Source organism: Oryzias latipes, chromosome 11, assembly GCF_053564925.1.
Source record: "Oryzias latipes strain Hd-rR chromosome 11, Olatipes_Hd-rR_3.1".
NCBI lineage: Eukaryota > Metazoa > Chordata > Actinopteri > Beloniformes > Adrianichthyidae > Oryzias > Oryzias latipes.
This window is the reverse complement of record NC_136247.1, coordinates 54,793-198,971: the sequence shown is the minus strand read 5'-3', so window position 1 is coordinate 198,971 and position 144,179 is coordinate 54,793.

Here is a 144,179-nt window from a genome sequence, read left to right as displayed (position 1 = left end):
TGCTCTTTGACTGTTTTGAATTTTAAACTTACAATGTGGCATAAAATAACACTTTCTTGAACTGCAAATGAGAACTTTGACTTTTAAACCTATTTTTTGCTGAAAAATCATTTTTTGAGTCAGAATTGCCAAAAGTGTCAAAAAAGTCTTTTATGCTCAGAGTATGACTGTTTTGAATATTCAACTTACAACTTGAGAAAAAATAACAATTTCTTGAACTGCAAATGAGAACTTAAACTTTTGGGTGCATTTGTTACTAAACAATCATTTTGTCTGTCAAAAGTGCTAAAAGTGTCAAAAAAGTCTTTTATGCTCAGAGTATGACTGTTTTGAATATTCAACTTACAACTTAACAAAAAATAACACTTTCTTAAACTGCAAATGAGAACTTTGACTTTTGGGTGCATTTGTCGCTAAAAAATCATTTTGTCAGTCAAAAGTGCCAAAAGTGTCAAAAAAGCGTTTTTGGCTCAGTGTATTACTGGTTTTAATTTTCAACTGACAGTGTGAAAAACTCTAACACTTTCTTGAATTGCAAATGAGAACGTTGACTTTAGAGTCTATTTTTTGCTAAGAAATCATTTTTTCAGTCAAAAGTGCTTAAAGTGTCAAAAAAGTCTTTTATGCTCAGAGTATGACTGTTTTGAATATTCAACTTACAACTTAAGAAAAAATAACACTTTCTTGAACTGCAAATGAGGACTTACACTTTTGGGTGCATTTGTTGCTAAACAATCATTTTGTCTGTCAAAAGTGCTAAAAGTGTCAAAAAAGTCTTTTATGCTCAGAATATGACTGTTTTGAATATTCAACTTACAACTTGAGAAAAAATACTTTCTTGAACTGCAAAAGAGAACTTTGAGTTTTGGGTGCATTTGTTGCTAAAAAATAATTTTGTCAGTCAAAAGCATCAAAAGTGTAAAAAAAGCGATTTTAGCTCTGAGTATTACTGATTTTAATTTTCAACTTACAATTTGAGAAAAAATAACACTTTCTTGAACTGCAAATGAGAACTTTGACTTTTGGGGGCATTTTTTGCTAAAAAATCATTTTGTCAGTCAAAAGAGCCAAAAGTGTAAAAAAAAGCGATTTTGGCTCAGTGTATTACTGGTCTTAATTTTCAACTGACAATGTGAAAGACTCTAACACTTTCTTGAACTGCAAATGAGAACTTAAACTTTTGGGTGCATTTGTTGCTAAACAATCATTTTGTCAGTCAAAAGTGCCAAAAGAGTCAAAAAAGCGTTTTTGGCTCAGTGTATTACTGGTTTTAATTTTCAACTGACAATGCGAAAAACTCTAACACTTTCTTGAATTGCAAATGAGAACTTTGACTTTTGAGCCTATTTTTTGCTAAGAAATCATTTTTTCAGTCAAAAGTGCTTAAAGTGTCAAAAAAGTCTTTTATGCTCAGAGTATGACTGTTTTGAATATTCAACTTACAACTTGAAAAAAATAACACTTTCTTGAACTGCAAAGGAAAACTTTGACTTTTGGGTGCATTTGTCGCTAAAAAATCATTTTGTCAGTCAAAAGTGCCAAAAGTGTCAAAAAAGCGTTTTTGGCTCTATGACTGTTTTGAATTTTCAACTTACAACGTGGCATAAAATAACACTTTCTTGAACTGCAAATGGGAACTTTAAATTTTGAGTGGTTTTGTGTTTAAAATTCATTTTGTCAGTCAAAAGTGTCAAAAAAGCGTTTTCTGCTGACTGGTTTGAACTTTCAACTTACAACGTGACAAAAAATGACACTTTCCTGAACTGCAAATGAGAACTATGACTTTTGGGTGCGTTCTTTGCACAAAAAAAATCATTTTGTTAGTCAAAAGTGCCAAAAGTGTCTAAAAAGCATTTTTGGGCTCTAAGTATTACTGGTTTGAAGTTTTAACTGACAACATGACAAAAACTTACACTTTCTTGAACTACAAAATGAGAACTTTTGAATTTTGTGTCTAGTTTTTGCTAAGAAATCATTTTTTCAGTTGAAAGTGCCAAAAGTGTCAAAAAAGTTTTTCATGCTCAGAGTATGACTGTTTTGAATGTTCAAGTTACAACTTGAGAAAAACTAACACTTTCTTGAACTGCAATGGAGAACTTTGACTTTTGGGTGCATTTTTTGCTAAAAAAATCATTTTGTCAGTCAAAAGTGCCAAAATTGTCAAAAAAGCTTTTTTGGCTGAATGACTGTTTTGAATTTTCAACTTACAACGTGACAAAAAAATACTTTCTTGAACTGCAAATGACAACTTTGACTTTTGGGGGTATTTTTTGCTAAAAAATCATTTTGTCAGTCAAAAATGCCAAAAGTGTAAAAAAAGCGTTTTTTGCTCAATGACTGTTTTGAATTTTCAACTTACAACGTGACAAAAAAATAACACTTTCTTGAACTGCAAATGAGAACTTTTACTTTTGCGTGCGCTTTTTGCTAAAAAAAAATATTTTTTTCAGTAAAAATTGCCAAAAGTGTCAAAAAAGCGTTTTCTGCTTACTGGTTTGAACTTTCAACTTACAACGTGACAAAAAATGACACTTTCCTGAACTGCAAATGAGAACTATGACTTTTGGGTGCGTTTTAATGCACAGAAAAAAATAATTTTGTTAGTCAAAAGTGCCAAAAGTGTTTAAAAAGCATTACTGGTTTGAAGTTTCAACTGACAACATGACAAAAACTAACACTTTCTTGAACTGCAAAATGAGAAAATTGAATTTTGTGTCTATTTTTTGCTAAGAAATCATTTTTTCAGTTAAAAGTGCCAAAAGTGTAAAAAAAAGTCTTTTATGCTCAGAGTATGACTGTTTTGAATATTCAACTTACAACTTGAGAAAAACTAACACTTTCTTGAACTGCAAAGGAGAACTTTGACTTTTGGGGGCATTTTTTGCTAAAAAATCATTTTGTCAGTCAAAAGTGCCAAAAGTGTAAAAAAAGCGTTTTTGGTTCTGAGTATCACTGATTTTAATTTTCAACTTACAACTTGAAAAAAATAACACTTTCTTGAACATCAAATGAGAACTTAAACTTTTGGAAGCATTTGTTGCTAAAAAAAATCATTTTGTCAGTCAAAAGTGCCAAAAGTGTCTAAAAAGCATTTTTGGGCTCTAAGTATTACTGGTTTGAAGTTTCAACTGACAACATGACAAAAACTAACACTTTCTTGAACTGCAAAATGAGAACTTTGACTTTTGGGGGCATTTTTTGCTAAAAAATCATTATGTCAGTCAAAAGTGCCAAAAGTGTAAAAAAAGCGTTTTTGGCTCAGTGTATTACTGGTTTTAATTTTCAACTGACAATGCGAAAAACTCTAACACTTTCTTGAATTGCAAATGAGAACTTTGACTTTTGAGCCTTTTTTTTGTTAAGAAATCATTTTTTCAGTCAAAAGTGCTTAAAGTGTCAAAAAAGTCTTTTATGCTCAGAGTATGACTGTTTTGAATATTCAACTTACAACTTGAGAAAAAATACTTTCTTGAACTGCAAAAGAGAACTTTGAGTTTTGAGCCTATTTTTTGCTAAGAAATCATTTTTTCAGTCAAAAGTGCTAAAAGTGTCAAAAAAGTATTTTATGCTCAGAGTATTACTGGTTTGAAGTTTCAACTGACAACATGACAAAAACTAACACTTTCTTGAACTGCAAATGAGAACTTTGACTTTTGGGGGCATTTTTTGCTAAAAAATCATTATGTGAGTCAAAAGTGCCAAAAGTGTAAAAAAAAGCGTTTTTGGCTCAGTGTATTACTGGTTTTAATTTTCAACTGACAATGTGAAAAACTCTACACTTTCTTGAACTGCAAATGAGAACTTTGACTTTTGGGGGCATTTTTTGCTAAGAAATCATTTTTTCAGTCAAAAGTGCTTAAAGTGTCAAAAAAAGTCTTTTATGCTCAAAGTATGACTGTTTTGAATATTCAACTTACAACTTGAGAAAAAAATAACACTTTCTTGAACTGCAAATGAGAACTTACACTTTTGGGTGCATTTGTTGCTAAACAATCATTTTGTCAGTCAAAAGTGCCAAAAGAGTCCAAAAAGCGTTTTTGGCTCAGTGTATTACTGGTTTTAATTTTCAACTGACAATGCGAAAAACTCTAACACTTTCTTGAATTGCAAATGAGAACTTTGACTTTTGGGGGCATTTTTTGCTAAGAAATCATTTTTTCAGTCAAAAGTGCTTAAAGTGTCAAAAAAGTCTTTTATGCTCAGAGTATGACTGTTTTGATTATTCAACTTACAACTTGAGAAAAAATAACAATTTCTTGAACTGCAAATGAGAACTTAAACTTTTGGGTGCATTTGTTGCTAAACAATCATTTTGTCTGTCAAAAGTGCTAAAAGTGTCAAAAAAGTATTTTATGCTCAGAGTATGACTGTTTTGAATATTCAACTTACAAATTGAGAAAAAATAACACTTTCTTGAACTGCAAAGGAGAACTTTGACTTTTGGGTGCATTTGTCGCTAAAAAATCATTTTGTCAGTCAAAAGTGCCAAAAGTGTCAAAAAAGCGTTTTTTGCTCAATGACTGTTTTGAATTTTCAACTTACAACGTGACAAAAAAATAACACTTTCTTGAACTGCAAATGAGAACTTTTACTTTTGCGTGCGCTTTTTGCTAAAAAAAAATATTTTTTTCAGTAAAAATTGCCAAAAGTGTCAAAAAAGCGTTTTCTGCTTACTGGTTTGAACTTTCAACTTACAACGTGACAAAAAATGACACTTTCCTGAACTGCAAATGAGAACTATGACTTTTGGGTGCGTTTTAATGCACAGAAAAAAATAATTTTGTTAGTCAAAAGTGCCAAAAGTGTTTAAAAAGCATTACTGGTTTGAAGTTTCAACTGACAACATGACAAAAACTAACACTTTCTTGAACTGCAAAATGAGAAAATTGAATTTTGTGTCTATTTTTTGCTAAGAAATCATTTTTTCAGTTAAAAGTGCCAAAAGTGTAAAAAAAAGTCTTTTATGCTCAGAGTATGACTGTTTTGAATATTCAACTTACAACTTGAGAAAAACTAACACTTTCTTGAACTGCAAAGGAGAACTTTGACTTTTGGGGGCATTTTTTGCTAAAAAATCATTTTGTCAGTCAAAAGTGCCAAAAGTGTAAAAAAAGCGTTTTTGGTTCTGAGTATCACTGATTTTAATTTTCAACTTACAACTTGAGAAAAAATAACACTTTCTTGAACATCAAATGAGAACTTAAACTTTTGGAAGCATTTGTTGCTAAAAAAAATCATTTTGTCAGTCAAAAGTGCCAAAAGTGTCTAAAAAGCATTTTTGGGCTCTAAGTATTACTGGTTTGAAGTTTCAACTGACAACATGACAAAAACTAACACTTTCTTGAACTGCAAAATGAGAACTTTGACTTTTGGGGGCATTTTTTGCTAAAAAATCATTATGTCAGTCAAAAGTGCCAAAAGTGTAAAAAAAGCGTTTTTGGCTCAGTGTATTACTGGTTTTAATTTTCAACTGACAATGCGAAAAACTCTAACACTTTCTTGAATTGCAAATGAGAACTTTGACTTTTGAGCCTATTTTTTGCTAAGAAATCATTTTTTCAGTCAAAAGTGCTTAAAGTGTCAAAAAAGTATTTTATGCTCAGAGTATGACTGTTTTGAATATTCAACTTACAACTTGAGAAAAAATAACAATTTCTTGAACTGCAAATGAGAACTTTGACTTTTGGGTGCATTTGTCGCTAAAAAATCATTTTGCCAGTCAAAAGTGCCAAAAGTGTCAAAAAAGCGTTTTTTGCTCAATGACTGTTTTGAATTTTCAACTTACAACATGACAAAAAATAACACTTTCTTGAACTGCAAATGAGAACTTTGACTTTTGGTGGCATTTTTTGCTAAAAAATCATTATGTCAGTCAAAAGTGCCAAAAGTGTAAAAAAAGCGTTTTTGGCTCAGTGTATTACTGGTTTTAATTTTCAACTGACAATGCGAAAAACTCTAACACTTTCTTGAATTGCAAATGAGAACTTTGACTTTTGAGCCTTTTTTTTGTTAAGAAATCATTTTTTCAGTCAAAAGTGCTTAAAGTGTCAAAAAAGTCTTTTATGCTCAGAGTATGACTGTTTTGAATATTCAACTTACAACTTGAGAAAAAATACTTTCTTGAACTGCAAAAGAGAACTTTGAGTTTTGAGCCTATTTTTTGCTAAGAAATAATTTTTTCAGTCAAAAGTGCTAAAAGTGTCAAAAAAGTATTTTATGCTCAGAGTATGACTGTTTTGAATATTCAACTTACAACTTGAGAAAAAATAACACTTTCTTGAACTGCAAATGAGAACTTAAACTTTTGGGTGCATTTGTTGCTAAACAATCATTTTGTCAGTCAAATGTGCCAAAAGAGTCAAAAAAGCGTTTTTGGCTCAGTGTATTACTGGTTTTAATTTTCAACTGACAATGCGAAAAACTCTAACACTTTCTTGAATTGCAAATGAGAACTTTGACTTTTGAGCCTATTTTTTGCTAAGAAATCATTTTTTCAGTCAAAAGTGCTTAAAGTGTCAAAAAAGTCTTTTATGCTCAGAGTATGACTGTTTTGAATATTCAACTTACAACTTGAGAAAAAATAACAATTTCTTGAACTGCAAATGAGAACAAACTTTTGGGTGCATTTGTTGCTAAACAATCATTTTGTCTGTCAAAAGTGCTAAAAGTGTCAAAAAAGTCTTTTATGCTCAGAGTATGACTGTTTTGAATATTCAACTTACAACTTGAGAAAAAAATAACACTTTCTTGAACTGCAAAGGAGAACTTTGACTTTTGGGTGCATTTGTCGCTAAAAAATCATTTTGTCAGTCAAAATTGCCAAAAGTGTCAAAAAAGCGTTTTTTGCTCAATGACTGTTTTGAATTTTCAACTTACAACATGACAAAAAATAACACTTTCTTGAACTGCAAATGAGAACTTTGACTTTTGGGGGCATTTTTTGCTAAAAAATCATTATGTCAGTCAAAAGTGCCAAAAGTGTAAAAAAAGCGTTTTTGGCTCAGTGTATTACTGGTTTTAATTTTCAACTGACAATGCGAAAAACTCTAACACTTTCTTGAATTGCAAATGAGAACTTTGACTTTTGGGTGCATTTGTCGCTAAAAAATCATTTTGTCTGTCAAAAGTGCCAAAAGTGTCAAAAAAGCGTTTTTTGCTCAATGACTGTTTTGAATTTTCAACTTACAACGTGGCATTAGGTAACACTTTCTTGAACTGCAAATAAGAACTTTAAATTTTGAGTGGTTTTGTGCTTAAAATTCAGTTTGTCAGTCAAAAGTGCCATAAGTGTCAGCACTGTTTGGACTTCTCCACTCAATAGGTGACAATATATAACACGTTCTGCACTTTTGAGAGCATATTGTACATAAAAATCAGTTTTTCATTCAAAAGATTCAAAAAAGCGTTTTCAGCCCTAAACAGCACTGTTTGGACTCGTCCAGTTACAGCATGACAAGATATAACACGTTCTTCATCTGCAAATGAGAAGATTGGCTTTTGAGTGCATTTTGGCCACAAAAACCAGTTTTTCATTCAAAAGTGTCAAAATAGCGTTTTCAGCTATAGAAAGCACTGTTTGGTCTTCTCCACTTACTGGGTGACAATATATATACGTTCTACACTTTTGAGGGCATATTGTACATAAAAATCAGTTTTTCATTCAAAAGTGTTTTAAAAGCATTTTCAGTTCAAAACAGCACTGTTTTGACTTCTCCACTTAGAAGCTGACAATAAATGACACTTGCTTCACTTTTTGAGAGCATATTGTACATAAAAATCAGATTTTCATTCAAGAGTGTCAAAATAGCGTTTTCAGCTCAAAACAGCACTGTTTGGACTTCTCCACTTAGAAGCTTACAAGAAAACACTTGCTTCACTTTTGAGTGCAGATTGTACATAAAAAGAAGTTTTTCATTCAAAAGTGTCAAAATAGCGTTTTCAGGTCTAAAAAGCACTGTTTGGACTTCTCCACTTACAAGGTAACAAGAAATAACACTTCCTTCACTTTTGAGAGCATATTGTAAATAAAAATAAGTTTTTCATTCAAAAGTGTCATAAAAGCGTTTTCAGCTCAAAACAGCACTGTTTGGACTTCTCCACTTACTAGGTGACAAGAAAAAACACGTTCTTCAAGTGCAGTTGAGAACTTTGACGTTTGAGTGCATTTTGGCCACAAAAATCAGTTTTTCATTCAAAAGTGTCAAAATAGCGTTTTCAGGTCCAAATAGCACAGTTTGGACTTCTCCACTTAGAAGCTGACAAGAAATGACACTTGCTTCACTTTTGAGTGCATAATGTACATTAAAATAAGTTTTTCATTCAAAGTGTCAAAATACCGTTTTCAGCTGTAGAAAGCACTGTTTGGTCTTCACTTACAAGGTGACAAGAAATAACACTTCCTTCACTTTTGAGTGCATATTGTACATAAAAATAAGTTTTTTCATTCAAAAGTGTCAAAGGAGCGTTTTCAGCTCTAGAAAGCACTGTTTGGTCTTCTCCACTTACTTGGTGACAATATATAATACTTTCTGCACTTTTGAGAGCATGTTGTACATAAAAATAATTTTTTATTCAAAAGTGTCAAAAAAGCGTTTTCGGCTCAAAACAGCACTGTTTGGACTTCTCCACTTACAAGGTGACAATATATAACACGTTCTTCATCTGCAAATTAGAATTTTGACTTTTGAGTGCATTTTGGCCACAAAAAACAGTTTTTCATTAAAAAGTGACAAAATAGCGTTTTCAGCTCTAAAAAGCACTGTTTGGACTTCTCTACTTAGAAGCTGACATGAAATAACACTTTCTTCACTTTTGAGAGCATATTGTACCTAAAAATCAGTTTTTCATTCAAAAGTGTCAAAAAAGTGTTTTCAGCCCTAAACAGCACTCTTTGGACTTATCCAGTTACTGCGTGACAAGATGTAACACGTTCTTCTTCTGCAGATGAGAGTTTTGACTTTTGAGTGCTTTTTGGCCACAAAAAACACTTTTTCATTCAAAAATGTCAAAAAAGCGTTTTCAGCTCTAAAAAGCACCGTTTGGGTCTCCACTTACTAGGTGAAAAGAAATAACACGTTCTTCAAGTGCAGTTGAGAACTTTGACGTTTGAGTGCATTTTGGCCACGAAAATCAGTTTTTCATTCAAAAGTGTCATAAAAGCGTATTCAGCTCAAAACAGCACTGTTTGGACTTCTCCACTTACTAGGTGACAAGAAATAACACGTTCTTCAAGTGCAGTTGAGAACTTTGACGTTTGAGTGCATTTTAGCCACGAAAATCAGTTTTTCATTCAAAAGTGTCAAAAAAGCGTTTTCGGCTCAAAACAGCATTGTTTGGACTTCACCCAGTTACTGCGTGACAAGATATAACACGTTCTTCATCTGCAAATGAGAACTTTGACTGTTGAGTGCATTTTGGCCACAAAAAACAGTTTTTCATTCAAAAGTGTCAAAATAGCGTTTTCAGCTCTAAAAAGCACCGTTTGGACTTCTCCACTTACAAAGTGACAAGATGAAACACTTCCTTCACTTTTGGGAGCATATTGGAAAAAAAAAATCAGTTTTTCATTCAAAAAGCGTTTTTAGCTCCAAATAGCACTGTTTTGACTTCTCCACTTACTAGGTGTCAAGAAATTACACTTGGTTCACTTTTGAGAGCATATTGTACATAAAAATCAGTTTTTCTTTCAAACGTGTCAAAAAAGCGTTTTCGGCTCAAAACAGCACTGTTTGGACTTATCCACTTACAAGGTGACAATATATAACACGTTCTTCATCTGCAAATGAGAACTTTGACTTTTAAGTGCATTTTGGCCACAAAAATCAGTTTTTCATTCAAAAGAGTCATATAAGCGTTTTCAGCTCCAAACAGCACTGTTTGGACTCGTCCAATTACTGCGTGACAAGATATAACACGTTCTTCATATGCAAATGAGAACTTTGACTTTTGAGTGCATTTTGGCCACAAAAAAGAGTTTTTCATTCAAAAGTGTCAAAATAGCGTTTTCAGCTCTAAAAAGCACTGTTTGGACTTTTCAACTTAGAAGCTGACAACAAATAACACTTTCTTCTGTTTTGAGTGCATATTGTACATAAAAAATCAGTTTTTCATTCAAAAGAGTCATAAAAGCGTTTTCAGCTCCAAACAGCACTGTTTGGACTTATCCAGTTACTGCGTGACAAGATGTATCACGTTCTTCATCTGAAAATGAGAATTTTAACTTTTGAGTGCTTTTTGGCCACAAAAAACAGTTTTTCATTCAAAAATGTCAAAAAAGCGTTTTCACCTCTAAAAAGCACCGTTTGGGTCTTCACTTACAAGGTGACAAGAAATAACACTTGCTTCACTTTTGAGAGCATTTTGTACATAAAAACAGTTTTTCATTCAAAAGTGTCATAAAAGCGTTTTCAGCTCTAGAAGGCACTGTTTGGTCTTTTCCACTTACTGTGTGACAATATATATACGTTCTACACTTTTGAGAGCATTTTGTACATAAAAATCAGTTTTTCATTCAAAAGTTTCGAAAAAGCGTTTTCAGCCCTAAACAGCACTCTTTGGACTTATCCACTTACTAGGTGACAAGAAATAACACGTTCTTCATGTGCAGATGAGAACTTTGACGTTTGAGTGCATTTCGGCCACGAAAATCAGTTTTTCATTCAAAAGTGTCAAAATAGCGTTTTCAGGTCCAAATAGCACAGTTTGGACATCTCCACTTAGAGGCTGACAAGAAATGACAATTGCTTCACTTTTGAGTGCATATTGTACATAAGTTTTTCATTCAAAAGTGTCAAAAAAGCGTTTTCAGCCCTAAACAGCACTGTTTTGACTTTCCACTTAGTAGGTGACAAGAAATGACACTTGCTTCACTTTTGAGTGCATATTGTACATAAAAATAAGTTTTTCAATTCAAAACTGTCAAAATAGCGTTTTCAGCTCTAAAAAGCACCGTTCGGACTTATCCACTTACTAGGTGACAAGAAATAACACGTTCTTCATGTGCAGATGAGAACTTTGACGTTTGAGTGCATTTCCGCCACGAAAATCAGTTTTTCATTCAAAAGTGTCAAAATAGCGTTTTCAGGTCCAAATAGCACAGTTTGGACATCTCCACTTAGAAGCTGACAAGAAATGACACTTGCTTCACTTTTGAGTGCATATTGTACTTAATAATAAGTTTTTCATTCAAAAGTGTCAAAATAGCGTTTTCAGCTCTAGAAAGCACTGTTTGGTCTTCTACACTTACTTGGTGACAATATATAATACGTTCTGCACTTTTGAGAGCATATTGTACATAAAAATAAGTTTTTCATTCAAAAGATTCAAAAAAGCGTTTTCAGCCCTAAACAGCACTGTTTTGACTTTCCACTTAGTAAGTGACAAGAAATGACACTTGCTTCACTTTTGAGTGCATATTGTACATAAAAATAAGTTTTTCTTTCAAACGTGTCAAAAAAGCGTTTTCGGCTCAAAACAGCACTGTTTGGACTTATCCACTTACAAGGTGACAATATATAACACGTTCTTCATCTGCAAATGAGAACTTTGACTTTTAAGTGCATTTTGGCCACAAAAATCAGTTTTTCATTCAAAAGAGTCATATAAGCGTTTTCAGCTCCAAACAGCACTGTTTGGACTCGTCCAATTATTGCGTGACAAGATATAACACGTTCTTCATATGCAAATGAGAACTTTGACTTTTGAGTGCATTTTGGCCACAAAAAAGAGTTTTTCATTCAAAAGTGTCAAAATAGCGTTTTCAGCTCTAAAAAGCACTGTTTGGACTTTTCAACTTAGAAGCTGACAACAAATAACACTTTCTTCTGTTTTGAGTGCATATTGTACATAAAAAATCAGTTTTTCATTCAAAAGAGTCATAAAAGCGTTTTCAGCTCCAAACAGCACTGTTTGGACTTATCCAGTTACTGCGTGACAAGATGTATCACGTTCTTCATCTGAAAATGAGAATTTTAACTTTTGAGTGCTTTTTGGCCACAAAAAACAGTTTTTCATTCAAAAATGTCAAAAAAGCGTTTTCACCTCTAAAAAGCACCGTTTGGGTCTTCACTTACAAGGTGACAAGAAATAACACTTGCTTCACTTTTGAGAGCATTTTGTACATAAAAACAGTTTTTCATTCAAAAGTGTCATAAAAGCGTTTTCAGCTCTAGAAGGCACTGTTTGGTCTTTTCCACTTACTGTGTGACAATATATATACGTTCTACACTTTTGAGAGCATTTTGTACATAAAAATCAGTTTTTCATTCAAAAGTTTCGAAAAAGCGTTTTCAGCCCTAAACAGCACTCTTTGGACTTATCCACTTACTAGGTGACAAGAAATAACACGTTCTTCATGTGCAGATGAGAACTTTGACGTTTGAGTGCATTTCGGCCACGAAAATCAGTTTTTCATTCAAAAGTGTCAAAATAGCGTTTTCAGGTCCAAATAGCACAGTTTGGACATCTCCACTTAGAGGCTGACAAGAAATGACAATTGCTTCACTTTTGAGTGCATATTGTACATAAGTTTTTCATTCAAAAGTGTCAAAAAAGCGTTTTCAGCCCTAAACAGCACTGTTTTGACTTTCCACTTAGTAGGTGACAAGAAATGACACTTGCTTCACTTTTGAGTGCATATTGTACATAAAAATAAGTTTTTCAATTCAAAACTGTCAAAATAGCGTTTTCAGCTCTAAAAAGCACCGTTCGGACTTATCCACTTACTAGGTGACAAGAAATAACACGTTCTTCATGTGCAGATGAGAACTTTGACGTTTGAGTGCATTTCCGCCACGAAAATCAGTTTTTCATTCAAAAGTGTCAAAATAGCGTTTTCAGGTCCAAATAGCACAGTTTGGACATCTCCACTTAGAAGCTGACAAGAAATGACACTTGCTTCACTTTTGAGTGCATATTGTACTTAATAATAAGTTTTTCATTCAAAAGTGTCAAAATAGCGTTTTCAGCTCTAGAAAGCACTGTTTGGTCTTCTACACTTACTTGGTGACAATATATAATACGTTCTGCACTTTTGAGAGCATATTGTACATAAAAATAAGTTTTTCATTCAAAAGATTCAAAAAAGCGTTTTCAGCCCTAAACAGCACTGTTTTGACTTTCCACTTAGTAAGTGACAAGAAATGACACTTGCTTCACTTTTGAGTGCATATTGTACATAAAAATAAGTTTTTCAATTCAAAACTGTCAAAATAGCGTTTTCAGCTCTAGAAAGCACTGTTTGATCTTCTCCACTTACTTGGTGACAATATATGATACTTTCTGCACTTTTGAGAGCATATTGTACATAAAAATCAGTTTTTCATTCAAAAGTGTCAAAAAAGCGTTTTCGGCTCAAAACAGCATTGTTTGGACTTCATCCAGTTACTGCGTGACAAGATATAACACGTTCTTCATCTGCAAATGAGAACTTTGACTTTTGAGTGCATTTTGGCCACAAAAAACAGTTTTTCATTCAAAAGTGTCAAAATAGCGTTTTCAGCTCTAAAAAGCACCGTTTGGACTTCTCCACTTACAAAGTGACAAGATGAAACACTTCCTTCACTTTTGGGAGCATATTGGAAAAAAAAAATCAGTTTTTCATTCAGAAAGCGTTTTTAGCTCCAAATAGCACTGTTTTGACTTCTCCACTTACTAGGTGTCAAGAAATTACACTTGGTTCACTTTTGAGAGCATATTGTACATAAAAATCAGTTTTTCTTTCAAAAGTGTCAAAAAAGCGTTTTCGGCTCAAAACAGCACTGTTTGGACTTATCCACTTACAAGGTGACAATATATAACACGTTCTTCATCTGCAAATGAGAACTTTGACTTTTGAGTGCATTTTGGCCACAAAAATCAGTTTTTCATTCAAAAGAGTCATAAAAGCGTTTTCAGCTCCAAACAGCACTGTTTGGACTCGTCCAATTACTGCGTGACAAGATATAACACGTTCTTCATATGCAAATGAGAACTTTGACTTTTGAGTGCATTTTGGCCACAAAAAAGAGTTTTTCATTCAAAAGTGTCAAAATAGCGTTTTCAGCTCTAAAAAGCACTGTTTGGACTTTTCAACTTAGAAGCTGACAACAAATAACACTTTCTTCTGTTTTGAGTGCATATTGTACATAAAAAATCAGTTTTTCATTCAAAAGAGTCATAAAAGCGTTTTCAGCTCCAAACAGCACTGTTTGGACTTATCCAGTTACTGCGTGACAAGATGTATCACGTTCTTCATCTGCAAATGAGAATTTTAACTTTTGAGTGCTTTTTGGCCACAAAAAACAGTTTTCCATTCAAAAATGTCAAAAAAGCGTTTTCACCTCTAAAAAGCACCATTTGGGTCTTCACTTACAAGGTGACAAGAAATAACACTTGCTTCACTTTTGAGAGCATTTTGTACATAAAAATCAGTTTTTCATTCAAAAGTTTCAAAAAAGCGTTTTCAGCCCTAAACAGCACTCTTTGGACTCATCCACTTACTAGGTGACAAGAAATAACACGTTCTTCATGTGCAGATGAGAACTTTGACGTTTGAGTGCATTTCGGCCACGAAAATCAGTTTTTCATTCAAAAGTGTCAAAATAGCGTTTTCAGGTCCAAATAGCACAGTTTGGACATCTCCACTTAGAGGCTGACAAGAAATGACAATTGCTTCACTTTTGAGTGCATATTGTACATAATAAGTTTTTCATTCAAAAGTGTCAAAAAAGCGTTTTCAGCCCTAAACAGCACTGTTTTGACTTTCCACTTAGTAGGTGACAAGAAATGACACTTGCTTCACTTTTGAGTGCATATTGTACATAAAAATAAGTTTTTCAATTCAAAACTGTCAAAATAGCGTTTTCAGCTCTAGAAAGCACTGTTTGATCTTCTCCACTTACTTGGTGACAATATATGATACTTTCTGCACTTTTGAGGTCATATTGTACATAAAAATCAGTTTTTCATTCAAAAGTGTCAAAAAAGCGTTTTCGGCTCAAAACAGCATTGTTTGGACTTCATCCAGTTACTGCGTGACAAGATATAACACGTTCTTCATCTGCAAATGAGAACTTTGACTTTTGAGTGCATTTTGGCCACAAAAAACAGTTTTTCATTCAAAAGTGTCAAAATAGCGTTTTCAGCTCTAAAAAGCACCGTTCGGACTTATCCACTTACTAGGTGACAAGAAATAACACGTTCTTCATGTGCAGATGAGAACTTTGACGTTTGAGTGCATTTCGGCCACGAAAATCAGTTTTTCATTCAAAAGTGTCAAAATAGCGTTTTCAGGTCCAAATAGCACAGTTTGGACATCTCCACTTAGAGGCTGACAAGAAATGACACTTGCTTCACTTTTGAGTGCATATTGTACTTAATAATAAGTTTTTCATTCAAAAGTGTCAAAATAGCGTTTTCAGCTCTAGAAAGCACTGTTTGGTCTTCTACACTTACTCGGTGACAATATATAATACGTTCTGCACTTTTGAGAGCATATTGTACATAAAAATAAGTTTTTCATTCAAAAGATTCAAAAAAGCGTTTTCAGCCCTAAACAGTACTGTTTTGACTTTCCACTTAGTAAGTGACAAGAAATGACACTTGCTTCACTTTTGAGTGCATATTGTACATAAAAATAAGTTTTTCAATTCAAAACTGTCAAAATAGCGTTTTCAGCTCTAGAAAGCACTGTTTGATCTTCTCCACTTACTTGGTGACAATATATGATACTTTCTGCACTTTTGAGAGCATTTTGTACATAAAAAACAGTTTTTCATTCAAAAGTGTCAAAATAGCGTTTTCAGCTCTAAAAAGCACCGTTTGGACTTCTCCACTTACAAAGTGACAAGATGAAACACTTCCTTCACTTTTGGGAGCATATTGGGGAAAAAAAAAATCAGTTTTTCATTCAAAAAGCGTTTTTAGCTCCAAATAGCACTGTTTTGAATTCTCCACTTACTAGGTGTCAAGAAATTACACTTGGTTCACTTTTGAGTGCATTTTGGCCACAAAAAAGAGTTTTTCATTCAAAAGTGTCAAAATAGCGTTTTCAGCTCTAAAAAGCACTGTTTGGACTTTTCAACTTAGAAGCTGACAACAAATAACACTTTCTTCTGTTTTGAGTGCATATTGTACATAAAAAATCAGTTTTTCATTCAAAAGAGTCATAAAAGCGTTTTCAGCTCCAAACAGCACTGTTTGGACTCGTCCAAGTACTGCGTGACAAGATATGACACGTTCTTCATCTGCAAATGAGAACTTTGGCTTTTGAGTGCATTTTGGCCACGAAAATCAGTTTTTCATTCAAAAGTGTCAAAATAGCGTTTTCAGCTCTAGAAAGCACTGTTTGGACTTTTCCACTTAGAAACTGACAAGAAATAACACTGTCTTCTCTTTTGAGTGCATATTTTACATAAAAATCAGTTTTTCATTCAAAAGTGTCATAAAAGCGTTTTCAGCTCCAAACAGCACTGTTTGGACTCGTCCAATTACTGCGTGACAAGATATAACACGTTCTTCATGTGCAAATGAGAACTTTGGCTTTTGAGTGCATTTTTCCACAAAAAACAGTTTTTCATTCAAAAGTGTCAAAATAGCGTTTTCACCTCTAAAAAGCACTGTTTGGACTTATCCACTTGCAAGGTGACAAGAAATAACACGTTCTTCATCTGCAAATGAGAACTTTGACTTTTGAGTGCATTTTGGCCACAAAAATCAGTTTTTAATTCAAAAATGTCAAAATAGCGTTTTCAGCTCTAGAAAGCACTGTTTTGACTTTTCCACTTACTTGGTGACAAAAAATAACACTTGCTTCACCTAACCACTCAGTTCAAGAAAGTGTTATTTTATGCCACGTTAAAAGTATAAAAGTCAAAACAGTCATAGAGCCAAAACGCTTTTTTGACAGTTTTGGCACTTTTGACTCAAAAAAGGATTTCTCAGCAAAAAATAGGCTCAAAAATCAGAGTTCTCATTTGCAATTTAGGAAAGTGTTATTTTTTTGTCACGTTGTAAGTTGAAAATTAAAAACAGTCATTGAGCCAAAAACGCTTTTTTGACACATTTGGCACTTTTCACTGACAAAATGATTTTTCAGCAAAAAATAGACTCAAAGGTCAAAGTTCTCATTTGCAGTTCAAGAAAGTGTTATTTTTTTATCACGTTGTAAGTTGAAAATTCAAAACAGTCATTAAGCCAAAAACGCTTTTTTGACACTTTTGACTGACAAAATGATTTTTAGCAAAAAATATACTCAAAAGTCAAATATACTCAAAAATATACTCAAAAAATATACTCAAAAGTTCTCATTTGCAGTTCAAGAATGTGTAATTTTTTGTCACGTTTGAAGTTGAAAATTCAAAACAGCCATTGAGCCAAAAACGCTTTTTTGACACTTTTGACTGACAAAATGATTTTTTTAGCAACAAATGCACCCAAAAGTTGAAGTTCTCATTTGATGTTCCAGAAAGTGTTATATTTTCTCAAGTTGTTAGTTGAATATTCAAACCAGTCATACTCTGAGCAGAAAATGTTTTTTTGACACTTTTGACACTTTTGACTGACAAAATGAATTTTTAGCTCAAAACCATTTAAAGTTTAAAGTTCTCAATTGCAGTTCAAGAAAGTGTTATTTTTTTGTCACGTTGTAAGTTGAAAATTCAAAACAGTAATACTCTGAGCATAAAAGACTTTTTTGACACTTTTGGCACTTTTAACTGGGAAAATGATTTCTTAGCAAAAAATAGACACAAAATTGAAAGTTTTCATTTGCAGTTCAAGAAAGTGTTAGTTTTTGTCATGTTGTCATTTGAAACTTCAAACCAGTAACACTTAGAGCCGAAAACGCTTTTTTGACACTTTTGGCACTTTTGACTGACAAAATGATTTTTTTTAGCAACAAATGCACCCAAAAGTTGAAGTTCTCATTTGATGTTCCAGAAAGTGTTATATTTTGTCATGTTGTAAGTTGAATATTCAAAACAGTCATACTCTGAGCAGAAAATGCTTTTTTGACACTTTTGACACTTTTGACTGACAAAACAAATTTTAAGCACAAAACCACTTAAAGTTTAAAGTTCTCATTTGCAGTTCAAGAAAGTGTTATTTTTTGTCATGTTGTAAGTTGAAAATTCAAACCAGTCATATTCTGAGCTGAAACCGCTTTTTTGACACTTTTGTACTTTTGACTGACAAAATGATTTCTCAGCAAAAAATAGACTCAAAAGTCAAAGTTCTCATTTGCAGTTCAAGAAAGTTTTATTTTATGCCACGTTGTAAGTTTAAAATTCAAAACAGTCATAGAGCCGAAAACGCTTTTTTGACACTTTTGGCAGTTTTGACTGACAAAATGATTTCTCAGCAAAAAATAGACTCAAAAGTCAAAGTTCTCATTTGCAGTTCAAGAAAGTGTTATTTTTTTGTCACGTTGTAAATTATAAATTCAAAACAGTCATAGAGCCGAAAACGCTTTTTTGACACTTTTGGCACTTTTGACTGACAATATGATTTCTCAGCAAAAAATAGGCTCAAAAGTCAAAGTTTTCATTTGCAGTTCAAGAAAGTGTTAGTTTTTGTCACGTTGTAAGTTGAAAATTCAAAACATTCATACTCTGAGCATAAAATACTTTTTTACACTTCTGGCCCTTTTTTACTGACAAAATGAATTTTTAGCAACAAATGCACCCAAAAGTCAAAGTTCTCATTTGATGTTCAAGAAAGTGTTATTTTTTCTCAAGTTTTAAGTTAAATATTAAAACCAGTCATACTCTGAGCAGAAAATGCTTTTTTGACACTTTTGACTGACAAAATGAATTTTAAGCACAAAACCACTTAAAGTTTAAAGTTCTCATTTGCAGTTCAAGAAAGTTTTATTTTATGCCACGTTGTAAGTTTAAAATTCAAAACAGTCATAGAGCCGAAAACGCTTTATTGACACTTTTGGCACTTTTGACTGACAAAATGATTTTTTTTAGCAACAAATGCACCCAAAAGTTGAAGTTCTCATTTGATGTTCCAGAAAGTCTTATATTTTGTCATGTTGTAAGTTGAATATTCAAAACAGTCATACTCTGAGCAGAAAATGCTTTTTTGACACTTTTGACACTTTTGACTGACAAAACGAATTTTAAGCACAAAACCACTTAAAGTTTAAAGTTCTCATTTGCAGTTCAAGAAAGTGTTATTTTATGCCACGTTGTAAGTTTAAAATTCAAAACAGTCATAGAGCCGAAAACGCTTTATTGACACTTTTGGCACTTTTGACTGACAAAATGATTTTTTTTAGCAACAAATGCACCCAAAAGTTGAAGTTCTCATTTGATGTTCCAGAAAGTGTTATATTTTCTCAAGTTGTAAGTTGAATATTCAAACCAGTCATATTCTGAGCTGAAACCGCTTTTTTGACACTTTTGTAATTTTGACTGAAAAAAATGATTTTTTTTTAGCAAAAAACGCACTTAAAAGTCAAAGTTCTCATTTGCAGTTCAAGAAAGTTTTATTTTATGCCACGTTGTAAGTTTAAAATTCAAAACAGTCATAGAGCCGAAAACGCTTTTTTGACACTTTTGGCACTTTTGACTGACAAAATGATTTTTTTTAGCAACAAATGCACCCAAAAGTTGAAGTTCTCATTTGATGTTCCAGAAAGTGTTATATTTTGTCATGTTGTAAGTTGAATATTCAAAACAGTCATACTCTGAGCAGAAAATGCTTTTTTGACAATTTTGACACTTTTGACTGACAAAACGAATTTTAAGCACAAAACCACTTAAAGTTTAAAGTTCTCATTTGCAGTTCAAGAAAGTGTCATTTTATGCCACGTTGTAAGTTTAAAATTCAAAACAGTCATAGAGCCGAAAACGCTTTATTGACACTTTTGGCACTTTTGACTGACAAAATGATTTTTTTTAGCAACAAATGCACCCAAAAGTTGAAGTTCTCATTTGATGTTCCAGAAAGAGTTATATTTTCTCAAGTTGTAAGTTGAATATTCAAACCAGTCATATTCTGAGCTGAAACCGCTTTTTTGACACTTTTGTAATTTTGACTGAAAAAAATGATTTTTTTTTAGCAAAAAACGCACCTAAAAGTCAAAGTTCTCATTTGCAGTTCAAGAAAGTTTTATTTTATGCCACGTTGTAAGTTGAAAATTCAAAACAGTCATATTCTGAGCTGAAACCGCTTTTTTGACACTTTTGTACTTTTGACTGACAAAATGATTTCTCAGCAAAAAAAAGGCTCAAAAGTCAAAGTTCTTATTTGCAGTTCAAGAAAGTGTTAGTTTTTGTCACGTTCTAAGTTGAAAATTCAAAACAGTCATACTCTGAGCATAAAAGACTTTTTTGACCTTTTTGGCACTTTTAACTGAGAAAATGATTTCTTAGCAAAAAATAGACACAAAATTGAAAGTTCTCATTTGCAGTTCAAGAAAGTGTTAGTTTTTGTCATGTTGTCATTTGAAACTTCAAACCAGTAATACTTATAGCCGAAAATGCTTTTTTTAAACTTTTGGCACTTTTGACTGACAAAATGATTTTTTTAGCAACAAATGCACCCAAAAGTTGAAAATCTCATTTGCAGTTCAAGAAAGTATTAGTTTTTCTCAAGTTGTAAGTTGAATATTCAAAACAGTCATACTCTGAGCATAAAATACTTTTTTGACACTTTTAGCACTTTTATCTGAAAAAATGATTTCTTAGCAAAAAATAGACATAAAATTCAAAATCTCATTTGCAGATCAAGAAAGTGTTAGTTTTTGTCACGTTGTAAGTTGAAAATTCAAAACATTCATACTCTGAGCAGAAAATGCTTTTTTGACACTTTTGACACTTTTGACTGACAAAATGAATTTTAAGCACAAAACCACTTAAAGTTTAAAGTTTCTCATTTTATTTTATGCCACGTTGTAAGTTTAAAATTCAAAACAGTCATAGAGCCGAAAACGCTTTTTTGACACTTTTGGCACTTTTGACTGACAATATGATTTCTCAGCAAAAAATAGACTCAAAAGTCAAAGTTCTCATTTGCAGTTCAAGAATGTGTATTTTTTTGTCACGTTGTAAGTTGAAAATTCAAAACAGTCATTGAGCCGAAAACGCTTTTTTGACACTTTTGGCACTTTTGACTGACAAAATGATTTTTCAGCAAAAAATAGGCTCAAAAGTCAAAGTTTTCATTTGCAGTTCAAGAAAGTGTTAGTTTTTGTCACGTTGTAAGTTGAAAATTCAAAACATTCATACTCTGAGCATAAAATACTATTTTACACTTCTGGCCCTTTTTTACTGACAAAATGAATTTTTAGCAACAAATGCACCCAAAAGTCAAAGTTCTCATTTGATGTTCAAGAAAGTGTTATTTTTTCTCAAGTTTTAAGTTAAATATTAAAACCAGTCATACTCTGAGCAGAAAATGCTTTTTTGACACTTTTGACACTTTTGACTGACAAAATGAATTTTAAGCACAAAACCACTTAAAGTTTAAAGTTTCTCATTTTATTTTATGCCACGTTGTAAGTTTAAAATTCAAAACAGTCATAGAGCCGAAAACGCTTTTTTGACACTTTTGGCACTTTTGACTGACAATATGATTTCTCAGCAAAAAATAGACTCAAAAGTCAAAGTTCTCATTTGCAGTTCAAGAATGTGTATTTTTTTGTCACGTTGTAAGTTGAAAATTCAAAACAGTCATTGAGCCGAAAACGCTTTTTTGACACTTTTGGCACTTTTGACTGACAAAATGATTTTTCAGCAAAAAATAGGCTCAAAAGTCAAAGTTTTCATTTGCAGTTCAAGAAAGTGTTAGTTTTTGTCACGTTGTAAGTTGAAAATTCAAAACATTCATACTCTGAGCATAAAATACTTTTTTACACTTCTGGCCCTTTTTTACTGACAAAATGAATTTTTAGCAACAAATGCACCCAAAAGTCAAAGTTCTCATTTGATTTTCAAGAAAGTGTTATTTTTTCTCAAGTTTTAAGTTAAATATTAAAACCAGTCATACTCTGAGCAGAAAATGCTTTTTTGACACTTTTGACTGACAAAATGAATTTTACGCACAAAACCACTTAAAGTTTAAAGTTCTCATTTGCAGTTCAAGAAAGTTTTATTTTATGCCACGTTGTAAGTTTAAAATTCAAAACAGTCATAGAGCCGAAAACGCTTTATTGACACTTTTGGCACTTTTGACTCAAAAAATGATTTCTCAGCAAAAAAAAGGCTCAAAAGTCAAAGTTCTTATTTGCAGTTCAAGAAAGTGTTAGTTTTTGTCACGTTGTAAGTTGAAAATTCAAAACAGTCATACTCTGAGCATAAAAGACTTTTTTGACACTTTTGGCACTTTTAACTGAGAAAATGATTTTTTAGCAAAAAATAGACACAAAATTGAAAGTTCTCATTTGCAGTTCAAGAAAGTGTTAGTTTTTGTCATGTTGTCATTTGAAACTTCAAACCAGTAATACTTAGAGCCGAAAACGCTTTTTTTACACTTTTGGCACTTTTGACTGACAAAATGATTTTTTTAGCAACAAATGCACCCAAAAGTTGAAAATCTCATTTGCAGTTCAAGAAAGTATTAGTTTTTCTCAAGTTGTAAGTTGAATATTCAAAACAGTCATACTCTGAGCATAAAATACTTTTTTGACACTTTTAGCACTTTTATCTGAAAAAATGATTTCTTAGCAAAAAATAGACACAAAATTCAAAATCTCATTTGCAGTTCAAGAAAATGTTAGTTTTTGTCACGTTGTAAGTTGAAAATTCAAAACAGTCATACTCTGAGCATAAAAGACTTTTTTGACAATTTTGGCACTTTTGACTCAAAAGATCATTTCTCAGCAAAAAATAGGCTCAAAAGTCAAAGTTCTCATTTGCAGTTCAAGAAAGTGTTAGTTTTTTGTCACGTTGTAAGTTTAAAATTCAAAACAGTCATAGAGCCGAAAACGCTTTTTTGACACTTTTGGCACTTTTGACTGACAAAATGATTTTTCAGCAAAAAATAGGCTCAAAAGTCAAAGTTTTCATTTGCAGTTCAAGAAAGTGTTAGTTTTTGTCACGTTGTAAGTGTAAAATTCAAAACATTCATACTCTGAGCATAAAATACTTTTTTACACTTCTGGCCCTTTTTTACTGACAAAATGAATTTTTAGCAACAAATGCACCCAAAAGTGAAAGTTCTCATTTGATATTCCAGAAAGTGTTATATTTTCTCAAGTTGTAAGTTGAATATTCAAACCAGTCATATTCTGAGCTGAAACCGCTTTTTTGACACTTTTGTACTTTTGACTGAAAAAAATGATTTTTTTTAGCAAAAAACGCACCTAAAAGTCAAAGTTCTCATTTGCAGTTCAAGAAAGTATTATTTTTTGTCATGTTGTAAGTTGAAAATTCAAACCAGTCATATTCTGAGCTGAAACCGCTTTTTTGACACTTTTGTACTTTTGACTGACAAAATGATTTCTCAGCAAAAAAAAGGCTCAAAAGTCAAAGTTCTTATTTGCAGTTCAAGAAAGTGTTAGTTTTTGTCACGTTGTAAGTTGAAAATTCAAAACAGTCATACTCTGAGCATAAAAGACTTTTTTGACACTTTTGGCACTTTTAACTGAGAAAATGATTTCTTAGCAAAAAATAGACACAAAATTGAAAGTTCTCATTTGCAGTTCAAGAAAGTGTTAGTTTTTGTCATGTTGTCATTTGAAACTTCAAACCAGTAATACTTATAGCCGAAAATGCTTTTTTTACACTTTTGGCACTTTTGACTGACAAAATGATTTTTTTAGCAACAAATGCACCCAAAAGTTGAAAATCTCATTTGCAGTTCAAGAAAGTATTAGTTTTTCTCAAGTTGTAAGTTGAATATTCAAAACAGTCATACTCTGAGCATAAAATACTTTTTTGACACTTTTAGCACTTTTATCTGAAAAAATGATTTCTTAGCAAAAAATAGACACAAAATTCAAAATCTCATTTGCAGTTCAAGAAAGTGTTAGTTTTTGTCACGTTGTAAGTTGAAAATTCAAAACAGTCATACTCTGAGCATAAAAGACTTTTTTGACAATTTTGGCACTTTTGACTCAAAAGATCATTTCTCAGCAAAAAATAGGCTCAAAAGTCAAAGTTCTCATTTGCAGTTCAAGAAAGTGTTAGTTTTTGTCACGTTGTAAGTTGAAAATTCAAAACATTCATACTCTGAGCATAAAATACTTTTTTACACTTTTGGCACTTTTGACTGACAAAATGAATTTTTAGCAACAAATGCACCCAAAAGTCAAAGTTCTCGTTTGATGTTCAAGAAAGTGTAATTTTTTCTCAAGTTTTAAGTTAAATATTAAAACCAGTCATACTCTGAGCAGAAAATGCTTTTTTGACATTTTTGACACTTTTGACTGACAAAATGAATTTTAAGCACAAAACCACTTAAAGTTTAAAGTTTCTCATTTTATTTTATGCCACGTTGTAAGTTTAAAATTCAAAACAGTCATAGAGCCGAAAACGCTTTTTTGACACTTTTGGCACTTTTGACTGACAATATGATTTCTCAGCAAAAAATAGACTCATAAGTCAAAGTTCTCATTTGCAGTTCAAGAATGTGTATTTTTTTGTCACGTTGTAAGTTGAAAATTCAAAACATTCATACTCTGAGCATAAAATACTATTTTACACTTCTGGCCCTTTTTTACTGACAAAATGAATTTTTAGCAACAAATGCACCCAAAAGTCAAAGTTCTCATTTGATGTTCAAGAAAGTGTTATTTTTTCTCAAGTTTTAAGTTAAATATTAAAACCAGTCATACTCTGAGCAGAAAATGCTTTTTTGACACTTTTGACTGACAAAATGAATTTTAAGCACAAAACCACTTAAAGTTTAAAGTTCTCATTTGCAGTTCAAGAAAGTTTTATTTTATGCCACGTTGTAAGTTTAAAATTCAAAACAGTCATACTCTGAGCAGAAAATGCTTTTTTGACACTTTTGACACTTTTGACTGACAAAATGAATTTTAAGCACAAAACCACTTAAAGTTTAAAGTTCTCATTTGCAGTTCAAGAAAGTGTTATTTTATGCCACGTTGTAAGTTTAAAATTCAAAACAGTCATAGAGCCGAAAACGCTTTATTGACACTTTTGGCACTTTTGACTGACAAAATGATTTTTTTTTAGCAACAAATGCACCCAAAAGTTGAAGTTCTCATTTGATGTTCCAGAAAGTGTTATATTTTCTCAAGTTGTAAGTTGAATATTCAAACCAGTCATATTCTGAGCTGAAACCGCTTTTTTGACACTTTTGTAATTTTGACTGAAGAAAATGATTTTTTTTAGCAAAAAACGCACCTAAAAGTCAAAGTTCTCATTTGCAGTTCAAGAAAGTTTTATTTTATGCCACGTTGTAAGTTTAAAATTCAAAACAGTCATAGAGCCGAAAACGCTTTTTTGACACTTTTGGCACTTTTGACTGACAAAATGATTTTTTTTAGCAACAAATGCACCCAAAAGTTGAAGTTCTCATTTGATGTTCCAGAAAGTGTTATATTTTCTCAAGTTGTAAGTTGAATATTCAAACCAGTCATATTCTGAGCTGAAACCGCTTTTTTGACACTTTTGTACTTTTGACTGACAAAATGATTTCTCAGCAAAAAATAGACTCAAAAGTCAAAGTTCTCATTTGCAGTTCAAGAAAGTGTTATTTTTTTGTCACGTTGTAAGTTTAAAATTCAAAACAGTCATAGAGCCGAAAACGCTTTTTTGACACTTTTGGCACTTTTGACTGACAAAATGATTTCTCAGCAAAAAATAGACTCAAAAGTCAAAGTTCTCATTTGCAGTTCAAGAAAGTGTTATTTTTTTGTCACGTTGTATGTTTAAAATTGAAAACAGTCATAGAGCCGAAAACGCTTTTTTGACACTTTTGGCACTTTTGACTGACAAAATGATTTTTCAGCAAAAAATAGGCTCAAAAGTCAAAGTTTTCATTTGCAGTTCAAGAAAGTGTTAGTTTTTGTCACGTTGTAAGTTGAAAATTCAAAATATTCATACTCTGAGCATAAAATACTATTTTACACTTCTGGCCCTTTTTTACTGACAAAATGAATTTTTAGCAACAAATGCACCCAAAAGTCAAAGTTCTCATTTGATGTTCAAGAAAGTGTTATTTTTTCTCAAGTTTTAAGTTAAATATTAAAACCAGTCATACTCTGAGCAGAAAATGCTTTTTTGACACTTTTGACTGACAAAATGAATTTTAAGCACAAAACCACTTAAAGTTTAAAGTTCTCAGTTGCAGTTCAAGAAAGTTTTATTTTATGCCACGTTGTAAGTTTAAAATTCAAAACAGTCATACTCTGAGCAGAAAATGCTTTTTTGACACTTTTGACTGACAAAATGAATTTTAAGCACAAAACCACTTAAAGTTTAAAGTTCTCATTTGCAGTTCAAGAAAGTGTTATTTTATGCCACGTTGTAAGTTTAAAATTCAAAACAGTCATAGAGCCGAAAACGCTTTATTGACACTTTTGGCACTTTTGACTGACAAAATGATTTTTTTTTAGCAACAAATGCACCCAAAAGTTGAAGTTCTCATTTGATGTTCCAGAAAGTGTTATATTTTCTCAAGTTGTAAGTTGAATATTCAAACCAGTCATATTCTGAGCTGAAACCGCTTTTTTGACACTTTTGTAATTTTGACTGAAGAAAATGATTTTTTTTAGCAAAAAACGCACCTAAAAGTCAAAGTTCTCATTTGCAGTTCAAGAAAGTTTTATTTTATGCCACGTTGTAAGTTTAAAATTCAAAACAGTCATAGAGCCGAAAACGCTTTTTTGACACTTTTGGCACTTTTGACTGACAAAATGATTTTTTTTAGCAACAAATGCACCCAAAAGTTGAAGTTCTCATTTGATGTTCCAGAAAGTGTTATATTTTCTCAAGTTGTAAGTTGAATATTCAAACCAGTCATATTCTGAGCTGAAATCGCTTTTTTGACACTTTTGTACTTTTGACTGACAAAATGATTTCTCAGCAAAAAAAAGGCTCAAAAGTCAAAGTTCTCATTTGCAGTTCAAGAAAGTGTTATTTTTTTGTCACGTTGTAAGTTTAAAATTCAAAACAGTCATAGAGCCGAAAACGCTTTTTTGACACTTTTGGCACTTTTGACTGACAAAATGATTTCTCAGCAAAAAATAGACTCAAAAGTCAAAGTTCTCATTTGCAGTTCAAGAAAGTGTTATTTTTTTGTCACGTTGTATGTTTAAAATTGAAAACAGTCATAGAGCCGAAAACGCTTTTTTGACACTTTTGGCACTTTTGACTGACAAAATGATTTTTCAGCAAAAAATAGGCTCAAAAGTCAAAGTTTTCATTTGCAGTTCAAGAAAGTGTTAGTTTTTGTCACGTTGTAAGTTGAAAATTCAAAATATTCATACTCTGAGCATAAAATACTATTTTACACTTCTGGCCCTTTTTTACTGACAAAATGAATTTTTAGCAACAAATGCACCCAAAAGTCAAAGTTCTCATTTGATGTTCAAGAAAGTGTTATTTTTTCTCAAGTTTTAAGTTAAATATTAAAACCAGTCATACTCTGAGCAGAAAATGCTTTTTTGGCACTTTTGACTGACAAAATGATTTTTTTTTAGCAACAAATGCACCCAAAAGTTGAAGTTCTCATTTGATGTTCCAGAAAGTGTTATATTTTCTCAAGTTGTAAGTTGAATATTCAAACCAGTCATATTCTGAGCTGAAACCGCTTTTTTGACACTTTTGTAATTTTGACTAAAGAAAATGATTTTTTTTTAGCAAAAAACGCACCTAAAAGTCAAAGTTCTCATTTGCAGTTCAAGAAAGTTTTATTTTATGCCACGTTGTAAGTTTAAAATTCAAAACAGTCATAGAGCCGAAAACGCTTTTTTGACACTTTTGGCACTTTTGACTGACAAAATGATTTTTTTTAGCAACAAATGCACCCAAAAGTTGAAGTTCTCATTTGATGTTCCAGAAAGTGTTATATTTTCTCAAGTTGTAAGTTGAATATTCAAACCAGTCATATTCTGAGCTGAAATCGCTTTTTTGACACTTTTGTACTTTTGACTGACAAAATGATTTCTCAGCAAAAAAAAGGCTCAAAAGTCAAAGTTCTTATTTGCAGTTCAAGAAAGTGTTAGTTTTTGTCACGTTGTAAGTTTAAAATTCAAAACAGTCATATTCTGAGCATAAAAGACTTTTTTGACACTTTTGGCACTTTTAACTGAGAAAATGATTTCTTAGAAAAAAATAAACACAAAATTGAAAGTTCTCATTTGCAGTTCAAGAAAGTGTTAGTTTTTGTCATGTTGTCATTTGAAACTTCAAACCAGTAATACTTATAGCCGAAAATGCTTTTTTTACACTTTTGGCACTTTTGACTGACAAAATGATTTTTTTAGCAACAAATGCACCCAAAAGTTGAAAATCTCATTTGCAGTTCAAGAAAGTATTAGTTTTTCTCAAGTTGTAAGTTGAATATTCAAAACAGTCATACTCTGAGCATAAAATACTTTTTTGACACTTTTAGCACTTTTATCTGAAAAAATGATTTCTTAGCAAAAAATAGACACAAAATTCAAAATCTCATTTGCAGTTCAAGAAAGTGTTAGTTTTTGTCACGTTGTAAGTTGAAAATTCAAAACAGTCATACAATAAGCATAAAAGACTTTTTTGACAATTTTGGCACTTTTGACTCAAAAGATCATTTCTCAGCAAAAAATAGGCTCAAAAGTCAAAGTTCTCATTTGCAGTTCAAGAAAGTGTTAGTTTTTGTAACGTTGTAAGTTGAAAATTCAAAACATTCATACTCTGAGCATAAAATACTTTTTTACACTTTTGGCACTTTTGACTGACAAAATGAATTTTTAGCAACAAATGCACCCAAAAGTCAAAGTTCTCATTTGATGTTCAAGAAAGTGTTATTTTTTCTCAAGTTTTAAGTTAAATATTAAAACCAGTCATACTCTGAGTAGAAAATGCTTTTTTGACACTTTTGACACTTTTGACTGACAAAATGAATTTTAAGCACAAAACCACTTAAAGTTTAAAGTTTCTCATTTTATTTTATGCCACGTTGTAAGTTTAAAATTCAAAACAGTCATAGAGCCAAAAACGCTTTTTTGACACTTTTGGCACTTTTGACTGACAATATGATTTCTCAGCAAAAAATAGACTCAAAAGTCAAAGTTCTCATTTGCAGTTCAAGAATGTGTATTTTTTTGTCACGTTGTAAGTTGAAAATTCAAAACAGTCATTGAGCCGAAAACGCTTTTTTGACACTTTTGGCACTTTTGACTGACAAAATGATTTTTCAGCAAAAAATAGGCTCAAAAGTCAAAGTTTTCATTTGCAGTTCAAGAAAGTGTTAGTTTTTGTCACGTTGTAAGTTGAAAATTCAAAACATTCATACTCTGAGCATAAAATACTTTTTTACACTTCTGGCCCTTTTTTACTGACAAAATGAATTTTTAGCAACAAATGCACCCAAAAGTCAAAGTTCTCATTTGATGTTCAAGAAAGTGTTATTTTTTCTCAAGTTTTAAGTTAAATATTAAAACCAGTCATACTCTGAGCAGAAAATGTTTTTTTGACACTTTTGACTGACAAAATGAATTTTAAGCACAAAACCACTTAAAGTTTAAAGTTCTCATTTGCAGTTCAAGAAAGTTTTATTTTATGCCACGTTGTAAGTTTAAAATTCAAAACAGTCATACTCTGAGCAGAAAATGCTTTTTTGACACTTTTGACACTTTTGACTGACAAAATGAATTGTAAGCACAAAACCACTTAAAGTTTAAAGTTCTCATTTGCAGTTCAAGAAAGTGTTATTTTATGCCACGTTGTAAGTTTAAAATTCAAAACAGTCATAGAGCCGAAAACGCTTTATTGACACTTTTGGCACTTTTGACTGACAAAATGATTTTTTTTAGCAACAAATGCACCCAAAAGTTGAAGTTCTCATTTGATGTTCCAGAAAGTGTTTTTTTTTCTCAAGTTGTAAGTTGAATATTCAAAACAGTCATACTCTGAGCATAAAATACTTTTTTGACACTTGTGGCACTTTTAACTGAAAAAATGATTTCTTAGCAAAAAATAGACACAAAATTAAGGTTCTCATTTGCAGTTCAAGAAAATGTTAGTTTTTATCATGTTTTCAGTTGAAACTTCAAACCAGTAATACTTAGAGCCAAAACGCTTTTAAGACACTTTTGGCACTTTTGACTGACAAAATGATTTTTTAGCAAAAAAATGCACCCAAAATTCAAAATCTCATTTGCAGTTCAAGAAAGTGTTAGTTTTTGTCACGTTGTAAGTTGAAAATTCAAAACATTCATACTCTGAGCATAAAATACTTTTTTACACTTCTGGCCCTTTTTTACTGACAAAATGAATTTTTAGCAACAAATGCACCCAAAAGTCAAAGTTCTCATTTGATGTTCAAGAAAGTGTTATTTTTTCTCAAGTTTTAAGTTAAATATTAAAACCAGTCATACTCTGAGCAGAAAATGTTTTTTTGACACTTGACTGACAAAATGAATTTTAAGCACAAAACCACTTAAAGTTTAAAGTTCTCATTTGCAGTTCAAGAAAGTTTTATTTTATGCCACGTTGTAAGTTTAAAATTCAAAACAGTCATACTCTGAGCAGAAAAAAGTGTCAAAAAAGCGTTTTTGGCTCAATGACTGTTTTGAATTTTCAACTTACTACCTGACAAAAACTAACACTTTTTGAACTGCAAATGAGAACTTTGACTTTTGGGTGCGTTTTTTGCTAAAAAAAAATTATCATTTTTTCAGTCAAAAGTGCCAAAAGTGTCAAAAAAGCGTTTTTGACTCTATGACTGTTTTGAATTTTAAACTTACAACGTGGCATAAAATAACACTTTGTTGAACATCAAATGTGAACTTCAACTTTTGGGTGCATTTGTTGCTAAAAAAAATCATTTTGTCAGTCAAAAGTGCCAAAAGTGTCAAAAAAGCATTTTCGGCTATAAGTATTACTGGTTTGAACTTTCAACTGACATCATGAGAAAAACTAACTTTCTTGAACTGCAAAATGAGAACTTTGAATTTTGTGTCTATTTTTTTCCAAGAAATCATTTTTCAGTTAAAAGTGCCAAAAGTGTCAAAAAAGTCTTTTATGCTCAGAGTATGACTGTTTTGAATATTCAACTTACAACTTGAGAAAAAATGACACTTTCTTGAACATCAAATGAGAACTTAAACTTTTGGGTGCATTTGTTGCTAAAAAAAAAGTCATTTTGTCAGTCAAAAGTGTCAAAAAAGCGTTTTTGGCTCAATGACTGTTTTGAATTTTCAACTTACTACCTGAAAAAAAACTAATTTTTTGAACTGCAAATGAGAACTTTGACTTTTGTGTCCATTTTTTGCTAAAAAATCATTTTGTCAGTCAAAAGTGCCAAAAGTGTCAAAAAACCGTTTTCGGCTCTAAGTATTACTTGTTTAAAGTTTCAACTGACAACATGAGAAAAACTAACACTTTCTTGAACTGCAAATGAGAACTTTGACTTTTGAGTCTATTTGTTGCTAAAAAAATCATTTTGTCAGTCAAAACTCCGAAAAGTGTCAAAAAAGCGTTTTTGGCTCAATGACTGTTTTGAATTTTAAACTTACTACGTGACAAAAACTAACACTTTCTTGAACATCAAATGAGAACTTCAACTTTTGGGTGCATTTGTTTCTAAAAAAAATAATTTTTTCAGTCAAAAGTGCCAAAAGTGTCAAAAAAGTGTTTTCGGCTCTAACTATTACTGGTTTGAAGTTTCAACTGACATGAAAAAAAAAATAAAACTTTCTTGAACATCAAATGAGAACTTCAACTTTTGGGTGCATTTGTTGCTAAAAAAAAAAAATCATTTATTCAGTCAAAAGTGCCAAAAGTGTCAAAAAAAGCGTTTTTGGCTCTTTGACTGTTTTGAATTTTAAACTTACAACGTGGCATAAAATAACACTTTCTTGAACTGCAAATGAGAACTTTAAATTTTGAGTGGTTTTGTGCTTAAAATTCATTTTGTCAGTCAAAAGTGCCAAAAGAGTCAAAAAAGCGTTTTCTGCTCAGAGTATGACTGTTTTGAATTTTCAACTTAGAACGTGACAAAAACTAACATTCTCGAACTGCAAATGAGAACTTTGATTGTTGAGTCTATTTTTTGCTAAAAAATTATTTTGTCAGTCAAAATTGCCAAAAGTGTCAAAAAAGCGTTTTGACTCTATGACTGTTTTGAATTTTAAACTTACAACGTGGCATAAAATAACACTTTGTTGAACATCAAATGAGAACTTTGACTTTTGAGTCTATTTGTGGCTAAAAAAAATCATTTTGTCAGTCAAAAGTGCCAAAAGTGTCAAAAAAGCGTTTTTGGCTCTAGGATTGTTTTGGATTTTAAACTTACAACGTGACAAAAACTAACACTTTCTTGAACATCAAATGAGAACTTTGACTTTTGGGTGCATTTTTTCCAAAAAAATCATTTTGCCAGTCAAAAGTACCAAAAGTGTCAAAAAAGCGTTTTCGGCTCTATGATTGTTTTGAATTTTAAACTTACAACGTGACAAAAACTAACACTTTCTTGAACATCAAATGAGAACTTCAACGTTTGGGTGCATTTGTTGCTAAAAAAAGTCATTTTGCCAGTCAAAAGTGTCAAAAAAGCGTTTTCGGCTCTAAGTATTACTGTTTTGAATTTTAAACTTACAACGTGGCATAAAATAACACTTTCTTGAACTGCAAATGCAAACTTTAAATTTTGACTCGTTTTGTGCTTAAAATTCATTTTGTCAGTCAAAATTGCCAAAAGTGTCAAAAAAGGGTTTTCTTCTCAGAGTATGACTGTTTTGAATTTTAAACTTGCAATGTGGCAAAAACTAACACTTTCTTGAACTGCAAATGAGAACTTTGACTTTTGGGTGCTTTTTTTCCAAAAAAATCATTTTGTCAGTCAAAAGTGCCAAAAGTGTCAAAAAAGCGTTTTTGACTCTATGACTGTTTTGAATTTTAAACTTACAACGTGGCATAAAACTAACACTTTCTTGAACATCAAATGAGAACTTCTACTTTTGGGTGCATTTGTTGCTAAAAAAAAAGTCATTTTGCCAGTCAAAAGTGTCAAAAAAGCGTTTTCGGCTCTAAGTATTACTGGTTTGAAGTTTCAAATGACAACATGAGAAAAAATAACACTTTCTTAAACTCCAAATGAGAACTTTAAATTTTGAGTGCTTTTGTGCTTAAAATTCATTTTGTCAGTCAAAAGTGCCAAAAGTGTCAAAAAAGCGTTTCTGCTCAGAATATGACTATTTTGAATTTTCAACTTACAACGTGACAAAAAATAACACTTTCTTGAACTGCAAATGAGAACTTCAACTTTTGGGTGCATTTGTTGCTAAAAAAAAAAATCATTTTTTCAGTCAAAAGTGCCAAAAGTGTCAAAAAAGTGTTTTTGGCTCTAACTATTACTGGTTTGAAGTTTCAACTGACAACATGAGAAAAAATAAAACTTTCTTGAACATCAAATGAGAACTTCAACTTTTGGATGCATTTGTTGCTAAAAAAAAAAATCATTTTTTCAGTCAAAAGTGCCAAAAATGTCAAAAAAGCGTTTTCGGCTCTATGACTGTTTTGAATTTTAAACTAACAATGTGGCATAAAAAAAACACATTCTTGAACTGCAAATAAGAACTTTGACTTTTGGGTGCGTTTTTTGCTAAAAAAAATCATTTTGTCAGTCAAAAGTGCCAAAAATGTCAAAAAAGCGTTTTCGGCTCTATGACTGTTTTGAATTTTAAACTTACAATGTGGCATAAAATAACACTTTCGTGAACAGTAAATGAGAACTTCAACTTTTGGGTGCATTTGTTTCTAAAAAAAATAATTTTTTCAGTCAAAAGTGCCAAAAGTGTCCACAAAGTGTTTTCGGCTCTAACTATTACTGGTTTGAAGTTTCAACTGACAACATGAGAAAAAATAAAACTTTCTTGAACATCAAATGAGAACTTCAACTTTTGGGTGCATTTGTTGCTAAAAAAAATAATCATTTATTCAGTCAAAAGTGCCAAAAGTGTCAAAAAAAGCGTTTTTGGCTCTTTGACTGTTTTGAATTTTAAACTTACAACGTGGCATAAAATAACACTTTCTTGAACTGCAAATGAGAACTTTAAATTTTGAGTGGTTTTGTACTTAAAATTCATTTTGTCAGTCAAAAGTGCCAAAAGTGTCAAAAAAGCGTTTTTGACTCTATGACTGTTTTGAATTTTAAACTTACAACGTGGCATAAAATAACACTTTGTTGAACATCAAATGAGAACTTTGACTTTTGAGTCTATTTGTGGCTAAAAAAAATCATTTTGTCAGTCAAAAGTGCGAAAAGTGTCAAAAAAGTAATTTATGCTCAGAGTATGAATGTTTTGAATTTGAAACTTACAACGTGACAAAAACTAACACTTTCTTGAACATCAAATGAGAACTTCAACTTTTGGGTGCATTTGTTGCTAAAAAAAGTCATTTTGCCAGTCAAAAGTGTCAAAAAAGGGTTTTCGGCTCTAAGTATTACTGTTTTGAATTTTAAACTTACAACGTGGCATAAAATAACACTTTCTTGAACTGCAAAATCAAACTTTAAATTTTGACTCGTTTTGTGCTTAAAGTTCATTTTGTCAGTCAAAATTGCCAAAAGTGTCAAAAAAGGGTTTTCTTCTCAGAGTATGACTGTTTTGAATTTTAAACTTACAATGTGGCAAAAACTAACACTTTCTTGAACTGCAAATGAGAACTTTGACTTTTGGGTGCTTTTTTTCCAAAAAAATCATTTTGTCAGTCAAAAGTGCCAAAAGTGTCAAAAAAGCGTTTTTGACTCTATGACTGTTTTGAATTTTAAACTTACAACGTGGCATAAAACTAACACTTTCTTGAACATCAAATGAGAACTTCTACTTTTGGGTGCATTTGTTGCTAAAAAAAGTCATTTTGCCAGTCAAACGTGTCAAAAAAGCGTTTTCGGCTCTAAGTATTACTGGTTTGAAGTTTCAACTGACAACATGAGAAAAAATAACACTTTCTTAAACTCCAAATGAGAACTTTAAATTTTGAGTGCTTTTGTTCTTAAAATTCATTTTGTCAGTCAAAAGTGCCAAAAGTGTCAAAAAAGCGTTTTCTGCTCAGAGTATGACTATTTTGAATTTTCAACTTACAACATGACAAAAAATAACACTTTCTTGAAATGCAAATGAGAACTTCAACTTTTGGGTGCATTTGTTGCTAAAAAAAAAAAATCATTTTTTCAGTCAAAATCGCCAAAAGAGTCAGAAAAGGGTTTTTGGCTCAATAACTGTTTTGAATTTTCAACTTACAACGTGAAAAAAAAAAACACATTCTTGAACTGCAAATAAGAACTTTGACTTTTGGCTGCGTTTTTTGTTAAAAAATCATTTTGTCAGTCAAAATTGCCAAAAATGTCAAAAAAGCGTTTTTCGGCTCTATGACTGTTTTGAATTTTAAACTTACAATGTAGCATAAAATAACACTTTCTTGAACATCAAATGAGAACTTCAACTTTTGGGTGCATTTGTTGCTAAAAAAAAGTCATTTTGTCAGTCAAAAGTGCCAAAAGTGTCAAAAAAGCGTTTTTCGGCTCTATGACTATTTTGAATTTTCAACTTACAACGTGACAAAAAATAACACTTTCTTGAACTGCAAATGAGAACTTCAACTTTTGGGTGCATTTGTTGCTAAAAAAAAAAAATAATTTTTTCAGTCAAAATCGCCAAAAGAGTCAGAAAAGGGTTTTTGGCTCAATAACTGTTTTGAATTTTCAACTTACAACGTGACAAAAAAAAACACATTCTTGAACTGCAAATAAGAACTTTGACTTTTGGCTGCGTTTTTTGTTAAAAAATCATTTTGTCAGTCAAAATTGCCAAAAATGTCAAAAAAGCGTTTTTCGGCTCTATGACTGTTTTGAATTTTAAACTTACAATGTAGCATAAAATAACACTTTCTTGAACATCAAATGAGAACTTCAACTTTTGGGTGCATTTGTTGCTAAAAAAAGTCATTTTGCCAATCAAAAGTGTCAAAAAAGCGTTTTTGGCTCAATGACTGTTTTGAATTTTCAACTTACTACCTGACAAAAACTAACACTTTTTGAACTGCAAATGAGAACTTTGACTTTGGGTGCGTTTTTTGCTAAAAAAAAATAATCATTTTTTCAGTCAAAAGTGCCAAAAGTGTCAAAAAAAGCGTTTTTGGCTCTTAGACTGTTTTGAATTTTAAACTTACAACGTGGCATAAAATAACACTTTCTCGAACTGCAAATGAGAACTTTGATTGTTGAGTCTATTTTTTGCTAAAAAATTATTTTGTCAGTCAAAATTGCCAAAAGTGTCAAAAAAGCGTTTTTGACTCTATGACTGTTTTGAATTTTAAACTTACAATGTGGCAAAAACTAACACTTTCTTGAACTGCAAATGAGAACTTTGACTTTTGGGTGCTTTTTTTCCAAAAAAATCATTTTGTCAGTCAAAAGTACCAAAAGTGTCAAAAAAGCGTTTTCGGCTCTATGACTGTTTTGAATTTTAAACTTAAAACGTGGCATAAAATAACACTTTCTTGAACATCAAATGAGAACTTCTACTTTTGGGTGCATTTGTTGCTAAAAAAAAAGTCATTTTGCCAGTCAAAAGTGTCAAAAAAGCGTTTTCGGCTCTAAATTTTACTGGTTTGAAGTTTCAACTGACAACATGAGAAAAAATAACACTTTCTTAAACTCCAAATGAGAACTTTAAATTTTGAGTGCTTTTGTGCTTAAAATTCATTTTGTCAGTCAAAAGTGCCAAAAGTGTCAAAAAAGCGTTTTCTGCTCAGAGTATGACTATTTTGAATTTTCAACTTACAACGTGACAAAAAATAACACTTTCTTGAACTGCAAATGAGAACTTCAACTTTTGGGTGCATTTGTTGCTAAAAAAAAAAAAATCATTTTTTCAGTCAAAATCGCCAAAAGTGTCAAAAAAGGGTTTTTGGCTCAATGACTGTTTTGAATTTTCAACTTACAACGTGACAAAAAAAAACACATTCTTAAACTGCAAATAAGAACTTTGACTTTTGGGTGCGTTTTTTGCTAAAAAAAATCATTTTGTCAGTCAAAAGTGCCAAAAATGTCAAAAAAGCGTTTTTCGGCTCTATGACTGTTTTGAATTTTAAACTTACAATGTGGCATAAAATAACACTTTCTTGAACAGTAAATGAGAACTTCAACTTTTGGGTGCATTTGTTTCTAAAAAAAATAATTTTTTCAGTCAAAAGAGCCAAAAGTGTCAAAAAAGTGTTTTCGGCTCTAACTATTACTGGTTTGAAGTTTCAACTGACAACATGAGAAAACATAAAACTTTCTTGAACATCAAATGAGAACTTCAACTTTTGGGTGCATTTGTTGCTAAAAAAAATAATTTTTTCAGTCAAAAGTGCCAAAAGTGTCAAAAAAAGCGTTTTTGGCTCTTTGACTGTTTTGAATTTTAAACTTACAACGTGGCATAAAATAACACTTTCTCGAACTGCAAATGAGAACTTTGATTGTTGAGTCTATTTTTTGCTAAAAAATTATTTTGTCAGTCAAAATTGCCAAAAGTGTCAAAAAAGCGTTTTTGACTATGACTGTTTTGAATTTTAAACTTACAATGTGGCAAAAACTAACACTTTCTTGAACTGCAAATGAGAACTTTGACTTTTGGGTTTTTTTTCTTCAAAAAAATCATTTTGTCAGTTAAAAGTACCAAGAGTGTCAAAAAAGCGTTTTCGGCTCTATGACTGTTTTGAATTTTAAACTTAAAACGTGGCATAAAATAACACTTTCTTGAACATCAAATGAGAACTTCTACTTTTGGGTGCATTTGTTGCTAAAAAAAGTCATTTTGCCAGTCAAAAGTGTCAAAAAAGCGTTTTCGGCTCTAAATTTTACTGGTTTGAAGTTTCAACTGACAACATGAGAAAAAATAACACTTTCTTAAACTCCAAATGAGAACTTTAAATTTTGAGTGCTTTTGTGCTTAAAATTCATTTTGTCAGTCAAAAGTGCCAAAAGTGTCAAAAAAGCGTTTTCTGCTCAGAGTATGACTATTTTGAATTTTCAATTTACAACGTGACAAAAAATAACACTTTCTTGAACAGCAAATGAGAACTTCAACTTTTGGGTGCTTTTGTTGCTAAAAGAAAAAATAATTTTTTCAGTCAAAATCGCCAAAAGTGTCAAAAAAGGGTTTTTGGCTCAATAACTGTTTTGAATTTTCAACTTACAACGTGACAAAAAAAAACACATTCTTGAACTGCAAATAATAACTTTGACTTTTGGGTGCGTTTTTTGCTAAAAAATCATTTTGTCAGTCAAAAGTGCCAAAAATGTCAAAAAAGCGTTTTTCGGCTCTATGACTGTTTTGAATTTTAAACTTACAATGTGGCATAAAATAACACTTTCTTGAACATCAAATGAGAACTTCAACTTTTGGGTGCATTTGTTGCTAAAAAAAAGTCATTTTGTCAGTCAAAAGTGCCAAAAGTGTCAAAAAAGCGTTTTTGGCTCAATGACTGTTTTGAATTTTAAACTTACAATGTGGCATAAAATAACACTTTCTTGAACAGTAAATGAGAATTTCAACTTTTGGGTGCATTTGTTTCTAAAAAAAATAATTTTTTCAGTCAAAAGTGCCAAAAGTGTCAAAAAAGTGTTTTCGGCTCTAACTATTACTGGTTTGAAGTTTCAACTGACAACATGAGAAAACATAAAACTTTCTTGAACATCAAATGAGAACTTCAACTTTTGGGTGCATTTGTTGCTAAAAAAAAGTCATTTTGTCAGTCAAAAGTGCCAAAAGTGTCAAAAAAGCGTTTTTGGCTCAATGACTGTTTTGAATTTTAAACTTACAATGTGGCATAAAATAACACTTTCTTGAACAGTAAATGAGAATTTCAACTTTTGGGTGCATTTGTTTCTAAAAAAAATAATCATTTATTCAGTCAAAAGTGCCAAAAGTGTCAAAAAAAGCGTTTTTGGCTCTTTGACTGTTTTGAATTTTAAACTTACAACGTGGCATAAAATAACACTTTCTTGGACTGCAAATGAGAACTTTAAATTTTGAGTGGTTTTGTGCTTAAAATTCATTTTGTCAGTCAAAAGTGCCAAAAGTGTCAAAAAAGCGTTTTCTGCTCAGAGTATGACTGTTTTGAATTTTCAACTTAGAACGTGACAAAAACTAACATTCTCGAACTGCAAATGAGAACTTTGATTGTTGAGTCTATTTTTTGCAAAAAAATTATTTTGTCAGTCAAAATTGCCAAAAGTGTCAAAAAAGCGTTTTTGACTCTATGACTGTTTTGAATTTTAAACTTACAACGTGGCATAAAATAACACTTTGTTGAACATCAAATGAGAACTTCAACTTTTGGGTGCATTTGTTGCTAAAAAAAATCATTTTGTCAGTCAAAAGTGCCAAAAGTGTCAAAAAAGCATTTTCGGCTATAAGTATTACTGGTTTGAACTTTCAACTGACATCATGAGAAAAACTAACTTTCTTGAACTGCAAAATGAGAACTTTGAATTTTGTGTCTATTTTTTTCCAAGAAATCATTTTTCAGTTAAAAGTGCCAAAAGTGTCAAAAAAGTCTTTTATGCTCAGAGTATGACTGTTTTGAATATTCAACTTACAACTTGAGAAAAAATGACACTTTCTTGAACATCAAATGAGAACTTAAACTTTTGGGTGCATTTGTTGCTAAAAAAAAAGTCTTTTTGTCAGTCAAAAGTGTCAAAAAAGCGTTTTTGGCTCAATGACTGTTTTGAATTTTCAACTTACTACCTGAAAAAAAAACTAATTTTTTGAACTGCAAATGAGAACTTTGACTTTTGTGTCCATTTTTTGCTAAAAAATCATTTTGTCAGTCAAAAGTGCCAAAAGTGTCAAAAAAGCGTATTCGGCTCTAAGTATTACTTGTTTAAAGTTTCAACTGACAACATGAGAAAAACTAACACTTTCTTGAACTGCAAATGAGAACTTTGACTTTTGAGTCTATTTGTTGCTAAAAAAATCATTTTGTCAGTCAAAACTCCGAAAAGTGTCAAAAAAGGGTTTTGGCTCAATGACTGTTTTGAATTTTCAACTTACAACGTGGCATAAAATAACACTTTCTTAAACTGCAAATGCAAACTTTAAATTTTGACTGGTTTTGTGCTTAAAATTCATTTTGTCAGTCAAGAGTGCCAAAAGTGTAAAAAAGTCTTTTATGCTCAGAGTATGAATGTTTTGAATTTTCAACTTACAACATGACAAAAACTAACACTTTCTTGATCTGCAAATGAGAACTTTGACTTTTGAGTCTATTTGTGGCTAAAAAAAATCATGTCAGTCAAAAGTGCGATAAGTGTCAAAAAAGTAATTTATGCTCAGAGTATGAATGTTTTGAATTTGAAACTTACAACGTGACAAAAACTAACACTTTCTTGAACAGGCAAATGAGAAGTTTGACTTTTGAGTCTATTTGTTGCTAAAAAAAATCATTTTGTCAGTCAAAAGTGCGAAAAGTGTCAAAAAAGCGTTTTTGGCTCTATGATTGTTTTGAATTTTAAACTTACAACGTGACAAAAACTAACACTTTCTTGAACATCAAATGAGAACTTCAACTTTTGGGTGCATTTGTTGCTAAAAAAAGTCATTTTGCCAGTCAAAAGTGTCAAAAAAGCGTTTTCGGCTCTAAGTATTACTGTTTTGAAATTTAAACTTACAACGTGGCATAAAATAACACTTTCTTGAACTGCAAAATCAAACTTTAAATTTTGACTCGTTTTGTGCTTAAAGTTCATTTTGTCAGTCAAAATTGCCAAAAGTGTCAAAAAAGGGTTTTCTTCTCAGAGTATGACTGTTTTGAATTTTAAACTTACAATGTGGCAAAAACTAACACTTTCTTGAACTGCAAATGAGAACTTTGACTTTTGGGTGCTTTTTTTCCAAAAAAATCATTTTGTCAGTCAAAAGTGCCAAAAGTGTCAAAAAAGCGTTTTTGACTCTATGACTGTTTTGAATTTTAAACTTACAACGTGGCATAAAACTAACACTTTCTTGAACTGCAAATGCAAACTTTAAATTTTGACTGGTTTTGTGCTTAAAATTCATTTTGTCAGTCAAGAGTGCCAAAAGTGTAAAAAAGTCTTTTATGCTCAGAGTATGAATGTTTTGAATTTTCAACTTACAACATGACAAAAACTGACACTTTTTGGAACAGGCAAATGAGAAGTTTGACTTTTGAGTCTATTTGTTGCTAAAAAAAATCATTTTGTCAGTCAAAACTCCGAAAAGTGTCAAAAAAGCGTTTTTGGCTCTATGATTGTTTTGAATTTTAAACTTACAACGTGACAAAAACTAACACTTTCTTGAACATCAAATGAGAACTTCAACTTTTGGGTGCATTTGTTGCTAAAAAAAGTCATTTTGCCAGTCAAAAGTGTCAAAAAAGCGTTTTCGGCTCTAAGTATTACTGTTTTGAAATTTAAACTTACAACGTGGCATAAAATAACACTTTCTTGAACTGCAAAATCAAACTTTAAATTTTGACTCGTTTTGTGCTTAAAGTTCATTTTGTCAGTCAAAATTGCAAAAAGTGTCAAAAAAAGCGTTTTTGGCTCAATGACTGTTTTGAATTTTAAACTTACAATGTGGCAAAAACTAACACTTTCTTGAACATCAAATGAGAACTTCAACTTTTGGGTGCATTTGTTGCTAAAAAAAAAGTCATTTTGTCAGTCAAAAGTGCCAAAAGTGTCAAAAAAGCGTTTTTGGCTCAATGACTGTTTTGAATTTTCAACTTAGTACCTGACAAAAACTAACACTTTTTGAACTGCAAATGAGAACTTTGACTTTTGGGTGCGTTTTTTGCTAAAAAAAAATAATCATTTTTTCAGTCAAAAGTGCCAAAAGCGTCAAAAAAAGCGTTTTTGGCTCTTTGACTGTTTTGAATTTTAAACTTACAACGTGACAAAAACTAACACTTTCTCGAACTGCAAATGAGAACTTTGATTGTTGAGTCTATTTTTTGCTAAAAAATTATTTTGTCAGTCAAAATTGCCAAAAGTGTCAAAAAAGCGTTTTTGACTCTATGACTGTTTTGAATTTTAAACTTACAACGTGGCATAAAATAACACTTTGTTGAACATCAAATGAGAACTTCAACTTTTGGGTGCATTTGTTGCTAAAAAAAATCATTTTGTCAGTCAAAAGTGTCAAAAAAGCGTTTTCGGCTCTAAGTATTACTGTTTTGAATTTTAAACTTACAACGTGGCATAAAATAACACTTTCTTGAACTGCAAATGCAAACTTTAAATTTTGACTCGTTTTGTGCTTAAAATTCATTTTGTCAGTCAAAATTGCCAAAAGTGTCAAAAAAGCGTTTTCTTCTCAGAGTATGACTGTTTTGAATTTTAAACTTACAATGTGGCAAAAACTAACACTTTCTTGAACTGCAAATGAGAACTTTGACTTTTGGGTGCTTTTTTTCCAAAAAAATCATTTTGTTAGTCAAAAGTACCAAAAGTGTCAAAAAAGCGTTTTCGGCTCTATGACTGTTTTGAATTTTAAACTTAAAACGTGGCATAAAATAACACTTTCTTGAACATCAAATGAGAACTTCTACTTTTGGGTGCATTTGTTGCTAAAAAAAGTCATTTTGCCAGTCAAAAGTGTCAAAAAAGCGTTTTCGGCTCTAAATTTTACTGGTTTGAAGTTTCAACTGACAACATGAGAAAAAATAACACTTTCTTAAACTCCAAATGAGAACTTTAAATTTTGAGTGCTTTTGTGCTTAAAATTCATTTTGTCAGTCAAAAGTTCCAAAAGTGTCAAAAAAGCGTTTTCTGCTCAGAGTATGACTATTTTGAATTTTCAATTTACAACGTGACAAAAAATAACACATTCTTGAACTGCAAATAAGAACTTTGACTTTTGGGTGCGTTTTTTGCTAAAAAATCATTTTGTCAGTCAAAAGTGCCAAAAATGTCAAAAAAGCGTTTTTCGGCTCTATGACTGTTTTGAATTTTAAACTTACAATGTGGCATAAAATAACACTTTCTTGAACATCAAATGAGAACTTCAACTTTTGGGTGCATTTGTTGCTAAAAAAAAGTCATTTTGTCAGTCAAAAGTGCCAAAAGTGTCAAAAAAGCGTTTTTGGCTCAGTGACTGTTTTGAATTTTAAACTTACAATGTGGCATAAAATAACACTTTCTTGAACAGTAAATGAGAACTTCAACTTTTGGGTGCATTTGTTTCTAAAAAAAAGTCATTTTGTCAGTCAAAAGTGCCAAAAGTGTCAAAAAAGTGTTTTCGGCTCTAACTATTACTGGTTTGAAGTTTCAACTGACAACATGAGAAAACATAAAACTTTCTTGAACATCAAATGAGAACTTCAACTTTTGGGTGCATTTGTTGCTAAAAAAAATAATCATTTATTCAGTCAAAAGTGCCAAAAGTGTCAAAAAAAGCGTTTTTGGCTCTTTGACTGTTTTGAATTTTAAACTTACAACGTGGCATAAAATAACACTTTCTTGGACTGCAAATGAGAACTTTAAATTTTGAGTGGTTTTGTGCTTAAAATTCATTTTGTCAGTCAAAAGTGCCAAAAGTGTCAAAAAAGCGTTTTCTGCTCAGAGTATGACTGTTTTGAATTTTCAACTTAGAACGTGACAAAAACTAACATTCTCGAACTGCAAATGAGAACTTTGATTGTTGAGTCTATTTTTTGCAAAAAAATTATTTTGTCAGTCAAAATTGCCAAAAGTGTCAAAAAAGCGTTTTTGACTCTATGACTGTTTTGAATTTTAAACTTACAATGTGGCATAAAATAACACTTTGTTGAACATCAAATGAGAACTTCAACTTTTGGGTGCATTTGTTGCTAAAAAAAATCATTTTGTCAGTCAAAAGTGCCAAAAGTGTCAAAAAAGCATTTTCGGCTATAAGTATTACTGGTTTGAACTTTCAACTGACATCATGAGAAAAACTAACTTTCTTGAACTGCAAAATGAGAACTTTGAATTTTGTGTCTATTTTTTTCCAAGAAATCATTTTTCAGTTAAAAGTGCCAAAAGTGTCAAAAAAGTATTTTATGCTCAGAGTATGACTGTTTTGAATATTCAACTTACAACTTGAGAAAAAATGACACTTTCTTGAACATCAAATGAGAACTTAAACTTTTGGGTGCATTTGTTGCTAAAAAAAAGTCATTTTGTCAGTCAAAAGTGTCAAAAAAGCGTTTTTGGCTCAATGACTGTTTTGAATTTTCAACTTACTACCTGAAAAAAAACTAATTTTTTGAACTGCAAATGAGAACTTTGACTTTTGTGTCCATTTTTTGCTAAAAAATCATTTTGTCAGTCAAAAGTGCCAAAAGTGTCAAAAAAGCGTTTTCGGCTCTAAGTATTACTTGTTTAAAGTTTCAACTGACAACATGAGAAAAACTAACACTTTCTTGAACTGCAAATGAGAACTTTGACTTTTGAGTCTATTTGTTGCTAAAAAAATCATTTTGTCAGTCAAAACTCCGAAAAGTGTCAAAAAAGCGTTTTTGGCTCAATGACTGTTTTGAATTTTCAACTTACAACGTGGCATAAAATAACACTTTCTTAAACTGCAAATGCAAACTTTAAATTTTGACTGGTTTTGTGCTTAAAATTCATTTTGTCAGTCAAGAGTGCCAAAAGTGTAAAAAAGTCTTTTATGCTCAGAGTATGAATGTTTTGAATTTTCAACTTACAACATGACAAAAATTAACACTTTCTTGATCTGCAAATGAGAACTTTGACTTTTGAGTCTATTTGTGGCTAAAAAAAATCATGTCAGTCAAAAGTGCGATAAGTGTCAAAAAAGTAATTTATGCTCAGAGTATGATTGTTTTGAATTTGAAACTTACAACGTGACAAAAACTAACACTTTCTTGAACAGGCAAATGAGAAGTTTGACTTTTGAGTCTATTTGTTGCTAAAAAAAATCATTTTGTCAGTCAAAAGTGCGAAAAGTGTCAAAAAAACGTATTTGGCTCTATGATTGTTTTGAATTTTAAAATTACAACGTGACAAAAACTAACACTTTCTTGAACATCAAATGAGAACTTCAACTTTTGGGTGCATTTGTTGCTTAAAAAAGTCATTTTGCCAGTCAAAAGTGTCAAAAACGCGTTTTCGGCTCTAAGTATTACTGTTTTGAAATTTAAACTTACAACGTGGCATAAAATAACACTTTCTTGAACTGCAAAATCAAACTTTAAATTTTGACTCGTTTTGTGCTTAAAGTTCATTTTGTCAGTCAAAATTGCCAAAAGTGTCAAAAAAGGGTTTTCTTCTCAGAGTATGACTGTTTTGAATTTTAAACTTACAATGTGGCAAAAACTAACACTTTCTTGAACTGCAAATGAGAACTTTGACTTTTGGGTGCTTTTTTTCCAAAAAAATCATTTTGTCAGTCAAAAGTGCCAAAAGTGTCAAAAAAGCGTTTTTGGCTCTATGATTGTTTTGAATTTTAAACTTACAACGTGACAAAAACTAACACTTTCTTGAACATCAAATGAGAACTTTGACTTTTGGGTGCTTTTTTTCCAAAAAAATCATTTTGTCAGTCAAAAGTGCCAAAAGTGTCAAAAAAGCGTTTTTGACTCTATGACTGTTTTGAATTTTAAACTTACAACGTGGCATAAAACTAACACTTTCTTGAACTGCAAATGCAAACTTTAAATTTTGACTGGTTTTGTGCTTAAAATTCATTTTGTCAGTCAAGAGTGCCAAAAGTGTAAAAAAGTCTTTTATGCTCAGAGTATGAATGTTTTGAATTTTCAACTTACAACATGACAAAAACTAACACTTTCTTGAACAGGCAAATGAGAAGTTTGACTTTTGAGTCTATTTGTTGCTAAAAAAAATCATTTTGTCAGTCAAAACTCCGAAAAGTGTCAAAAAAGCGTTTTTGGCTCTATGATTGTTTTGAATTTTAAACTTACAACGTGACAAAAACTAACACTTTCTTGAACATCAAATGAGAACTTCAACTTTTGGGTGCATTTGTTGCTAAAAAAAGTCATTTTGCCAGTCAAAAGTGTCAAAAAAGCGTTATCGGCTCTAAGTATTACTGTTTTGAAATTTAAACTTACAACGTGGCATAAAATAACACTTTCTTGAACTGCAAAATCAAACTTTAAATTTTGACTCGTTTTGTGCTTAAAGTTCATTTTGTCAGTCAAAATTGCAAAAAGTGTCAAAAAAAGCGTTTTTGGCTCAATGACTGTTTATAATTTTAAACTTACAATGTGGCAAAAACTAACACTTTCTTGAACATCAAATGAGAACTTCAACTTTTGGGTGCATTTGTTGCTAAAAAAAAAGTCATTTTGTCAGTCAAAAGTGCCAAAAGTGTCAAAAAAGCGTTTTTGGCTCAATGACTGTTTTGAATTTTCAACTTACTACCTGACAAAAACTAACACTTTTTGAACTGCAAATGAGAACTTTGACTTTTGGGTGCGTTTTTTGCTAAAAAAAAATAATCATTTTTTCAGTCAAAAGTGCCAAAAGCGTCAAAAAAAGCGTTTTTGGCTCTTTGACTGTTTTGAATTTTAAACTTACAACGTGACAAAAACTAACACTTTCTCGAACTGCAAATGAGAACTTTGATTGTTGAGTCTATTTTTTGCTAAAAAATTATTTTGTCAGTCAAAATTGCCAAAAGTGTCAAAAAAGCGTTTTTGACTCTATGACTGTTTTGAATTTTAAACTTACAACGTGGCATAAAATAACACTTTGTTGAACATCAAATGAGAACTTCAACTTTTGGGTGCATTTGTTGCTAAAAAAAATCATTTTGTCAGTCAAAAGTGTCAAAAAAGCGTTTTCGGCTCTAAGTATTACTGTTTTGAATTTTAAACTTACAACGTGGCATAAAATAACACTTTCTTGAACTGCAAATGCAAACTTTAAATTTTGACTCGTTTTGTGCTTAAAATTCATTTTGTCAGTCAAAATTGCCAAAAGTGTCAAAAAAGCGTTTTCTTCTCAAAGTATGACTGTTTTGAATTTTAAACTTACAATGTGGCAAAAACTAACACTTTCTTGAACTGCAAATGAGAACTTTGACTTTTGGGTGCATTTGTTGCTAAAAAAAGTCATTTTGCCAGTCAAAAGTGTCAAAAAAGCGTTTTCGGCTCTATGACTGTTTTGAATTTTAAACTTAAAACGTGGCATAAAATAACACTTTCTTGAACATCAAATGAGAACTTCTACTTTTGGGTGCATTTGTTGCTAAAAAAAGTCATTTTGCCAGTCAAAAGTGTCAAAAAAGCGTTTTCGGCTCTAAATTTTACTGGTTTGAAGTTTCAACTGACAACATGAGAAAAAATAACACTTTCTTAAACTCCAAATGAGAACTTTAAATTTTGAGTGCTTTTGTGCTTAAAATTCATTTTGTCAGTCAAAAGTTCCAAAAGTGTCAAAAAAGCGTTTTCTGCTCAGAGTATGACTATTTTGAATTTTCAATTTACAACGTGACAAAAAATAACACATTCTTGAACTGCAAATAAGAACTTTGACTTTTGGGTGCGTTTTTTGCTAAAAAATCATTTTGTCAGTCAAAAGTGCCAAAAATGTCAAAAAAGCGTTTTTGACTCTATGACTGTTTTGAATTTTAAACTTACAACGTGGCATAAAACTAACACTTTCTTGAACATCAAATGAGAACTTCTACTTTTGGGTGCATTTGTTGCTAAAAAAAAGTCATTTTGCCAGTCAAACGTGTCAAAAAAGCGTTTTCGGCTCTATTACTGGTTTGAAGTTTCAACTGACAACATGAGAAAAAATAACACTTTCTTAAACTCCAAATGAGAACTTTAAATTTTGAGTGCTTTTGTGCTTAAAATTCATTTTGTCAGTCAAAAGTGCCAAAAGTGTCAAAAAAGCGTTTTCTGCTCAGAGTATGACTATTTTGAATTTTCAACTTACAACGTGACAAAAAATAACACTTTCTTGAACTGCAAATGAGAACTTCAACTTTTGGGTGCATTTGTTGCTAAAAAAAAATCATATTTTCAGTCAAAATCGCCAAAAGTGTCAAAAAAGGGTTTTTGGCTCAATAACTGTTTTGAATTTTCAACTTACAACGTGACAAAAAAAAACACATTCTTGAACTGCAAATAAGAACTTTGACTTTTGGGTGCGTTTTTTGCTAAAAAATCATTTTGTCAGTCAAAAGTGCCAAAAATGTCAAAAAAGCGTTTTTCGGCTCTATGACTGTTTTGAATTTTAAACTTACAATGTGGCATAAAATAACACTTTCTTGAACAGTAAATGAGAACTTCAACTTTTGGGTGCATTTGTTGCTAAAAAAAATAATCATTTATTCAGTCAAAAGTGCCAAAAGTGTCAAAAAAGCGTTTTTGACTCTATGACTGTTTTGAATTTTAAACTTACAATGTGGCATAAAATAACACTTTCTTGAACATCAAATGAGAACTTCAACTTTTGGGTGCATTTGTTGCTAAAAAAAGTCATTTTGTCAGTCAAAAGTGCCAAAAGTGTCAAAAAAGCGTTTTTGGCTCAATGACTGTTTTGAATTTTCAACTTACTACCTGACAAAAAATAACACTTTTTGAACTGCAAATGAGAACTTTGACTTTTGGGTGCGTTTTTTGCTAAAAAAAAAATAATCATTTTTTCAGTCAAAAGTGCCAAAAGTGTCAAAAAAAGCGTTTTTGGCTCTTTGACTGTTTTGAATTTTAAACTTAGAACGTGACAAAAACTAACACTTTCTTGAACATCAAATGAGAACTTCAACTTTTGGGTGCATTTGTTGCTAAAAAAAGTCATTTTGCCAGTCAAAAGTGTCAAAAAAGCGTTTTCGGCTTTAAGTATTACTGTTTTGAAATTTAAACTTACAACGTGGCATAAAATAACACTTTCTTGATCTGCAAAATCAAACTTTAAATTTTGACTCGTTTTGTGCTTAAAGTTCATTTTGTCAGTCAAAATTGCCAAAAGTGTCAAAAAAGGGTTTTCTTCTCAGAGTATGACTGTTTTGAATTTTAAACTTACAATGTGGCAAAAACTAACACTTTCTTGAACTGCAAATGAGAACTTTGACTTTTGGGTGCTTTTTTTCCAAAAAAATCATTTTGTCAGTCAAAAGTGCCAAAAGTGTCAAAAAAGCGTTTTTGACTCTATGACTGTTTTGAATTTTAAACTTACAACGTGGCATAAAACTAACACTTTCTTGAACTGCAAATGCAAACTTTAAATTTTGACTGGTTTTGTGCTTAAAATTCATTTTGTCAGTCAAGAGTGCCAAAAGTGTAAAAAAGTCTTTTATGCTCAGAGTATGAATGTTTTGAATTTTCAACTTACAACATGACAAAAACTAACACTTTCTTGAACAGGCAAATGAGAAGTTTGACTTTTGAGTCTATTTGTTGCTAAAAAAAATCATTTTGTCAGTCAAAACTCCGAAAAGTGTCAAAAAAGCGTTTTTGGCTCTATGATTGTTTTGAATTTTAAACTTACAACGTGACAAAAACTAACACTTTCTTGAACATCAAATGAGAACTTCAACTTTTGGGTGCATTTGTTGCTAAAAAAAGTCATTTTGCCAGTCAAAAGTGTCAAAAAAGCGTTTTCGGCTCTAAGTATTACTGTTTTGAAATTTAAACTTACAACGTGGCATAAAATAACACTTTCTTGAACTGCAAAATCAAACTTTAAATTTTGACTCGTTTTGTGCTTAAAGTTCATTTTGTCAGTCAAAATTGCAAAAAGTGTCAAAAAAAGCGTTTTTGGCTCAATGACTGTTTTGAATTTTAAACTTACAATGTGGCAAAAACTAACACTTTCTTGAACATCAAATGAGAACTTCAACTTTTGGGTGCATTTGTTGCTAAAAAAAAAGTCATTTTGTCAGTCAAAAGTGCCAAAAGTGTTAAAAAAGCGTTTTTGGCTCAATGACTGTTTTGAATTTTCAACTTACTACCTGACAAAAACTAAAACTTTTTGAACTGCAAATGAGAACTTTGACTTTTGGGTGCGTTTTTTGCTAAAAAAAAATAATCATTTTTTCAGTCAAAAGTGCCAAAAGCGTCAAAAAAAGCGTTTTTGGCTCTTTGACTGTTTTGAATTTTAAACTTACAACGTGACAAAAACTAACACTTTCTCGAACTGCAAATGAGAACTTTGATTGTTGAGTCTATTTTTTGCTAAAAAATTATTTTGTCAGTCAAAATTGCCAAAAGTGTCAAAAAAGCGTTTTTGACTCTATGACTGTTTTGAATTTTAAACTTACAACGTGGCATAAAATAACACTTTGTTGAACATCAAATGAGAACTTCAACTTTTGGGTGCATTTGTTGCTAAAAAAAATCATTTTGTCAGTCAAAAGTGTCAAAAAAGCGTTTTCGGCTCTAAGTATTACTGTTTTGAATTTTAAACTTACAACGTGGCATAAAATAACACTTTCTTGAACTGCAAATGCAAACTTTAAATTTTGACTCGTTTTGTGCTTAAAATTCATTTTGTCAGTCAAAATTGCCAAAAGTGTCAAAAAAGCGTTTTCTTCTCAGAGTATGACTGTTTTGAATTTTAAACTTACAATGTGGCAAAAACTAACACTTTCTTGAACTGCAAATGAGAACTTTGACTTTTGGGTGCTTTTTTTCCAAAAAAATCATTTTGTTAGTCAAAAGTACCAAAAGTGTCAAAAAAGCTTTTTCGGCTCTATGACTTTTTTGAATTTTAAACTTAAAACGTGGCATAAAATAACACTTTCTTGAACATCAAATGAGAACTTCTACTTTTGGGTGCATTTGTTGCTAAAAAAAGTCATTTTGCCAGTCAAAAGTGTCAAAAAAGCGTTTTCGGCTCTAAATTTTACTGGTTTGAAGTTTCAACTGACAACATGAGAAAAAATAACACTTTCTTAAACTCCAAATGAGAACTTTAAATTTTGAGTGCTTTTGTGCTTAAAATTCATTTTGTCAGTCAAAAGTTCCAAAAGTGTCAAAAAAGCGTTTTCTGCTCAGAGTATGACTATTTTGAATTTTCAATTTACAACGTGACAAAAAATAACACATTCTTGAACTGCAAATAAGAACTTTGACTTTTGGGTGCGTTTTTTGCTAAAAAATCATTTTGTCAGTCAAAAGTGCCAAAAATGTCAAAAAAGCGTTTTTGACTCTATGACTGTTTTGAATTTTAAACTTACAACGTGGCATAAAACTAACACTTTCTTGAACATCAAATGAGAACTTCTACTTTTGGGTGCATTTGTTGCTAAAAAAAAGTCATTTTGCCAGTCAAACGTGTCAAAAAAGCGTTTTCGGCTCTATTACTGGTTTGAAGTTTCAACTGACAACATGAGAAAAAATAACACTTTCTTAAACTCCAAATGAGAACTTTAAATTTTGAGTGCTTTTGTGCTTAAAATTCATTTTGTCAGTCAAAAGTGCCAAAAGTGTCAAAAAAGCGTTTTCTGCTCAGAGTATGACTATTTTGAATTTTCAACTTACAACGTGACAAAAAATAACACTTTCTTGAACTGCAAATGAGAAATTCAACTTTTGGGTGCATTTGTTGCTAAAAAAAAATCATATTTTCAGTCAAAATCGCCAAAAGTGTCAAAAAAGGGTTTTTGGCTCAATAACTGTTTTGAATTTTCAACTTACAACGTGACAAAAAAAAAACACATTCTTGAACTGCAAATAAGAACTTTGACTTTTGGGTGCGTTTTTTGCTAAAAAATCATTTTGTCAGTCAAAAGTGCCAAAAATGTCAAAAAAGCGTTTTTCGGCTCTATGACTGTTTTGAATTTTAAACTTACAATGTGGCATAAAATAACACTTTCTTGAACAGTAAATGAGAACTTCAACTTTTGGGTGCATTTGTTGCTAAAAAAAATAATCATTTATTCAGTCAAAAGTGCCAAAAGTGTCAAAAAAGCGTTTTTGACTCTATGACTGTTTTGAATTTTAAACTTACAATGTGGCATAAAATAACACTTTCTTGAACATCAAATGAGAACTTCAACTTTTGGGTGCATTTGTTGCTAAAAAAAAGTCATTTTGTCAGTCAAAAGTGCCAAAAGTGTCAAAAAAGCGTTTTTGGCTCAATGACTGTTTTGAATTTTCAACTTACTACCTGACAAAAAATAACACTTTTTGAACTGCAAATGAGAACTTTGACTTTTGGGTGCGTTTTTTGCTAAAAAAAAATAATCATTTTTTCAGTCAAAAGTGCCAAAAGTGTCAAAAAAAGCGTTTTTGGCTCTTTGACTGTTTTGAATTTTAAACTTAGAACGTGACAAAAACTAACACTTTCTCGAACTGCAAATGAGAACTTTGATTGTTGAGTCTATTTTTTGCTAAAAAATTATTTTGTCAGTCAAAATTGCCAAAAGTGTCAAAAAAGCGTTTTCAGCCCTACACAGCACTGTTTGGACTCATCCAGTTACTACGTGACAAGATATAAGACGTTCTTCATCTGCAAATGAGAACTTTGGCTTCTGAGTGCATTTCGGCCACTAAAAACAGTTTTTCATTCAAAAGTGTCAAAATAGCGTTTTCAGCTGTAGAAAGCACTGTTTGGTCTTCTCCACTTACTTGATGATACGTTCTGCACTTTTGAGAGCATATTGTGCATAAAAATCAGTTTTTCATTCAAAAGTGTCAAAAAAGCGTTTTTAGCCCTACACAGCACTGTTTGGACTCATCCAGTTAATGCGTGACAAGATATAACACGTTCTTCATCTGCAAATGAGAACTTTGGCTTTTGAGTGCATTTTGGCCACAAAAAACAGTTTTTCATTCAAAAGCGTCAAAATAGCGTTTTCAGCTCTAGAAAGCACTGTTTGGTCTTCTCCACTTACTTGGTGACAATATATAATACGTTCTGCACTTTTGAGAGCATATTGTACATAAAAATCAGTTTTTCTTTCAAAATTGTCAAAAAAGCGTTTTCAGCCCTACACAGCATTGTTTGGACTCATCCAGTTACTGCGTTACAAGTTATAAGACGTTCTTCATCTGCAAATGAGAACTTTGGCTTTTGAGTGCATTTTGGCCACTAAAAACAGTTTTTTATTCAAAAGTGTCAAAATAGCGTTTTCAGCTGTAGAAAGCACTGTTTGGTCTTCTCCACTTACTTGATGATACGTTCTGCACTTTTGAGAGCATATTGTACATTAAAATCAGTTTTTCATTCAAAAGTGTCAAAAAAGCGTTTTTAGCCCTACACAGCACTGTTTGGACTCATCCAAATAATGCGTGACAAGATATAACACGTTCTTCATCTGCAAATGAGAACTTTGGCTTTTGAGTGCATTTTGGCCACAAAAAACAGTTTTTCATTCAAAAGTGTCAAAATAGCGTTTTCAGCTGTAGAAAGCACTGTTTGGTCTTCTCCACTTACTTGATGATACGTTCTGCACTTTTGAGAGCATATTGTACATTAAAATCAATTTTTCATTCAAAAGTGTCAAAAAAGCGTTTTTAGCCCTACACAGCACTGTTTGGACTCATCCAGTTAATGCGTGACAAGATATAACACGTTCTTCATCTGCAAATGAGAACTTTGGCTTTTGAGTGCATTTTGGCCAGAAAAAACAGTTTTTCATTCAAAAGTGTCAAGATAGCATTTTCAGCTCTAAAAAGCACTGTTTGGACTTCTCCACTTACAAGGTGATAAGAAATAACACTTACTTCACTTTTGAGTGCATATTGTACATAAAAATAAGTTTTTTCATTCAAAAGTGTCAAAATAGCGTTTTCAGCTCTAGAAAGCACTGTTTGGACTCGTCTAGTTACTGCGTGACAAGTTATAAGACGTTCTTCATCTGCAAATGAGAACTTTGGCTTTTGAGTGCATTTTGGCCACTAAAAACAGTTTTTCATTCAAAAGTGTCAAAATAGCGTTTTCAGCTGTAGAAAGCACTGTTTGGTCTTCTCCACTTACTTGATGATACGTTCTGCACTTTTGAGAGCATATTGTACATTAAAATCAGTTTTTCATTCAAAAGTGTCAAAAAAGCGTTTTTAGCCCTACACAGCACTGTTTGGACTCATCCAAATAATGCGTGACAAGATATAACACGTTCTTCATCTGCAAATGAGAACTTTGGCTTTTGAGTGCATTTTGGCCACAAAAAACAGTTTTTCATTCAAAAGTGTCAAAATAGCGTTTTCAGCTGTAGAAAGCACTGTTTGGTCTTCTCCACTTACTTGATGATACGTTCTGCACTTTTGAGAGCATATTGTACATTAAAATCAATTTTTCATTCAAAAGTGTCAAAAAAGCGTTTTTAGCCCTACACAGCACTGTTTGGACTCATCCAGTTAATGCGTGACAAGATATAACACGTTCTTCATCTGCAAATGAGAACTTTGGCTTTTGAGTGCATTTTGGCCACAAAAAACAGTTTTTCATTCAAAAGTGTCAAGATAGCATTTTCAGCTCTAAAAAGCACTGTTTGGACTTCTCCACTTACAAGGTGATAAGAAATAACACTTACTTCACTTTTGAGTGCATATTGTACATAAAAATAAGTTTTTTCATTCAAAAGTGTCAAAATAGCGTTTTCAGCTCTAGAAAGCACTGTTTGGACTCGTCCAGTTACTGCGTGACAAGTTATAAGACGTTCTTCATCTGCAAATGAGAACTTTGGCTTTTGAGTGCATTTTGGCCACAAAAAACAGTTTTTCATTCAAAAGCGTCAAAATAGCGTTTTCAGGTCTAGAAAGCACTGTTTGGTCTTCTCCACTTACTTGGTGACAATATATAATACGTTCTGCACTTTTGAGAGCATATTGTACATAAAAATCAGTTTTTCTTTCAAAATTGTCAAAAAAGCGTTTTCAGCCCTACACAGCATTGTTTGGACTCATCCAGTTACTGCGTGACAAGTTATAAGACGTTCTTCATCTGCAAATGAGAACTTTGGCTTTTGAGTGCATTTTGGCCACTAAAAACAGTTTTTCATTCAAAAGTGTCAAAATAGCGTTTTCAGCTGTAGAAAGCACTGTTTGGTCTTCTCCACTTACTTGATGATACGTTCTGCACTTTTGAGAGCATATTGTACATTAAAATCAGTTTTTCATTCAAAAGTGTCAAAATAGCGTTTTCAGCTCTAGAAAGCACTGTTTGGACTCGTCCAGTTACTGCGTGACAAGTTATAAGACGTTCTTCATCTGCAAATGAGAACTTTGGCTTTTGAGTGCATTTTGGCCACAAAAAACAGTTTTTCATTCAAAAGCGTCAAAATAGCGTTTTCAGCTCTAGAAAGCACTGTTTGGTCTTCTCCACTTGGTGACAATATATAATACGTTCTGCACTTTTGAGAGCATATTGTACATAAAAATCAGTTTTTCTTTCAAAATTGTCAAAAAAGCGTTTTCAGCCCTACACAGCATTGTTTGGACTCATCCAGTTACTGCGTGACAAGTTATAAGACGTTCTTCATCTGCAAATGAGAACTTTGGCTTTTGAGTGCATTTTGGCCACTAAAAACAATTTTTCATTCAAAAGTGTCAAAATAGCGTTTTCAGCTGTAGAAAGCACTGTTTGGTCTTCTCCACTTACTTGATGATACGTTCTGCACTTTTGAGAGCATATTGTACATTAAAATCAGTTTTTCATTCAAAAGTGTCAAAAAAGCGTTTTTAGCCCTACACAGCACTGTTTGGACTCATCCAAATAATGCGTGACAAGATATAACACGTTCTTCATCTGCAAATGAGAACTTTGGCTTTTGAGTGCATTTTGGCCACAAAAAACAGTTTTTCATTCAAAAGTGTCAAAATAGCGTTTTCAGCTGTAGAAAGCACTGTTTGGTCTTCTCCACTTACTTGGTGACAATATATAATACGTTCTGCACTTTTGAGAGCATATTGTACATAAAAATCAGTTTTTCTTTCAAAATTGTCAAAAAAGCGTTTTCAGCCCTACACAGCATTGTTTGGACTCATCCAGTTACTGCGTGACAAGTTATAAGACGTTCTTCATCTGCAAATGAGAACTTTGGCTTTTGAGTGCATTTTGGCCACTAAAAACAGTTTTTCATTCAAAAGTGTCAAAATAGCGTTTTCAGCTGTAGAAAGCACTGTTTGGTCTTCTCCACTTACTTGATGATACGTTCTGCACTTTTGAGAGCATATTGTACATTAAAATCAGTTTTTCATTCAAAAGTGTCAAAAAAGCGTTTTTAGCCCTACACAGCACTGTTTGGACTCATCCAAATAATGCGTGACAAGATATAACACGTTCTTCATCTGCAAATGAGAACTTTGGCTTTTGAGTGCATTTTGGCCACAAAAAACAGTTTTTCATTCAAAAGTGTCAAGATAGCATTTTCAGCTCTAAAAAGCACTGTTTGGACTTCTCCACTTACAAGGTGATAAGAAATAACACTTACTTCACTTTTGAGTGCATACTGTACATAAAAATAAGTTTTTTCATTCAAAAGTGTCAAAATAGCGTTTTCAGCTCTAGAAAGCACTGTGTGGACTCGTCCAGTTACTGCGTGACAAATTATAAGACTTTCTTCATCTGCAAATGAGAACTTTGGCTTTTGAGTGCATTTTGGCCACAAAAATCAGTTTTTCATTCAAAAGTGTCAAAATAGCGTTTTCAGCTCTAGAAAGCACTCTTTTGACTTCTCCACTTAGAAGCTGACAAGAAATGACACTTGCTTCACTTTTGAGTGCATATTGTACATAAAAACAAGTTTTTCATTCAAAAGTGTCAAAAAAGCGTTTTCAGCCCTACACAGCACTGTTTGGACTCATCCAAATAATGCGTGACAAGATATAACACGTTCTTCATCTGCAAATGAGAACTTTGGCTTTTTTAGTGCATTTTGGCCACAAAAAAAACAGTTTTTCATTCAAAAGTGTCAAAATAGCGTTTTCAGCTCTAGAAAGCACTCTTTTGACTTCTCCACTTAGAAGCTGACAAGAAATGACACTTGCTTCACTTTTGAGTGCATATTGTACATAAAAACAAGTTTTTCATTCAAAAGTGTCATAAAAGCGTTTTCAGCCCTACACAGCACTGTTTGGACTCATCCAGTTACTACGTGACAAAATATAAGACGTTCTTGAACTGCAAATGAGAACTTTGGCTTTTCAGTGCATTTTGGCCACAAAAATCAGTTTTTCATTCAAAAGTGTCAAAATAGCGTTTTCAGCTCTAGAAAGCACTGTTTGGTCTTCTACACTTACTTGATGATACGTTCTGCACTTTTGAGAGCATATTGTACATTAAAATCAGTTTTTCATTCAAAAGTGTCAAAAAAGCGTTTTTAGCCATACACAGCACTGTTTGGACTCATCCAGTTGATGCGTGACAAGATATAACACGTTCTTCATCTGCAAATGAGAACTTTGGCTTTTGAGTGCATTTTGGCCACAAAAAACAGTTTTTCATTCAAAAGCGTCAAAATAGCGTTTTCAGCTCTAGAAAGCACTGTTTGGTCTTCTCCACTTACTTGGTGACAATATATAATACGTTCTGCACTTTTGAGAGCATATTGTACATAAAAATCAGTTTTTCTTTCAAAATTGTCAAAAAAGCGTTTTCAGCCCTACACAGCATTGTTTGGACTCATCCAGTTACTGCGTGACAAGTTATAAGACGTTCTTCATGTGCAAATGAGAACTTTGGCTTTTGAGTGCATTTTGGCCACAAAAAACAGTTTTTCATTCAAAAGTGTCAAAATAGCGTTTTCAGCTGTAGAAAGCACTGTTTGGTCTTCTCCACTTACTTGATGATACGTTCTGCACTTTTGAGAGCATATTGTACATTAAAATCAGTTTTTCTTTCAAAAGTGTCAAAAAAGCGTTTTTAGCCCTACACAGCACTGTTTGGACTCATCCAAATAATGCGTGACAAGATATAACACGTTCTTCATCTGCAAATGAGAACTTTGGCTTTTGAGTGCATTTTGGCCACAAAAAACAGTTTTTCATTCAAAAGTGTCAAAATAGCGTTTTCAGCTGTAGAAAGCACTGTTTGGTCTTCTCCACTTACTTGGTGACAATATATAATACGTTCTGCACTTTTGAGAGCATATTGTACATAAAAATCAGTTTTTCTTTCAAAATTGTCAAAAAAGCGTTTTCAGCCCTACACAGCATTGTTTGGACTCATCCAGTTACTGCGTGACAAGTTATAAGACGTTCTTCATCTGCAAATGAGAACTTTGGCTTTTGAGTGCATTTTGGCCACTAAAAACAGTTTTTCATTCAAAAGTGTCAAAATAGCGTTTTCAGCTGTAGAAAGCACTGTTTGGTCTTCTCCACTTACTTGATGATACGTTCTGCACTTTTGAGAGCATATTGTACATTAAAATCAATTTTTCATTCAAAAGTGTCAAAAAAGCGTTTTTAGCCCTACACAGCACTGTTTGGACTCATCCAGTTAATGCGTGACAAGATATAACACGTTCTTCATCTGCAAATGAGAACTTTGGCTTTTGAGTGCATTTTGGCCACAAAAAACAGTATTTCATTCAAAAGTGTCAAGATAGCATTTTCAGCTCTAAAAAGCACTGTTTGGACTTCTCCACTTACAAGGTGATAAGAAATAACACTAACTTCAATTTTGAGGGCATATTGTACATAAAAATAAGTTTTTTCATTCAAAAGTGTCAAAATAGCGTTTTCAGCTATAGAAAGCACTGTTTGGACTCGTCCAGTTACTGCGTGACAAGTTATAAGACGTTCTTCATCTGCAAATGAGAACTTTGGCTTTTGAGTGCATTTTGGCCACTAAAAACAGTTTTTCATTCAAAAGTGTCAAAATAGCGTTTTCAGCTGTAGAAAGCACTGTTTGGTCTTCTCCACTTGATGATACGTTCTGCACTTTTGAGAGCATATTGTACATTAAAATCAGTTTTTCATTCAAAAGTGTCAAAAAAGCGTTTTTAGCCCTACACAGCACTGTTTGGACTCATCCAAATAATGCGTGACAAGATATAACACGTTCTTCATCTGCAAATGAGAACTTTGGCTTTTGAGTGCATTTTGGCCACAAAAAACAGTTTTTCATTCAAAAGTGTCAAGATAGCATTTTCAGCTCTAAAAAGCACTGTTTGGACTTCTCCACTTACAAGGTGATAAGAAATAACACTTACTTCACTTTTGAGTGCATACTGTACATAAAAATAAGTTTTTTCATTCAAAAGTGTCAAAATAGCGTTTTCAGCTCTAGAAAGCACTGTGTGGACTCGTCCAGTTACTGCGTGACAAATTATAAGACTTTCTTCATCTGCAAATGAGAACTTTGGCTTTTGAGTGCATTTTGGCCACAAAAATCAGTTTTTCATTCAAAAGTGTCAAAATAGCGTTTTCAGCTCTAGAAAGCACTCTTTTGACTTCTCCACTTAGAAGCTGACAAGAAATGACACTTGCTTCACTTTTGAGTGCATATTGTACATAAAAACAAGTTTTTCATTCAAAAGTGTCAAAAAAGCGTTTTCAGCCCTACACAGCACTGTTTGGACTCATCCAAATAATGCGTGACAAGATATAACACGTTCTTCATCTGCAAATGAGAACTTTGGCTTTTTTAGTGCATTTTGGCCACAAAAAAAACAGTTTTTCATTCAAAAGTGTCAAAATAGCGTTTTCAGCTCTAGAAAGCACTCTTTTGACTTCTCCACTTAGAAGCTGACAAGAAATGACACTTGCTTCACTTTTGAGTGCATATTGTACATAAAAACAAGTTTTTCATTCAAAAGTGTCATAAAAGCGTTTTCAGCCCTACACAGCACTGTTTGGACTCATCCAGTTACTGCGTGACAAAATATAAGACGTTCTTGAACTGCAAATGAGAACTTTGGCTTTTCAGTGCATTTTGGCCACAAAAATCAGTTTTTCATTCAAAAGTGTCAAAATAGCGTTTTCAGCTCTAGAAAGCACTGTTTGGTCTTCTACACTTACTTGATGATACGTTCTGCACTTTTGAGAGCATATTGTACATTAAAATCAGTTTTTCATTCAAAAGTGTCAAAAAAGCGTTTTTAGCCATACACAGCACTGTTTGGACTCATCCAGTTGATGCGTGACAAGATATAACACGTTCTTCATCTGCAAATGAGAACTTTGGCTTTTGAGTGCATTTTGGCCACAAAAAACAGTTTTTCATTCAAAAGCGTCAAAATAGCGTTTTCAGCTCTAGAAAGCACTGTTTGGTCTTCTCCACTTACTTGGTGACAATATATAATACGTTCTGCACTTTTGAGAGCATATTGTACATAAAAATCAGTTTTTCTTTCAAAATTGTCAAAAAAGCGTTTTCAGCCCTACACAGCATTGTTTGGACTCATCCAGTTACTGCGTGACAAGTTATAAGACGTTCTTCATGTGCAAATGAGAACTTTGGCTTTTGAGTGCATTTTGGCCACAAAAAACAGTTTTTCATTCAAAAGTGTCAAAATAGCGTTTTCAGCTGTAGAAAGCACTGTTTGGTCTTCTCCACTTACTTGATGATACGTTCTGCACTTTTGAGAGCATATTGTACATTAAAATCAGTTTTTCTTTCAAAGGTGTCAAAAAAGCGTTTTTAGCCCTACACAGCACTGTTTGGACTCATCCAGTTATTGCGTGACAAGATATAACACGTTCTTCATCTGCAAATGAGAACTTTGGCTTTTGAGTGCATTTTGGCCACAAAAAACAGTTTTTCATTCAAAAGTGTCAAAATAGCGTTTTCAGCTGTAGAAAGCACTGTTTGGTCTTCTCCACTTACTTGATAAAACGTTCTGCACTTTTGAGAGCATATTGTACATAAAAATCAGTTTTTCATTCAAAATTGTCAAAATAGCGTTTTCAGCTCTAGAAAGCACTGTTTGGACTCGTCCAGTTACTGCGTGACAAGTTATAAGACGTTCTTCAGCTGCAAATGAGAACTTTGGCTTTTGAGTGCATTTTGGCCACTAAAAACAGTTTTTCATTCAAAAGTGTCAAACTAGCGTTTTCAGCTCTAGACAGCACTGTTTAGATTTCTCCACTTAGAAGCTGACAATAAATGACACTTGCTTCACTTTTGAGTTCATATTGTACATAAAAATCAGTTTTTCATTCAAAAGTTTCAAAATAGCGTTTTCAGCTCTAGAAAGCACTGTTTGGTCTTCTCCACTTACTTGATGACAATATATAATACGTTCTGCACTTTTGAGAGCATATTGTGCATAAAAATCAGTTTTTCTTTCAAAACTGTCAAAAAAGCGTTTTCAGCCCTACACAGCATTGTTTGGACTCATCCAGTTACTGCTTGACAAGTTATAAGACGTTCTTCATCTGCAAATGAGAATTTTGGCTTTTGAGTGCATTTTGGCCACAAAAATCAGTTTTTCATTCAAAAGTGTCAAAATAGCGTTTTCAGCTGTAGAAAGCACTGTTTGGACTTCTCCACTTACTAGATGATACGTTCTGCACTTTTGAGAGCATATTGTACATTAAAATCAGTTTTTCATTCAAAAGTGTCAAACTAGCGTTTTCAGCTCTAGACAGCACTGTTTAGATTTCTCCACTTAGAAGCTGACAATAAATGACATTTGCTTCACTTTTGAGTGCATATTGTACATAAAAATCAGTTTTTCATTCAAAAGTGTCAAAAAAGCGTTTTTAGCCCTACATAGCACTGTTTGGACTCATCCAGTTAATGCGTGACAAGATATAACACGTTCTTCATCTGCAAATGAGAACTTTGGCTTTTGAGTGCATTTTGGCCACAAAAAACAGTTTTTCATTCAAAAGCGTCAAAATAGCGTTTTCAGCTCTAGAAAGCACTGTTTGGTCTTCTCCACTTACTTGGTGACAATATATAATACGTTCTGCACTTTTGAGAGCATATTGTACATAAAAATCAGTTTTTCTTTCAAAATTGTCAAAAAAGCGTTTTCAGCCCTACACAGCATTGTTTGGACTCATCCAGTTACTGCGTGAAGAGTTATAAGACGTTCTTCATGTGCAAATGAGAACTTTGGCTTTTGAGTGCATTTTGGCCACAAAAAAACAGTTTTTCATTCAAAAGTGTCAAAATAGCGTTTTCAGCTGTAGAAAGCACTGTTTGGTCTTCTCCACTTACTTGATGATACGTTCTGCACTTTTGAGAGCATATTGTACATTAAAATCAGTTTTTCATTCAAAAGTGTCAAAAAAGCGTTTTTAGCCCTACACAACACTGTTTGGACTCATCCAGTTAAAGCGTAACAAGATATAAGACGTTCTTCAACTGCAAATGAGAACTTTGGCTTTTTTAGTGCATTTTGGCCACAAAAAAACAGTTTTTCATTCAAAAGTGTCAAACTAGCGTTTTCAGCTCTAGACAGCACTGTTTAGATTTCTCCACTTAGAAGCTGACAATAAATGACACTTGCTTCACTTTTGAGTTCATATTGTACATAAAAATCAGTTTTTCATTCAAAAGTTTCAAAATAGCGTTTTCAGCTCTAGAAAGCACTGTTTGGTCTTCTCCACTTACTTGATGACAATATATAATACGTTCTGCACTTTTGAGAGCATATTGTACATAAAAATCAGTTTTTCATTCAAAAGTGTCAAAATAGCGTTTTCAGCTCTAAACAGCACTGTTTTGACTTCTCCACTTAACAGCTGACAAGAAATGACACTTGCTTCACTTTTGAGAGCATATTGTACATAAAAACAAGTTTTTCATTCAAAAGTGTCATAAAAGCGTTTTCAGCCCTACACAGCACTGTTTGGACTCGTCCAGTTACTGCGTGACAAGTTATAAGACGTTCTTCATCTGCAAATGAGAACTTTGGCTTTTGAGGGCATTTTGGCCACTAAAAACAGTTTTTCATTCAAAAGTGTCATAAAAGCGTTTTCAGCTCAAAACAGCACTGTTTGGACTTCTCCACTTAGAAACTGACAAGAAATGACACTTGCTTCATTTTTGAGTGCATATTGTACATAAAAACAAGTTTTTCATTCAAAAGTGTCATAAAAGCGTTTTCAGCCCTACACAGCACTGTTTGGACTCGTCCAGTTACTGCGTGACAAGTTATAAGACGTTCTTCATCTGCAAATGAGAACTTTGGCTTTTGAGGGCATTTTGGCCACTAAAAACAGTTTTTCATTCAAAAGTGTCATAAAAGCGTTTTCAGCTCAAAACAGCACTGTTTGGACTTCTCCTCTTACAAGGTGAAATATATTAAACGTTCTTCATCTGCAAATTAGAACTTTGACTTTTGAGTGCATTTTGGCCACAAAAAACAGTTTTTTATTCAAAAGTGTCAAAATAGCGTTTCAGCTCTAAAAAGCACTGTTTGGACTTCACTTAGAAGCTGACATGAAATAACACTTTCTTCACTTTTGAGGGCATATTGTACATAAAAAACAGTTTTTCATTCAAAAGTGTCAAAATAGCGTTTTCAACTGTAGAAAGCACTGTTTGGACTCATCCAGTTACTGCGTGACAAGATATAAGACGTTCTTCATCTTCAAATGAGAACTTTGGCTTTTGAGTGCATTTTGGCCACAAAAAAAAGTTTTTCATTCAAAAGTGTCAAAATAGCGTTTTCAGCTCTAAAAAGCACTGTTTTGACTTTTCCACTTAGAAGCTGACAAGAAATGACACTTGCTTCACTTTTGAGTGCATATTGTACATAAAAACAAGTTTTTCATTCAAAAGTGTCAAAATAGCGTTTTCAACTGTAGAAAGCACTGTTTGGACTCATCCAGTTACTGCGTGACAAGTTATAAGACGTTCTTCATCTGCAAATGAGAACTTTGGCTTTTGAGTGCATTTTGGCCACTAAAAACAGTTTTTTATTCAAAAGTGTCAAAATAGCGTTTTCAGCTGTAGAAAGCACTGTTTGGTCTTCTCCACTTACTTGATGATACGTTCTGCACTTTTGAGAGCATATTGTACATTAAAATCAGTTTTTCATTCAAAAGTGTCAAAAAAGCGTTTTTAGCCCTACACAGCACTGTTTGGACTCATCCAAATAATGCGTGACAAGATATAACACGTTCTTCATCTGCAAATGAGAACTTTGGCTTTTGAGTGCATTTTGGCCACAAAAAACAGTTTTTCATTCAAAAGTGTCAAAATAGCGTTTTCAGCTGTAGAAAGCACTGTTTGGTCTTCTCCACTTACTTGATGATACGTTCTGCACTTTTGAGAGCATATTGTACATTAAAATCAATTTTTCATTCAAAAGTGTCAAAAAAGCGTTTTTAGCCCTACACAGCACTGTTTGGACTCATCCAGTTAATGCGTGACAAGATATAACACGTTCTTCATCTGCAAATGAGAACTTTGGCTTTTGAGTGCATTTTGGCCACATAAAACAGTTTTTCATTCAAAAGTGTCAAAATAGCGTTTTCAGCTGTAGAAAGCACTGTTTGGTCTTCTCCACTTACTTGATGATACGTTCTGCACTTTTGAGAGCATATTGTACATTAAAATCAATTTTTCATTCAAAAGTGTCAAAAAAGCGTTTTTAGCCCTACACAGCACTGTTTGGACTCATCCAGTTAATGCGTGACAAGATATAACACGTTCTTCATCTGCAAATGAGAACTTTGGCTTTTGAGTGCATTTTGGCCACAAAAAACAGTTTTTCATTCAAAAGTGTCAAGATAGCATTTTCAGCTCTAAAAAGCACTGTTTGGACTTCTCCACTTACAAGGTGATAAGAAATAACACTTACTTCACTTTTGAGTGCATATTGTACATAAAAATAAGTTTTTTCATTCAAAAGTGTCAAAATAGCGTTTTCAGCTCTAGAAAGCACTGTTTGGACTCGTCCAGTTACTGCGTGACAAGTTATAAGACGTTCTTCATCTTCAAATGAGAACTTTGGCTTTTGAGTGCATTTTGGCCACAAAAAAAAGTTTTTCATTCAAAAGTGTCAAAATAGCGTTTTCAGCTCTAAAAAGCACTGTTTTGACTTTTCCACTTAGAAGCTGACAAGAAATGACACTTGCTTCACTTTTGAGTGCATATTGTACATAAAAACAAGTTTTTCATTCAAAAGTGTCAAAATAGCGTTTTCAACTGTAGAAAGCACTGTTTGGACTCATCCAGTTACTGCGTGACAAGTTATAAGACGTTCTTCATCTGCAAATGAGAACTTTGGCTTTTGAGTGCATTTTGGCCACTAAAAACAGTTTTTTATTCAAAAGTGTCAAAATAGCGTTTTCAGCTGTAGAAAGCACTGTTTGGTCTTCTCCACTTACTTGATGATACGTTCTGCACTTTTGAGAGCATATTGTACATTAAAATCAGTTTTTCATTCAAAAGTGTCAAAAAAGCGTTTTTAGCCCTACACAGCACTGTTTGGACTCATCCAAATAATGCGTGACAAGATATAACACGTTCTTCATCTGCAAATGAGAACTTTGGCTTTTGAGTGCATTTTGGCCACAAAAAACAGTTTTTCATTCAAAAGTGTCAAAATAGCGTTTTCAGCTGTAGAAAGCACTGTTTGGTCTTCTCCACTTACTTGATGATACGTTCTGCACTTTTGAGAGCATATTGTACATTAAAATCAATTTTTCATTCAAAAGTGTCAAAAAAGCGTTTTTAGCCCTACACAGCACTGTTTGGACTCATCCAGTTAATGCGTGACAAGATATAACACGTTCTTCATCTGCAAATGAGAACTTTGGCTTTTGAGTGCATTTTGGCCACATAAAACAGTTTTTCATTCAAAAGTGTCAAAATAGCGTTTTCAGCTGTAGAAAGCACTGTTTGGTCTTCTCCACTTACTTGATGATACGTTCTGCACTTTTGAGAGCATATTGTACATTAAAATCAATTTTTCATTCAAAAGTGTCAAAAAAGCGTTTTTAGCCCTACACAGCACTGTTTGGACTCATCCAGTTAATGCGTGACAAGATATAACACGTTCTTCATCTGCAAATGAGAACTTTGGCTTTTGAGTGCATTTTGGCCACAAAAAACAGTTTTTCATTCAAAAGTGTCAAGATAGCATTTTCAGCTCTAAAAAGCACTGTTTGGACTTCTCCACTTACAAGGTGATAAGAAATAACACTTACTTCACTTTTGAGTGCATATTGTACATAAAAATAAGTTTTTTCATTCAAAAGTGTCAAAATAGCGTTTTCAGCTCTAGAAAGCACTGTTTGGACTCGTCCAGTTACTGCGTGACAAGTTATAAGACGTTCTTCATCTGCAAATGAGAACTTTGGCTTTTGAGTGCATTTTGGCCACAAAAAACAGTTTTTCATTCAAAAGCGTCAAAATAGCGTTTTCAGCTCTAGAAAGCACTGTTTGGTCTTCTCCACTTACTTGGTGACAATATATAATACGTTCTGCACTTTTGAGAGCATATTGTACATAAAAATCAGTTTTTCTTTCAAAATGTCAAAAAAGCGTTTTCAGCCCTACACAGCATTGTTTGGACTCATCCAGTTACTGCGTGACAAGTTCTAAGACGTTCTTCATCTGCAAATGAGAACTTTGGCTTTTGAGTGCATTTTGGCCACTAAAAACAATTTTTCATTCAAAAGTGTCAAAATAGCGTTTTCAGCTGTAGAAAGCACTGTTTGGTCTTCTCCACTTACTTGATGATACGTTCTGCACTTTTGAGAGCATATTGTACATTAAAATCAGTTTTTCATTCAAAAGTGTCAAAAAAGCGTTTTTAGCCCTACACAGCACTGTTTGGACTCATCCAGTTAATGCGTGACAAGATATAACACGTTCTTCATCTGCAAATGAGAACTTTGGCTTTTGAGTGCATTTTGGCCACAAAAAACAGTTTTTCATTCAAAAGCGTCAAAATAGCGTTTTCAGCTCTAGAAAGCACTGTTTGGTCTTCTCCACTTACTTGGTGACAATATATAATACGTTCTGCACTTTTGAGAGCATATTGTACATAAAAATCAGTTTTTCTTTCAAAATTGTCAAAATAGCGTTTTCAGCTCTAAACAGCACTGTTTTTACTTCTCCACTTCGAAGCTGACAAGAAATGACACTTGCAACACTTTTGAGTGCATATTGTACATAAAAACAAGTTTTTCATTCAAAAGTGTCAAAATAGCGTTTTCAGCTGTAGAAAGCACTGTTTGGTCTTCTCCACTTACTTGATGATACGTTCTGCACTTTTGAGAGCATATTGTACATTAAAATCAATTTTTCATTCAAAAGTGTCAAAAAAGCGTTTTTAGCCCTACACAGCACTGTTTGGACTCATCCAGTTAATGCGTGACAAGATATAACACGTTCTTCATCTGCAAATGAGAACTTTGGCTTTTGAGTGCATTTTGGCCACAAAAAACAGTTTTTCATTCAAAAGTGTCAAGATAGCATTTTCAGCTCTAAAAAGCACTGTTTGGACTTCTCCACTTACAAGGTGATAAGAAATAACACTTACTTCACTTTTGAGTGCATATTGTACATAAAAATAAGTTTTTTCATTCAAAAGTGTCAAAATAGCGTTTTCAGCTCTAGAAAGCACTGTTTGGACTTCTCCACTTACTAGATGATACGTTCTGCACTTTTGAGAGCATATTGTACATTAAAATCAGTTTTTCATTCAAAAGTGTCAAAAAAGCGTTTTTAGCCCTACACAGCACTGTTTGGACTCATCCAGTTAATGCGTGACAAGATATAACACGTTCTTCATCTGCAAATGAGAACTTTTGCTTTTGAGTGCATTTTGGCCACATAAAACAGTTTTTCATTCAAAAGCGTCAAAATAGCGTTTTCAGCTCTAGAAAGCACTGTTTGGTCTTCTCCACTTACTTGGTGACAATATATAATACGTTCTGCACTTTTGAGAGCATATTGTACATAAAAATCAGTTTTTCTTTCAAAATTGTCAAAAAAGCGTTTTCAGCCCTACACAGCATTGTTTGGACTCATCCAGTTACTGCGTGACAAGTTATAAGACGTTCTTCATCTGCAAATGAGAACTTTGGCTTTTGAGTTCATTTTGGCCACTAAAAACAGTTTTTTATTCAAAAGTGTCAAAATAGCGTTTTCAGCTGTAGAAAGCACTGTTTGGTCTTCTCCACTTACTTGATGATACGTTCTGCACTTTTGAGAGCATATTGTACATTAAAATCAATTTTTCATTCAAAAGTGTCAAAAAAGCGTTTTTAGCCCTACACAGCACTGTTTGGACTCATCCAGTTAATGCGTGACAAGATATAACACGTTCTTCATCTGCAAATGAGAACTTTGGCTTTTGAGTGCATTTTGGCCACAAAAAACAGTATTTCATTCAAAAGTGTCAAGATAGCATTTTCAGCTCTAAAAAGCACTGTTTGGACTTCTCCACTTACAAGGTGATAAGAAATAACACTAACTTCAATTTTGAGGGCATATTGTACATAAAAATAAGTTTTTTCATTCAAAAGTGTCAAAATAGCGTTTTCAGCTATAGAAAGCACTGTTTGGACTCGTCCAGTTACTGCGTGACAAGTTATAAGACGTTCTTCATCTGCAAATGAGAACTTTGGCTTTTGAGTGCATTTTGGCCACTAAAAACAGTTTTTCATTCAAAAGTGTCAAAATAGCGTTTTCAGCTGTAGAAAGCACTGTTTGGTCTTCTCCACTTACTTGATGATACGTTCTGCACTTTTGAGAGCATATTGTACATTAAAATCAGTTTTTCATTCAAAAGTGTCAAAAAAGCGTTTTTAGCCCTACACAGCACTGTTTGGACTCATCCAAATAATGCGTGACAAGATATAACACGTTCTTCATCTGCAAATGAGAACTTTGGCTTTTGAGTGCATTTTGGCCACAAAAAACAGTTTTTCATTCAAAAGTGTCAAGATAGCATTTTCAGCTCTAAAAAGCACTGTTTGGACTTCTCCACTTACAAGGTGATAAGAAATAACACTTACTTCACTTTTGAGTGCATACTGTACATAAAAATAAGTTTTTTCATTCAAAAGTGTCAAAATAGCGTTTTCAGCTCTAGAAAGCACTGTTTGGACTCGTCCAGTTACTGCGTGACAAATTATAAGACGTTCTTCATCTGCAAATGAGAACTTTGGCTTTTGAGTGCATTTTGGCCACAAAAAACAGTTTTTCATTCAAAAGCGTCAAAATAGCGTTTTCAGCTCTAAACTGCACTGTTTTGACTTCTCCACTTAGAAGCTGACAAGAAATGATACTTGCTTCACTTTTGAGTGCATATTGTACATAAAAACAAGTTTTTCATTCAAAAGTGTCAAAAAAGCGTTTTCAGCCCTACACAGCACTGTTTGGACTCATCCAAATAATGCGTGACAAGATATAACACGTTCTTCATCTGCAAATGAGAACTTTGGCTTTTTTAGTGCATTTTGGCCACAAAAAAACAGTTTTTCATTCAAAAGTGTCAAAATAGCGTTTTCAGCTCTAGAAAGCACTCTTTTGACTTCTCCACTTAGAAGCTGACAAGAAATGACACTTGCTTCACTTTTGAGTGCATATTGTACATAAAAACAAGTTTTTCATTCAAAAGTGTCATAAAAGCGTTTTCAGCCCTACACAGCACTGTTTGGACTCATCCAGTTACTGCGTGACAAAATATAAGACGTTCTTGAACTGCAAATGAGAACTTTGGCTTTTCAGTGCATTTTGGCCACAAAAATCAGTTTTTCATTCAAAAGTGTCAAAATAGCGTTTTCAGCTCTAGAAAGCACTGTTTGGTCTTCTACACTTACTTGATGATACGTTCTGCACTTTTGAGAGCATATTGTACATTAAAATCAGTTTTTCATTCAAAAGTGTCAAAAAAGCGTTTTTAGCCATACACAGCACTGTTTGGACTCATCCAGTTGATGCGTGACAAGATATAACACGTTCTTCATCTGCAAATGAGAACTTTGGCTTTTGAGTGCATTTTGGCCACAAAAAACAGTTTTTCATTCAAAAGCGTCAAAATAGCGTTTTCAGCTCTAGAACGCACTGTTTGGTCTTCTCCACTTACTTGGTGACAATATATAATACGTTCTGCACTTTTGAGAGCATATTGTACATAAAAATCAGTTTTTCTTTCAAAATTGTCAAAAAAGCGTTTTCAGCCCTACACAGCATTGTTTGGACTCATCCAGTTACTGCGTGACAAGTTATAAGACGTTCTTCATGTGCAAATGAGAACTTTGGCTTTTGAGTGCATTTTGGCCACAAAAAACAGTTTTTCATTCAAAAGTGTCAAAATAGCGTTTTCAGCTGTACAAAGCACTGTTTGGTCTTCTCCACTTACTTGATGATACGTTCTGCACTTTTGAGAGCATATTGTACATTAAAATCAGTTTTTCTTTCAAAAGTGTCAAAAAAGCGTTTTTAGCCCTACACAGCACTGTTTGGACTCATCCAGTTATTGCGTGACAAGATATAACACGTTCTTCATCTGCAAATGAGAACTTTGGCTTTTGAGTGCATTTTGGCCACAAAAAACAGTTTTTCATTCAAAAGTGTCAAAATAGCGTTTTCAGCTGTAGAAAGCACTGTTTGGTCTTCTCCACTTACTTGATAAAACGTTCTGCACTTTTGAGAGCATATTGTACATAAAAATCAGTTTTTCATTCAAAATTGTCAAAATAGCGTTTTCAGCTCTAGAAAGCACTGTTTGGACTCGTCCAGTTACTGCGTGACAAGTTATAAGACGTTCTTCATCTGCAAATGAGAACTTTGGCTTTTGAGTGCATTTTGGCCACAAAAAAAAGTTTTTCATTCAAAAGTGTCAAAATAGCGTTTTCAGCTCTACAAAGCACTGTTTTGACTTTTCCACTTAGAAGCTGACAAGAAATGACACTTGCTTCACTTTTGAGTGCATATTGTACATAAAAACAAGTATTTCATTCAAAAGCGTCAAAATAGCGTTTTCAGCTCTAGAAAGCACTGTTTGGTCTTCTCCACTTACTTGGTGACAATATATAATACGTTCTGCACTTTTGAGAGCATATTGTACATAAAAATCAGTTTTTCATTCAAAAGTGTTAAAACAGCGTTTTCAGCCCTACACGGCTTTATTTGGACTCATCCAGTTACTGCGTGACAAGATATAAGACGTTCTTCATCTGCAAATGAGAACTTTGGCTTTTGAGTGCTTTTTGGCCACAAAAAACAGTTTTTCATTCAAAAGCGTCAAAATAGCGTTTTCAGCTCTAGAAAGCACTGTTTGGTCTTTTCCACTTACAAGGATAAATATATTACACGTTCTTCATCTGCAAATTAGAACTTTGACTTTTGAGTGGATTTTGGCCACAAAAAAACAGTTTTTCATTCAAAAGCGTCAAAATAGCGTTTTCAGCTCTAAACTGCACTGTTTTGACTTCTCCACTTAGAAGCTGACAAGAAATGACACTTGCTTCACTTTTGAGGGCATATTGTACATAAAAACAAGTTTTTCATTCAAAAGTGTCATCAAAGCGTTTTCAGCCCTACACAGCACTGTTTGGACTCGTCCAGTTACTGCGTGACAAGTTATAAGACGTTCTTCATCTGCAAATGAGAACTTTGGCTTTTGAGGGCATTTTGGCCACAAAAATCAGTTTTTCATTCAAAAGTGTCATAAAAGCGTTTTCAGCTCAAAACAGCACTGTTTGGACTTCTCCACTTACAAGGTGAAATATATAACACGTTCTTCATCTGCAAATTAGAACTTTGACTTTTGAGTGCATTTTGGCCACAAAAAACAGTTTTTCATTCAAAAGTGTCAAAATAGCGTTTTCAGCTGTAGAAAGCACTGTTTGGACTCATCCAGTTACTGCGTTACAAGATATAAGACGTTCTTCATCTTCAAATGAGAACTTTGGCTTTTGAGTGCATTTTGGCCACAAAAAACAGTTTTTCATTCAAAAGTGTCAAAATAGCGTTTTCAGCTCTAAAAAGCACTGTTTGGACTTCTCTACTTACATGGTGACAAGAAATAACACTTCCTTCACTTTTGAGAGCATATTGTACATAATCAGTTTTTCATTCAAAAGAAACAAAACAGCGTTTTTAGCCCTAAACAGCACTGTTTGAACTTCTCCACTTAAGGTGACAAGAAATAACACGTTCTTCATCTGCAAATGAGAACTTTGACTTTTGAGTGCATTTTGGCCACAAAAAATAGTTTTTCTTCGAAAGTGTCAAAATAGCTTTTTTTGCTCTTAACAGCACTGTTTGGACTTCTACACTTACTAATTGACAATATATAACACGTTCTGCACTTTTGAGAGCATATTGTACATAAAAATCAGTTTTTCATTCAAAAGTGTCAAAGAAGTGTTTCTTGCTATAAACAGCACTGTTTGGACTTCTCCACTTACTAGGTGATGATATATAACACGTTCTGCACCTTTGAGAGCATATTGTACATAAAAATCAGTTTGTCATTGTAAAAAGTTTCAAAATAGCGTTTTCAGGTCCAAATAGCACAGTTTGTACTTTTCCACTTAGAAGATGACAAGAAATGACACTTGCTTCACTTTTGAGTGCATATTGTACATAAAAATAAGTTTTTCATTCAAAAGTGTCAAAATAGCATTTTGAGCTCACGAAAGCACTGTTTGGACTTTTCCACTTGCAAGTTGACAAGAAATAACCTTTCCTTCACTTTTGAGTGCATTTTGGCCACAAAAAACAGTTTTTCATTCAAAAGTGTCAAAATAGCGTTTTCAGCTCTAAAAAGCACTGTTTGGACTTCTCTACTTACAAGGTGACAAGAAATGACACTTCCTTCACTTTTGAGAGCATATTGTACATAATCAGTTTTTCATTCAAAAGAAACAAAACAGCGTTTTCAGCCCTACACGGCTTTATTTGGACTCATCCAGTTACTGCGTGACAAGATATAAGACGTTCTTCATCTGCAAATGAGAACTTTGGCTTTTGAGTGCTTTTTGGCCACAAAAAACAGTTTTTCATTCAAAAGCGTCAAAATAGCGTTTTCAGCTCTAGAAAGCACTGTTTGGTCTTTTCCACTTACAAGGATAAATATATTACACGTTCTTCATCTGCAAATTAGAACTTTGACTTTTGAGTGGATTTTGGCCACAAAAAAACAGTTTTTCATTCAAAAGCGTCAAAATAGCGTTTTCAGCTCTAAACTGCACTGTTTTGACTTCTCCACTTAGAAGCTGACAAGAAATGACACTTGCTTCACTTTTGAGGGCATATTGTACATAAAAACAAGTTTTTCATTCAAAAGTGTCATCAAAGCGTTTTCAGCCCTACACAGCACTGTTTGGACTCGTCCAGTTACTGCGTGACAAGTTATAAGACGTTCTTCATCTGCAAATGAGAACTTTGGCTTTTGAGGGCATTTTGGCCACAAAAATCAGTTTTTCATTCAAAAGTGTCATAAAAGCGTTTTCAGCTCAAAACAGCACTGTTTGGACTTCTCCACTTACAAGGTGAAATATATAACACGTTCTTCATCTGCAAATTAGAACTTTGACTTTTGAGTGCATTTTGGCCACAAAAAACAGTTTTTCATTCAAAAGTGTCAAAATAGCGTTTTCAGCTGTAGAAAGCACTGTTTGGACTTCACTTAGAAGCTGACATGAAATAACACTTTCTTCACTTTTGAGGGCATATTGTACATAAAAAACAGTTTTTCATTCAAAAGTGTCAAAATAGCGTTTTCAGCTGTAGAAAGCACTGTTTGGACTCATCCAGTTACTGCGTTACAAGATATAAGACGTTCTTCATCTTCAAATGAGAAATTTGGCTTTTGAGTGCATTTTGGCCACAAAAAACATTTTTCATTCAAAAGTGTCAAAATAGCGTTTTCAGCTCTAAAAAGCACTGTTTGGACTTCTCTACTTACAAGGTGACAAGAAATAACACTTCCTTCACTTTTGAGAGCATATTGTACATAATCAGTTTTTCATTCAAAAGTGTCAAAAAAGCGTTTTCAGCCCTACACGGCTTTATTTGGACTCATCCAGTTACTGCGTGACAAGATATAAGACGTTCTTCATCTGCAAATGAGAACTTTGGCTTTTGAGTGCTTTTTGGCCACAAAAAACAGTTTTTCATTCAAAAGCGTCAAAATAGCGTTTTCAGCTCTAGAAAGCACTGTTTGGTCTTCTCCACTTACAAGGATAAATATATTACACGTTCTTCATCTGCAAATTAGAACTTTGACTTTTGAGTGGATTTTGGCCACAAAAAAACAGTTTTTCATTCAAAAGCGTCAAAATAGCGTTTTCAGCTCTAAACTGCACTGTTTTGACTTCTCCACTTAGAAGCTGACAAGAAATGACACTTGCTTCACTTTTGAGGGCATATTGTACATAAAAACAAGTTTTTCATTCAAAAGTGTCATCAAAGCGTTTTCAGCCCTACACAGCACTGTTTGGACTCGTCCAGTTACTGCGTGACAAGTTATAAGACGTTCTTCATCTGCAAATGAGAACTTTGGCTTTTGAGGGCATTTTGGCCACAAAAATCAGTTTTTCATTCAAAAGTGTCATAAAAGCGTTTTCAGCTCAAAACAGCACTGTTTGGACTTCTCCACTTACAAGGTGAAATATATAACACGTTCTTCATCTGCAAATTAGAACTTTGACTTTTGAGTGCATTTTGGCCACAAAAAACAGTTTTTCATTCAAAAGTGTCAAAATAGCGTTTCAGCTCTAAAAAGCACTGTTTGGACTTCACTTAGAAGCTGACATGAAATAACACTTTCTTCACTTTTGAGGGCATATTGTACATAAAAAACAGTTTTTCATTCAAAAGTGTCAAAATAGCGTTTTCAGCTGTAGAAAGCACTGTTTGGACTCATCCAGTTACTGCGTTACAAGATATAAGACGTTCTTCATCTTCAAATGAGAACTTTGGCTTTTGAGTGCATTTTGGCCACAAAAAACAGTTTTTCATTCAAAAGTGTCAAAATAGCGTTTTCAGCTCTAAAAAGCACTGTTTGGACTTCTCTACTTACATGGTGACAAGAAATAACACTTCCTTCACTTTTGAGAGCATATTGTACATAATCAGTTTTTCATTCAAAAGAAACAAAACAGCGTTTTTAGCCCTAAACAGCACTGTTTGAACTTCTCCACTTAAGGTGACAAGAAATAACACGTTCGTCATCTGCAAATGAGAACTTTGACTTTTGAGTGCATTTTGGCCACAAAAAATAGTTTTTCTTCGAAAGTGTCAAAATAGCTTTTTTTGCTCTTAACAGCACTGTTTGGACTTCTACACTTACTAATTGACAATATATAACACGTTCTGCACTTTTGAGAGCATATTGTACATAAAAATCAGTTTTTCATTCAAAAGTGTCAAAGAAGTGTTTCTTGCTATAAACAGCACTGTTTGGACTTCTCCACTTACTAGGTGATGATATATAACACGTTCTGCACCTTTGAGAGCATATTGTACATAAAAATCAGTTTGTCATTGTAAAAAGTTTCAAAATAGCGTTTTCAGGTCCAAATAGCACAGTTTGTACTTTTCCACTTAGAAGATGACAAGAAATGACACTTGCTTCACTTTTGAGTGCATATTGTACATAAAAATAAGTTTTTCATTCAAAAGTGTCAAAATAGCATTTTGAGCTCACGAAAGCACTGTTTGGACTTTTCCACTTGCAAGTTGACAAGAAATAACCTTTCCTTCACTTTTGAGTGCATTTTTGCCACAAAAATCGGTTTTTCATTCAAACGTGTCATAAAAGCGTTTTCAGCTCAAAACAGCACTGTTTGGACTTCTCCACTTACAAGGTGACAAGATATAACACGTTCTTCATCTGCAAATTAGAACTTTGGCTTTTGAGTGCATTTTGGCCACAATAAACAGTTTTTTATTCAAAAGTGTCAAAATAGCGTTTTCAGCTCTAAAAAGCACTGTCTGGACGTTTCCACTTAGAAGCTGACAAGAAATAACACTTTCTTCTCTTTTGAGAGCATATTGTACATACAAAATAAGTTTTTCATTCAAAAGTGTCAAAATAGCGTTTTTAGCTCTAGAAAGCACTGTTTGGACTTCTCCACTTAGAAGCTGACAAGAAATAACACTTTCTTCTCTTTTGAGAGCATATTGTACATAAAAATCAGTTTTTCATTCAAAAGTGTCATAAAAGTGTTTTCAGCTCCAAACAGCACTGTTTGGACTCGTCCAGTTACTGCGTGACAAGATATAACACGTTCTTCATCTGCAAATGAGAACTTTGGCTTTTGAGTGCATTTTGGCCACAACAATCAGTTTTTCATTCAAAAGTGTCAAAATAGCGTTTTCAGCTCTAAAAAGCACTGTTTGGACTTCTCCACTTAGAAGCTGTCACGAAATAACACTTTCTTCTGTTTTGATAGCATATTCTACATAAAAATCAGTTTTTCATTCAAAAGTGTCATAAAAGCGTTTTTAGCCCTACACAGCACTGTTTGGACTCATCCAGTTAATGCATGACAAAATATAACACGTTCTTCATCTGCAAATGAGAACACTGGCTTTTGATTGCATTTTGGCCACAAAAAACAGTTTTTCATTCAAAAGTGTCAAAATTGCATTTTCAGCTCTAGAAAGCACTGTTTTGACTTCTCCACTTAGAAGCTGACAAGAAATGACACTTGCTTCACTTTTGAGTGCATATTGTACATAAAAATCAGATTTTCATTCAAAAGTGTCAGAAAAGCGTTTTCAGCCCTACACAGCACTGTTTGGACTCATCCAGTTACTGCGTGACAAGACATAACACATTCTTCATCTGCAATTGATAACTTTGACTTTTGAGTGCATTTTGGCCACAAAAAACATTTTTCATTCAAAAGTGTCAAAATAGCGTTTTCAGCTCTAAAAAGCACTGTTTGGACTTCTCTACTTACAAGGTGACAAGAAATAACACTTCCTTCACTTTTGAGAGCATATTGTACATAATCAGTTTTTCATTCAAAAGTGTCAAAAAAGCGTTTTCAGCCCTACACGGCTTTATTTGGACTCATCCAGTTACTGCGTGACAAGATATAAGACGTTCTTCATCTGCAAATGAGAACTTTGGCTTTTGAGTGCTTTTTGGCCACAAAAAACAGTTTTTCATTCAAAAGCGTCAAAATAGCGTTTTCAGCTCTAGAAAGCACTGTTTGGTCTTTTCCACTTACAAGGATAAATATATTACACGTTCTTCATCTGCAAATTAGAACTTTGACTTTTGAGTGGATTTTGGCCACAAAAAAACAGTTTTTCATTCAAAAGCGTCAAAATAGCGTTTTCAGCTCTAAACTGCACTGTTTTGACTTCTCCACTTAGAAGCTGACAAGAAATGACACTTGCTTCACTTTTGAGGGCATATTGTACATAAAAACAAGTTTTTCATTCAAAAGTGTCATCAAAGCGTTTTCAGCCCTACACAGCACTGTTTGGACTCGTCCAGTTACTGCGTGACAAGTTATAAGACGTTCTTCATCTGCAAATGAGAACTTTGGCTTTTGAGGGCATTTTGGCCACAAAAATCAGTTTTTCATTCAAAAGTGTCATAAAAGCGTTTTCAGCTCAAAACAGCACTGTTTGGACTTCTCCACTTACAAGGTGAAATATATAACACGTTCTTCATCTGCAAATTAGAACTTTGACTTTTGAGTGCATTTTGGCCACAAAAAACAGTTTTTCATTCAAAAGTGTCAAAATAGCGTTTTCAGCTGTAGAAAGCACTGTTTGGACTTCACTTAGAAGCTGACATGAAATAACACTTTCTTCACTTTTGAGGGCATATTGTACATAAAAAACAGTTTTTCATTCAAAAGTGTCAAAATAGCGTTTTCAGCTGTAGAAAGCACTGTTTGGACTCATCCAGTTACTGCGTTACAAGATATAAGACGTTCTTCATCTTCAAATGAGAAATTTGGCTTTTGAGTGCATTTTGGCCACAAAAAACATTTTTCATTCAAAAGTGTCAAAATAGCGTTTTCAGCTCTAAAAAGCACTGTTTGGACTTCTCTACTTACAAGGTGACAAGAAATAACACTTCCTTCACTTTTGAGAGCATATTGTACATAATCAGTTTTTCATTCAAAAGTGTCAAAAAAGCGTTTTCAGCCCTACACGGCTTTATTTGGACTCATCCAGTTACTGCGTGACAAGATATAAGACGTTCTTCATCTGCAAATGAGAACTTTGGCTTTTGAGTGCTTTTTGGCCACAAAAAACAGTTTTTCATTCAAAAGCGTCAAAATAGCGTTTTCAGCTCTAGAAAGCACTGTTTGGTCTTCTCCACTTACAAGGATAAATATATTACACGTTCTTCATCTGCAAATTAGAACTTTGACTTTTGAGTGGATTTTGGCCACAAAAAAACAGTTTTTCATTCAAAAGCGTCAAAATAGCGTTTTCAGCTCTAAACTGCACTGTTTTGACTTCTCCACTTAGAAGCTGACAAGAAATGACACTTGCTTCACTTTTGAGGGCATATTGTACATAAAAACAAGTTTTTCATTCAAAAGTGTCATCAAAGCGTTTTCAGCCCTACACAGCACTGTTTGGACTCGTCCAGTTACTGCGTGACAAGTTATAAGACGTTCTTCATCTGCAAATGAGAACTTTGGCTTTTGAGGGCATTTTGGCCACAAAAATCAGTTTTTCATTCAAAAGTGTCATAAAAGCGTTTTCAGCTCAAAACAGCACTGTTTGGACTTCTCCACTTACAAGGTGAAATATATAACACGTTCTTCATCTGCAAATTAGAACTTTGACTTTTGAGTGCATTTTGGCCACAAAAAACAGTTTTTCATTCAAAAGTGTCAAAATAGCGTTTCAGCTCTAAAAAGCACTGTTTGGACTTCACTTAGAAGCTGACATGAAATAACACTTTCTTCACTTTTGAGGGCATATTGTACATAAAAAACAGTTTTTCATTCAAAAGTGTCAAAATAGCGTTTTCAGCTGTAGAAAGCACTGTTTGGACTCATCCAGTTACTGCGTTACAAGATATAAGACGTTCTTCATCTTCAAATGAGAACTTTGGCTTTTGAGTGCATTTTGGCCACAAAAAACAGTTTTTCATTCAAAAGTGTCAAAATAGCGTTTTCAGCTCTAAAAAGCACTGTTTGGACTTCTCTACTTACATGGTGACAAGAAATAACACTTCCTTCACTTTTGAGAGCATATTGTACATAATCAGTTTTTCATTCAAAAGAAACAAAACAGCGTTTTTAGCCCTAAACAGCACTGTTTGAACTTCTCCACTTAAGGTGACAAGAAATAACACGTTCTTCATCTGCAAATGAGAACTTTGACTTTTGAGTGCATTTTGGCCACAAAAAATAGTTTTTCTTCGAAAGTGTCAAAATAGCTTTTTTTGCTCTTAACAGCACTGTTTGGACTTCTACACTTACTAATTGACAATATATAACACGTTCTGCACTTTTGAGAGCATATTGTACATAAAAATCAGTTTTTCATTCAAAAGTGTCAAAGAAGTGTTTCTTGCTATAAACAGCACTGTTTGGACTTCTCCACTTACTAGGTGATGATATATAACACGTTCTGCACCTTTGAGAGCATATTGTACATAAAAATCAGTTTGTCATTGTAAAAAGTTTCAAAATAGCGTTTTCAGGTCCAAATAGCACAGTTTGTACTTTTCCACTTAGAAGATGACAAGAAATGACACTTGCTTCACTTTTGAGTGCATATTGTACATAAAAATAAGTTTTTCATTCAAAAGTGTCAAAATAGCATTTTGAGCTCACGAAAGCACTGTTTGGACTTTTCCACTTGCAAGTTGACAAGAAATAACCTTTCCTTCACTTTTGAGTGCATTTTTGCCACAAAAATCGGTTTTTCATTCAAACGTGTCATAAAAGCGTTTTCAGCTCAAAACAGCACTGTTTGGACTTCTCCACTTACAAGGTGACAAGATATAACACGTTCTTCATCTGCAAATTAGAACTTTGGCTTTTGAGTGCATTTTGGCCACAATAAACAGTTTTTTATTCAAAAGTGTCAAAATAGCGTTTTCAGCTCTAAAAAGCACTGTCTGGACGTTTCCACTTAGAAGCTGACAAGAAATAACACTTTCTTCTCTTTTGAGAGCATATTGTACATACAAAATAAGTTTTTCATTCAAAAGTGTCAAAATAGCGTTTTTAGCTCTAGAAAGCACTGTTTGGACTTCTCCACTTAGAAGCTGACAAGAAATAACACTTTCTTCTCTTTTGAGAGCATATTGTACATAAAAATCAGTTTTTCATTCAAAAGTGTCATAAAAGTGTTTTCAGCTCCAAACAGCACTGTTTGGACTCGTCCAGTTACTGCGTGACAAGATATAACACGTTCTTCATCTGCAAATGAGAACTTTGGCTTTTGAGTGCATTTTGGCCACAACAATCAGTTTTTCATTCAAAAGTGTCAAAATAGCGTTTTCAGCTCTAAAAAGCACTGTTTGGACTTCTCCACTTAGAAGCTGTCACGAAATAACACTTTCTTCTGTTTTGATAGCATATTCTACATAAAAATCAGTTTTTCATTCAAAAGTGTCATAAAAGCGTTTTTAGCCCTACACAGCACTGTTTGGACTCATCCAGTTAATGCATGACAAAATATAACACGTTCTTCATCTGCAAATGAGAACACTGGCTTTTGATTGCATTTTGGCCACAAAAAACAGTTTTTCATTCAAAAGTGTCAAAATTGTATTTTCAGCTCTAGAAAGCACTGTTTTGACTTCTCCACTTAGAAGCTGACAAGAAATGACACTTGCTTCACTTTTGAGTGCATATTGTACATAAAAATCAGATTTTCATTCAAAAGTGTCAGAAAAGCGTTTTCAGCCCTACACAGCACTGTTTGGACTCATCCAGTTACTGCGTGACAAGACATAACACATTCTTCATCTGCAATTGATAACTTTGACTTTTGAGTGGATTTTGACCACAAAAATCAGTTTTTCATTCAAAAGTGTCATAAAAGCGTTTTCAGCTCAAAACAGCACTGTTTGGACTTCTCCACTTACAAGGTGACAAGAAATAACACGTTCTTCATCTGCAAATGAGAACTTTGACTTTTGAGTGCATTTTGGCAACAAAAAATAGTTTTTCATTCAAAAGTGTCAAAATAGCGTTTTCAGCTCTAAAAAGCACTGTTTGGACTTCTCCACTTAGAAGCTGACATGAAATAACACTTTCTTCACTTTTGAGAGCATATTGTACATAAAAATCAGTTTTTCATTCAAAAGTGTCATAAAAGCAGTTTCAGCTCCAAAAAGCATTGTTTGGACTCGTCCAGTTACTGCTTGACAAGATATAACACGTTCTTCATCTGCACATGAGAACTTTGGCTTTGGAGTGCATTTTGGCCACAAAAAACAGTTTTTCATTCAAAAGTGTCAAAATAGCGTTTTCAGCTGTAGAAAGCACTGTTTGGACTCATCCAGTTACTGCGTGACAAGATATAAGACGTTCTTCATCTGCAAATGAAAACTTTGGCTTTTGCGTGCATTTTGGCCACAAAAAACAGTTTTTCATTCAAAAGTGTCAAAAATAGTGTTTTCAGCTCTAAAAAGCACTGTTTGGACTTCTCCACTTACAAGATGACAAGAAATAACACTTCCTTCACTTTTGAGAGCATATTGTACATAATCAGTTTTTCATTCAAAAGATTCAAAAAAGCGTTTTTAGCCCTAAACAGCACTGTTTGGACTTCTCCACTTACAAGGTGACAAGAAATGACACGTTCTTCATCTGCAAATGAGAACTTTGACTTTTGAGTGCATTTTGGCCACAAAAAATAGTTTTTCATTCGAAAATGTCAAAAAAGCTTCTTTGCTCTAAAAAAAAGCATTGTTTGACAACATTTTTTTTAGCAAAACATAGACTCAAAAGTCAAAGTTCTCAATTGCAGTTGAAGAGAGTGTTAGTTTTTGTCATGTTGTCAGTTGAAAATTCAAACCAGTAATACTCAGAGCCAAAAACGCTTTTTTTGACACTTTTGGCAATTTTGACTGACAAAATGATTCTTAAGCAAAAAATGGACACATAAGTCAAAGTTCTAATTTGATGTTCAAGAAAGTGTTATTTTTTCTCAAGTTGTAAGTTGAATATTCAAACCAGTCATACTCTGAGCAGAAAACGCTTTTTTGACACTTTTGGCACTTTTGACTGAAAAAATGATTTTTTTTTTTTTTTAGAAAAAACGCACCCAAAAGTCAAAGTTCTCATTTGCAGTTCAAGAAAGTGTTATTTTTTGTCATGTTGTCAGTTGAAACTTTAAAACAGTCATAGAGCCAAAAACGCTTTTTTGACACTTTTGGCACTTTTGACTGACAAAATGATCTTTTTTAGCAACAAATGCACCCAAAAGTTGAAGTTCTCATTTGATGTTCAAGAAAGTTTTATTTTTTGTCAAGTTGTAAGTTGAATATTCAAACCAGTCATACTCTGAGCAGAAAATGCTTTTTTGACACTTTTGACTGACAAAATGAATTTTAAGCACAAAACCACTTAAAGTTTAAAGTTCTCATTTGCAGTTCAAGAAAGTGTTATTTTATGCCACGTTGTAAGTTTAAAATTAAAAACAGTCATAGAGCCGAAAATGCTTTTTTGACACTTTTGGCACTTTTGACTTACAAAATGATTTCTCAGCAAAAAATAGACTCAAAAGTCAAAGTTCTCATTTGCAGTTCAAGAATGTGTACTTTTTGTCATGTTGTCAGTTGAAACTTTAAAACAGCCAAAAACGCTTTTTTTGACACTTTTGGCACTTTTGACTGACAAAATGATCTTTTTTAGCAACAAATGCACCCAAAAGTTGAAGTTCTCATTTGATGTTCAAGAAAGTGTTATTCTTTGTCAAGTTGTAAGTTGAAAATTTAAAACAGTCATACTATGAGCATATAAGACTTTTTTGACACTTTTGGCACTTTTAACTGAAAAAATGATTTCTTGGCAAAAAATAGACACAAAATTCAAAGTTCTCATTTGCAGTGCAAGAAAGTGTTAGTTTTTGTCATGTTGTTAGTTGAAACTTTAAAACAGTAATACTTAGAGCCGAAAAAGCTTTTTTGACACTTTTGGCACTTATGACTGACAAGATAATTTTTCAGCAAAAAATAGACTCAAAAGTCAAAGTTCTCATTTGCAGTTCGAGAAAGTGTTAGTTTTTGTCACGTTGTAAGTTGAAAATTCAAAAAAGTCATACTCTGAGTATAAAATACTTTTTTTTGACACTTTTGACTGACAAAATAATTTTTTTGCAAAAAATAGACTCAAAAGTCAAAGTTCTCAATTGCAGTTGAAGAGAGTGTTAGTTTTTGTCACGTTGTCAGTTGAAAATTCAAACCAGTAATACTCAGAGCCAAAAACGCTTTTTTTGACACTTTTGGCAATTTTGACTGACAAAATGATTTTTAAGCAAAAAATGGACACAAAAGTCAAAGTTCTCATTTGATGTTCAAGAAAGTGTTATTTTTTCTCAAATTGTAAGTTGAAAATTCAAACCAGTCATACTCTGAGCAGAAAACGTTTTTTTGACACTTTTGGCACTTTTGACTTAAAAACTGATTATTTTTTTTAGAAAAAACGCACCCAAAAGTCAAAGTTCTCATTTGCAGTTCAAGAAAGTGTTATTTTTTGTCATGTTGTCAGTTGAAACTTTAAAACAGTAATACTTAGAGCCGAAAACGCTTTTTTGACACTTTTGGCACTTATGACTGACAAAATAATTTTTCAGCAAAAAATAGACTCAAAAGTCAAAGTTCTCATTTGCAGTTCGAGAAAGTGTTAGTTTTTTTCACGTTGTAAGTTGAAAATTCAAAACAGTCATACTCTGAGCATAAAATACTTTTTTTTGACACTTTTGACAGACAAAATAATTTTTTTGCAAAAAATAGACTCAAAAGTCAAAGTTCTCATTTGATGTTCAAGAAAGTGTTATTTTTTCTCAAGTTGTAAGTTGAATATTCAAACCAGTCATACTCTGTGCAGAAAACGCTTTTTTGACACTTATGGCACTTTTGACTGAAAAAATGATTTTTTTTTTTAGAAAAAACGCACCCAAAAGTCAAAGTTCTCATTTGCAGTTCAAGAAAGTGTTATTTTTTGTCATGTTGTCAGTTGAAACTTTAAAACAGTCATAGAGCCAAAAACGCTTTTTTGACACTTTTGGCACTTTTGACTGACAAAATGATCTTTTTTAGCAACAAATGCACCCAAAAGTTGAAGTTCTCATTTGATGTTCAAGAAAGTTTTATTTTTTGTCAAGTTGTAAGTTGAATATTCAAACCAGTCATACTCTGAGCAGAAAATGCTTTTTTGACACTTTTGACTGACAAAATGAATTTTAAGCACAAAACCACTTAAAGTTTAAAGTTCTCATTTGCAGTTCAAGAAAGTGTTATTTTATGCCACGTTGTAAGTTTAAAATTAAAAACAGTTATAGAGCCGAAAATGCTTTTTTGACACTTTTGGCAATTTTGACTGACAAAATGATTTTTTTTAGCAACAAATGCACCCAAAAGTTGAAGTTCTCATTTGATGTTCAAGAAAGTGTTATTTTTTCTCTAGTTGTAAGTTGAATATTCAAAACAGTCCTACTCTGAGCATATAAGACTTTTTTGACACTTTTGGCACTTTTAACTGAAAAAATGATTTCTTAGCAAAAAATAGACACAAAATTCAAAGTTCTCATTTGCAGTGCAAGAAAGTGTTAGTTTTTATCATGTTGTCAGTTTAAACTCTAAAACGGTAATACTTTGAGCCGAAAACGCTTTTTTGACACTTTTGGCACTTATGACTGACAAAATAATTTTTCAGCAAAAAATAGACTCAAAAGTCAAAGTTCTTATTTGCAGTTCGAGAAAGTGTTAGTTTTTGTCACGTTGTAAGTTGAAAATTCAAAACAGTCATACTCTGAGCATAAAAGACTTTTTTTGACACTTTTGACTGACAAAATAATTTTTTAGCAAAAAATAGACTCAAAAGTCAAAGTTCTCAATTGCAGTTGAAGAAAGAGTTAGTTTTTGTCACGTTGTCAGTTGAAAATTCAAACCAGTAATACTCAGAGCCAAAAACGCTTTTTTTGACACTTTTGGCAATTTTGACTGACAAAATGATTTTTAAGCAAAAAATGGACACAAAAGTCAAAGTTCTCATTTGATGTTCAAGAAAGTGTTATTTTTTCTCAAGTTGTAAGTTGAATATTCAAACCAGTCATACTCTGAGCAGAAAACGCTTTTTTGACACTTTTGGCACTTTTGACTGATAAAATGATTATTATTTTTTTTAGAAAAAACGCACCCAAAAGTCAAAGTTCTCATTTGCAGTTCAAGAAAGTGTTATTTTTTTGTCATGTTGTCAGTTGAAACTTTAAAACAGTCGTAGAGCCAAAAACGCTTTTTTGACACTTTTGGCACTTTTGACTGACAAAATGATCTTTTTTAGCAACAAATGCACCCAAAAGTTGAAGTTCTCATTTGATGTTCAAGAAAGTTTAATTTCTTGTCAAGTTGTGAGTTGAATATTCAAACCAGTCATACTCTGAGCAGAAAATGCTTTTTTGACACTTTTGGCTGACAAAATGAATTTTAAGCACAAAACCACTTAAAGTTTAAAGTTCTCATTAGCAGTTCAAGAAAGTGTTATTTTATGCCACGTTGTAAGTTTAAAATTAAAAACAGTCATAGAGCCGAAAATGCTTTTTTGACACTTTTGGCACTTTTGACTTACAAAATGATTTCTCAGCAAAAAATAGACTCAAAAGTCAAAGTTCTCATTTGCAGTTCAAGAATGTGTACTTTTTGTCACGTTGTAAGTTGAAAATTCAAAATAGTCATTGAGCCAAAAACGCTTTTTTTGACACTTTTGGCACTTTTGACTGACAAAATGTTTTTTTAGCAACAAATGCACCCAAAAGTTGAAGTTCTCATTTGATGTTCAAGAAAGTGTTATTTTTTCTCAAGTTGTAAGTTGAATATTCAAACAAGTCATATTCTGAGCAGAAAAGACTTTTTTGACACTTTCGGCACTTTTAACTGAAAAAAGATTTCTTAGCAAAAAATAGACACAAAATTCAAAGTTTTCATTTGCAGTTCAAGAAAGTGTTAGTTTTTGTCATGTTGTCAGTTGAAACTTCAAACCAGTAATACTTTGAGCTGAAAAAACCTTTTTTTGACACTTTTGGCACTTTTGACTGACAAAATGATCTTTTTTAGCAACAAATGCACCCAAAAGTTGAAGTTCTCATTTGATGTTCAAGAAAGTTTTATTTTTTCTCAAGTTGTAAGTTGAATATTTAAAACAGTCATACTCTGAGCATATAAGACTTTTTTGACACTTTTGGCACTTTTAACTGAAAAAATGATTTCTTAGCAAAAAATAGACACAAAATTCAAAGTTCTCATTTGCAGTTCGAGAAAGTGTTAGTTTTTTTCACTTTGTAAGTTGAAAATTCAAAACAGTCATACTCTGAGCATAAAAAACTTTTTTTTGACACTTTTGACTGACAAAATAATTTTTTTGCAAAAAATAGACTCAAAAGTCAAAGTTCTCAATTGCAGTTGAAGAGAGTGTTAGTTTTTGTCATGTTGTCAGTTGAAAATTCAAACCAGTAATACTCAGAGCCAAAAACGCTTTTTTTGACACTTTTGGCAATTTTGACTGACAAAATGATTTTTCAGCAAAAAAAAGACTCAAAAGTCAAAGTTCTCATTTGCAGTTCGAGAAATTGTTAGTTTTTGTCATGTTGTAAGTTGAAAATTCAAAAAAGTCATACTCTGAGCATAAAAAACTTTTTTTTGACACTTTTGACTGACAAAATAATTTTTTTGCAAAAAATAGACTCAAAAGTCAAAGTTCTCAATTGCAGTTGAAGAGAGTGTTAGTTTTTGTCACGTTGTCAGTTGAAAATTCAAACCAGTAATACTCAGAGCCAAAAACGCTTTTTTTGACACTTTTGGCAATTTTGCCTGACAAAATGATTTTTAAGCAAAAAATGGACACAAAAGTCAAAGTTCTCATTTGATGTTCAAGAAAGTGTTATTTTTTCTCAAATTGTAAGTTGAAAATTCAAACCAGTCATACTCTGAGCAGAAAACGCTTTTTTGACACTTTTGGCACTTTTGACTGAAAAAACTGATTATTTTTTTTAGAAAAAACGCACCCAAAAGTCAACGTTCTCATTTGCAGTTCAAGAAAGTGTTATTTTTTGTCATGTTGTCAGTTGAAACTTTAAAACAGTAATACTTAGAACCGAAAACGCTTTTTTGACACTTTTGGCACTTATGACTGACAAAATAATTTTTCAGCAAAAAATAGACTCAAAAGTCAAAGTTCTCATTTGCAGTTCGAGAAAGTGTTAGTTTTTGTCACGTTGTAAGTTGAAAATTCAAAACAGTCATACTCTGAGCATAAAATACTTTTTTTTGACACTTTTGACTGACAAAATAATTTTTTTGCAAAAAATAGACTCAAAAGTCAAAGTTCTCATTTGATGTTCAAGAAAGTGTTTTTTTTTCTCAAGTTGTAAGTTGAATATTCAAACCAGTCATACTCTGAGCAGAAAACGCTTTTTTGACACTTTTGGCACTTTTGACTGAAAAAATTATTTTTTTTTTTAGAAAAAACGCACCCAAAAGTCAAAGTTCTCATTTGCAGTTCAAGAAAGTGTTATTTTTTGTCATGTTGTCAGTTGAAACTTTAAAACAGTCATAGAGACAAAAACGCTTTTTTGACACTTTTGGCACTTTTGACTGACAAAATGATCTTTTTTAGCAACAAATGCACCCAAAAGTTGAAGTTCTCATTTGATGTTCAAGAAAGTTTTATTTTTTGTCAAGTTGTAAGTTGAATATTCAAACCAGTCATACTCTGAGCAGAAAATGCTTTTTTGACACTTTTGACTGACAAAATGAATTTTAAGCACAAAACCACTTAAAGTTTAAAGTTCTCATTTGCAGTTCAAGAAAGTGTTATTTTATGCCACGTTGTAAGTTTAAAATTAAAAACAGTTATAGAGCCGAAAATGCTTTTTTGACACTTTTGGCAATTTTGACTGACAAAATGATTTTTTTTAGCAACAAATGCACCCAAAAGTTGAAGTTCTCATTTGATGTTCAAGAAAGTGTTAGTTTTTGTCATGTTGTCAGTTGAAACTTCAAACCAGTAATACTTTGAGCCGAAAACCTTTTTTTGACACTTTTGACACTTTTGACTGACAAAATGATCTTTTTTAGCAACAAATGCACCCAAAAGTTGAAGTTCTCATTTGATGTTCAAGAAAGTTTTATTTTTTCTCAAGTTGTAAGTTGAATATTTAAAACAGTCATACTCTGAGCATATAAGACTTTTTTGACACTTTTGGCACTTTTAACTGAAAAAATGATTTCTTAGCAAAAAATAGACACAAAATTCAAAGTTCTCATTTGCAGTGCAAGAAAGTGTTAGTTTTTATCATGTTGTCAGTTTAAACTTTAAAACGGTAATACTTTGAGCCGAAAACGCTTTTTTGACACTTTTGGCACTTATGACTGACAAAATAATTTTTCAGCAAAAAATAGACTCAAAAGTCAAAGTTCTTATTTGCAGTTCGAGAAAGTGTTAGTTTTTGTCACGTTGTAAGTTGAAAATTCAAAACAGTCATACTCTGAGCATAAAAGACTTTTTTTGACACTTTTGACTGACAAAATAATTTTTTAGCAAAAAATAGACTCAAAAGTCAAAGTTCTCAATTGCAGTTGAAGAAAGAGTTAGTTTTTGTCACGTTGTCAGTTGAAAATTCAAACCAGTAATACTCAGAGCCAAAAACGCTTTTTTTGACACTTTTGGCAATTTTGACTGACAAAATGATTTTTTTAGCAAAAAATGGACACATAGTCAAAGTTCTATTTTGATGTTCAAGAAAGTGTAATTTTTTCTCAAGTTGTAAGTTGAATATTCAAACCAGTCATACTCTGAGCAGAAAACGCTTTTTTGACACTTTTGGAACTTTTGACTGAAAAAAATGATTTTTTTTTTAGAAAAAACGCACCCAAAAGTCAAAGTTCTCATTTGCAGTTCAAGAAAGTGTTATTTTTTGTCATGTTGTCAGTTGAAACTTTAAAACAGTCATAGAGCCAAAAACGCTTTTTTGACACTTTTGGCACTTTTGACTGACAAAATGATCTTTTTTAGCAACAAATGCACCCAAAAGTTGAAGTTCTCATTTGATGTTCAAGAAAGTTTTAATTTTTGTCAAGTTGTAAGTTGAATATTCAAACCAGTCATACTCTGAGCAGAAAATGCTTTTTTGACACTTTTGACTGACAAAATGAATTTTAAGCACAAAACCACTTAAAGTTTAAAGTTCTCAATTGCAGTTGAAGAAAGAGTTAGTTTTTGTCACGTTGTCAGTTGAAAATTCAAACCAGTAATACTCAGAGCCAAAAACGCTTTTTTTGACACTTTTGGCAATTTTGACTGACAAAATGATTTTTAAGCAAAAAATGGACACAAAAGTCAAAGTTCTCATTTGATGTTCAAGAAAGTGTTATTTTTTCTCAAATTGTAAGTTGAAAATTCAAACCAGTCATACTCTGAGCAGAAAACGCTTTTTTGACACTTTTGGCACTTTTGACTTAAAAACTGATTATTTTTTTTAGAAAAAACGCACCCAAAAGTCAAAGTTCTCATTTGCAGTTCAAGAAAGTGTTATTTTTTGTCATGTTGTCAGTTGAAACTTTAAAACAGTAATACTTAGAGCCGAAAACGCTTTTTTGACACTTTTGGCACTTATGACTGACAAAATAATTTTTCAGCAAAAAATAGACTCAAAAGTCAAAGTTCTCATTTGCAGTTCGAGAAAGTGTTAGTTTTTTTCACGTTGTAAGTTGAAAATTCAAAACAGTCATACTCTGAGCATAAAATACTTTTTTTTGACACTTTTGACAGACAAAATAATTTTTTTGCAAAAAATAGACTCAAAAGTCAAAGTTCTCATTTGATGTTCAAGAAAGTGTTATTTTTTCTCAAGTTGTAAGTTGAATATTCAAACCAGTCATACTCTGTGCAGAAAACGCTTTTTTGACACTTATGGCACTTTTGACTGAAAAAATGATTTTTTTTTTTAGAAAAAACGCACCCAAAAGTCAAAGTTCTCATTTGCAGTTCAAGAAAGTGTTATTTTTTGTCATGTTGTCAGTTGAAACTTTAAAGCAGTCATAGAGCCAAAAACGCTTTTTTGACACTTTTGGCACTTTTGACTGACAAAATGATCTTTTTTAGCAACAAATGCACCCAAAAGTTGAAGTTCTCATTTGATGTTCAAGAAAGTTTTATTTTTTGTCAAGTTGTAAGTTGAATATTCAAACCAGTCATACTCTGAGCAGAAAATGCTTTTTTGACACTTTTGACTGACAAAATGAATTTTAAGCACAAAACCACTTAAAGTTTAAAGTTCTCATTTGCAGTTCAAGAAAGTGTTATTTTATGCCACGTTGTAAGTTTAAAATTAAAAACAGTTATAGAGCCGAAAATGCTTTTTTGACACTTTTGGCAATTTTGACTGACAAAATGATTTTTTTTAGCAACAAATGCACCCAAAAGTTGAAGTTCTCATTTGATGTTCAAGAAAGTGTTATTTTTTCTCTAGTTGTAAGTTGAATATTCAAAACAGTCCTACTCTGAGCATATAAGACTTTTTTGACACTTTTGGCACTTTTAACTGAAAAAATGATTTCTTAGCAAAAAATAGACACAAAATTCAAAGTTCTCATTTGCAGTGCAAGAAAGTGTTAGTTTTTATCATGTTGTCAGTTTAAACTTTAAAACGGTAATACTTTGAGCCGAAAACGCTTTTTTGACACTTTTGGCACTTATGACTGACAAAATAATTTTTCAGCAAAAAATAGACTCAAAAGTCAAAGTTCTTATTTGCAGTTCGAGAAAGTGTTAGTTTTTGTCACGTTGTAAGTTGAAAATTCAAAACAGTCATACTCTGAGCATAAAAGACTTTTTTTGACACTTTTGACTGACAAAATAATTTTTTAGCAAAAAATAGACTCAAAAGTCAAAGTTCTCAATTGCAGTTGAAGAAAGAGTTAGTTTTTGTCACGTTGTCAGTTGAAAATTCAAACCAGTAATACTCAGAGCCAAAAACGCTTTTTTTGACACTTTTGGCAATTTTGACTGACAAAATGATTTTTAAGCAAAAAATGGACACAAAAGTCAAAGTTTTCATTTGATGTTCAAGAAAGTGTTATTTTTTCTCAAGTTGTAAGTTGAATATTCAAACCAGTCATACTCTGAGCAGAAAACGCTTTTTTGACACTTTTGGCACTTTTGACTGATAAAATGATTATTATTTTTTTTAGAAAAAACGCACCCAAAAGTCAAAGTTCTCATTTGCAGTTCAAGAAAGTGTTATTTTTTTGTCATGTTGTCAGTTGAAACTTTAAAACAGTCGTAGAGCCAAAAACGCTTTTTTGACACTTTTGGCACTTTTGACTGACAAAATGATCTTTTTTAGCAACAAATGCACCCAAAAGTTGAAGTTCTCATTTGATGTTCAAGAAAGTTTAATTTCTTGTCAAGTTGTGAGTTGAATATTCAAACCAGTCATACTCTGAGCAGAAAATGCTTTTTTGACACTTTTGGCTGACAAAATGAATTTTAAGCACAAAACCACTTAAAGTTTAAAGTTCTCATTTGCAGTTCAAGAAAGTGTTATTTTATGCCACGTTGTAAGTTTAAAATTAAAAACAGTCATAGAGCCGAAAATGCTTTTTTGACACTTTTGGCACTTTTGACTTACAAAATGATTTCTCAGCAAAAAATAGACTCAAAAGTCAAAGTTCTCATTTGCAGTTCAAGAATGTGTACTTTTTGTCACGTTGTAAGTTGAAAATTCAAAATAGTCATTGAGCCAAAAACGCTTTTTTTGACACTTTTGGCACTTTTGACTGACAAAATGTTTTTTTAGCAACAAATGCACCCAAAAGTTGAAGTTCTCATTTGATGTTCAAGAAAGTGTTATTTTTTCTCAAGTTGTAAGTTGAATATTCAAACAAGTCATATTCTGAGCAGAAAAGACTTTTTTGACACTTTCGGCACTTTTAACTGAAAAAAGATTTCTTAGCAAAAAATAGACACAAAATTCAAAGTTTTCATTTGCAGTTCAAGAAAGTGTTAGTTTTTGTCATGTTGTCAGTTGAAACTTCAAACCAGTAATACTTTGAGCTGAAAACCTTTTTTTGACACTTTTGGCACTTTTGACTGACAAAATGATCTTTTTTAGCAACAAATGCACCCAAAAGTTGAAGTTCTCATTTGATGTTCAAGAAAGTTTTATTTTTTCTCAAGTTGTAAGTTGAATATTTAAAACAGTCATACTCTGAGCATATAAGACTTTTTTGACACTTTTGGCACTTTTAACTGAAAAAATGATTTCTTAGCAAAAAATAGACACAAAATTCAAAGTTCTCATTTGCAGTGCAAGAAAGTGTTAGTTTTTGTCATGTTGTCAGTTGAAACTTTAAAACAGTAATACTTAGAGCCGAAAACGCTTTTTTGACACTTTTGGCACTTATGACTGACAAAATAATTTTTCAGCAAAAAATAGACTCAAAAGTCAAAGTTCTCATTTGCAGTTCGAGAAAGTGTTAGTTTTTTTCACTTTATAAGTTGAAAATTCAAAACAGTCATACTCTGAGCATAAAAAACTTTTTTTTGACACTTTTGACTGACAAAATAATTTTTTTGCAAAAAATAGACTCAAAAGTCAAAGTTCTCAATTGCAGTTGAAGAGAGTGTTAGTTTTTGTCATGTTGTCAGTTGAAAATTCAAACCAGTAATACTCAGAGCCAAAAACGCTTTTTTTGACACTTTTGGCAATTTTGACTGACAAAATGATTTTTCAGCAAAAAAAAGACTCAAAAGTCAAAGTTCTCATTTGCAGTTCGAGAAAGTGTTAGTTTTTGTCATGTTGTAAGTTGAAAATTCAAAAAAGTCATACTCTGAGCATAAAAAACTTTTTTTTGACACTTTTGACTGACAAAATAATTTTTTTGCAAAAAATAGACTCAAAAGTCAAAGTTCTCAATTGCAGTTGAAGAGAGTGTTAGTTTTTGTCACGTTGTCAGTTGAAAATTCAAACCAGTAATACTCAGAGCCAAAAACGCTTTTTTTGACACTTTTGGCAATTTTGACTGACAAAATGATTTTTAAGCAAAAAATGGACACAAAAGTCAAAGTTCTCATGTGATGTTCAAGAAAGTGTTATTTTTTCTCAAATTGTAAGTTGAAAATTCAAACCAGTCATACTCTGAGCAGAAAACGCTTTTTTGACACTTTTGGCACTTTTGACTGAAAAAATTATTTTTTTTTTTAGAAAAAACGCACCCAAAATTCAAAGTTCTCATTTGCAGTGCAAGAAAGTGTTAGTTTTTGTCATGTTGTCAGTTTAAACTTTAAAACGGTAATACTTTGAGCCGAAAACGCTTTTTTGACACTTTTGGCACTTATGACTGACAAAATAATTTTTCAGCAAAAAATAGACTCAAAAGTCAAAGTTCTTATTTGCAGTTCGAGAAAGTGTTAGTTTTTGTCACGTTGTAAGTTGAAAATTCAAAACAGTCATACTCTGAGCATAAAAGACTTTTTTTGACACTTTTGACTGACAAAATAATTTTTTAGCAAAAAATAGACTCAAAAGTCAAAGTTCTCAATTGCAGTTGAAGAAAGAGTTAGTTTTTGTCACGTTGTCAGTTGAAAATTCAAACCAGTAATACTCAGAGCCAAAAACGCTTTTTTTGACACTTTTGGCAATTTTGACTGACAAAATGATTTTTTTAGCAAAAAATGGACACATAGTCAAAGTTCTATTTTGATGTTCAAGAAAGTGTTATTTTTTCTCAAGTTGTAAGTTGAATATTCAAACAAGTCATATTCTGAGCAGAAAAGACTTTTTTGACACTTTCGGCACTTTTAACTGAAAAAAGATTTCTTAGCAAAAAATAGACACAAAATTCAAAGTTTTCATTTGCAGTTCAAGAAAGTGTTAGTTTTTGTCATGTTGTCAGTTGAAACTTCAAACCAGTAATACTTTGAGCTGAAAACCTTTTTTTGACACTTTTGGCACTTTTGACTGACAAAATGATCTTTTTTAGCAACAAATGCACCCAAAAGTTGAAGTTCTCATTTGATGTTCAAGAAAGTTTTATTTTTTCTCAAGTTGTAAGTTGAATATTTAAAACAGTCATACTCTGAGCATATAAGACTTTTTTGACACTTTTGGCACTTTTAACTGAAAAAATGATTTCTTAGCAAAAAATAGACACAAAATTCAAAGTTCTCATTTGCAGTGCAAGAAAGTGTTAGTTTTTGTCATGTTGTCAGTTGAAACTTTAAAACAGTAATACTTAGAGCCGAAAACGCTTTTTTGACACTTTTGGCACTTATGACTGACAAAATAATTTTTCAGCAAAAAATAGACTCAAAAGTCAAAGTTCTCATTTGCAGTTCGAGAAAGTGTTAGTTTTTTTCACTTTATAAGTTGAAAATTCAAAACAGTCATACTCTGAGCATAAAAAACTTTTTTTTGACACTTTTGACTGACAAAATAATTTTTTTGCAAAAAATAGACTCAAAAGTCAAAGTTCTCAATTGCAGTTGAAGAGAGTGTTAGTTTTTGTCATGTTGTCAGTTGAAAATTCAAACCAGTAATACTCAGAGCCAAAAACGCTTTTTTTGACACTTTTGGCAATTTTGACTGACAAAATGATTTTTCAGCAAAAAAAAGACTCAAAAGTCAAAGTTCTCATTTGCAGTTCGAGAAAGTGTTAGTTTTTGTCATGTTGTAAGTTGAAAATTCAAAAAAGTCATACTCTGAGCATAAAAAACTTTTTTTTTTGACACTTTTGGCAATTTTGACTGACAAAATGATTTTTAAGCAAAAAATGGACACAAAAGTCAAAGTTCTCATGTGATGTTCAAGAAAGTGTTATTTTTTCTCAAATTGTAAGTTGAAAATTCAAACCAGTCATACTCTGAGCAGAAAACGCTTTTTTGACACTTTTGGCACTTTTGACTGAAAAAATTATTTTTTTTTTTAGAAAAAACGCACCCAAAATTCAAAGTTCTCATTTGCAGTGCAAGAAAGTGTTAGTTTTTGTCATGTTGTCAGTTTAAACTTTAAAACGGTAATACTTTGAGCCGAAAACGCTTTTTTGACACTTTTGGCACTTATGACTGACAAAATAATTTTTCAGCAAAAAATAGACTCAAAAGTCAAAGTTCTTATTTGCAGTTCGAGAAAGTGTTAGTTTTTGTCACGTTGTAAGTTGAAAATTCAAAACAGTCATAATCTGAGCATAAAAGACTTTTTTTGACACTTTTGACTGACAAAATAATTTTTTAGCAAAAAATAGACTCAAAAGTCAAAGTTCTCAATTGCAGTTGAAGAAAGAGTTAGTTTTTGTCACGTTGTCAGTTGAAAATTCAAACCAGTAATACTCAGAGCCAAAAACGCTTTTTTTGACACTTTTGGCAATTTTGACTGACAAAATGATTTTTTTAGCAAAAAATGGACACATAGTCAAAGTTCTATTTTGATGTTCAAGAAAGTGTTATTTTTTCTCAAGTTGTAAGTTGAATATTCAAACCAGTCATACTCTGAGCAGAAAACGCTTTTTTGACACTTTTGGAACTTTTGACTGAAAAAAATGATTTTTTTTTTAGAAAAAACGCACCCAAAAGTCAAAGTTCTCATTTGCAGTTCAAGAAAGTGTTATTTTTTGTCATGTTGTCAGTTGAAACTTTAAAACAGTCATAGAGCCAAAAACGCTTTTTTGACACTTTTGGCACTTTTGACTGACAAAATGATCTTTTTTAGCAACAAATGCACCCAAAAGTTGAAGTTCTCATTTGATGTTCAAGAAAGTTTTAATTTTTGTCAAGTTGTAAGTTGAATATTCAAACCAGTCATACTCTGAGCAGAAAATGCTTTTTTGACACTTTTGACTGACAAAATGAATTTTAAGCACAAAACCACTTAAAGTTTAAAGTTCTCAATTGCAGTTGAAGAAAGAGTTAGTTTTTGTCACGTTGTCAGTTGAAAATTCAAACCAGTAATACTCAGAGCCAAAAACGCTTTTTTTGACACTTTTGGCAATTTTGACTGACAAAATGATTTTTAAGCAAAAAATGGACACAAAAGTCAAAGTTCTCATTTGATGTTCAAGAAAGTGTTATTTTTTCTCAAATTGTAAGTTGAAAATTCAAACCAGTCATACTCTGAGCAGAAAACGCTTTTTTGACACTTTTGGCACTTTTGACTTAAAAACTGATTATTTTTTTTAGAAAAAACGCACCCAAAAGTCAAAGTTCTCATTTGCAGTTCAAGAAAGTGTTATTTTTTGTCATGTTGTCAGTTGAAACTTTAAAACAGTAATACTTAGAGCCGAAAACGCTTTTTTGACACTTTTGGCACTTATGACTGACAAAATAATTTTTCAGCAAAAAATAGACTCAAAAGTCAAAGTTCTCATTTGCAGTTCGAGAAAGTGTTAGTTTTTTTCACGTTGTAAGTTGAAAATTCAAAACAGTCATACTCTGAGCATAAAATACTTTTTTTTGACACTTTTGACAGACAAAATAATTTTTTTGCAAAAAATAGACTCAAAAGTCAAAGTTCTCATTTGATGTTCAAGAAAGTGTTATTTTTTCTCAAGTTGTAAGCTGAATATTCAAACCAGTCATACTCTGTGCAGAAAACGCTTTTTTGACACTTATGGCACTTTTGACTGAAAAAATGATTTTTTTTTTTAGAAAAAACGCACCCAAAAGTCAAAGTTCTCATTTGCAGTTCAAGAAAGTGTTATTTTTTGTCATGTTGTCAGTTGAAACTTTAAAACAGTCATAGAGCCAAAAACGCTTTTTTGACACTTTTGGCACTTTTGACTGACAAAATGATCTTTTTTAGCAACAAATGCACCCAAAAGTTGAAGTTCTCATTTGATGTTCAAGAAAGTTTTATTTTTTGTCAAGTTGTAAGTTGAATATTCAAACCAGTCATACTCTGAGCAGAAAATGCTTTTTTGACACTTTTGACTGACAAAATGAATTTTAAGCACAAAACCACTTAAAGTTTAAAGTTCTCATTTGCAGTTCAAGAAAGTGTTATTTTATGCCACGTTGTAAGTTTAAAATTAAAAACAGTTATAGAGCCGAAAATGCTTTTTTGACACTTTTGGCAATTTTGACTGACAAAATGATTTTTTTTAGCAACAAATGCACCCAAAAGTTGAAGTTCTCATTTGATGTTCAAGAAAGTGTTATTTTTTCTCTAGTTGTAAGTTGAATATTCAAAACAGTCCTACTCTGAGCATATAAGACTTTTTTGACACTTTTGGCACTTTTAACTGAAAAAATGATTTCTTAGCAAAAAATAGACACAAAATTCAAAGTTCTCATTTGCAGTGCAAGAAAGTGTTAGTTTTTATCATGTTGTCAGTTTAAACTTTAAAACGGTAATACTTTGAGCCGAAAACGCTTTTTTGACACTTTTGGCACTTATGACTGACAAAATAATTTTTCAGCAAAAAATAGACTCAAAAGTCAAAGTTCTTATTTGCAGTTCGAGAAAGTGTTAGTTTTTGTCACGTTGTAAGTTGAAAATTCAAAACAGTCATACTCTGAGCATAAAAGACTTTTTTTGACACTTTTGACTGACAAAATAATTTTTTAGCAAAAAATAGACTCAAAAGTCAAAGTTCTCAATTGCAGTTGAAGAAAGAGTTAGTTTTTGTCACGTTGTCAGTTGAAAATTCAAACCAGTAATACTCAGAGCCAAAAACGCTTTTTTTGACACTTTTGGCAATTTTGACTGACAAAATGATTTTTAAGCAAAAAATGGACACAAAAGTTGAAGTTCTCATTTGATGTTCAAGAAAGTGTTATTTTTTCTCAAGTTGTAAGTTGAATATTCAAACAAGTCATATTCTGAGCAGAAAAGACTTTTTTGACACTTTCGGCACTTTTAACTGAAAAAAGATTTCTTAGCAAAAAATAGACACAAAATTCAAAGTTTTCATTTGCAGTTCAAGAAAGTGTTAGTTTTTGTCATGTTGTCAGTTGAAACTTCAAACCAGTAATACTTTGAGCTGAAAACCTTTTTTTGACACTTTTGGCACTTTTGACTGACAAAATGATCTTTTTTAGCAACAAATGCACCCAAAAGTTGAAGTTCTCATTTGATGTTCAAGAAAGTTTTATTTTTTCTCAAGTTGTAAGTTGAATATTTAAAACAGTCATACTCTGAGCATATAAGACTTTTTTGACACTTTTGGCACTTTTAACTGAAAAAATGATTTCTTAGCAAAAAATAGACACAAAATTCAAAGTTCTCATTTGCAGTGCAAGAAAGTGTTAGTTTTTGTCATGTTGTCAGTTGAAACTTTAAAACAGTAATACTTAGAGCCGAAAATGCTTTTTTGACACTTTTGGCACTTATGACTGACAAAATAATTTTTCAGCAAAAAATAGACTCAAAAGTCAAAGTTCTCATTTGCAGTTCGAGAAAGTGTTAGTTTTTTTCACTTTATAAGTTGAAAATTCAAAACAGTCATACTCTGAGCATAAAAAACTTTTTTTTGACACTTTTGACTGACAAAATAATTTTTTTGCAAAAAATAGACTCAAAAGTCAAAGTTCTCAATTGCAGTTGAAGAGAGTGTTAGTTTTTGTCATGTTGTCAGTTGAAAATTCAAACCAGTAATACTCAGAGCCAAAAACGCTTTTTTTGACACTTTTGGCAATTTTGACTGACAAAATGATTTTTCAGCAAAAAAAAGACTCAAAAGTCAAAGTTCTCATTTGCAGTTCGAGAAAGTGTTAGTTTTTGTCATGTTGTAAGTTGAAAATTCAAAAAAGTCATACTCTGAGCATAAAAAACTTTTTTTTGACACTTTTGACTGACAAAATAATTTTTTTGCAAAAAATAGACTCAAAAGTCAAAGTTCTCAATTGCAGTTGAAGAGAGTGTTAGTTTTTGTCACGTTGTCAGTTGAAAATTCAAACCAGTAATACTCAGAGCCAAAAACGCTTTTTTTGACACTTTTGGCAATTTTGACTGACAAAATGATTTTTAAGCAAAAAATGGACACAAAAGTCAAAGTTCTCATTTGATGTTCAAGAAAGTGTTATTTTTTCTCAAATTGTAAGTTGAAAATTCAAACCAGTCATACTCTGAGCAGAAAACGCTTTTTTGACACTTTTGGCACTTTTGACTGAAAAAATTATTTTTTTTTTTAGAAAAAACGCACCCAAAATTCAAAGTTCTCATTTGCAGTGCAAGAAAGTGTTAGTTTTTGTCATGTTGTCAGTTTAAACTTTAAAACGGTAATACTTTGAGCCGAAAACGCTTTTTTGACACTTTTGGCACTTATGACTGACAAAATAATTTTTCAGCAAAAAATAGACTCAAAAGTCAAAGTTCTTATTTGCAGTTCGAGAAAGTGTTAGTTTTTGTCACGTTGTAAGTTGAAAATTCAAAACAGTCATACTCTGAGCATAAAAGACTTTTTTTGACACTTTTGACTGACAAAATAATTTTTTAGCAAAAAATAGACTCAAAAGTCAAAGTTCTCAATTGCAGTTGAAGAAAGAGTTAGTTTTTGTCACGTTGTCAGTTGAAAATTCAAACCAGTAATACTCAGAGCCAAAAACGCTTTTTTTGACACTTTTGGCAATTTTGACTGACAAAATGATTTTTTTAGCAAAAAATGGACACATAGTCAAAGTTCTATTTTGATGTTCAAGAAAGTGTTATTTTTTCTCAAGTTGTAAGTTGAATATTCAAACCAGTCATACTCTGAGCAGAAAACGCTTTTTTGACACTTTTGGAACTTTTGACTGAAAAAAATGATTTTTTTTTTAGAAAAAACGCACCCAAAAGTCAAAGTTCTCATTTGCAGTTCAAGAAAGTGTTATTTTTTGTCATGTTGTCAGTTGAAACTTTAAAACAGTCATAGAGCCAAAAACGCTTTTTTGACACTTTTGGCACTTTTGACTGACAAAATGATCTTTTTTAGCAACAAATGCACCCAAAAGTTGAAGTTCTCATTTGATGTTCAAGAAAGTTTTAATTTTTGTCAAGTTGTAAGTTGAATATTCAAACCAGTCATACTCTGAGCAGAAAATGCTTTTTTGACACTTTTGACTGACAAAATGAATTTTAAGCACAAAACCACTTAAAGTTTAAAGTTCTCAATTGCAGTTGAAGAAAGAGTTAGTTTTTGTCACGTTGTCAGTTGAAAATTCAAACCAGTAATACTCAGAGCCAAAAACGCTTTTTTTGACACTTTTGGCAATTTTGACTGACAAAATGATTTTTAAGCAAAAAATGGACACAAAAGTCAAAGTTCTCATTTGATGTTCAAGAAAGTGTTATTTTTTCTCAAATTGTAAGTTGAAAATTCAAACCAGTCATACTCTGAGCAGAAAACGCTTTTTTGACACTTTTGGCACTTTTGACTTAAAAACTGATTATTTTTTTTAGAAAAAACGCACCCAAAAGTCAAAGTTCTCATTTGCAGTTCAAGAAAGTGTTATTTTTTGTCATGTTGTCAGTTGAAACTTTAAAACAGTAATACTTAGAGCCGAAAACGCTTTTTTGACACTTTTGGCACTTATGACTGACAAAATAATTTTTCAGCAAAAAATAGACTCAAAAGTCAAAGTTCTCATTTGCAGTTCGAGAAAGTGTTAGTTTTTTTCACGTTGTAAGTTGAAAATTCAAAACAGTCATACTCTGAGCATAAAATACTTTTTTTTGACACTTTTGACAGACAAAATAATTTTTTTGCAAAAAATAGACTCAAAAGTCAAAGTTCTCATTTGATGTTCAAGAAAGTGTTATTTTTTCTCAAGTTGTAAGTTGAATATTCAAAACAGTCCTACTCTGAGCATATAAGACTTTTTTGACACTTTTGGCACTTTTAACTGAAAAAATGATTTCTTAGCAAAAAATAGACACAAAATTCAAAGTTCTCATTTGCAGTGCAAGAAAGTGTTAGTTTTTATCATGTTGTCAGTTTAAACTTTAAAACGGTAATACTTTGAGCCGAAAACGCTTTTTTGACACTTTTGGCACTTATGACTGACAAAATAATTTTTCAGCAAAAAATAGACTCAAAAGTCAAAGTTCTTATTTGCAGTTCGAGAAAGTGTTAGTTTTTGTCACGTTGTAAGTTGAAAATTCAAAACAGTCATACTCTGAGCATAAAAGACTTTTTTTGACACTTTTGACTGACAAAATAATTTTTTAGCAAAAAATAGACTCAAAAGTCAAAGTTCTCAATTGCAGTTGAAGAAAGAGTTAGTTTTTGTCACGTTGTCAGTTGAAAATTCAAACCAGTAATACTCAGAGCCAAAAACGCTTTTTTTGACACTTTTGGCAATTTTGACTGACAAAATGATTTTTAAGCAAAAAATGGACACAAAAGTCAAAGTTTTCATTTGATGTTCAAGAAAGTGTTATTTTTTCTCAAGTTGTAAGTTGAATATTCAAACCAGTCATACTCTGAGCAGAAAACGCTTTTTTGACACTTTTGGCACTTTTGACTGATAAAATGATTATTATTTTTTTTAGAAAAAACGCACCCAAAAGTCAAAGTTCTCATTTGCAGTTCAAGAAAGTGTTATTTTTTTGTCATGTTGTCAGTTGAAACTTTAAAACAGTCGTAGAGCCAAAAACGCTTTTTTGACACTTTTGGCACTTTTGACTGACAAAATGATCTTTTTTAGCAACAAATGCACCCAAAAGTTGAAGTTCTCATTTGATGTTCAAGAAAGTTTAATTTCTTGTCAAGTTGTGAGTTGAATATTCAAAACAGTCATACTCTGAGCAGAAAATGCTTTTTTGACACTTTTGGCTGACAAAATGAATTTTAAGCACAAAACCACTTAAAGTTTAAAGTTCTCATTTGCAGTTCAAGAAAGTGTTATTTTATGCCACGTTGTAAGTTTAAAATTAAAAACAGTCATAGAGCCGAAAATGCTTTTTTGACACTTTTGGCACTTTTGACTTACAAAATGATTTCTCAGCAAAAAATAGACTCAAAAGTCAAAGTTCTCATTTGCAGTTCAAGAATGTGTACTTTTTGTCACGTTGTAAGTTGAAAATTCAAAATAGTCATTGAGCCAAAAACGCTTTTTTTGACACTTTTGGCACTTTTGACTGACAAAATGTTTTTTTAGCAACAAATGCACCCAAAAGTTGAAGTTCTCATTTGATGTTCAAGAAAGTGTTATTTTTTCTCAAGTTGTAAGTTGAATATTCAAACAAGTCATATTCTGAGCAGAAAAGACTTTTTTGACACTTTCGGCACTTTTAACTGAAAAAAGATTTCTTAGCAAAAAATAGACACAAAATTCAAAGTTTTCATTTGCAGTTCAAGAAAGTGTTAGTTTTTGTCATGTTGTCAGTTGAAACTTCAAACCAGTAATACTTTGAGCTGAAAACCTTTTTTTGACACTTTTGGCACTTTTGACTGACAAAATGATCTTTTTTAGCAACAAATGCACCCAAAAGTTGAAGTTCTCATTTGATGTTCAAGAAAGTTTTATTTTTTCTCAAGTTGTAAGTTGAATATTTAAAACAGTCATACTCTGAGCATATAAGACTTTTTTGACACTTTTGGCACTTTTAACTGAAAAAATGATTTCTTAGCAAAAAATAGACACAAAATTCAAAGTTCTCATTTGCAGTGCAAGAAAGTGTTAGTTTTTGTCATGTTGTCAGTTAAAACTTTAAAACGTTAATACTTTGAGCCGAAAACGCTTTTTTGACACTTTTGGCACTTATGACTGACAAAATAATTTTTCAGCAAAAAATAGACTCAAAAGTCAAAGTTCTTATTTTCAGTTCGAGAAAGTGTTAGTTTTTGTCACGTTGTAAGTTGAAAATTCAAAACAGTCATACTCTGAGCATAAAAAACTTTTTTTTGACACTTTTGACTGACAAAATAATTTTTTTGCAAAAAATAGACTCAAAAGTCAAAGTTCTCAATTGCAGTTGAAGAAAGAGTTAGTTTTTGTCACGTTGTCAGTTGAAAATTCAAACCAGTAATAATCAGAGCCAAAAACGCTTTTTTTGACACTTTTGACAATTTTGACTGACAAAATGATTTTTTTAGCAAAAAATGGACACAAAAGTCAAAGTTCTAATTTGATGTTCAAGAAAGTGTTATTTTTTCTCAAGTTGTAAGTTGAATATTCAAACCAGTCATACTCTGAGCAGAAAACGCTTTTTTGACACTTTTGGCACTTTTGACTGACAAAATGATCTTTTTTAGCAACAAATGCACCCAAAAGTTGAAGTTCTCATTTGATGTTCAAGAAAGTTTTAATTTTTGTCAAGTTGTAAGTTGAATATTCAAACCAGTCATACTCTGAGCAGAAAATGCTTTTTTGACACTTTTGACTGACAAAATGAATTTTAAGCACAAAACCACTTAAAGTTTAAAGTTCTCATTTGCAGTTCAAGAAAGTGTTATTTTATGCCACGTTGTAAGTTTAAAATTAAAAACAGTCATAGAGCCGAAAATGCTTTTTTGACACTTTTGGCACTTTTGACTTACAAAATGATTTCTCAGCAAAAAATAGACTCAAAAGTCAAAGTTCTCATTTGCAGTTCGAGAAAGTGTTAGTTTTTGTCACGTTGTAAGTTGAAAATTCAAAACAGTCATACTCTGAGCATAAAATACTTTTTTTTGACACTTTTGACTGACAAAATAATTTTTTTGCAAAAAATAGACTCAAAAGTCAAAGTTTTCATTTGATGTTCAAGAATGTGTACTTTTTGTCACGTTGTAAGTTGAAAATTCAAAATAGTCATTGAGCCAAAAACGCTTTTTTTGACACTTTTGGCACTTTTGACTGACAAAATGATTTTTTTTAGCAACAAATGCACCCAAAAGTTGAAGTTCTCATTTGATGTTCAAGAAAGTGTTATTTTTTCTCAAGTTGTAAGTTGAATATTCAAACAAGTCATATTCTGAGCAAAAAAGACTTTTTTGACACTTTCGGCACTTAACTGAAAAAAGATTTCTTAGCAAAAAATAGACACAAAATTCAAAGTTCTCATTTGCAGTTCAAGAAAGTGTTAGTTTTTGTCATGTTGTCAGTTGAAACTTCAAACCAGTAATACTTTGAGCCGAAAACCTTTTTTTGACACTTTTGGCACTTTTGACTGACAAAATGATCTTTTTTAGCAACAAATGCACCCAAAAGTTGAAGTTCTCATTTGATGTTCAAGAAAGTTTTATTTTTTCTCAAGTTGTAAGTTGAATATTTAAAACAGTCATACTCTGAGCATATAAGACTTTTTTGACACTTTTGGCACTTTTAACTGAAAAAATGATTTCTTAGCAAAAAATAGACAAAATTCAAAGTTCTCATTTGCAGTGCAAGAAAGTGTTAGTTTTTGTCATGTTGTCAGTTGAAACTTTAAAACAGTAATACTTAGAGCCGAAAACGCTTTTTTGACACTTTTGGCACTTATGACTGACAAAATAATTTTTCAGCAAAAAATAGACTCAAAAGTTAAAGTTCTCATTTGCAGTTCGAGAAAGTGTTAGTTTTTTTCACTTTGTAAGTTGAAAATTCAAAACAGTCATACTCTGAGCATAAAATACTTTTTTTTGACACTTTTGACTGACAAAATAATTTTTTTGCAAAAAATAGACTCAAAAGTCAAAGTTCTCAATTGCAGTTGAAGAGAGTGTTAGTTTTTGTCATGTTGTCAGTTGAAAATTCAAACCAGTAATACTCAGAGCCAAAAACGCTTTTTTTGACACTTTTGGCAATTTTGACTGACAAAATGATTTTTAAGCAAAAAATGGACACAAAAGTCAAAGTTCTCATTTGATGTTCAAGAAAGTGTTATTTTTTTCTCAAGTTGTAAGTTGAATATTCAAACCAGTCATACTCTGAGCAGAAAACGCTTTTTTGACACTTTTGGCACTTTTGACTGAAAAAATGATTTTTTTTTTTTAGAAAAAACGCACCCAAAAGTCAAAGTTCTCATTTGCAGTTCAAGAAAGTGTTATTTTTTGTCAAGTTGTAAGTTTAATATTCAAACCAGTCATACTCTGAGCAGAAAATGCTTTTTTGACACTTTTGACTGACAAAATGAATTTTAAGCACAAAACCACTTAAAGTTTAAAGTTCTCATTTGCAGTTCAAGAAAGTGTTATTTTATTACACGTTGTAAGTTTAAAATTAAAAACAGTCATAGAGCCGAAAATGCTTTTTTGACACTTTTGGCACTTTTGACTTACAAAATGATTTCTCAGCAAAAAATAGACTCAAAAGTCAACGTTCTGATTTGCAGTTCAAGAATGTGTACTTTTTGTCACGTTGTAAGTTGAAAATTCAAAATAGTCATTGAGCCAAAAACGCTTTTTTTGACACTTTTGGCACTTTTGACTGACAAAATGATTTTTTTTAGCAACAAATGCACCCAAAAGTTGAAGTTCTCATTTGATGTTCAAGAAAGTGTTATTTTTTCTCAAGTTGTAAGTTGAATATTCAAACCAGTCATATTCTGAGCAGAAAAGACTTTTTTGACACTTTCGGCACTTTTAACTGAAAAAAGATTTCTTAGCAAAAAATAGACACAAAATTCAAAGTTCTCATTTGCAGTTCAAGAAAGTGTTAGTTTTTGTCATGTTGTCAGTTGAAACTTTAAAACAGTAATACTTAGAGCCGAAAACGCTTTTTTGACACTTTTGGCACTTATGACTGACAAAATAATTTTTCAGCAAAAAATAGACTCAAAAGTTAAAGTTCTCATTTGCAGTTCGAGAAAGTGTTAGTTTTTTTCACTTTGTAAGTTGAAAATTCAAAACAGTCATACTCTGAGCATAAAATACTTTTTTTTGACACTTTTGACTGACAAAATAATTTTTTTGCAAAAAATAGACTCAAAAGTCAAAGTTCTCAATTGCAGTTGAAGAGAGTGTTAGTTTTTGTCATGTTGTCAGTTGAAAATTCAAACCAGTAATACTCAGAGCCAAAAACGCTTTTTTTGACACTTTTGGCAATTTTGACTGACAAAATGATTTTTAAGCAAAAAATGGACACAAAAGTCAAAGTTCTCATTTGATGTTCAAGAAAGTGTTATTTTTTTCTCAAGTTGTAAGTTGAATATTCAAACCAGTCATACTCTGAGCAGAAAACGCTTTTTTGACACTTTTGGCACTTTTGACTGAAAAAATGATTTTTTTTTTTTTAGAAAAAACGCACCCAAAAGTCAAAGTTCTCATTTGCAGTTCAAGAAAGTGTTATTTTTTGTCAAGTTGTAAGTTTAATATTCAAACCAGTCATACTCTGAGCAGAAAATGCTTTTTTGACACTTTTGACTGACAAAATGAATTTTAAGCACAAAACCACTTAGTTTAAAGTTCTCATTTGCAGTTCAAGAAAGTGTTATTTTATTACACGTTGTAAGTTTAAAATTAAAAACAGTCATAGAGCCGAAAATGCTTTTTTGACACTTTTGGCACTTTTGACTTACAAAATGATTTCTCAGCAAAAAATAGACTCAAAAGTCAACGTTCTGATTTGCAGTTCAAGAATGTGTACTTTTTGTCACGTTGTAAGTTGAAAATTCAAAATAGTCATTGAGCCAAAAACGCTTTTTTTGACACTTTTGGCACTTTTGACTGACAAAATGATTTTTTTTAGCAACAAATGCACCCAAAAGTTGAAGTTCTCATTTGATGTTCAAGAAAGTGTTATTTTTTCTCAAGTTGTAAGTTGAATATTCAAACCAGTCATACTCTGTGCAGAAAACGCTTTTTTGACACTTATGGCACTTTTGACTGAAAAAATGATTTTTTTTTTTAGAAAAAACGCACCCAAAAGTCAAAGTTCTCATTTGCAGTTCAAGAAAGTGTTATTTTTTGTCATGTTGTCAGTTGAAACTTTAAAGCAGTCATAGAGCCAAAAACGCTTTTTTGACACTTTTGGCACTTTTGACTGACAAAATGATCTTTTTTAGCAACAAATGCACCCAAAAGTTGAAGTTCTCATTTGATGTTCAAGAAAGTTTTATTTTTTGTCAAGTTGTAAGTTGAATATTCAAACCAGTCATACTCTGAGCAGAAAATGCTTTTTTGACACTTTTGACTGACAAAATGAATTTTAAGCACAAAACCACTTAAAGTTTAAAGTTCTCATTTGCAGTTCAAGAAAGTGTTATTTTATGCCACGTTGTAAGTTTAAAATTAAAAACAGTTATAGAGCCGAAAATGCTTTTTTGACACTTTTGGCAATTTTGACTGACAAAATGATTTTTTTTAGCAACAAATGCACCCAAAAGTTGAAGTTCTCATTTGATGTTCAAGAAAGTGTTATTTTTTCTCTAGTTGTAAGTTGAATATTCAAAACAGTCCTACTCTGAGCATATAAGACTTTTTTGACACTTTTGGCACTTTTAACTGAAAAAATGATTTCTTAGCAAAAAATAGACACAAAATTCAAAGTTCTCATTTGCAGTGCAAGAAAGTGTTAGTTTTTATCATGTTGTCAGTTTAAACTTTAAAACGGTAATACTTTGAGCCGAAAACGCTTTTTTGACACTTTTGGCACTTATGACTGACAAAATAATTTTTCAGCAAAAAATAGACTCAAAAGTCAAAGTTCTTATTTGCAGTTCGAGAAAGTGTTAGTTTTTGTCACGTTGTAAGTTGAAAATTCAAAACAGTCATACTCTGAGCATAAAAGACTTTTTTTGACACTTTTGACTGACAAAATAATTTTTTAGCAAAAAATAGACTCAAAAGTCAAAGTTCTCAATTGCAGTTGAAGAAAGAGTTAGTTTTTGTCACGTTGTCAGTTGAAAATTCAAACCAGTAATACTCAGAGCCAAAAACGCTTTTTTTGACACTTTTGGCAATTTTGACTGACAAAATGATTTTTAAGCAAAAAATGGACACAAAAGTCAAAGTTTTCATTTGATGTTCAAGAAAGTGTTATTTTTTCTCAAGTTGTAAGTTGAATATTCAAACCAGTCATACTCTGAGCAGAAAACGCTTTTTTGACACTTTTGGCACTTTTGACTGATAAAATGATTATTATTTTTTTTAGAAAAAACGCACCCAAAAGTCAAAGTTCTCATTTGCAGTTCAAGAAAGTGTTATTTTTTTGTCATGTTGTCAGTTGAAACTTTAAAACAGTCGTAGAGCCAAAAACGCTTTTTTGACACTTTTGGCACTTTTGACTGACAAAATGATCTTTTTTAGCAACAAATGCACCCAAAAGTTGAAGTTCTCATTTGATGTTCAAGAAAGTTTAATTTCTTGTCAAGTTGTGAGTTGAATATTCAAACCAGTCATACTCTGAGCAGAAAATGCTTTTTTGACACTTTTGGCTGACAAAATGAATTTTAAGCACAAAACCACTTAAAGTTTAAAGTTCTCATTTGCAGTTCAAGAAAGTGTTATTTTATGCCACGTTGTAAGTTTAAAATTAAAAACAGTCATAGAGCCGAAAATGCTTTTTTGACACTTTTGGCACTTTTGACTTACAAAATGATTTCTCAGCAAAAAATAGACTCAAAAGTCAAAGTTCTCATTTGCAGTTCAAGAATGTGTACTTTTTGTCACGTTGTAAGTTGAAAATTCAAAATAGTCATTGAGCCAAAAACGCTTTTTTTGACACTTTTGGCACTTTTGACTGACAAAATGTTTTTTTAGCAACAAATGCACCCAAAAGTTGAAGTTCTCATTTGATGTTCAAGAAAGTGTTATTTTTTCTCAAGTTGTAAGTTGAATATTCAAACAAGTCATATTCTGAGCAGAAAAGACTTTTTTGACACTTTCGGCACTTTTAACTGAAAAAAGATTTCTTAGCAAAAAATAGACACAAAATTCAAAGTTCTCATTTGCAGTTCAAGAAAGTGTTAGTTTTTGTCATGTTGTTAGTTGAAACTTCAAACCAGTAATACTTTGAGCCGAAAACCTTTTTTTGACACTTTTGGCACTTTTGACTGACAAAATGATCTTTTTTAGCAACAAATGCACCCAAAAGTTGAAGTTCTCATTTGATGTTCAAGAAAGTGTTATTTTTTCTCTAGTTGTAAGTTGAATATTCAAAACAGTCATACTCTGAGCATATAAGACTTTTTTGACACTTTTGGCACTTTTAACTGAAAAAATGATTTCTTAGCAAAAAATAGACACAAAATTCAAAGTTCTCATTTGCAGTGCAAGAAAGTGTTAGTTTTTGTCATGTTGTCAGTTTAAACTTTAAAACGGTAATACTTTGAGCCGAAAACGCTTTTTTGACACTTTTGGCACTTATGACTGACAAAATAATTTTTCAGCAAAAAATAGACTCAAAAGTCAAAGTTCTTATTTGCAGTTCGAGAAAGTGTTAGTTTTTGTCACGTTGTAAGTTGAAAATTCAAAACAGTCATACTCTGAGCATAAAATACTTTTTTTGACACTTTTGACTGACAAAATAATTTTTTAGCAAAAAATAGACTCAAAAGTCAAAGTTCTCAATTGCAGTTGAAGAGAGTGTTAGTTTTTGTCACGTTGTCAGTTGAAAATTCAAACCAGTAATACTCAGAGCCAAAAACGCTTTTTTTGACACTTTTGGCAATTTTGACTGACAAAATGATTTTTAAGCAAAAAATGGACCCAAAAGTTGAAGTTCTCATTTGATGTTCAAGAAAGTGTTATTTTTTGTCAAGTTGTAAGTTGAATATTCAAACCAGTCATACTCTGAGCAGAAAATGCTTTTTTGACACTTTTGACTGACAAAATGAATTTTAAGCACAAAACCACTTAAAGTTTAAAGTTCTCATTTGCAGTTCAAGAAAGTGTTATTTTATGCCACGTTGTAAGTTTAAAATTAAAAACAGTCATAGAGCCGAAAATGCTTTTTTGACACTTTTGGCACTTTTGACTTACAAAATGATTTCTCAGCAAAAAATAGACTCAAAAGTCAAAGTTCTGATTTGCAGTTCAAGAATGTGTACTTTTTGTCACGTTGTAAGTTGAAAATTCAAAATAGTCATTGAGCCAAAAACGCTTTTTTTGACACTTTTGGCACTTTTGACTGACAAAATGATTTTTTTTAGCAACAAATGCGCCCAAAAGTTGAAGTTCTCATTTGATGTTCAAGAAAATGTTATTTTTTCTCAAGTTGTAAGTTGAATATTCAAACCAGTCATATTCTGAGCAGAAAAGACTTTTTTGACACTTTCGGCACTTAACTGAAAAAAGATTTCTTAGCAAAAAATAGACACAAAATTCAAAGTTTTCATTTGCAGTTCAAGAAAGTGTTAGTTTTTGTCATGTTGTCAGTTGAAACTTCAAACCAGTAATACTTTGAGCCGAAAACCTTTTTTTGACACTTTTGGCACTTTTGACTGACAAAATGATCTTTTTTAGCAACAAATGCACCCTAAAGTTGAAGTTCTCATTTGATGTTCAAGAAAGTTTTATTTTTTCTCAAGTTGTAAGTTGAATATTTAAAACAGTCATACTCTGAGCATATAAGACTTTTTTGACACTTTTGGCACTTTTAACTGAAAAAATGATTTCTTAGCAAAAAATAGACACAAAATACAAAGTTCTCATTTGCAGTGCAAGAAAGTGTTAGTTTTTGTCATGTTGTCAGTTTAAACTTTAAAACAGTAATACTTAGAGCCGAAAACGCTTTTTTGACACTTTTGGCACTTATGACTGACAAAATAATTTTTCAGCAAAAAATAGACTCAAAAGTCAAAGTTCTCATTTGCAGTTTGAGAAAGTGTTAGTTTTTTTCACTTTGTAAGTTGAAAATTCAAAACAGTCATACTCTGAGCATAAAACGCTTTTTTGACACTTTTGGAACTTTTGACTGAAAAAAATGATTTTTTTTTTTAGAAAAAACGCACCCAAAAGTCAAAGTTCTCATTTGCAGTTCAAGAATGTGTACTTTTTGTCACGTTGTAAGTTGAAAATTCAAAATAGTCATAGAGCCAAAAATGCTTTTTTGACACTTTTGGCACTTTTGACTGACAAAATGATTTTTTTTAGCAACAAATGCACCCAAAAGTTGAAGTTCTCATTTGATGTTCAAGAAAGTGTTATTTTTTCTCAAGTTGTAAGTTGAATATTCAAACAAGTCATATTCTGAGCAGAAAAGACTTTTTTGACACTTTCGGCACTTTTAACTGAAAAAAGATTTCTTAGCAAAAAATAGACACAAAATTCAAAGTTCTCATTTGCAGTTCAAAAAAGTGTTAGTTTTTGTCATGTTGTCAGTTGAAACTTCAAACCAGTAATACTTTGAGCCGAAAACCTTTTTTTGACACTTTTGGCACTTTTGACTGACAAAACGATCTTTTTTAGCAACAAATGCACCCAAAAGTTGAAGTTCTCATTTGATGTTCAAGAAAGTTTTATTTTTTCTCAAGTTGTAAGTTGAATATTTAAAACAGTCATACTCTGAGCATATAAGACTTTTTTGACACTTTTGGCACTTTTAACTGAAAAAATGATTTCTTAGCAAAAAATAGACACAAAATTCAAAGTTCTCATTTGCAGTTCAAGAATGTGTACTTTTTGTCACGTTGTAAGTTGAAAATTCAAAATAGTCATAGAGCCGAAAACGCTTTTTTGACACTTTTGGCACTTATGACTGACAAAATAATTTTTCAGCAAAAAATAGACTCAAAAGTCAAAGTTCTCATTTGCAGTTCGAGAAAGTGTTAGTTTTTTTCACTTTGTAAGTTGAAAATTCAAAACAGTCATACTCTGAGCATAAAATACTTTTTTTTGACACTTTTGACTGACAAAATATTTTTTTTGCAAAAAATAGACTCAAAAGTCCAAGTTCTCAATTGCAGTTGAAGAGAGTGTTAGTTTTTGTAAGTTGAAAATTCAAACCAGTAATACTCAGAGCCAAAAACGCTTTTTTTGACACTTTTGGCAATTTTGACTGACAAAATGATTTTTAAGCAAAAAATGGACACAAAAGTCAAAGTTCTCATTTGATGTTCAAGAAAGTGTTATTTTTTTCTCAAGTTGTAAGTTGAATATTCAAACCAGTCATACTCTGAGCAGAAAACGCTTTTTTGACACTTTTGGCACTTTTGACTGAAAAAATGATTTTTTTTTTTTTAGAAAAAACACACCCAAAAGTCAAAGTTAGGGTTAGGGGTTAGGGTTAGGGGTTAGGGTTAGGGTTAGGGTTAGGGTTAGGGGTTAGGGGTTAGGGTTAGGGTTAGGGTTAGGGGTTAGGGTTAGGGGTTAGGGTTAGGGTTAGGGTTAGGGTTAGGGGTTAGGGGTTAGGGGTTAGGGTTAGGGTTAGGGTTAGGGGTTAGGGTTAGGGTTAGGGTTAGGGTTGGGTTAGGGTTAGGGTTAGGGTTAGGGGTTAGGGTTAGGGGTTAGGGTTAGGGTTAGGGTTAGGTTTGGGGAAAATAACCTGTCTCCCATTTGGGAAGGCAGGAGGTGCACGGGCCGTCCATCCAGACCTGTCCCCATTCCAGCTCCAGTCATTTTGGGGAGCCCTCCGGCGTCCCCTTCGTCTCTGGACATAAGTCCAGTCACCGTCACCCATGATTGGGGTGAGAAAAGCAGAAATGTTTTCTATTGTTTATGTGTTTGTTATGTCTTGTTGTTTTGTATTAAATTGTATTTTTTTTGTTTAATGAACTAAAGAAGGTGTGCTAAGAAATGAAAATGAAAAAAAACAAACGAAAAAACAGGACTTTCGACCTTCTTTAGGTCTTCTTCAGGTCCAAAATAATAAAATAAAATTGAATCAGCACACTAAAAACTCATAGGTGAGAAGGCTCTTAGATGTTCACTCATTGAGTATCTGTGGTGAAATGAACACTGCTGCCCATAGACTTCCCCTATTTATAGTCTTTGCCTGAGATGTATTTTTTGACTTTCGGTTTTTATTTTTGACGATAAATAAAAGGCTTTTATTTAAAACGGTTTGTCTTTTTTGAATTGCCAATGAATTTTACATGTATTTTGAATAAAAATTAACCTAATTGAATACTTTTAACCCTTTTAACCAAATTCTATGAATTTTAACCTGCAATTTTGTTGTTTTATTGTAAATCAAGTGTTTTGTAAGCAATTAACTGTACATGTATGTTAAACAACTTATACCCTGATTGAATGTTAACCCTTTCAAACCCACTATGAACTTTAATTGGAATTTTTGCAAGTAAGACAATTTTTATTAATAATTGAATAAATTTTACATGTATTTTAAATACCTAAAACTCTATTTGAGTAGTTTTTAACCCTTTTAAGCTAATTTTATCGATTTTAATATGAAATTTTGTATGTAAGGCAACTTTTAATAATACCTTTTGTGTCATTTTGGTTCTGTTCCGGTTAGAGTTGGGGGTTAGGGTTAGGGCTAGGGTCAGGGGTTAGGGTTAGGGGTCAGGGTTAGGGTTAGGGGTAGGGGTAGGGGGCAGGGTTAGGCTTAGGGTTTAAAATCTGGGGAAGGGCTATAGAAAGTAATCCATATCAAACTTCAATTAGTGCCCCATTTCACATTAAGCCCAACGGGTTCTAAAGTCTCTAATAAATGTGTCCAGTATCTCTCAATGTTCCTCCTTTCCGAATTTGTCCAAAGACTACTCATTTGCAGTCCTGCCATTCTCACCGATTCAAAACCGTGGTGTAAAAAATGTCGAACTAAAGGTGTTTCCACGTTCTTTCCATGTCTGATAACATATCGATGTTGATACATACGGGTGGACAATGAATTCTTTGTCTCCCCCACGTACTTGATGCCACACTTGGCACAAAATAACAAATATACACAGTTTGCAGATCTAGTGTTAAAAACCTGTGGAATCTGAAACATCATGCCATCTGAACCACGTCGGACAAATTTCAGTCTGACAAACTGTGATTCTAACAACTGAGACTTTGTTGTGGATTGTAAGGTCGGCAATTTGGCTCTCACCAACAGGTCCTTGAGATTTTTATGTCTCCTATATGCTAGAACAATCTTGGCATCCGAAAGAATTCCGGCACCGCCTATTATTCTTTCAAAATTGGATTTGAACTTTCTGTTCAAATCCCTATTTGTAGATGAATAGGATGTTATCAGAGGAATTAGGCCCTCCTTTAACTTTGCTCTTCTGACCTTATAGGTTTTAAAACAAGTTCTAAGGAAGGACCTTGTATATCCTCTGCCCCGTAAGGCCTTAAAAAGGGTCCTGACTGCAGCAATAAAATCCTCTCTACGAGTACAAATCCTATGAAATCGCAGTATCTGAGACTTGACAATTCCCCTGAACATATGTGATGGGTGGAAGGGTTAGGGTTAGGGTTAGGGTTAGGGTTAGGGTTAGGGGTTAGGGTTAGGGTTAGGGTTAGGGTTGGGTTAGGGTTAGGGTTAGGATTAGGAGGTGAAGCCCTACTCCAGCCAAAATTCGGGAACCTTGGCGCCCTCTTCCAGCCGGAGACGGGAAAGGCACGGTCCATCCTCTGGTCCGGTTGGCCCCGGTAATTAAGGTTGAGCGCACGGGGATTGTTGTAACGTCTCCTACCGTAGCGCACTGTGGTCCAAGCACCTCCATCTTCTTCTCCGTCGTGGAAGTACATGGTAGGTGTCAGTTTTTCCACCAAGGAAAATTTTCAGTAAAAAGGAAAACTTGAAAAAGGGTTAGGGTTAGGGTTAGGGTTAGGGTTAGGGGTTAGGGTTAGGGTTAGGGTTTAGGGTTAGGGTTAGGGTTAGGGTTGGGTTAGGGTTAGGGTTAGGGTTAGGGTTAGGGTTAGGTTTGGGGAAAATAACCTGTCTCCCATTTGGGAAGGCAGGAGGTGCACGGGCCGTCCATCCAGACCTGTCCCCATTCCAGCTCCAATCATTTTGGGGAGCCCTCCGGCGTCCCCTTCGTCTCTGGACATAAGTCCAGTCACCGTCACCCATGATTGGGGTGAGAAAAGCAGAAATGTTTTCTATTGTTTATGTGTTTGTTATGTCTTGTTGTTTTGTATTAAATTATATTTTTTTGTTTAATGAACTAAAGAAGGTGTGCTAAGAAATGAAAATGAAAAAAAACAAACGAAAAAACAGGACGACGTTTCGACCTTCTTTAGGTCTTCTTCAGGTCCAAAATAATAAAATAAAATTGAATCAGCACACTAAAAACTCATAGGTGAGAAGGCTCTTAGATGTTCACTCATTGAGTATCTGTGGTGAAATGAACACTGCTGCCCATAGACTTCCCCTATTTATAGTCTTTGCCTGAGATGTATTTTTTGACTTTCGTTTTTTATTTTTGACGATAAATAAATAAAAGGCTTTTATTTAAAACGGTTTGTCTTTTTTGAATTGCCAATGAATTTTACATGTATTTTGAATAAAAATTAACCTAATTGAATACTTTTAACCCTTTTAACCAAATTCTATGAATTTTAACCTGCAATTTTGTTGTTTTATTGTAAATCAAGTGTTTTGTAAGCAATTAACTGTACATGTATGTTAAACAACTTATACCCTGATTGAATGTTAACCCTTTCAAACCCACTATGAACTTTAATTGGAATTATTGTAAGTAAGACAATTTTTATTAATAATTGAATAAATTTTACATGTATTTTAAATACCTAAAACTCTATTTGAGTAGTTTTTAACCCTTTTAAGCTAATTTTATCGATTTTAATATGAAATTTTGTATGTAAGGCAACTTTTAATAATACCTTTTGTGTCATTTTGGTTCTGTTCCGGTTAGAGTTGGGGGTTAGGGTTAGGGCTAGGGTCAGGGGTTAGGGTTAGGGGTCAGGGTTAGGGTTAGGGGCAGGGTTAGGCTTAGGGTTTAAAATCTGGGGAAGGGCTATAGAAAGTAATCCATATCAAACTTCAATTAGTGCCCCATTTCACATTAAGCCCAACGGGTTCTAAAGTCTCTAATAAATGTGTCCAGTATCTCTCAATGTTCCTCCTTTCCGAATTTGTCCAAAGACTACTCATTTGCAGTCCTGCCATTCTCACCGATTCAAAACCGTGGTGTAAAAAATGTCGAACTAAAGGTGTTTCCACGTTCTTTCCATGTCTGATAACATATCGATGTTGATACATACGGGTGGACAATGAATTCTTTGTCTCCCCCACGTACTTGATGCCACACTTGGCACAAAATAACAAATATACACAGTTTGCAGATCTAGTGTTAAAAACCTGTGGAATCTGAAACATCATGCCATCTGAACCACGTCGGACAAATTTTAGTCTGACAAACTGTGATTCTAACAACTGAGACTTTGTTGTGGATTGTAAGCTCGGCAATTTGGCTCTCACCAAAAGGGCCTTGAGATTTTTATGTCTCCTATATGCTAGAACAATCTTTGCATCCGAAAGAATTCCGGCACCGCCTATTATTCTTTCAAAATTGGATTTGAACTTTCTGTTCAAATCCCTATTGGTAGATGAATAGGATGTTATCAGAGGAATTAGGCCCTCCTTTAACTTTGCTCTTCTGACCTTATAGGTTTTAAAACAAGTTCTAAGGAAGGACCTTGTATATCCTCTGCCCCGTAAGGCCTTAAAAAGGGTCCTGACTGCAGCAATAAAATCCTCTCTACGAGTACAAATCCTATGAAATCGCAGTATCTGAGACTTGACAATTCCCCTGAACATATGTGATGGGTGGAAGCTAGTCTTATACAACAGTGCATGTGTATCCACTGATTTGAAAAACACTTTCACATCCAATTTGTGTGTTGTTAAAAAGTTTGGCCCTTTGAAAGTTGTTGTATCCAGGAATACTATGGAATCCTCATGTATCTCAAATTTCAATTTAATGCAAGGATCATGTGAATTTAAAATATTCATAAACTCCTGAAATTCTCCTTTTGAACCTGTCCAAATGCCCCAGATGTCATCAAGATATCTGAGATACTTGAAAGGCTTCTTTGGACATTTTGAAAAGACTTCTTGCTCCCAATTAGCCATGAAGATATTTGCATAGGCTGGTGCAAATTTTTTACCCATTGCGGTGCCAAGGATTTGGAGATAAAATTCTCCATCAAATACAAAGTCATTCCTCGTCAAATTTATTTTCAACAATTCCAATAGCTCTTCATCTGGTCTTGTTGGATCCGGAAATTTAGAAAATATTTTTTTTACTGAATTGATCCCTCTCTGTATATCAATATTCGTATAGAGGCTATCCACATCCATAGAAAACAGATATGAATTTGGGGGAATTGTCAGGCCCTTAACTATTTCAAGAAAATGGAATGTGTCCTTGACATAGGCAGTATGTCGAGTGGAAAGTGGGTTTAAGTAAAAATCCAAGTATTCCGCTGTGAAATAAGTTTCACTTCCACAGTCGGAAACTATGGGTCTCCCCGGAGGGACTTCAAATGGAATTGTCCAAGTTTTTGGGTTTTTATGCACTTTAGGTAATATGTAAAATCGTCTTTCTCGAGGTTGCAGCTGGCCTTTCAAATATTTTCGTTGTGTCTCATTTATGAATTTCTTCTTTTTCAGTTGTCCCAAAATGTCATCAATCAAAGGAATTGTGTCCAAATAAATTGGTGTAGATAGTTTTTTGTAATATGTTGTATCACTTAATTGTCGTTTGACCTCTAATATGTATTGTTCTCTGTCCATTATGACAACTGTTGACCCCTTGTCAGCAGGCTTAATCACAATCTGTTTTAACTTTTTAAGCTCCCAAAGTGCCCTTACTTCATCTGCTGCCAAATTATGAATTTCTTTAATTGGCCTGTAATATTTATCAAAAATTAAATAATCTTCTTCAATCAAATCAATAACTGGTGGTGCTAATTTGTCCATCGGAGGTGTCCAAATTGATGCCCCCATAAAAGGTCTGGGTTCCTGCTTTTTTGAGTCCTTAAAATATGAAGCTAATTTTATTTTTCTATGGTAATTTTGTAAATCAAATTTACACTGAGTTTTGTGATTCCTGCCTATGTCAACTGATGGTACAAATGATAAACCCCTGTTAAGAAGGTCCCGCTGGGATCCTGAGAGGTTAAACTTCTTAGCCAAGACCACCACATTATCTACCAAGCCTGGGCCTGGCCTCTTAACCCCCTCTTGTCTAAGACTTAGAGGGCGGATAAGTTTAACAGGCTGACCCAGTGTCTAAACATAGCAAGTGCTGTTCTCTTGGTCCAATGGACGTTGTCTCTTTCTGTGTGGAACTGAGTGTCTGACAGAGCAGACAACGTAGGCATATTCCTTTCCATATGGTGGTTTAAAAGTCTCAATGTTTGTTTTTCTAGGGTGGGAAGGGAGGGTGAGAAATTAATCTGAGGAAGCCAGATCTCAGCATAGGGGAACCGTTTTTTGGCCGCCCTCACTGCTCCTTGCATTTGCCTGACCGATGTTTCCTTGGCCCTCTGGTTGCGATGGTTCAAGCCAAAGGACAAAATGACTTTCAATACCGTCACCTCCCCCGTCGCCTTCTTCATCAAGGCTTCTGCGTGGCGGAAAGTCGCACCCGGATAGCTTTCAATTTGTAAGTCAGGGATATCATAGGGAGGGATCCTTGATAAGTTAGAGTCACCCACTATGAGCCACTTCTTCCTGACATGCAAACCCCAGTCAATCATTTTCCGTTCGGAGTTGACATGTCTGGTCACCCTCTGATTCTCTCTTGGAGAAGCAATGTGGTCACTAGAATCCTCTGTCTCCAGCAATTCTTCTTGGTCAACTGACTCATCTGAGGACTCACTTGAAGACTCACTTGAGGACTCACTCAAGAGCTCATCCTCTTCCTCCTCCTCTCGATGAACTTGAGCTTGGACAATTTGTCCTGTAGCTCCTGGAGGGGTTGTTTGTGAACTCATTGACACCCTCACTGGGGTCAACAATGGAGAGGATTCCTCTCTTCCAAAGTGTGTAGAACCAAACCTGTCCTCATCTTCCCTGTAACCAGGTCGGTCTAACTGTTCTTCCTCCACTCTGTACTCCAAACTACTGTCTTGAGGTTCAGTCATCAGCCCTAAGGAGCGATCCCCCGTAAGGACCACTCCCCTTGGTCTCCTGACTCTCTGCTGTTGCAGTACCTGAATTGGTTCTGTCAGAGTCTCCCTTGGTGGACTCCATTTGGGTCCCTCAGTCATTGTAGCAACACTCGTGGAAGTCTTCTGTGCCTGAGGGCGTGTTGTAGATTCAGCCCTTCCTGTATTCCTAACTCTCTGCTGTCGCTGTTCTTGAGGTGGTTCCATTTGCACCTCCAGCATTTGAATCAGTTGAGACCCCCTTAGTGGACTCTCTTGGGGTTCCTCAGTCACTGTAGCAACCTCCACGGAAGTCAGCTGTGCCTGAGTGCGTGCTATTGGTAAAGGCTGGCGTTGGATGTTACCATCAGCTCTTGCTGTTAAAAGGGCCTCCACGTGATCCAACACTGCCTGTGTCACATGTGGGATGTTTTTCTTGGCCCATCTTGTAGCTACTTGAAAAGGGGGTTTCCAATCTGGAAGCAAAAGTGTGGAGATTTCCCCCAACAATGTCTGTATCCCTGCCTCATAGTGGTCCTGCAAGATCAATAGGGTATTATATCCCCAATTCTTTGCATTTCCCATGATCAGGTCCAATGTCTTTTGAACCGGTGAGGCAGGTCTAATCATGGTGGTCAGGGATTCTATTGTCTTGGCAATCATTTTAGGTGGCTGCTTACCCTCCTCTGATGCAACATTACGAAGATGGTGCACCATCTTAATGAGTGCATGTATTTTCCGCACCAAATGGCCAAACTGAGGATCAGCAGGTTCCCGCCTAATAGGTGCAGAACCATCATCCTGCCAAGCACCCCTTTGATTCCCCTGACGCAAAACTGTTGCAAAAGATCTGGACTTGGGGCCGTAATAACGGGACTGCCCAGATGGAGGCGCTGGCCGATTAGGTTTGGGGAAAATAACCTGTCTCCCATTTGGGAAGGCAGGAGGTGCACGGGCCGTCCATCCAGACCTGTCCCCATTCCAGCTCCAATCATTTTGGGGAGCCCTCCGGCGTCCCCTTCGTCTCTGGACATAAGTCCAGTCACCGTCACCCATGATTGGGGTGAGAAAAGCAGAAATGTTTTCTATTGTTTATGTGTTTGTTATGTCTTGTTGTTTTGTATTAAATTATATTTTTTTGTTTAATGAACTAAAGAAGGTGTGCTAAGAAATGAAAATGAAAAAAAAACAAACGAAAAAACAGGACGACGTTTCGACCTTCTTTAGGTCTTCTTCAGGTCCAAAATAATAAAATAAAATTGAATCAGCACACTAAAAACTCATAGGTGAGAAGGCTCTTAGATGTTCACTCATTGAGTATCTGTGGTGAAATGAACACTGCTGCCCATAGACTTCCCCTATTTATAGTCTTTGCCTGAGATGTATTTTTTTACTTTCGTTTTTTATTTTTGACGATAAATAAATAAAAGGCTTTTATTTAAAACGGTTTGTCTTTTTTGAATTGCCAATGAATTTTACATGTATTTTGAATAAAAATTAACCTAATTGAATACTTTTAACCCTTTTAACCAAATTCTATGAATTTTAACCTGCAATTTTGTTGTTTTATTGTAAATCAAGTGTTTTGTAAGCAATTAACTGTACATGTATGTTAAACAACTTATACCCTGATTGAATGTTAACCCTTTCAAACCCACTATGAACTTTAATTGGAATTATTGTAAGTAAGACAATTTTTATTAATAATTGAATAAATTTTACATGTATTTTAAATACCTAAAACTCTATTTGAGTAGTTTTTAACCCTTTTAAGCTAATTTTATCGATTTTAATATGAAATTTTGTATGTAAGGCAACTTTTAATAATACCTTTTGTGTCATTTTGGTTCTGTTCCGGTTAGAGTTGGGGGTTAGGGTTAGGGCTAGGGTCAGGGGTTAGGGTTAGGGGTCAGGGTTAGGGTTAGGGGCAGGGTTAGGCTTAGGGTTTAAAATCTGGGGAAGGGCTATAGAAAGTAATCCATATCAAACTTCAATTAGTGCCCCATTTCACATTAAGCCCAACGGGTTCTAAAGTCTCTAATAAATGTGTCCAGTATCTCTCAATGTTCCTCCTTTCCGAATTTGTCCAAAGACTACTCATTTGCAGTCCTGCCATTCTCACCGATTCAAAACCGTGGTGTAAAAAATGTCGAACTAAAGGTGTTTCCACGTTCTTTCCATGTCTGATAACATATCGATGTTGATACATACGGGTGGACAATGAATTCTTTGTCTCCCCCACGTACTTGATGCCACACTTGGCACAAAATAACAAATATACACAGTTTGCAGATCTAGTGTTAAAAACCTGTGGAATCTGAAACATCATGCCATCTGAACCACGTCGGACAAATTTTAGTCTGACAAACTGTGATTCTAACAACTGAGACTTTGTTGTGGATTGTAAGCTCGGCAATTTGGCTCTCACCAACAGGTCCTTGAGATTTTTATGTCTCCTATATGCTAGAACAATCTTTGCATCCGAAAGAATTCCGGCACCGCCTATTATTCTTTCAAAATTGGATTTGAACTTTCTGTTCAAATCCCTATTGGTAGATGAATAGGATGTTATCAGAGGAATTAGGCCCTCCTTTAACTTTGCTCTTCTGACCTTATAGGTTTTAAAACAAGTTCTAAGGAAGGACCTTGTATATCCTCTGCCCCGTAAGGCCTTAAAAAGGGTCCTGACTGCAGCAATAAAATCCTCTCTACGAGTACAAATCCTATGAAATCGCAGTATCTGAGACTTGACAATTCCCCTGAACATATGTGATGGGTGGAAGCTAGTCTTATACAACAGTGCATGTGTATCCACTGATTTGAAAAACACTTTCACATCCAATTTGTGTGTTGTTAAAAAGTTTGGCCCTTTGAAAGTTGTTGTATCCAGGAATACTATGGAATCCTCATGTATCTCAAATTTCAATTTAATGCAAGGATCATGTGAATTTAAAATATTCATAAACTCCTGAAATTCTCCTTTTGAACCTGTCCAAATGCCCCAGATGTCATCAAGATATCTGAGATACTTGAAAGGCTTCTTTGGACATTTTGAAAAGACTTCTTGCTCCCAATTAGCCATGAAGATATTTGCATAGGCTGGTGCAAATTTTTTACCCATTGCGGTGCCAAGGATTTGGAGATAAAATTCTCCATCAAATACAAAGTCATTCCTCGTCAAATTTATTTTCAACAATTCCAATAGCTCTTCATCTGGTCTTGTTGGATCCGGAAATTTAGAAAATATTTTTTTTACTGAATTGATCCCTCTCTGTATATCAATATTCGTATAGAGGCTATCCACATCCATAGAAAACAGATATGAATTTGGGGGAATTGTCAGGCCCTTAACTATTTCAAGAAAATGGAATGTGTCCTTGACATAGGCAGTATGTCGAGTGGAAAGTGGGTTTAAGTAAAAATCCAAGTATTCCGCTGTGAAATAAGTTTCACTTCCACAGTCGGAAACTATGGGTCTCCCCGGAGGGACTTCAAATGGAATTGTCCAAGTTTTTGGGTTTTTATGCACTTTAGGTAATATGTAAAATCGTCTTTCTCGAGGTTGCAGCTGGCCTTTCAAATATTTTCGTTGTGTCTCATTTATGAATTTCTTCTTTTTCAGTTGTCCCAAAATGTCATCAATCAAAGGAATTGTGTCCAAATAAATTGGTGTAGATAGTTTTTTGTAATATGTTGTATCACTTAATTGTCGTTTGACCTCTAATATGTATTGTTCTCTGTCCATTATGACAACTGTTGACCCCTTGTCAGCAGGCTTAATCACAATCTGTTTTAACTTTTTAAGCTCCCAAAGTGCCCTTACTTCATCTGCTGCCAAATTATGAATTTCTTTAATTGGCCTGTAATATTTATCAAAAATTAAATAATCTTCTTCAATCAAATCAATAACTGGTGGTGCTAATTTGTCCATCGGAGGTGTCCAAATTGATGCCCCCATAAAAGGTCTGGGTTCCTGCTTTTTTGAGTCCTTAAAATATGAAGCTAATTTTATTTTTCTATGGTAATTTTGTAAATCAAATTTACACTGAGTTTTGTGATTCCTGCCTATGTCAACTGATGGTACAAATGATAAACCCCTGTTAAGAAGGTCCCGCTGGGATCCTGAGAGGTTAAACTTCTTAGCCAAGACCACCACATTATCTACCAAGCCTGGGCCTGGCCTCTTAACCCCCTCTTGTCTAAGACTTAGAGGGCGGATAAGTTTAACAGGCTGACCCAGTGTCTAAACATAGCAAGTGCTGTTCTCTTGGTCCAATGGACGTTGTCTCTTTCTGTGTGGAACTGAGTGTCTGACAGAGCAGACAACGTAGGCATATTCCTGTCCATATGGTGGTTTAAAAGTCTCAATGTTTGTTTTTCTAGGGTGGGAAGGGAGGGTGAGAAATTAATCTGAGGAAGCCAGATCTCAGCATAGGGGAACCGTTTTTTGGCCGCCCTCACTGCTCCTTGCATTTGCCTGACCGATGTTTCCTTGGCCCTCTGGTTGCGATGGTTCAAGCCAAAGGACAAAATGACTTTCAATACCGTCACCTCCCCCGTCGCCTTCTTCATCAAGGCTTCTGCGTGGCGGAAAGTCGCACCCGGATAGCTTTCAATTTGTAAGTCAGGGATATCATAGGGAGGGATCCTTGATAAGTTAGAGTCACCCACTATGAGCCACTTCTTCCTGACATGCAAACCCCAGTCAATCATTTTCCGTTCGGAGTTGACATGTCTGGTCACCCTCTGATTCTCTCTTGGAGAAGCAATGTGGTCACTAGAATCCTCTGTCTCCAGCAATTCTTCTTGGTCAACTGACTCATCTGAGGACTCACTTGAAGACTCACTTGAGGACTCACTCAAGAGCTCATCCTCTTCCTCCTCCTCTCGATGAACTTGAGCTTGGACAATTTGTCCTGTAGCTCCTGGAGGGGTTGTTTGTGAACTCATTGACACCCTCACTGGGGTCAACAATGGAGAGGATTCCTCTCTTCCAAAGTGTGTAGAACCAAACCTGTCCTCATCTTCCCTGTAACCAGGTCGGTCTAACTGTTCTTCCTCCACTCTGTACTCCAAACTACTGTCTTGAGGTTCAGTCATCAGCCCTAAGGAGCGATCCCCCGTAAGGACCACTCCCCTTGGTCTCCTGACTCTCTGCTGTTGCAGTACCTGAATTGGTTCTGTCAGAGTCTCCCTTGGTGGACTCCATTTGGGTCCCTCAGTCATTGTAGCAACACTCGTGGAAGTCTTCTGTGCCTGAGGGCGTGTTGTAGATTCAGCCCTTCCTGTATTCCTAACTCTCTGCTGTCGCTGTTCTTGAGGTGGTTCCATTTGCACCTCCAGCATTTGAATCAGTTGAGACCCCCTTAGTGGACTCTCTTGGGGTTCCTCAGTCACTGTAGCAACCTCCACGGAAGTCAGCTGTGCCTGAGTGCGTGCTATTGGTAAAGGCTGGCGTTGGATGTTACCATCAGCTCTTGCTGTTAAAAGGGCCTCCACGTGATCCAACACTGCCTGTGTCACATGTGGGATGTTTTTCTTGGCCCATCTTGTAGCTACTTGAAAAGGGGGTTTCCAATCTGGAAGCAAAAGTGTGGAGATTTCCCCCAACAATGTCTGTATCCCTGCCTCATAGTGGTCCTGCAAGATCAATAGGGTATTATATCCCCAATTCTTTGCATTTCCCATGATCAGGTCCAATGTCTTTTGAACCGGTGAGGCAGGTCTAATCATGGTGGTCAGGGATTCTATTGTCTTGGCAATCATTTTAGGTGGCTGCTTACCCTCCTCTGATGCAACATTACGAAGATGGTGCACCATCTTAATGAGTGCATGTATTTTCCGCACCAAATGGCCAAACTGAGGATCAGCAGGTTCCCGCCTAATAGGTGCAGAACCATCATCCTGCCAAGCACCCCTTTGATTCCCCTGACGCAAAACTGTTGCAAAAGATCTGGACTTGGGGCCGTAATAACGGGACTGCCCAGATGGAGGCGCTGGCCGATTAGGTTTGGGGAAAATAACCTGTCTCCCATTTGGGAAGGCAGGAGGTGCACGGGCCGTCCATCCAGACCTGTCCCCATTCCAGCTCCAATCATTTTGGGGAGCCCTCCGGCGTCCCCTTCGTCTCTGGACATAAGTCCAGTCACCGTCACCCATGATTGGGGTGAGAAAAGCAGAAATGTTTTCTATTGTTTATGTGTTTGTTATGTCTTGTTGTTTTGTATTAAATTATATTTTTTTGTTTAATGAACTAAAGAAGGTGTGCTAAGAAATGAAAATGAAAAAAAAACAAACGAAAAAACAGGACGACGTTTCGACCTTCTTTAGGTCTTCTTCAGGTCCAAAATAATAAAATAAAATTGAATCAGCACACTAAAAACTCATAGGTGAGAAGGCTCTTAGATGTTCACTCATTGAGTATCTGTGGTGAAATGAACACTGCTGCCCATAGACTTCCCCTATTTATAGTCTTTGCCTGAGATGTATTTTTTTACTTTCGTTTTTTATTTTTGACGATAAATAAATAAAAGGCTTTTATTTAAAACGGTTTGTCTTTTTTGAATTGCCAATGAATTTTACATGTATTTTGAATAAAAATTAACCTAATTGAATACTTTTAACCCTTTTAACCAAATTCTATGAATTTTAACCTGCAATTTTGTTGTTTTATTGTAAATCAAGTGTTTTGTAAGCAATTAACTGTACATGTATGTTAAACAACTTATACCCTGATTGAATGTTAACCCTTTCAAACCCACTATGAACTTTAATTGGAATTATTGTAAGTAAGACAATTTTTATTAATAATTGAATAAATTTTACATGTATTTTAAATACCTAAAACTCTATTTGAGTAGTTTTTAACCCTTTTAAGCTAATTTTATCGATTTTAATATGAAATTTTGTATGTAAGGCAACTTTTAATAATACCTTTTGTGTCATTTTGGTTCTGTTCCGGTTAGAGTTGGGGGTTAGGGTTAGGGCTAGGGTCAGGGGTTAGGGTTAGGGGTCAGGGTTAGGGTTAGGGGCAGGGTTAGGCTTAGGGTTTAAAATCTGGGGAAGGGCTATAGAAAGTAATCCATATCAAACTTCAATTAGTGCCCCATTTCACATTAAGCCCAACGGGTTCTAAAGTCTCTAATAAATGTGTCCAGTATCTCTCAATGTTCCTCCTTTCCGAATTTGTCCAAAGACTACTCATTTGCAGTCCTGCCATTCTCACCGATTCAAAACCGTGGTGTAAAAAATGTCGAACTAAAGGTGTTTCCACGTTCTTTCCATGTCTGATAACATATCGATGTTGATACATACGGGTGGACAATGAATTCTTTGTCTCCCCCACGTACTTGATGCCACACTTGGCACAAAATAACAAATATACACAGTTTGCAGATCTAGTGTTAAAAACCTGTGGAATCTGAAACATCATGCCATCTGAACCACGTCGGACAAATTTTAGTCTGACAAACTGTGATTCTAACAACTGAGACTTTGTTGTGGATTGTAAGCTCGGCAATTTGGCTCTCACCAACAGGTCCTTGAGATTTTTATGTCTCCTATATGCTAGAACAATCTTTGCATCCGAAAGAATTCCGGCACCGCCTATTATTCTTTCAAAATTGGATTTGAACTTTCTGTTCAAATCCCTATTGGTAGATGAATAGGATGTTATCAGAGGAATTAGGCCCTCCTTTAACTTTGCTCTTCTGACCTTATAGGTTTTAAAACAAGTTCTAAGGAAGGACCTTGTATATCCTCTGCCCCGTAAGGCCTTAAAAAGGGTCCTGACTGCAGCAATAAAATCCTCTCTACGAGTACAAATCCTATGAAATCGCAGTATCTGAGACTTGACAATTCCCCTGAACATATGTGATGGGTGGAAGCTAGTCTTATACAACAGTGCATGTGTATCCACTGATTTGAAAAACACTTTCACATCCAATTTGTGTGTTGTTAAAAAGTTTGGCCCTTTGAAAGTTGTTGTATCCAGGAATACTATGGAATCCTCATGTATCTCAAATTTCAATTTAATGCAAGGATCATGTGAATTTAAAATATTCATAAACTCCTGAAATTCTCCTTTTGAACCTGTCCAAATGCCCCAGATGTCATCAAGATATCTGAGATACTTGAAAGGCTTCTTTGGACATTTTGAAAAGACTTCTTGCTCCCAATTAGCCATGAAGATATTTGCATAGGCTGGTGCAAATTTTTTACCCATTGCGGTGCCAAGGATTTGGAGATAAAATTCTCCATCAAATACAAAGTCATTCCTCGTCAAATTTATTTTCAACAATTCCAATAGCTCTTCATCTGGTCTTGTTGGATCCGGAAATTTAGAAAATATTTTTTTTACTGAATTGATCCCTCTCTGTATATCAATATTCGTATAGAGGCTATCCACATCCATAGAAAACAGATATGAATTTGGGGGAATTGTCAGGCCCTTAACTATTTCAAGAAAATGGAATGTGTCCTTGACATAGGCAGTATGTCGAGTGGAAAGTGGGTTTAAGTAAAAATCCAAGTATTCCGCTGTGAAATAAGTTTCACTTCCACAGTCGGAAACTATGGGTCTCCCCGGAGGGACTTCAAATGGAATTGTCCAAGTTTTTGGGTTTTTATGCACTTTAGGTAATATGTAAAATCGTCTTTCTCGAGGTTGCAGCTGGCCTTTCAAATATTTTCGTTGTGTCTCATTTATGAATTTCTTCTTTTTCAGTTGTCCCAAAATGTCATCAATCAAAGGAATTGTGTCCAAATAAATTGGTGTAGATAGTTTTTTGTAATATGTTGTATCACTTAATTGTCGTTTGACCTCTAATATGTATTGTTCTCTGTCCATTATGACAACTGTTGACCCCTTGTCAGCAGGCTTAATCACAATCTGTTTTAACTTTTTAAGCTCCCAAAGTGCCCTTACTTCATCTGCTGCCAAATTATGAATTTCTTTAATTGGCCTGTAATATTTATCAAAAATTAAATAATCTTCTTCAATCAAATCAATAACTGGTGGTGCTAATTTGTCCATCGGAGGTGTCCAAATTGATGCCCCCATAAAAGGTCTGGGTTCCTGCTTTTTTGAGTCCTTAAAATATGAAGCTAATTTTATTTTTCTATGGTAATTTTGTAAATCAAATTTACACTGAGTTTTGTGATTCCTGCCTATGTCAACTGATGGTACAAATGATAAACCCCTGTTAAGAAGGTCCCGCTGGGATCCTGAGAGGTTAAACTTCTTAGCCAAGACCACCACATTATCTACCAAGCCTGGGCCTGGCCTCTTAACCCCCTCTTGTCTAAGACTTAGAGGGCGGATAAGTTTAACAGGCTGACCCAGTGTCTAAACATAGCAAGTGCTGTTCTCTTGGTCCAATGGACGTTGTCTCTTTCTGTGTGGAACTGAGTGTCTGACAGAGCAGACAACGTAGGCATATTCCTTTCCATATGGTGGTTTAAAAGTCTCAATGTTTGTTTTTCTAGGGTGGGAAGGGAGGGTGAGAAATTAATCTGAGGAAGCCAGATCTCAGCATAGGGGAACCGTTTTTTGGCCGCCCTCACTGCTCCTTGCATTTGCCTGACCGATGTTTCCTTGGCCCTCTGGTTGCGATGGTTCAAGCCAAAGGACAAAATGACTTTCAATACCGTCACCTCCCCCGTCGCCTTCTTCATCAAGGCTTCTGCGTGGCGGAAAGTCGCACCCGGATAGCTTTCAATTTGTAAGTCAGGGATATCATAGGGAGGGATCCTTGATAAGTTAGAGTCACCCACTATGAGCCACTTCTTCCTGACATGCAAACCCCAGTCAATCATTTTCCGTTCGGAGTTGACATGTCTGGTCACCCTCTGATTCTCTCTTGGAGAAGCAATGTGGTCACTAGAATCCTCTGTCTCCAGCAATTCTTCTTGGTCAACTGACTCATCTGAGGACTCACTTGAAGACTCACTTGAGGACTCACTCAAGAGCTCATCCTCTTCCTCCTCCTCTCGATGAACTTGAGCTTGGACAATTTGTCCTGTAGCTCCTGGAGGGGTTGTTTGTGAACTCATTGACACCCTCACTGGGGTCAACAATGGAGAGGATTCCTCTCTTCCAAAGTGTGTAGAACCAAACCTGTCCTCATCTTCCCTGTAACCAGGTCGGTCTAACTGTTCTTCCTCCACTCTGTACTCCAAACTACTGTCTTGAGGTTCAGTCATCAGCCCTAAGGAGCGATCCCCCGTAAGGACCACTCCCCTTGGTCTCCTGACTCTCTGCTGTTGCAGTACCTGAATTGGTTCTGTCAGAGTCTCCCTTGGTGGACTCCATTTGGGTCCCTCAGTCATTGTAGCAACACTCGTGGAAGTCTTCTGTGCCTGAGGGCGTGTTGTAGATTCAGCCCTTCCTGTATTCCTAACTCTCTGCTGTCGCTGTTCTTGAGGTGGTTCCATTTGCACCTCCAGCATTTGAATCAGTTGAGACCCCCTTAGTGGACTCTCTTGGGGTTCCTCAGTCACTGTAGCAACCTCCACGGAAGTCAGCTGTGCCTGAGTGCGTGCTATTGGTAAAGGCTGGCGTTGGATGTTACCATCAGCTCTTGCTGTTAAAAGGGCCTCCACGTGATCCAACACTGCCTGTGTCACATGTGGGATGTTTTTCTTGGCCCATCTTGTAGCTACTTGAAAAGGGGGTTTCCAATCTGGAAGCAAAAGTGTGGAGATTTCCCCCAACAATGTCTGTATCCCTGCCTCATAGTGGTCCTGCAAGATCAATAGGGTATTATATCCCCAATTCTTTGCATTTCCCATGATCAGGTCCAATGTCTTTTGAACCGGTGAGGCAGGTCTAATCATGGTGGTCAGGGATTCTATTGTCTTGGCAATCATTTTAGGTGGCTGCTTACCCTCCTCTGATGCAACATTACGAAGATGGTGCACCATCTTAATGAGTGCATGTATTTTCCGCACCAAATGGCCAAACTGAGGATCAGCAGGTTCCCGCCTAATAGGTGCAGAACCATCATCCTGCCAAGCACCCCTTTGATTCCCCTGACGCAAAACTGTTGCAAAAGATCTGGACTTGGGGCCGTAATAACGGGACTGCCCAGATGGAGGCGCTGGCCGATTAGGTTTGGGGAAAATAACCTGTCTCCCATTTGGGAAGGCAGGAGGTGCACGGGCCGTCCATCCAGACCTGTCCCCATTCCAGCTCCAATCATTTTGGGGAGCCCTCCGGCGTCCCCTTCGTCTCTGGACATAAGTCCAGTCACCGTCACCCATGATTGGGGTGAGAAAAGCAGAAATGTTTTCTATTGTTTATGTGTTTGTTATGTCTTGTTGTTTTGTATTAAATTATATTTTTTTGTTTAATGAACTAAAGAAGGTGTGCTAAGAAATGAAAATGAAAAAAAAACAAACGAAAAAACAGGACGACGTTTCGACCTTCTTTAGGTCTTCTTCAGGTCCAAAATAATAAAATAAAATTGAATCAGCACACTAAAAACTCATAGGTGAGAAGGCTCTTAGATGTTCACTCATTGAGTATCTGTGGTGAAATGAACACTGCTGCCCATAGACTTCCCCTATTTATAGTCTTTGCCTGAGATGTATTTTTTTACTTTCGTTTTTTATTTTTGACGATAAATAAATAAAAGGCTTTTATTTAAAACGGTTTGTCTTTTTTGAATTGCCAATGAATTTTACATGTATTTTGAATAAAAATTAACCTAATTGAATACTTTTAACCCTTTTAACCAAATTCTATGAATTTTAACCTGCAATTTTGTTGTTTTATTGTAAATCAAGTGTTTTGTAAGCAATTAACTGTACATGTATGTTAAACAACTTATACCCTGATTGAATGTTAACCCTTTCAAACCCACTATGAACTTTAATTGGAATTATTGTAAGTAAGACAATTTTTATTAATAATTGAATAAATTTTACATGTATTTTAAATACCTAAAACTCTATTTGAGTAGTTTTTAACCCTTTTAAGCTAATTTTATCGATTTTAATATGAAATTTTGTATGTAAGGCAACTTTTAATAATACCTTTTGTGTCAGTTTGGTTCTGTTCCGGTTAGAGTTGGGGGTTAGGGTTAGGGCTAGGGTCAGGGGTTAGGGTTAGGGGTCAGGGTTAGGGTTAGGGGCAGGGTTAGGCTTAGGGTTTAAAATCTGGGGAAGGGCTATAGAAAGTAATCCATATCAAACTTCAATTAGTGCCCCATTTCACATTAAGCCCAACGGGTTCTAAAGTCTCTAATAAATGTGTCCAGTATCTCTCAATGTTCCTCCTTTCCGAATTTGTCCAAAGACTACTCATTTGCAGTCCTGCCATTCTCACCGATTCAAAACCGTGGTGTAAAAAATGTCGAACTAAAGGTGTTTCCACGTTCTTTCCATGTCTGATAACATATCGATGTTGATACATACGGGTGGACAATGAATTCTTTGTCTCCCCCACGTACTTGATGCCACACTTGGCACAAAATAACAAATATACACAGTTTGCAGATCTAGTGTTAAAAACCTGTGGAATCTGAAACATCATGCCATCTGAACCACGTCGGACAAATTTTAGTCTGACAAACTGTGATTCTAACAACTGAGACTTTGTTGTGGATTGTAAGCTCGGCAATTTGGCTCTCACCAACAGGTCCTTGAGATTTTTATGTCTCCTATATGCTAGAACAATCTTTGCATCCGAAAGAATTCCGGCACCGCCTATTATTCTTTCAAAATTGGATTTGAACTTTCTGTTCAAATCCCTATTGGTAGATGAATAGGATGTTATCAGAGGAATTAGGCCCTCCTTTAACTTTGCTCTTCTGACCTTATAGGTTTTAAAACAAGTTCTAAGGAAGGACCTTGTATATCCTCTGCCCCGTAAGGCCTTAAAAAGGGTCCTGACTGCAGCAATAAAATCCTCTCTACGAGTACAAATCCTATGAAATCGCAGTATCTGAGACTTGACAATTCCCCTGAACATATGTGATGGGTGGAAGCTAGTCTTATACAACAGTGCATGTGTATCCACTGATTTGAAAAACACTTTCACATCCAATTTGTGTGTTGTTAAAAAGTTTGGCCCTTTGAAAGTTGTTGTATCCAGGAATACTATGGAATCCTCATGTATCTCAAATTTCAATTTAATGCAAGGATCATGTGAATTTAAAATATTCATAAACTCCTGAAATTCTCCTTTTGAACCTGTCCAAATGCCCCAGATGTCATCAAGATATCTGAGATACTTGAAAGGCTTCTTTGGACATTTTGAAAAGACTTCTTGCTCCCAATTAGCCATGAAGATATTTGCATAGGCTGGTGCAAATTTTTTACCCATTGCGGTGCCAAGGATTTGGAGATAAAATTCTCCATCAAATACAAAGTCATTCCTCGTCAAATTTATTTTCAACAATTCCAATAGCTCTTCATCTGGTCTTGTTGGATCCGGAAATTTAGAAAATATTTTTTTTACTGAATTGATCCCTCTCTGTATATCAATATTCGTATAGAGGCTATCCACATCCATAGAAAACAGATATGAATTTGGGGGAATTGTCAGGCCCTTAACTATTTCAAGAAAATGGAATGTGTCCTTGACATAGGCAGTATGTCGAGTGGAAAGTGGGTTTAAGTAAAAATCCAAGTATTCCGCTGTGAAATAAGTTTCACTTCCACAGTCGGAAACTATGGGTCTCCCCGGAGGGACTTCAAATGGAATTGTCCAAGTTTTTGGGTTTTTATGCACTTTAGGTAATATGTAAAATCGTCTTTCTCGAGGTTGCAGCTGGCCTTTCAAATATTTTCGTTGTGTCTCATTTATGAATTTCTTCTTTTTCAGTTGTCCCAAAATGTCATCAATCAAAGGAATTGTGTCCAAATAAATTGGTGTAGATAGTTTTTTGTAATATGTTGTATCACTTAATTGTCGTTTGACCTCTAATATGTATTGTTCTCTGTCCATTATGACAACTGTTGACCCCTTGTCAGCAGGCTTAATCACAATCTGTTTTAACTTTTTAAGCTCCCAAAGTGCCCTTACTTCATCTGCTGCCAAATTATGAATTTCTTTAATTGGCCTGTAATATTTATCAAAAATTAAATAATCTTCTTCAATCAAATCAATAACTGGTGGTGCTAATTTGTCCATCGGAGGTGTCCAAATTGATGCCCCCATAAAAGGTCTGGGTTCCTGCTTTTTTGAGTCCTTAAAATATGAAGCTAATTTTATTTTTCTATGGTAATTTTGTAAATCAAATTTACACTGAGTTTTGTGATTCCTGCCTATGTCAACTGATGGTACAAATGATAAACCCCTGTTAAGAAGGTCCCGCTGGGATCCTGAGAGGTTAAACTTCTTAGCCAAGACCACCACATTATCTACCAAGCCTGGGCCTGGCCTCTTAACCCCCTCTTGTCTAAGACTTAGAGGGCGGATAAGTTTAACAGGCTGACCCAGTGTCTAAACATAGCAAGTGCTGTTCTCTTGGTCCAATGGACGTTGTCTCTTTCTGTGTGGAACTGAGTGTCTGACAGAGCAGACAACGTAGGCATATTCCTGTCCATATGGTGGTTTAAAAGTCTCAATGTTTGTTTTTCTAGGGTGGGAAGGGAGGGTGAGAAATTAATCTGAGGAAGCCAGATCTCAGCATAGGGGAACCGTTTTTTGGCCGCCCTCACTGCTCCTTGCATTTGCCTGACCGATGTTTCCTTGGCCCTCTGGTTGCGATGGTTCAAGCCAAAGGACAAAATGACTTTCAATACCGTCACCTCCCCCGTCGCCTTCTTCATCAAGGCTTCTGCGTGGCGGAAAGTCGCACCCGGATAGCTTTCAATTTGTAAGTCAGGGATATCATAGGGAGGGATCCTTGATAAGTTAGAGTCACCCACTATGAGCCACTTCTTCCTGACATGCAAACCCCAGTCAATCATTTTCCGTTCGGAGTTGACATGTCTGGTCACCCTCTGATTCTCTCTTGGAGAAGCAATGTGGTCACTAGAATCCTCTGTCTCCAGCAATTCTTCTTGGTCAACTGACTCATCTGAGGACTCACTTGAAGACTCACTTGAGGACTCACTCAAGAGCTCATCCTCTTCCTCCTCCTCTCGATGAACTTGAGCTTGGACAATTTGTCCTGTAGCTCCTGGAGGGGTTGTTTGTGAACTCATTGACACCCTCACTGGGGTCAACAATGGAGAGGATTCCTCTCTTCCAAAGTGTGTAGAACCAAACCTGTCCTCATCTTCCCTGTAACCAGGTCGGTCTAACTGTTCTTCCTCCACTCTGTACTCCAAACTACTGTCTTGAGGTTCAGTCATCAGCCCTAAGGAGCGATCCCCCGTAAGGACCACTCCCCTTGGTCTCCTGACTCTCTGCTGTTGCAGTACCTGAATTGGTTCTGTCAGAGTCTCCCTTGGTGGACTCCATTTGGGTCCCTCAGTCATTGTAGCAACACTCGTGGAAGTCTTCTGTGCCTGAGGGCGTGTTGTAGATTCAGCCCTTCCTGTATTCCTAACTCTCTGCTGTCGCTGTTCTTGAGGTGGTTCCATTTGCACCTCCAGCATTTGAATCAGTTGAGACCCCCTTAGTGGACTCTCTTGGGGTTCCTCAGTCACTGTAGCAACCTCCACGGAAGTCAGCTGTGCCTGAGTGCGTGCTATTGGTAAAGGCTGGCGTTGGATGTTACCATCAGCTCTTGCTGTTAAAAGGGCCTCCACGTGATCCAACACTGCCTGTGTCACATGTGGGATGTTTTTCTTGGCCCATCTTGTAGCTACTTGAAAAGGGGGTTTCCAATCTGGAAGCAAAAGTGTGGAGATTTCCCCCAACAATGTCTGTATCCCTGCCTCATAGTGGTCCTGCAAGATCAATAGGGTATTATATCCCCAATTCTTTGCATTTCCCATGATCAGGTCCAATGTCTTTTGAACCGGTGAGGCAGGTCTAATCATGGTGGTCAGGGATTCTATTGTCTTGGCAATCATTTTAGGTGGCTGCTTACCCTCCTCTGATGCAACATTACGAAGATGGTGCACCATCTTAATGAGTGCATGTATTTTCCGCACCAAATGGCCAAACTGAGGATCAGCAGGTTCCCGCCTAATAGGTGCAGAACCATCATCCTGCCAAGCACCCCTTTGATTCCCCTGACGCAAAACTGTTGCAAAAGATCTGGACTTGGGGCCGTAATAACGGGACTGCCCAGATGGAGGCGCTGGCCGATTAGGTTTGGGGAAAATAACCTGTCTCCCATTTGGGAAGGCAGGAGGTGCACGGGCCGTCCATCCAGACCTGTCCCCATTCCAGCTCCAATCATTTTGGGGAGCCCTCCGGCGTCCCCTTCGTCTCTGGACATAAGTCCAGTCACCGTCACCCATGATTGGGGTGAGAAAAGCAGAAATGTTTTCTATTGTTTATGTGTTTGTTATGTCTTGTTGTTTTGTATTAAATTATATTTTTTTGTTTAATGAACTAAAGAAGGTGTGCTAAGAAATGAAAATGAAAAAAAAACAAACGAAAAAACAGGACGACGTTTCGACCTTCTTTAGGTCTTCTTCAGGTCCAAAATAATAAAATAAAATTGAATCAGCACACTAAAAACTCATAGGTGAGAAGGCTCTTAGATGTTCACTCATTGAGTATCTGTGGTGAAATGAACACTGCTGCCCATAGACTTCCCCTATTTATAGTCTTTGCCTGAGATGTATTTTTTTACTTTCGTTTTTTATTTTTGACGATAAATAAATAAAAGGCTTTTATTTAAAACGGTTTGTCTTTTTTGAATTGCCAATGAATTTTACATGTATTTTGAATAAAAATTAACCTAATTGAATACTTTTAACCCTTTTAACCAAATTCTATGAATTTTAACCTGCAATTTTGTTGTTTTATTGTAAATCAAGTGTTTTGTAAGCAATTAACTGTACATGTATGTTAAACAACTTATACCCTGATTGAATGTTAACCCTTTCAAACCCACTATGAACTTTAATTGGAATTATTGTAAGTAAGACAATTTTTATTAATAATTGAATAAATTTTACATGTATTTTAAATACCTAAAACTCTATTTGAGTAGTTTTTAACCCTTTTAAGCTAATTTTATCGATTTTAATATGAAATTTTGTATGTAAGGCAACTTTTAATAATACCTTTTGTGTCAGTTTGGTTCTGTTCCGGTTAGAGTTGGGGGTTAGGGTTAGGGCTAGGGTCAGGGGTTAGGGTTAGGGGTCAGGGTTAGGGTTAGGGGCAGGGTTAGGCTTAGGGTTTAAAATCTGGGGAAGGGCTATAGAAAGTAATCCATATCAAACTTCAATTAGTGCCCCATTTCACATTAAGCCCAACGGGTTCTAAAGTCTCTAATAAATGTGTCCAGTATCTCTCAATGTTCCTCCTTTCCGAATTTGTCCAAAGACTACTCATTTGCAGTCCTGCCATTCTCACCGATTCAAAACCGTGGTGTAAAAAATGTCGAACTAAAGGTGTTTCCACGTTCTTTCCATGTCTGATAACATATCGATGTTGATACATACGGGTGGACAATGAATTCTTTGTCTCCCCCACGTACTTGATGCCACACTTGGCACAAAATAACAAATATACACAGTTTGCAGATCTAGTGTTAAAAACCTGTGGAATCTGAAACATCATGCCATCTGAACCACGTCGGACAAATTTTAGTCTGACAAACTGTGATTCTAACAACTGAGACTTTGTTGTGGATTGTAAGCTCGGCAATTTGGCTCTCACCAACAGGTCCTTGAGATTTTTATGTCTCCTATATGCTAGAACAATCTTTGCATCCGAAAGAATTCCGGCACCGCCTATTATTCTTTCAAAATTGGATTTGAACTTTCTGTTCAAATCCCTATTGGTAGATGAATAGGATGTTATCAGAGGAATTAGGCCCTCCTTTAACTTTGCTCTTCTGACCTTATAGGTTTTAAAACAAGTTCTAAGGAAGGACCTTGTATATCCTCTGCCCCGTAAGGCCTTAAAAAGGGTCCTGACTGCAGCAATAAAATCCTCTCTACGAGTACAAATCCTATGAAATCGCAGTATCTGAGACTTGACAATTCCCCTGAACATATGTGATGGGTGGAAGCTAGTCTTATACAACAGTGCATGTGTATCCACTGATTTGAAAAACACTTTCACATCCAATTTGTGTGTTGTTAAAAAGTTTGGCCCTTTGAAAGTTGTTGTATCCAGGAATACTATGGAATCCTCATGTATCTCAAATTTCAATTTAATGCAAGGATCATGTGAATTTAAAATATTCATAAACTCCTGAAATTCTCCTTTTGAACCTGTCCAAATGCCCCAGATGTCATCAAGATATCTGAGATACTTGAAAGGCTTCTTTGGACATTTTGAAAAGACTTCTTGCTCCCAATTAGCCATGAAGATATTTGCATAGGCTGGTGCAAATTTTTTACCCATTGCGGTGCCAAGGATTTGGAGATAAAATTCTCCATCAAATACAAAGTCATTCCTCGTCAAATTTATTTTCAACAATTCCAATAGCTCTTCATCTGGTCTTGTTGGATCCGGAAATTTAGAAAATATTTTTTTTACTGAATTGATCCCTCTCTGTATATCAATATTCGTATAGAGGCTATCCACATCCATAGAAAACAGATATGAATTTGGGGGAATTGTCAGGCCCTTAACTATTTCAAGAAAATGGAATGTGTCCTTGACATAGGCAGTATGTCGAGTGGAAAGTGGGTTTAAGTAAAAATCCAAGTATTCCGCTGTGAAATAAGTTTCACTTCCACAGTCGGAAACTATGGGTCTCCCCGGAGGGACTTCAAATGGAATTGTCCAAGTTTTTGGGTTTTTATGCACTTTAGGTAATATGTAAAATCGTCTTTCTCGAGGTTGCAGCTGGCCTTTCAAATATTTTCGTTGTGTCTCATTTATGAATTTCTTCTTTTTCAGTTGTCCCAAAATGTCATCAATCAAAGGAATTGTGTCCAAATAAATTGGTGTAGATAGTTTTTTGTAATATGTTGTATCACTTAATTGTCGTTTGACCTCTAATATGTATTGTTCTCTGTCCATTATGACAACTGTTGACCCCTTGTCAGCAGGCTTAATCACAATCTGTTTTAACTTTTTAAGCTCCCAAAGTGCCCTTACTTCATCTGCTGCCAAATTATGAATTTCTTTAATTGGCCTGTAATATTTATCAAAAATTAAATAATCTTCTTCAATCAAATCAATAACTGGTGGTGCTAATTTGTCCATCGGAGGTGTCCAAATTGATGCCCCCATAAAAGGTCTGGGTTCCTGCTTTTTTGAGTCCTTAAAATATGAAGCTAATTTTATTTTTCTATGGTAATTTTGTAAATCAAATTTACACTGAGTTTTGTGATTCCTGCCTATGTCAACTGATGGTACAAATGATAAACCCCTGTTAAGAAGGTCCCGCTGGGATCCTGAGAGGTTAAACTTCTTAGCCAAGACCACCACATTATCTACCAAGCCTGGGCCTGGCCTCTTAACCCCCTCTTGTCTAAGACTTAGAGGGCGGATAAGTTTAACAGGCTGACCCAGTGTCTAAACATAGCAAGTGCTGTTCTCTTGGTCCAATGGACGTTGTCTCTTTCTGTGTGGAACTGAGTGTCTGACAGAGCAGACAACGTAGGCATATTCCTGTCCATATGGTGGTTTAAAAGTCTCAATGTTTGTTTTTCTAGGGTGGGAAGGGAGGGTGAGAAATTAATCTGAGGAAGCCAGATCTCAGCATAGGGGAACCGTTTTTTGGCCGCCCTCACTGCTCCTTGCATTTGCCTGACCGATGTTTCCTTGGCCCTCTGGTTGCGATGGTTCAAGCCAAAGGACAAAATGACTTTCAATACCGTCACCTCCCCCGTCGCCTTCTTCATCAAGGCTTCTGCGTGGCGGAAAGTCGCACCCGGATAGCTTTCAATTTGTAAGTCAGGGATATCATAGGGAGGGATCCTTGATAAGTTAGAGTCACCCACTATGAGCCACTTCTTCCTGACATGCAAACCCCAGTCAATCATTTTCCGTTCGGAGTTGACATGTCTGGTCACCCTCTGATTCTCTCTTGGAGAAGCAATGTGGTCACTAGAATCCTCTGTCTCCAGCAATTCTTCTTGGTCAACTGACTCATCTGAGGACTCACTTGAAGACTCACTTGAGGACTCACTCAAGAGCTCATCCTCTTCCTCCTCCTCTCGATGAACTTGAGCTTGGACAATTTGTCCTGTAGCTCCTGGAGGGGTTGTTTGTGAACTCATTGACACCCTCACTGGGGTCAACAATGGAGAGGATTCCTCTCTTCCAAAGTGTGTAGAACCAAACCTGTCCTCATCTTCCCTGTAACCAGGTCGGTCTAACTGTTCTTCCTCCACTCTGTACTCCAAACTACTGTCTTGAGGTTCAGTCATCAGCCCTAAGGAGCGATCCCCCGTAAGGACCACTCCCCTTGGTCTCCTGACTCTCTGCTGTTGCAGTACCTGAATTGGTTCTGTCAGAGTCTCCCTTGGTGGACTCCATTTGGGTCCCTCAGTCATTGTAGCAACACTCGTGGAAGTCTTCTGTGCCTGAGGGCGTGTTGTAGATTCAGCCCTTCCTGTATTCCTAACTCTCTGCTGTCGCTGTTCTTGAGGTGGTTCCATTTGCACCTCCAGCATTTGAATCAGTTGAGACCCCCTTAGTGGACTCTCTTGGGGTTCCTCAGTCACTGTAGCAACCTCCACGGAAGTCAGCTGTGCCTGAGTGCGTGCTATTGGTAAAGGCTGGCGTTGGATGTTACCATCAGCTCTTGCTGTTAAAAGGGCCTCCACGTGATCCAACACTGCCTGTGTCACATGTGGGATGTTTTTCTTGGCCCATCTTGTAGCTACTTGAAAAGGGGGTTTCCAATCTGGAAGCAAAAGTGTGGAGATTTCCCCCAACAATGTCTGTATCCCTGCCTCATAGTGGTCCTGCAAGATCAATAGGGTATTATATCCCCAATTCTTTGCATTTCCCATGATCAGGTCCAATGTCTTTTGAACCGGTGAGGCAGGTCTAATCATGGTGGTCAGGGATTCTATTGTCTTGGCAATCATTTTAGGTGGCTGCTTACCCTCCTCTGATGCAACATTACGAAGATGGTGCACCATCTTAATGAGTGCATGTATTTTCCGCACCAAATGGCCAAACTGAGGATCAGCAGGTTCCCGCCTAATAGGTGCAGAACCATCATCCTGCCAAGCACCCCTTTGATTCCCCTGACGCAAAACTGTTGCAAAAGATCTGGACTTGGGGCCGTAATAACGGGACTGCCCAGATGGAGGCGCTGGCCGATTAGGTTTGGGGAAAATAACCTGTCTCCCATTTGGGAAGGCAGGAGGTGCACGGGCCGTCCATCCAGACCTGTCCCCATTCCAGCTCCAATCATTTTGGGGAGCCCTCCGGCGTCCCCTTCGTCTCTGGACATAAGTCCAGTCACCGTCACCCATGATTGGGGTGAGAAAAGCAGAAATGTTTTCTATTGTTTATGTGTTTGTTATGTCTTGTTGTTTTGTATTAAATTATATTTTTTTGTTTAATGAACTAAAGAAGGTGTGCTAAGAAATGAAAATGAAAAAAAAACAAACGAAAAAACAGGACGACGTTTCGACCTTCTTTAGGTCTTCTTCAGGTCCAAAATAATAAAATAAAATTGAATCAGCACACTAAAAACTCATAGGTGAGAAGGCTCTTAGATGTTCACTCATTGAGTATCTGTGGTGAAATGAACACTGCTGCCCATAGACTTCCCCTATTTATAGTCTTTGCCTGAGATGTATTTTTTTACTTTCGTTTTTTATTTTTGACGATAAATAAATAAAAGGCTTTTATTTAAAACGGTTTGTCTTTTTTGAATTGCCAATGAATTTTACATGTATTTTGAATAAAAATTAACCTAATTGAATACTTTTAACCCTTTTAACCAAATTCTATGAATTTTAACCTGCAATTTTGTTGTTTTATTGTAAATCAAGTGTTTTGTAAGCAATTAACTGTACATGTATGTTAAACAACTTATACCCTGATTGAATGTTAACCCTTTCAAACCCACTATGAACTTTAATTGGAATTATTGTAAGTAAGACAATTTTTATTAATAATTGAATAAATTTTACATGTATTTTAAATACCTAAAACTCTATTTGAGTAGTTTTTAACCCTTTTAAGCTAATTTTATCGATTTTAATATGAAATTTTGTATGTAAGGCAACTTTTAATAATACCTTTTGTGTCATTTTGGTTCTGTTCCGGTTAGAGTTGGGGGTTAGGGTTAGGGCTAGGGTCAGGGGTTAGGGTTAGGGGTCAGGGTTAGGGTTAGGGGCAGGGTTAGGCTTAGGGTTTAAAATCTGGGGAAGGGCTATAGAAAGTAATCCATATCAAACTTCAATTAGTGCCCCATTTCACATTAAGCCCAACGGGTTCTAAAGTCTCTAATAAATGTGTCCAGTATCTCTCAATGTTCCTCCTTTCCGAATTTGTCCAAAGACTACTCATTTGCAGTCCTGCCATTCTCACCGATTCAAAACCGTGGTGTAAAAAATGTCGAACTAAAGGTGTTTCCACGTTCTTTCCATGTCTGATAACATATCGATGTTGATACATACGGGTGGACAATGAATTCTTTGTCTCCCCCACGTACTTGATGCCACACTTGGCACAAAATAACAAATATACACAGTTTGCAGATCTAGTGTTAAAAACCTGTGGAATCTGAAACATCATGCCATCTGAACCACGTCGGACAAATTTTAGTCTGACAAACTGTGATTCTAACAACTGAGACTTTGTTGTGGATTGTAAGCTCGGCAATTTGGCTCTCACCAACAGGTCCTTGAGATTTTTATGTCTCCTATATGCTAGAACAATCTTTGCATCCGAAAGAATTCCGGCACCGCCTATTATTCTTTCAAAATTGGATTTGAACTTTCTGTTCAAATCCCTATTGGTAGATGAATAGGATGTTATCAGAGGAATTAGGCCCTCCTTTAACTTTGCTCTTCTGACCTTATAGGTTTTAAAACAAGTTCTAAGGAAGGACCTTGTATATCCTCTGCCCCGTAAGGCCTTAAAAAGGGTCCTGACTGCAGCAATAAAATCCTCTCTACGAGTACAAATCCTATGAAATCGCAGTATCTGAGACTTGACAATTCCCCTGAACATATGTGATGGGTGGAAGCTAGTCTTATACAACAGTGCATGTGTATCCACTGATTTGAAAAACACTTTCACATCCAATTTGTGTGTTGTTAAAAAGTTTGGCCCTTTGAAAGTTGTTGTATCCAGGAATACTATGGAATCCTCATGTATCTCAAATTTCAATTTAATGCAAGGATCATGTGAATTTAAAATATTCATAAACTCCTGAAATTCTCCTTTTGAACCTGTCCAAATGCCCCAGATGTCATCAAGATATCTGAGATACTTGAAAGGCTTCTTTGGACATTTTGAAAAGACTTCTTGCTCCCAATTAGCCATGAAGATATTTGCATAGGCTGGTGCAAATTTTTTACCCATTGCGGTGCCAAGGATTTGGAGATAAAATTCTCCATCAAATACAAAGTCATTCCTCGTCAAATTTATTTTCAACAATTCCAATAGCTCTTCATCTGGTCTTGTTGGATCCGGAAATTTAGAAAATATTTTTTTTACTGAATTGATCCCTCTCTGTATATCAATATTCGTATAGAGGCTATCCACATCCATAGAAAACAGATATGAATTTGGGGGAATTGTCAGGCCCTTAACTATTTCAAGAAAATGGAATGTGTCCTTGACATAGGCAGTATGTCGAGTGGAAAGTGGGTTTAAGTAAAAATCCAAGTATTCCGCTGTGAAATAAGTTTCACTTCCACAGTCGGAAACTATGGGTCTCCCCGGAGGGACTTCAAATGGAATTGTCCAAGTTTTTGGGTTTTTATGCACTTTAGGTAATATGTAAAATCGTCTTTCTCGAGGTTGCAGCTGGCCTTTCAAATATTTTCGTTGTGTCTCATTTATGAATTTCTTCTTTTTCAGTTGTCCCAAAATGTCATCAATCAAAGGAATTGTGTCCAAATAAATTGGTGTAGATAGTTTTTTGTAATATGTTGTATCACTTAATTGTCGTTTGACCTCTAATATGTATTGTTCTCTGTCCATTATGACAACTGTTGACCCCTTGTCAGCAGGCTTAATCACAATCTGTTTTAACTTTTTAAGCTCCCAAAGTGCCCTTACTTCATCTGCTGCCAAATTATGAATTTCTTTAATTGGCCTGTAATATTTATCAAAAATTAAATAATCTTCTTCAATCAAATCAATAACTGGTGGTGCTAATTTGTCCATCGGAGGTGTCCAAATTGATGCCCCCATAAAAGGTCTGGGTTCCTGCTTTTTTGAGTCCTTAAAATATGAAGCTAATTTTATTTTTCTATGGTAATTTTGTAAATCAAATTTACACTGAGTTTTGTGATTCCTGCCTATGTCAACTGATGGTACAAATGATAAACCCCTGTTAAGAAGGTCCCGCTGGGATCCTGAGAGGTTAAACTTCTTAGCCAAGACCACCACATTATCTACCAAGCCTGGGCCTGGCCTCTTAACCCCCTCTTGTCTAAGACTTAGAGGGCGGATAAGTTTAACAGGCTGACCCAGTGTCTAAACATAGCAAGTGCTGTTCTCTTGGTCCAATGGACGTTGTCTCTTTCTGTGTGGAACTGAGTGTCTGACAGAGCAGACAACGTAGGCATATTCCTGTCCATATGGTGGTTTAAAAGTCTCAATGTTTGTTTTTCTAGGGTGGGAAGGGAGGGTGAGAAATTAATCTGAGGAAGCCAGATCTCAGCATAGGGGAACCGTTTTTTGGCCGCCCTCACTGCTCCTTGCATTTGCCTGACCGATGTTTCCTTGGCCCTCTGGTTGCGATGGTTCAAGCCAAAGGACAAAATGACTTTCAATACCGTCACCTCCCCCGTCGCCTTCTTCATCAAGGCTTCTGCGTGGCGGAAAGTCGCACCCGGATAGCTTTCAATTTGTAAGTCAGGGATATCATAGGGAGGGATCCTTGATAAGTTAGAGTCACCCACTATGAGCCACTTCTTCCTGACATGCAAACCCCAGTCAATCATTTTCCGTTCGGAGTTGACATGTCTGGTCACCCTCTGATTCTCTCTTGGAGAAGCAATGTGGTCACTAGAATCCTCTGTCTCCAGCAATTCTTCTTGGTCAACTGACTCATCTGAGGACTCACTTGAAGACTCACTTGAGGACTCACTCAAGAGCTCATCCTCTTCCTCC